General features: G+C 42.9%; 4 protein-coding genes, 1 long non-coding RNA gene and 2 pseudogenes across 7 annotated transcripts; 2 read left to right on the forward strand and 5 right to left on the reverse strand.

Annotated features, from left to right (window-relative positions):
• Window positions 1–27,441: 27,441 nt before the first annotated feature.
• SENP5 (SUMO specific peptidase 5) lies at window positions 27,442–77,046 on the forward strand. Of its 3 annotated transcripts, XM_049628353.1 has the most exons (10): window positions 27,442–27,728; window positions 47,480–49,008; window positions 57,028–57,133; window positions 57,264–57,402; window positions 57,657–57,704; window positions 60,404–60,481; window positions 69,571–69,708; window positions 72,462–72,545; window positions 74,386–74,436; window positions 75,217–77,046. In XM_049628353.1, the coding sequence occupies exons 2-10, from the start codon at window positions 47,511–47,513 to the stop codon at window positions 75,325–75,327; spliced, it is 2,253 nt and encodes a 750-aa protein (XP_049484310.1). In that variant the 5' UTR covers window positions 27,442–27,728; window positions 47,480–47,510; the 3' UTR covers window positions 75,328–77,046. The 3 variants fall into 3 exon arrangements, with proteins under 3 accessions (XP_049484310.1, XP_049484311.1, XP_049484312.1); XM_049628354.1 differs by lacking the exon at window positions 72,462–72,545; XM_049628355.1 differs by lacking the exons at window positions 72,462–72,545; window positions 74,386–74,436; window positions 75,217–77,046 and adding an exon at window positions 60,096–60,163 and having other exon boundaries at window positions 69,571–69,658.
• Window positions 50,360–55,438, reverse strand: LOC125921047 (40S ribosomal protein S24-like; annotated as a pseudogene).
• Window positions 77,047–79,794: 2,748 nt separating the features above from the next.
• On the reverse strand, window positions 79,795–89,521 carry NCBP2 (nuclear cap binding protein subunit 2). Its single transcript, XM_049628356.1, has 4 exons — window positions 89,238–89,521; window positions 83,756–83,937; window positions 80,525–80,663; window positions 79,795–80,008 (listed from the first exon to the last, which is right to left on the reverse strand). The coding sequence occupies exons 1-4, from the start codon at window positions 89,313–89,315 to the stop codon at window positions 79,937–79,939; spliced, it is 471 nt and encodes a 156-aa protein (XP_049484313.1). The 5' UTR covers window positions 89,316–89,521; the 3' UTR covers window positions 79,795–79,936.
• On the forward strand, window positions 89,500–90,277 carry NCBP2AS2 (NCBP2 antisense 2 (head to head)). The gene has a single exon (XM_049628357.1). The coding sequence runs from the start codon at window positions 89,545–89,547 to the stop codon at window positions 89,842–89,844; it is 300 nt and encodes a 99-aa protein (XP_049484314.1). The 5' UTR covers window positions 89,500–89,544; the 3' UTR covers window positions 89,845–90,277.
• Window positions 90,278–92,899: 2,622 nt separating this feature from the next.
• PIGZ (phosphatidylinositol glycan anchor biosynthesis class Z) lies at window positions 92,900–98,819 on the reverse strand. The gene is given in 3 exon segments (XM_049628358.1): window positions 92,900–95,720; window positions 98,608–98,734; window positions 98,736–98,819. Coding segments are annotated over 3 exon segments (1,779 nt in total). The 3' UTR covers window positions 92,900–94,152.
• Window positions 98,820–105,407: 6,588 nt separating this feature from the next.
• On the reverse strand, window positions 105,408–106,012 carry LOC125921584 (mitochondrial import receptor subunit TOM22 homolog; annotated as a pseudogene).
• Window positions 106,013–106,287: 275 nt separating this feature from the next.
• Window positions 106,288–117,726, reverse strand: LOC125921050 (uncharacterized). The gene is made up of 4 exons (XR_007457286.1): window positions 117,012–117,726; window positions 114,101–114,270; window positions 110,217–110,342; window positions 106,288–107,507 (listed from the first exon to the last, which is right to left on the reverse strand). It is a non-coding gene; the product is annotated as an uncharacterized LOC125921050 (long non-coding RNA).
• Window positions 117,727–127,577: the final 9,851 nt, after the last annotated feature.

Consider the following 127,577-nt stretch of genomic DNA (forward strand, 5'->3'; position numbering starts at 1 on the left):
GGAATACTTTGAGAGGTTGTAAATTTCAGTCTCTCCTAATTCAGACTGCCATGCTCTTCAGGTACTGCCATGCTATTGCTGAGAGGGAGAGTAAAAGAGGAGTCAAGTCGGGATGCAAGGATGTATATCACTCCTCCCTGCCCTCCTTTCAGGATAATATAGTGCAAACTTTTAATATTTCTAGTTCAAAAGATCTGTGGTAATATAACTCCTAAATGTGCTAAGGGCCTGTTGCAATACTTTAGTCAGCATTGGATTAGGGTGGATTACTGGATAGCGAAGGATAGAACAAAAGGCAGTTTTTAAAAACTGACCCTGTTCAGGATTGCAGAGTACCATGGACTTCCATAATGAAGATCTTCTATGATTAAGTAGACTCAACTTTTGGAGAGAGATGAACTAGAAAGGGATAAAGAAAAGCATGGCTTGCATATTGTTGCAAATTGACCTAAGCCAATTTGTTTGTGTACTACTCATAGGTTCTTTGGATAAAGCTAGCCACCCAAAAAAATTGAAGTGGTAAGGGGTAACTAACCTCACCACCAGTCTGGTGGCCAAATTGTAAGCAAGTCTCAAACCAAGCTGTGCCATGCATCTAGAAGCTAATTAAGCAAACATTTATTAGCAAAAGCATTCAGCCTGTTCTGCAGTTCATTGTAATCCTTGCTGTCTGTCCTGTTAAGTGCTCTGTCCACACCTTGCATGAAAGGTTTCACTTCAGGCAGAGAAGGAAACATTCCAGAGAGCAGGACTCTGTTACCCTTAAAGATGCCATCATGGAACCAGACATCCTCCTAAACAGTGTTCATTTAGAGGTAGAGCTTTGAGGGCCACCCTTTATTTTTTATGTTTATTCATTTTTGAGAGAGACAGACACAGAGTGCAAGTGAGGGAGGGACAGAGAGAGAGAGAGACCCAATTTGAAGCAGGCTCCAGGCTCTGAGCTGTCAGCACAGAGCCTGATGTGAACCCACGAATGGGGAGATCATGACCTGAGCTGAAGGACAGTTAACCAACTGAGCCACCCAGGTGCCCTGAGGGCCACCCTTTAAAGACTCAGGTTGCAGTCCTCATTAGATTCTTTTTCTTTTTTAATTTTTTTAAATTTTTGATAGAGACAGAGCACAAGTGGGGGAGGGGCAGACAGAGAAGGAGACACACAATCCGAAGCAGGCTCCAGGCTCCGAGATGTCAGCACAGAGCCTGACGGCGGGGCTCAAACTCAAAAGTTGTGAGATCATGACCTAAGCCAAAGTTGGACGCTCAACCGACTAAGCCACTCAGGTGCCCCAGTCCTCATTAGATTCTTAAACCCTGTTCATGCAAGGCTACACTTCCTCTTAAATTACTTTAGCCAGTCCAAATAGCTTGATCACCCTTAATTTCACTGATAAGAGCCCATTGCTAACTACCAAGCAATGAATTTCACAGAGAAACACCCATCTCTCATCTCCATTTGACTTGTTAGAGCTTTAGGTGATGATTGAGATAGGGATACAGAAGTGCTTGTAGGGGGCACCTGGGTGACTCAGTCGGTTGTTTTGGACCCTTGGTTTCGGCTCAGGTCATGATCTCACAGTTGGTGAGTTTGAGCCCTGTGTGGGGCTCTGCACTGACAGTGTGGACCCTGCTTGGGATTCTCTCTCTCTCCTTCTCTCTCTGCCCCTCCCTTGCTCACTCTCTATCTCTCTCTCTCAAAATAAACATTAAAAAAAAAAAAAGAATAGGTGGAACTAGAGGGTATTATGCTAAGTGAAATTAGAGAAAGACTAACCATATATCATACGACTTGACTCGTGGAATTTAAGATACAAATGAACATAAGGGAAGAGAATAAAAAATGATATAAAAACAGGGAGGGGGACACAACATAAGAGACTCTTAAATACAGAGAAACTGAGGGTTGCTGGAAGGGTTGTGGGTGGGGGGATGGGCTAAATGGGTAAGGGGCATTAAGGAAGACACCTTGTTGGGATGAGCACTGGGTGTTATACACAGGGGATGAATCACTGGAATCTACTCCTGAAATCATTATTGCACTATATGCTAACTAACGTGAAAGTAAATTTAAAAAAACAAAAACAACAACAACAAAAAAAAAAACGTGTTTGTAGTAGCTGTCCATAGAGTATGACCTTTCTGACTAGGAACTGACCCCACCTTGTGTGTGAATGTCCTATTAGAACAACACACACCGTCCTTGCTAAAACATTTTAAATTACAGATGTTGTGATACAGATAAAGTTCTTGACATATACAGTTTAATATTTATGAATTTAAGTGCTAATTAGCAGTCATCTATGGTTGCTCATCATTTCACTAAAGTAAAATGACTAGAAGGCACAGGAAAGAGGGGCATTTGGCTGGTCAATGATTTTAGTCGGTCACTCTTTATCCACATTTTCTAACTGGCATGGAAGCACTAACTTATATGGCTAAAAGGGGCCACTTAAATTTTCAGTTCTACTTTAGTGCTTTTTTTATTCTTTGAGGGACATTATGCTATTTAGTGCTGTTTGGGAATTTATGATGATATCAGGATGTCAGAGATATACTGCACCATGTAATGTTGCCTATGGCAGATTGTGCCTCCAGTCTTAGTCCCAGAAGTCCAGTCAGGTGTCACTTCCACTGAATGCAATTCCGGTACAGTGTGACTGAATCTACATAATCATATCTCAGGATCCTTAGATGTTGATAGATAGTTATTGGAGGCATGGAATGCAACCCAATTAAAAGTTCCACAAGGCAATGAGAGCTTTCCCAAAGACAGAATATTCTAATGACTGGATTCTTTAGAGATTTTTAGTTCTGCCATAGTTATGTCCTAGTTAAGTCTATCTTTCAAGTTCATACTTGGGATGCCCAATATAGGACCTATCCACTTTTGCCTACATACCAATCTTAAATCTCATAGGATATAGGGAAGAGGAAAGAGCTTCTACACCTTCTCCTTCCTTTTGTTAATAACCAGCTAAATTCTACTTTCTGCAGGGCATGAGGAAAGGACTTTGCAAGAAACTGTCTCCCCATGCTCACTCTTTTCCTGTTCAATGGAGTATTCTGATGCATTGTTAGTAGAATGGCCTAAATCTTCTTCCTACACCTGTAAAATGGGGTCAGTAATGCTGACTTTGTGAATTGTTGTGAGGATTATTTGAAATAATTCACTTAAGGTGCTTAGCACAGTGCCTAGCACGTAAAAATCCCTCAATACATGTCATTATTTTTTTTAACGTTAAGATAACTTTAGGTTTGCAGAACAGATAGTACAGAGATCTTATTTACCATTCATTCAGCTTCCCCTAATACCGTTTTACTAACCATGGCACATTTGTCAAAACCAAACAATTTGGTACGATAATGTTAAACTACAAGCTTTATTTGGTTTCACCAGTTTTTCCATTAATGTCTTTTTTCTGTTTCAGGATCCAATCCAGAGTACCACGTTGCATTTAATATTATGTGTTCTTTCGTTTTTTGTTTTTGTTTTGTTTTGTTTTTTTAGAGATAGAAAGCACGTGAGCAGGGGAGAGGGGCAGAGGGAGAGAGAGAGAATTTTAAGCAGACTCCACACCCAGCACAGAGCCCAACCTCACAACCATGAGATCACGACCTGAGCCCAAATCAAGAGTCAGATGCCTAACCAACTGTGCCAACCAGGCACCCCCATAGTATGTTTTTAAGTAAGAAAATTTTATTTTCTCAGCTCATCCTGATTCCCAGGTGTTCAGCATTGTAACACCATCAGGCCCCTGGGAGGCATTCAAGATATTCACCTTAGGGGTGCCTGGATGGCTGAGTTTGTTGTGTCTGACTTCAGGTCATGATCTTGGGGTTCATGAGTTTGAGCCCCACGTTGAGGTCTGTGCTGACAGCTCCGAGTCTGGAGCCTGCTTCAGTTTCTGTATCTCTCTCTCTGCCCCTCCCCTGCTCGCACACTGTCTCTCTCTCTCTCTCAAAAATAAATAAACATTAAAAAAAGAAAAAAGATATTCACCTTAATTTTCTGGGACTTCCTTTGGGCCTTCATCCACATAGTGTAACTCTTCCACCCAAACAAGCTAGGTAGATGTGAGGAATTGTTTTATTCACTGTGATTCTCAAGGGCCTTTGAGGAGATGGTGTCAGATGCTGAAAGAGCTCAGGGCTGGGCAGGGGCAAAATTCCAGGATCTGGTCTGGGGGTTGGGGTGAGGAACTATTTGTTTATGGAGCTGTGGTAGCTACAACCAAGGGAGCAGCATGGGCAGGAGTGTCTCACAGAAGTGTCATATTAGGGCCGATTAGCTAATGCAAAACTGGGTCACTAGCCCTCAGTGGTTAAGAGGGGATGTCCAAGTACAAAGAAGAAAAACATAGTTCAAAAGAACTTTTGAGGGGTGCCTGGGTGGCTCAGTCAGTTAAGCATCCAACTCTTGATCTTGGCTCAGGTCACGATCCCAGGGTTCGTGAGAGCAAGCTCCATGTCAGGCTCTGAGCTGAAAGTGAGAAGCCTGTTTGGGATTCTATCCCTCCCTCTCTGCCCTTCACCCACTTACATGTGCTAATAAATAAATAAATAAATAATAAATAAATAAGTAAAACTTAAAAAAAGAAAATATTTTGAGATAAATGAAAGCAAAATCAGAATATATCAAAACTTACAGGACATGACTAATTCCATGTTTAAAAGGAAATCTATAACTGTAATGACCATATGTGCATGTGTGTGTGTATACATGCACATACATATATATACACACACATGTATACATATATATATACACATGTATGTTTACTTATTTATTTTTAGTAATTTCTACCCACAACGTGGGGCTCGAACTCATGACTCCAAGACCAAGAGTCACATGCTTTTCTGACAGCCAGCCAGATGCCCCAATGGTTATATATATATTTTTTTCCTCTCTAACACTTTTTTTTTTAATTTACATCCAAATTAGCATATAGTGCAACAATGATTTCAGGAGTAGATTCCTTAATGCCCCTTACCCATTTAGCCCATCCCCCCTCCCACAACCCCTTCCAGGAACCCTCTGTCTGTTCTCCATATTTATGAGTCTCTTATGTTTTGTCCCCCTCCCTGGTTTTTTTTTTTAAGTTTTTTTTTATTTATTTATTTTGAGAGAGACAGGGAGCATGAGAGAGTGGAGGAGGGGAAGAGAGAGAGACTGAGAGAGAGAGAGGATCCCAAGCAGGCCCCACACTGTCAGTGCAGAGCCTGATGTGGGGCTTGATCTCACGGACCAGGAAATCATGACCTGAGCTGGAATCCAGACCTGGATGCTTAACCAGCTGAGCCACCCAGGCACCCCTCCCCCTCCCTGTTTTTATATTATTTTTATTTCCCTTCCCTTATGTTCATCTGTTTTATCTCTTAAAGTCCTCATATGAATGAAGTCATATGATCGTTGTCTTTCTCTGACTGACTAATTTCACTTAGCATAATACCCTCTAATTCCATCCATGTAGTTACAAATGGCAAGATTTCATTCTTTTTGATTGCCAAATAATACTCCATTGTATATATATACCACATCTTCTTTATCCATTCATTCATCGATGGACATTTGGGCTCTTTCCATACTTTGGCTATTCCATACTTTGGCTTTCCATACTTTGGCTCTTTCCATACTTTGATAGTGCTGCTATAAACATGGGGGTGCATGTGTCCCTTCAAAACAGCACACCTGTATCCCATAGATAAATGCCTAGTAGTGCAATTACTGGGTGGTAGGGTAGTTCTATTTTTAGTTTTTTGAGGAGCCTCCATACTGTTTTCCAGGGTGGATGCACCAGCTTGCATTCCCACCCAATGGCTATATTTAAAGAAAAACTCAAATCAATAACCAAACCTTCCATCTTAAGAAACTAGAAAAGTCATCTAAATCCTAAGCAAGCAGAAGGAAAGAAATAATAAAGATTAGAACAAAAATAAATGAACTAGATAATAGAATAGAGAAAATCAACAAAACTAAAGGTTGGTTCCTTGAAAAGATTGACAAAACTGACAAATCTCTGTGTAAAATGACCAAGAAAAAAAAAAGATTCAAATTAGTAAAATCAGAAATTAAAGAAGGGACATTACTATTATCCTTACAGAAATAAGAAGAATTATAAGGGAATACCATGAAAAATTGTATGCCAACAAGCTAGATAACCTAGACAAAAATGGTCAAATTCCTAGAAAGATGGGTTGGCCTAACAAAAAAATCATTCAAATTCATAGAATAAATATTAATAGAGCAAAGTAACAAAACCACATTGCAATAGATGCAGAGAAAGCCTTTGACAGAATTCAACATCCCTTCATGACGAAAACACTAAAACAACTAGGAAAAGAAAAAGGAACTTCCTCAACCTGATAAAACCATTTATAAAACCCACAAATAATATCATACTTAATGGTGAAAGATCAGGAACAAGACATAGATGTCCATTCTTGTCATTTCTATTCAACATTGTACTAGATGTTCTAGCCAGGGTTAGAAAACTATGTCCATTCTCAGATGACATGACCTTAGAATATCCTAAGGAATTCACACCAATACAAAAATTTTAGAATAAATGAGTTCAGCAAGGTTTCAGGATCCAAGAACAATATGCAAAAAGGAATAGTAATCAATAAAGTGCGGTAATGGCATAAAAACAGGCATAAGATTAATGGGATAAAATTTAGAGGCTACAAATCAATCTTCACATTTGTGGCCAATTGATTTTTGAGAAGGGTGCCAAGACAATTCAATAAGGGAAAGAATAGTCTCTTCAACATATGGCACTGGAACAACTGAATATCCATGTACAAAAGAATGAAGTTGGACCCCATCTTTACACTATACACAAATATTAATTCCAAGTGGATCACAGATGTATGTGTGAGAGATAAAACAAAAACCCTTTAAAAGAAATAATAGGAGGGGTGCCTGGGTGGCTCAGTCAGTTAAGCATCTGGCTTTTGATTTTGGCTCAGGTCATGATCTCATGGTTCATGAATTTGAGCCCCACGTTGGGCTCTGTGCTGACAGTGCAGAGCTTGCTTGGAATTCTCTCTCCCTCACTGCCCCTTCCTTGCTCACTCCCTCTCTCTCTCAAAATAAATAAATAAACTTTAATAAAGAAATAGAAGAAATAACAGGAATAAATCTTTATGATCTTTCAGTGGAGCAATGGTTTCTTAGATAAGACTACAAAAGCATGTGGGGCAAAATAAAATAAAAGGATAAATTTATTCAAAATTAAAAACTCTTATGCTGCAAATGATACCATCAAGCCCACATAATAGGGAAAATATTTGCAAATTGCATATTTGATAAGGTATTTGTATCCAAAATATGCAATTCAATAAAGCTATAGTAAAGAAATAAGGCTGGCTCCAGACTTCTTATAGCAACATTCATCACTAAAAGATTGTATTAAGTCCTTGAAATCCTTAGTGTAAGAAAATGTCACCCTAGGATTCTATACCCAGGGAAATTGCGGTAGGTTCCCTCCCTAAGGAAAGAAAAACAAAAAAAAACAAAAAAACCTCAAGGTAACCTGGTTATATGCTCCCGGGACAACATCCCTCACAATCATATAACATGAGACCACTTAATCAGGCTACATGTTTGTATGTTACCATATATGGGAGACAAAGAAGTGGAAAATATATAAAAAACTATACCATGTGACGTTTGGGGACTCAGTTCTTCAGGTAGGAACCCAACTGAGTGGTGTTGGCCTCCAGGAGTAAAGTTGCTTCCTGGAAAAAAAGCCTGGGTGTCAGGACTCTCTGTGTGAGAATCCTGCTACATTACTTGGGGGCTCGTTTGGGGGCTCGTCTGGGATTTGGAGCCGGTGCATTTCCATCTCCTTTGCCACTGGGGATACGAACCTCAGGGCACTCGGAGAGGCAGCTCACCTGATGGGCCAGCAGACCACTTGATTCGCAGGAGACTAGCCAGGAGTGAGGCTCGGGTGAGGACCCCATGTATTCCAATGGAACTGGTGAGGCCCAGGAACCAGCTCAGACAGCGCCGCCCGTCAGACTGGTAAGAATCCGGGTTTGTTTTGGCAAACCTGCCCCTAAGATACGGAAGGGGAGTCTGATCACTTCCCAGAGTTGCTGGAAAGAAGCTGCAACTCTAAGGAACTGGGTGTTGGGCGGTGGGTTGGAGTCGCAGTGTGACTGTGTGTGGGGACTTGTCTAACATTCATTGCCTCGGTCAATGGACTGTGGTAATTAGAGCCAACTGTCTCTGGTTATTCTACCTCAGAACGGGGACTTTAAGGAATATTCCCAAGCAGCTGCCGGAACTCCTTTTGTTTCAGGGAAATTCCCTGCCTTCTTCTGACTGACTTGGGACTGCCTAATGCCACTAGTGGAAAACAAAACAAAACAAAAGAAACCTGGAGTCTACTCCTCTCTCTGAGCTGACAAGATTTAAAACTCAGAATTCTCTTTCTCTGCCTTCTACTGACACCTCTCCTTTTCTGCCTTCCCTTCCCGCCCCCCTCCTTTTCTGCACCACCTGGGGGTGGCCTGCACCACTGGCTCCTCAATGCCTCAGGCACCATCAGCTCCTCCTCCCACCCTAGAAGTCAAGGACCACGAACTTCGGATTTTCCCACCAACGTCCCAGGTGAAAGTTAACCATGGGGAACAAATTGTTTGATGTAGACCCAAGTAAAACGTATTTAGCGTTTAAGCTACTTTAAGTTTGATGGTTTGAGACAGACAATGTTTATCAACATTAAAAAAACTTTTATTCTACCTAGATTTGCTGAAGGTCAAATAAACTCAGGTTACCTCTGTGCCAATTTGTTAACAAAAGGATGACTTAAACTAATGTTTTTTCTTTGTCTGTCTCATAGTTTTGGGGGGGGGGGTAATTGTTAAGATCGCTTTCAAAGTCTCTGTTAACCTAAAATGTTAAAGTTTTTACTTGCATAATAAGTTGGGATTAAATTCATTGGATATCTAACAAGATAAGAGGCTAGAGCACTAATTATTAGATGTAGGTCTGTGCTTTTGACTTATTGCAAAAAACTAATGATATTTGGATCTGTTGAAAAACATGGTTTGTGCTTAATGGATTCATAAGTTTGCCTTCTAAAATAATTCTGATGTAACATTGAGTTCACAAATGGTTACTACTTAGTTTTCACTGGAGACTAAGGTTTCTAAGAGTTAAAATTCTGCTAAATGTAGTTAAAACTTAATAAAATAAGAAAAACAACTCTGTATGCTGTATGCTCTGTATGTAGAAAAGTAGGAGATATGAAAGATATAAAAAAATAGAAATATATTTTTGTTAAAGGTAAAAGAAGGTAATTTTGTCCTAAATGAAACTTGTTATGTGGAGAGAAATGGCTTGGGACAAAATCTAAATGCAAAGAAAAGTTGTAGAAGGTTTGTGAAGGAAATATTTAAAAAGAAAGTTTATGTGTGGTCAGGATGGACTAAGGTTAAAATAAATGGATTTTAAAGGCGCACTGGGTTAAGATTAAAATTCCTTCTACTTTGATCCAAAGACTGGGAAAATGATGGCAATACCCTTGGAGCCGGGCTCCAAATCCTCCACATTTGTGTTGTTCCTGTTTAGCAGAGGAACGGATGCCTCTGCCATATGAGGGATGGATGGTATATAAAGGGCTTTTACTAAGATACATGGGAGCCATTTTACTAAACTTACCCCATTGTGTGTCACAAATGGATATCCACATGGCTAAAACATATTTATGTGGGCATTGTTGAAAAAGGCAGAATAGACCTAGACTTTGGCCCTTTAACTCCCTCCCTCAATGGCCAATGATCATTCTTTTTTTTTTTTTAATATGAAATTTATTGTCAAATTGGTTTCCATACAACACCCAGTGCTCATCCCAACAGGTGCCCTCCTCAATACCCATCACCCCCCCTCCCCCCACCTGCCCCCACCCCCAACCCCCCATCAACCCTCAGTTTGTTCTCAGTTTTTAAGAGTCTCTTTTGTTTTGCTCAATGGCCAATGATCAATATGTAAGTTACTGTTGGGCCAAAATAAAATTAGTGCATCCTACAACAACCAGGAAAGTCTTGCTTGGTCACAGTCCATACCCCCAAAGTCCTGCAGGTGACAAACGGAGGGGTAAGAAAAAATAGGAAAGACCAGGTCAGCTCTCGGAGGTAGGGTCAAGCCTGGGTAAGAACGACTACTCCCAGCACCTCGCAAGACTGACAGGGCTTTTGGCTGTCAGTCCCATACCCAGCCAAAATGCACGGGGCCAGGAGATGAGGTTTCTCCTGGCCAGCTCTAGGAAATTGAAATAAGAGACAACTTTCTTCCTTTTTCCTATAGTTGGGTAACTCCCCAACCAAAGCCATTACTCCTTTGGAATGCATTATGATTCATTTTCTTTTGCCCAAAGGCTTGGCCCCAATACAAATTGGAAGAGGGAACCTGGCAGCCAGAGGGAAATATCAGTGACAGTATTATCCTATAATTGGACTTGTTTTGCAAATGTGAAGGGAAATGGGGAGAATTCCCCTATGTTCATGGTTTTGGGGCCTTAATAAAAAAAAAATCAAGGGGCGCCTGGGTGGCGCAGTCGGTTAAGCGTCCGACTTCAGCCAGGTCACGATCTCGCGGTCCGTGAGTTCGAGCCCCGCGTCAGGCTCTGGGCTGATGGCTCGGAGCCTGGAGCCTGTTTCCGATTCTGTGTCTCCCTCTCTCTCTGCCCCTCCCCCGTTCATGCTCTGTCTCTCTCTGTCCCAAAAATAAATAAAAAACGTTGAAAAAAAAATCAAGATATATGTAAGCAATGTAAGATGGATGCTAATTTAATGGCAACTCTTTCTAAATTCCAGCAATCAGGAGGGAAAACAATTAAGGGCCCCTTACCTGTATCCAAAACAGACCTAGAGAAGGAGGAGAGGGATCTTCATCCTCCTCCTCCTCGGGTCCTCAATCTATATATATAAAAAATTACAATTTTGCTCCTGCTACCCACCTTATCCAGGCCCTCCCCATAATGTAACAGGCATGTTTCCCTTATAAGAAGCTAGAATGCCAGAAGAAAAAACCTTATTAAGACAGGTAAAAGGGGATCTAGGTAAATTTTCTGATCAGATAAGTATATAAAGGCTTTTCAGAATATTACGTATATTTTGAGTTGACCTGGAAAGATATAATGCTTTTGTTAAATTAGACCCTTAGTGAGACAGCTGTTTTGAAAAAAAATTAAGAAAATCTAAGATTTAGCCCTTAAATTATGCTAAATTAGCCACTATTTTACAAACACAAAATGAGAGCCCAATGGCATTCCTGGAGAGGTTGAGAGAGGCTCTCATTAAATATATGGTTATCTCCCCTGAGACTCCTAAGGCTGAGATGATTTTAAAGGACAAATTTATCACTCAATCAGCCCTAGATATTCAGAGAATATACAAAAATTGGTTGTTGGCCTTGAAGGGACCCTGGAGGAGCTCTTAGGAGCTACCAAATGGGTATATTAATGAGAAGAAAAGCTAGTAAAAACAAGATAAAAGGGGCCAGCCAGATGCCCGAGGCTGCATACTTTTGGCTTCTGTAATCTTGTTTGCCTCTTGTGTCCACCAACTGCCCGGATAGCACCACTGATAAAGGCCCCCTCCCCTTTTTCTTTTGTCTCTCAACCCCCAACCATCCCAGCCATAAAAGGAGGCCGATGCCAAGGTTTGGGACTCAGCCTTTGGAGGTGACTCCCCTGGCCTGGCACTGGTATGCAATGAACAGTCTTTTCTGATTCCCTGAGTGCATATGGCTCGTCTCTCCTGGGCGCCAAGTACTTGCTATAACATTTGGTGCATGAGCCGGGAAACTCAACAGCCACGCTGGCCCCTCGAGCCACCGTTGTGGGAGGCCAGCAGAGAGTCCAATCTTCGAGGGCCCTACGATGGAAAGGAAGGCATGCTATGTGATTTCACTGGACCCTGACCCTCGCTGGGCCTGGCAATAGTCAGTCCCTGCTGCGCTCGGATGGACTCCAAGGGGAATCAAAAAATTCTGCCAGAATGGGACGTCGGATCAGGTAAGTGTCCCCAGGGACCCAAGACAGAGTTCAGGCCCGCCCTAGAGGCAGAAGAGGAGTCTGATCACCTCCTGGGTGACACAGTCACCACATAGGACAAGGAAGTCTTGGGTGGAAGCCTGCAATCTGTCTGAATGTATGTGTGAGTGCCCATGCTCCACCGTCTCGGCTACGGAGCTTGAGTGGGTCCTACCTTGCGATTCTGATTCCTTGATGACCTCATACGGCTCAAGGCAGAATCAGGTCCTCAGAGGACTGATCCAGGTCAGGGGTTTATACTGACCTGCCAATGCTAAAGGGTGTCTAAATCCCTGAGAGGGGAGTGGCTAGGCAGAAAAAGTGACCTCTTCCCTCATGTTTGTCCTATGACACTGTACATTGGGAGGGATCTATCTAGGATACCACGATGGAGAGAGTTCCTCAAAACCAACTGTTTTGGGGGGCGCCTGGGTGGCGCAGTCGGTTAAGCGTCCGACTTCAGCCAGGTCACGATCTCGCGGTCCGTGAGTTCGAGCCCCGCGTCGGGCTCTGGGCTGATGGCCCGGAGCCTGGAGCCTGTTTCCGATTCTGTGTCTCCCTCTCTCTCTGCCCCTCCCCCGTTCATGCTCTGTCTCTCTCTGTCCCAAAAATAAATAAAAAATGTTGAAAAAAAAAAAAAACCAACTGTTTTGGAATGTACGATTAAGAATTTTAAAAAGGGATTTTCAGGTGACTATGGGGTCAAATTGACCCCGGGGAAGTTACACACCCTCTGTGAATTAGAACGACCCACGTTTGGTGCAGGCTGGCCCCCTGAGAGCACCCTAGATGTCCCCACAGCTCAAGCTATTTTTAAAGAAATTAGTGGAGACCCTGGCCACCCAGATCAATTCCCATACATTGATCAATGACCGGACATAGCCTAAGTCAAGCCTCCTTGGGTCCGGTTCTGCATTAATAGTAAGGAACAGTGTAGGGTCGCAGTGACACAGGCCAAGAAGAAGACTTCACAGCAGAAAAACTGCCCCCCATCTTCCAAGAAAATTCAGAAGAAGTCCTTCCATTTCTGCCACCATATGCCCCCAGCAACCCATCAATCGAGGGAAGGGAACCTCGCCTGCCTGATAGTCCACCTCCATCAGTCATGCCTCTGCCAGCAGCCAGCCTACCCCAACCAGGGACACCTGAACCAGTAGAAAGATGCCTCAGGTCTGAAGCTCAAGGTCCAAGGCCCCCAATGGCAATGCAGATGCCATTGTGGGAGACAAGTGGTCCCCAGAGAATAGGCCCCAACGGGACCCTACAAGAAGGGGCATCGGTTTTCTACTAACAACTGTTCTCCACACTGACTTCCTCAACTGGAAACAGCACACGCCGCCCTACTCTGAGAAACCACAAGCGATGATAGATCTCCTAGAATCTATAATTCAGACTCACTGTCCTGCCTGAGTCAACTGTAAGCAGCTTCTTCTTACCCTTTTCAACACAGAAGAGTGCTGACAAATTGTCAGCGAAGCCAGCAAATGGCTCCAGACTCAGGCACCAGATGGGAATCTAGACGTTGGAGCTTGGGTACGGGAGGCTATGCCCGAAGAGGAGCCGCGCTGGAACCCCAACACAGAGGTGGGAAGGGCCAGATTAGAAAGTTACTGACTCGCCTCCCTCCAGGGGGTAAAAGCAGGGGCCAAAAAGCCCACCAACACGGCAAAGGTATCTGAGGTCCTACAAAAACCAGAAGAGAGTACGGCTGATTTCTGTGAAAGATTATGTGAAACCTTCAGAGTTTACACTCCATTCTACCCAGAAGCCCCTGAAAATCAGCACATGGTCAATGCTGCCTTTGTGGGACAGGCCCAAAGTGACATTAGACAGAAGCTCCAAAAATTGGAAGGATTCACTGGAAAAAAAGTCACTGAATTATTGGAAATCGCCAACAAGGTTTTTGTAAACCAGGATCAAGCTGCCAGAAAGGAGGCAGACCAAAGAATGAAACAAAAGGCAGCTCTCCTGCCACTGCTTTGGGGCGACCACCCTCTCCAGAAGGGCCCCCACAGAAACCATGACAGAGTCAAGAACAAAAACGAAGGGTGCCACTGGGACGTGATCAATGTGCCTACTACAAGGAATGTGGACACTGGAAAAATGAATGTTCCAACCACCAAAAAGGGAAAGCAAAAACCACTCCACCCAGCCATTACCAACCAGGACCACCTGAGGCTGACCTGATCAAACTGGAGTGGACTCCAAACTAGGAGTGGACTCTGATTAGGAAAGACCAGGCTCTATCCAACTAGGCCCCCATGAGCCCATGGTCTAAATGAAGGTGGTGTGTGTGTGGGGGGGGTGGTGAGGGGGCCAAACATTAGACTTCCTGGTCGACACTGGGGCCGAACACTCTGGTGACACACAAGGTGGCACCTCTGTCAGGTCGAGAAGTCACCATTGCAAGAGCCACAGAGGCACAAACCTGAAAGCCATTTTTCGGTCCCTGACAGTGCCGGCTCGGGGGGTGGGGCGTCACCAAGTAGTTCACGAATTCCTGTATCTACCTGACTGCCCAGTCTCACTGTTAGGTAGAGACCTCCTAGCCAAGTTGAGGGCAGAAATAGCCTTCTCCTCAGATGGACAGACACAATTGTGCCTAAACAAAGAGGCCCAACCCATGATTTTGTCCCTGACGATTCCATGGAAGAGGAATGGAGATTATATACTTTCCCTCCCAGTGAGCCAACTGTGGCCCCAAGGCTAGAGGCTGAATTCCCTTCAGTTTGGGTAGAAGGGAAACTCCCTTGGTCTGGCAAAAAACCACCCCCTGATATTAAATTAAATGACCTAAAGCCTGGATCTCAACCTGTCGAAATATGCCAATACATGGTCCCGTGGGAGGCACACCTGGGGATCCAGACACACTTCAACAGGCTACACTCTACTAGGACTCATACCCTCGGAAGCAGGATGGCTCACATGCCTAGATTTAAAAGAAGCCTTCTTCTGTCTCCAGCTAGCATCTAATAGCCAACCCCTATTTGCTTTTGAATGGGAAAACCCTGCCACAGGGGCAAAGGAACAGTTCACTTGGACTAGGCTGCCACAAGGATTCAAAAATTCACCAGCCTTATTCAGTGGGGCGCTGGCATCTGATTTAGCCAGATTTCTGGGATGGGACCTAGGATGCGTCCTCCTCCAATATATGGACGATCTTCTGCTAGCCAGTCCCACAGGGACCCCAGTGCTAGGAGGGAACCAGGGCCCTACTCAGGCTACTAGCAGAGGCAGGATACCGGGTGTCAAAGAAAAAAGCACAGATTTGCCAACGGGAAGTTAAATATTTGGGCTTTAAAATTACCCAAGGCAAACGGATGCTGTGAGCCAAAAGGAATCAGGCAGTCTGTGCCATTCCGGTTCCCACTACCCACCAGCAGATCCGAGGGTTCCTGGGAGCAGCGGGATTCAGTCGAATATGGATCCCATGGTTCTCGGAGTTGGCCAGACCTCTATACGAGGTACTAAAGGGGCAAGAGAGAGCACCCCTTTTCTGGGGCCCTAATCAAGAAACTCCCAGATGTATCACAAGATTTCAACCTGTTCGTACATACAGAAGAATGGGGTGGCCCGGGGGTTTTCACCCAGGAATTTGGACCTTGCCAAAGACCAGTGGCATACCTTTCAAAGCAGATTGACTCCGTTGCGGCAGGATGGCCACCCTGTCTGAGGTCACTAGCAGCCACCACACTTTTAATGAAAGAAGCAGACAAACTCATGTTGGGGCAAAATCTAAATGTTAAGGTTCCCCATTCTGTCATTACCTTGATGGATGCCAGAGGGCAACACTGGCTAACACATGCTTGGATGATACAATATCAGGAACTGCTCTGTGAGAACCCACGAATAAGACTGGAAGCTGTAAAAACTCTAAAGCCTGCCACTTTCTTGCCTGCAGCAGCGGGGCTCCCAGAGCACAATTGTCTAGAAGTACTTGATGAAATCTATTCTAGCCAACCCGACCTATCAGATAGGCCCTCGCAAAATCGTGACTTCATCCTGTACACCGACAGCAGCAGCCTTCATGAACGAAGGCAAAATATATGCTGGTTATGCAGTAGTCTCTTATTTTGAGGTCACAGAGGCAAAAGCCCTTCCACAAGGATGGTCAGCCCAAAGAGCAGAACTGTGGGCCCTAATAAGAGCACTAGAACTCAGTAAAGACAAATGGGCCGACATACACACTGACTCACACTATGCCTTTGCCACTCCACATGTACATGGGGCTCTATACAAGGAGAGAGGACTTTTGACCGCAGGAGGAAGAGAAATAAAAAATCAGGAAGAAATCCTAAAACTATTAAGGGCAGTCTGGGAACCAAGGGAAGAAGCAGTCATCCACTGCAAGGGACACCAAAGAGAAAGGACTCAGTGTCAGAAGGTAACTGATGAGCCGACACCACAGCTGAACAAGCAGCAGGAAAACAAACAACACCCTCAAAAATCATGCTGGCCCCACAACTGCCAACTTGCCCAAAGTGCACAATCCAAGAAACAAAATGGGGCACAATAGGAAAAAGGAGGCCAGACAAAAGAAGGATGGTGGGTACTTCCAGACCAAAGAGCTAGTCCAACAGGTGGCTCTCCAACAGCATGAGTTCACCCACCTAGGAAAAACTGCCCTTAAAACCTTATTAAGCCATTACTATGTAATTGCTCGACTCCCGTCCCTCTGTGCCTCAGTCTCTCAATGATGCCTCCTCTGTGCTCAAAATAACACCAAACAAGGCCCCACTGGGCCCATCGAATCCAACGCTGTGGTCAGGCACCCTTCGAAGATTTAGAGGTAGACTTTACTGAAATAAGACCCAGTAAAGGATGTAAATATCTTTTGGCATTCATCTGCACGTTTTCAGGCTGGGTTGAAGCCTATCCCACACACACTGAAAAGGCAAGAGAAGTAACCAAGGCCTTGCTAAGGGATACCATTCCCAGACATGGTATGCCGTTAACCATAGGCTCAGACAATGGCCCAGCTTTCGTGGCCGAGGTGGTGCAGCAAGTAGCCAAAGTCCTAGGCATCTGATGGAACTTACATGCAGCCTTCCGGCCCCAGAGTTCAGGGAAAGTGGGATGTTTGAAACGGACCTTTAAATCAGCCATGGCAAAACTATGTCAGGAAACTAACTTGCCCTGGCCAGATATACTACTCCTAGCTCTCCTCTGAATACACTGAACACCCTGGGCAAAAATAGGATTCTCCCCATTCGAGATCCTATGTGGAAGACCCCCTCCACTAGTCAAATTCAAGGGGGACCTGACAGAGCTAGGGAATTTAGAAACACAAAAACAACTACAAGGACTAGGGAAAACTGTATTTGAGATACATAGATGGGTGACAGACAGGATACCTATTTCCCTAGGAATACCTGTACACCCCCACAAACCTAAGGATCAGGTTTGGGTAAAAAATCGGAAAAAGGAACCACTTAAACTACCTGGAAGGGACCTTATTTAGTTGTGCTAACCATGCCCACAGCTCCCAAGGTTGCAGGTCTAACTGCCTGGATCCACCATTCTTTTTTTTTTTTTTTTAATGTTTTTAAATTTATTTTTGAGACAGAGAGAGACAGAGCATGAACAGGGGAGGGGCAGAGAGAGAGGGAGACACAGAATCGGAAGCAGGCTCCAGGCTCTGAGCCATCAGCCCAGAACCCGACTCGAGGCTCGAACTCACTGACTGTGAGATCGTGACCTGAGCTGAAGTCGGACGCTTAACCGACTGAGCCACCCAGGCGCCCCATGGATCCACCATTCTTGAGTAAAGGCAGCCCACCTGTCACCTGACAACCACTTGAAATGGAAAGTAACTGCTAACCAGAATAATCCTCTACGAACCATCCTTAAGAAGATAGCAGATGATAAGCGGTCTGCAGCCAATACCTGACAACTCTCTGTAACCAGAAGCTTGAGGAAAATCACGAAGCAACTTAAATGAACCATAACAAATTATTCTTTCTCAGATTTCATTGTCATCCCCTACCTATTTCTCTTTCTATACTTCTTGCTATACTCTGCTGTCAGGCTGGACCTGCTAACGCACGAAAGGAGAGGACTGTCTCTTCCTAAATGAAGAATATTACTTAAAAGTCAATCAACCAGGGATAGTCTGAGATACGGTCCAGCAGGTAAGGGAGTGAATCAACAAACGAAGACAGGAACAAACGAAGACAGACTGGAACTCTTGAGGCAACATAAGAATAGGGAATCTTGACTCCTCCCTTCAGTGGGTCCTCTCCTAATGCTTTTCATAGATTGGTCCTTGCATTCTTTTTTTTTTTTTTTCATATATATATATATATGTTTTATTTTTATTTTTGAGACAGAGAGACAGAGCATGAACGGGGGGAGGGCCAGAGAGAGAGGGAGACACAGAATCCGAAGCAGGCTCCAGGTTCTGAGCTGTCAGCACAGAGCCTGACATGGGGCTCGAACTCACACTGCGAGATCATGACCTGAGCCGAAGTTGGACGTTTAACCGACTGAGCCACCCAGGCGCCCCGGTCCTTGCATTCTTAATATGCCAACCAGGTTTGTTTCCTCTCGTCTAGAAGCTATAAAACTCCAGATGATGCTCCAGTTGGACCATTCTAGCTGTCGCTACTCTCCTTTGGATGACGAAGAACCCTAGCTGCCTCACCCCTCCCTTCGACATCCCTGTCCAGCAGGAAGAAGCCAGAATGGTCTTCACCCCTCCTCCCATGGCGGCAAAGGGTTCCCTGGCCCCCACAAACTGATTCTCTCTACGTCTGCCACAGCAGTTTGAGAATCAAGAGGGGGGAATGAGAAGAAAAGCTGTAAAAACAAGATAAAAGGGGCCAGTCAGATGCCCAAGGCTGGATTCTCCCCTTGCATACTTTTGGCTTTTGTAATCTTGTTTGTCTCCTGTGTCTACCAACTGCCCAGATAGCATCACTGATAAGGGCCCCCTCCCCTTTTTCTTTTGTCTCTCAACCCCCTACCATCCCAGTCATGAAAGGAGGTGCCAAGGTTTGGGGCTCAGCCTTTGGAGGTGACTCTGCTGGGCCGACACCAATGCACCAATGCGCAATAAACAGTCTTTTCTGATTCCCAGGGTGTGTGTGGCTTGTTTCTTCCTGAGCGCTGAGTACTTGCTGTAACATTACAACCAAGATCAAGAGGAGAATAAAACAAACAAACAAACAAACATATAAATGAAAAAGAGGCTTAAAGAAAAAATCTGAGGCCTTAGTTGTGGCCTTACTACTATGTCAGACCAGACTTCCTGAGGTCCTGGCACCAAGTGCCATTTACATGACCATTCAGAGCACTAAAATGAGAACGTCCTGAGAGAGGACAACCGAAATTAAAACCCCATAAGCCTTGCCCTTATGTGGAGACAATCACTGGAAATCTGAATGCCCTTGGGGACCTCTATCTGTGAGGGCTCAGATAACCAATGTCCCTGGAAGGGACTAACGGGCCTGGGGCTCTTCATGGTGGCTCCCCTAAACCAACTGTCTATCAGAAACTCAGAGCCTTGGGTAACTCTAAATATAGAAAGAAAACTGGTTGATTTCCTTCTTAACATCAGAGCTACCTTTTCGTCCTCCTTTCTACCCCAGGCCAACTATCCAAATGCAGCATGATGGTTAGAGGCATCTTCAGAAAACTAAATTTTTCTCTCAGCCCCTGGGATGTATATGGGGACACCTAATTTTTTTTCATTCTTTCCTGATAATGTCAGAGAGCCTTACTCCCTTTCTAGAAAGGGACATTATAACTAAATTAGAGACTATGGTGGTGCTAACGCCAGGACAGAAAACATTTATGTGAGTTTTTGGAAATTACTGGATATTGTAGGCTATAGTTACCAGGGTTCAGGAAAATAATTTGCCTGCTATATCATTTATTAAAGGAGACTCAATCCCACCTACTCTCCCCTCCCCCCAAAATAAACTGCAGTCTGACTCATAGACACTATTTGCAGCCGTTGAATGATTACAAACAGAACAGGCCAGTTACTGTTACCAAGCTCACAGAGCTAAAAGATCATTAAAAGACAGCATCAGGCCTTTTATTTAGGGAGGGACAAAACGTATCAAATGGTCCAAAGGATGTTTACTGGAAAAGAATTTGTCAAGGACAGTTCAGCAAGTAGTATCAGCCTGTGAAGTATGTCTTAGAAACAATCCTCTCAACCACAAACTTGCTCTCCCAGGCAATCAAGAAACTGGAGGCTATCCAGGAAAGACTAACAATTAGGTTTCACTCATTCAAGGTCAAAGAGATTCCAACATCTGTTGGTATGGGTTAATACTTTTACTAATTGGGTAAAGGTCTTCCCCTACAAAACAGAAAAGGCACAAAAAATAATAAAAATTCTGCTTTACAAAATAATACCCGGGGCGCCTGGGTGGCTCAGTCGGTCGAACGTCTGACTTCAGCTCAGGTCGTGATCTCACAGCTCATGGGTTCGAGCCCTGTGTCGGGCTCTGTGCTGACATCTCAGAGCCTGGAGCCTGCTTCCGATTCTGTGTCTCCCTCTCTCTCTGCCCCTTCCCCAGTCGCATTCTGTCTCCGTCTCTCTCAAAAATAAATACACATTAAAATAATACCCAGGTTTGGCTTACCTAAAAATTTGCAAATTAATAATGGTAAATGGCTGCCTGACTCTTTCTCTAGTAGAACTCCAGGCTCTTGGAAAAGTTTTACACCTCAAAATAAAGCAAACTGTCTGCTTATACTCAGCAGAACTCTAAATAATAGCTAACAAGCATTAGATGCTTAAAATTTTCTTTTAATTAAGTTAGGGCCAAACTCTTGGAAATAGAGCCACCATTGATTACTTACTGCTCCTACTCCTCCAGCACCTGGGGTACGAGAGATTCCCTGACATATGTCACTGACAAAGTCAGGGTCTCTCCTAGATTGTTTGACAGGTTTAAAAACTGGAGACATTTTAAGATGCCATCTTGTTGGTCAGTATAATCTCTACTTTGTGTCTGCTAATGTTTATGCCACCTCATGCCTGCCAGCCTTCCTGTAGAACCACACCGTGGGCCACTCGACTGACCCTAGGGTAGACTCTAACTGCTGTATTCCCACACCATCCCTTATCAGCTTGAAGGAGCCAATACGGTCATCGTCCCTGTTCCCTAGTAGCAGTTACAGGCCCTATTCCAGGGGAGAAATACATAAGAAAAGGGTTAACATTAGGCAGGGAGAGATAGGGACCTTCAGGGAGGGAGGCAGACTGCAGGTGTAAGTGGGAGGCTAAAGAAGCAGATGGGATTCTCCCTTTATAAAATCCTTTATGGGTGCCCTCCCCCCATTATCAAGGGCATAAGGGGGGCATCTAAATGAGATAGGCAAATTAACCCTACGGCAACAGATGCGGGCCTTGGCTCTACCCTAACCACCTTATACCACTGGGTCAGGGAGCAGTTACCTGTGAGTCTGACCACAGACGCTCACCTCTTTAAATCAGGAGATGCTGTATGGGGGAAGGAATGGAATGTCCAACCCCTAAAGGGGCCTGTTCACTGTCATTTTGTCCATCCTTACTCAGTAAAGGTAGCCAAAGTGGGTCCCTGGATTCACTACCGCAGAGTAAAGCCGGCATCTCGAAACTGGGAGTGCATTCCTGATCCATCAACGCCATGCAAGCTGACCATATGGGAGAAGCAGTCTGCAACTCCAGAGGCTCCAGGAGACTGCAGCCTTGCTTTAGTCTCTCCAGAAGCTGACTAATCTACACGTGGCAGGAGCTTGACAGTTTCAAGCTGTCCGATGAAACAAAAGACTGTCCTTATTTTCTATATGTTTCCTTACTGTGATGCACTGTCGCGCCTTATTTCTCGTTATTATTATGATTCTTGCTCTACTCTTTGCCATAGGATTGCCCAAGGCCACCCTGGCTGGCTGAAAATGTAGTGAGAGGTTTCTGTTAACACTCGCCTTCTTTTTGTGGATAGGATACTTCGTTGGTACCAACATGGGGAAACAACGGCCATAAGAGACTAGAAAATTAGATCCCCACAAACCTTATGGTAAAACAAAATACCCCAGTCCTACTACTGGGGTTTGGCTTCTCAAAAGCTCAATTATTGGGAAAAACTGTTTTTCCTAGCAGGGAAAAAGTTCACTGTTGTCTTTGTTAAAAACTTAACATGCCTAGGCCAAAGATTTTATAACTCAACTGCCAAAAAAACCCGATGGTGGGGGACCCCAGATCACCTTGAGCCAGATCTCCACCCCTTGTCTAACTTCTCTCATCTCTAAGAGGCCTGGAACAATGTCAACGCAGCCATCAAATGGCAGGCCCCAGGTGGACCAAACTAGTATGTGGAAGGACAGCCTATATAGTACTTCCCTCAGTCTGGTCAGGATCATGCATGTGTGCTGGAAACTATTTGTCCATCTTCCTGCTCCCACTTGCCTGAGGGAAACATTTGGGAGGCTTTTTTAAAAAATTTTTTAAAAATTAAAAAACAATTTTTTAAATATGCAAGAACTCTAAAGTATTTTGTTCTTATAAAATCTTCCTATTTTTTTCTGTAAAAATCTAAGAGTAGAGCTTTCCAGTAAAACTTTCTGCAATGATGGAAATGATTTATATTTTTGTCTTCCATTATGGTAGCCTTTAACCACATATAGTTATTAAGCATAAGAAATGCACCTAGTGTAACTGGGAAACTGAATTTTAAATTTTATTAGTTTAAATTAAAATAGCTACATGTGGCTAGTAGCTATTGTTTTATAGTACAGTTGTAGAGTATTTAACCCTAAAGGGAAAGCAAACTAGTATTTTTTTAGGGACTTTAAGATCGGATGGATCCCACTACATGGCTCTAGTGCAAGTGTACGGGGACAGGGAGACTCAAAAAAAGCGGCATGCCTTACAAATCGGCAATTAAAAACATGATAAATGGCCTCCCGAGCATATAATCCAATATTATGGCCCTGCCACCTGCACAGAGGATGGGTCCTTGGGCTACCGCACTCCCATTTACATGCTAAACCTCATAATCAGACTACAAGCAGTTATAAAAATTATAACCAATAAAAGTGCCAGAGCTCATAACTTACTAGCCAAGCAACAAACCAAAATGCGCAATGCTGTTGATCAAAATCGCTTGGCCTTAGATTGCCTACTTGCTTCTGAGGAAGAAGTTTGTAAAAAGTTTAACCTAAGCAACTGCTGCCTACAGATAGATAATGAGAAAAAAGTCATAGAAGATATCACAAGTCAAATGAAAAGAATTTCTCATATCCCTGTCCAGACCTGGAATGGTTAAAAACCCAGGCAGTTATTTAGAGAATGGTTTTCAACTTTCAGGGGATTCAAAACTCTCTTAAAAATTATCCTGGGAGGTTGCTTAATCTTACCTTGCTTAACTCCCCTGGTTGTATGGTCTGTCTTGTCTCATTGAGGCCATAATTTAAAAAGAACGGCCACTCAGGTAAGTTTGTTATAAAAATATAAACTCTAAACCAAGATGATGCTCTTTGACCCAAAATAGAGGGGTCAGAGCATCAAAGAGGAGAATGTGGTAGAGACCCCTCCCTAAGGAAAGAAAAAACAAAAAAACAAAAAAACCTCAAGCCACCTGGTTATATGCTTCCGTGACAACAGCCCTCACGACCTTGTAACATGAGACCACTTAATCAGACTACATGTTTGTATGTTACCATATATGGGAGACAAAGAAGTGGAAAATATATAAAAAAAACTACACCACATGGCATTTGGGGCTCAGTTCTTCAGGTAGGAACCCAACTGAGTGGTGCTGGCAGGAATAAAGTTGCTTCCTGGAAAGAAAAGCCTCAGTGCCACGACTCTGTGTGAGAATCCTGCTACAAAATCATTATTTAAAAATAAAGGCATGCGGGGCACCTGGGTGGCTCAGTCGGTTAAGCGTCCGACTTCAGCTCAGGTCACGATCTCGCGGTCCGTGAGTTCGAGCCCCGCGTCAGGCTCTGGGCTGATGGCTCAGAGCCTGGAGCCTGCTTCCCATTCTGTGTCTCCCTCTCTCTCTGCCCCTCCCCCGTTCATGCTCTGTCTCTCTCTGTCCCCAAAAAATAAATAAATGTTAAAAAAAATTAAAAAAAAAATAAAGGCATGCAAAAAAATTCAAATAAAAAAATACATATATCACAATTTTTTTTAATGTTAATTTTTGAGGTAGTGTAAGTGAGGGAGGTGCAGAGACAGAGGGGGACAGAAGATCTGAAGCAGGCTCTGTGCTGACAGCTGAGAGCCTGATGTGGGGCTCCAACTCATAAACCCTGAGATTATGACCTGAGCCTAAGTCAGACACTCAACTGACTGAGCCACTCAGATACCCCAGATCACAAAAAATTTTTAAAATATGCAAGAACTCTAAAGTATTTTGTTCTTATAAAATCTTCCTATTTTTTTCTGTAAAAATCTAAGAGTAGAGCTTTCCAGTAAAACTTTCTGCAATGATGGAAATGATTTATATTTTTGTCTTCCATTATGGTAGCCTTTAACCACATATAGTTATTAAGCATATGAAATGCACCTAGTGTAACTGGGGAACTGAATTTTAAATTTTATTAGTTTAAATTAAAATAGGTACATGTGGCTAGTAGCTATTTTTTTTATAGTACAGTTGTAGAGTATTTAACCCTAAAGGGAAAGCAAACTAGTATTTTTTTAGGGACTTTAAGATCGGATGGATCCCACTACATGGCTCTAGGCCTATGACTAACTCTACCTTCTGTCTTTTCATTTATAAAAATAGAAAAATCCCCATATCAAGGGTTTGTTGTCAAAGTAAAATGTTATATCCATAAAATGTTGAGGACATGGTAAGAGCTCAATTATGGTTATTATTTTTTTAATCTCCTAAAAAGTCTACCAAATCATGGATGGAAAAATTATGCAGAAGGGTTTTGTAGTGAGGAATGAATCTATATAAATGTCTAAGTCTAAAGAAATGTGAGGATTTTGGTTAGAAACTGAAGGTATCACTTATACTTTGGGCATTGTAGACATGCTATAACTAAGTTTTACAAGTGACCTTTCCTTCCAAATAGGACATAGTAGGTTGTAACAGGACAATTTTCCTGCTACAACAACCTTAGAAAATGCAGAATAAGTTAAAAATATCATAGTTTAAAATGTATCAGAGAGCTGTGAAGTAAGAAGGACTTCTTACCTAAGTTGAGGTAAACAAAAACTCCAGAGAGGGGAGAGCCCTTGTAAGGTGAGTTGATAATCACTAGCTGTTTCATTTTCTGGAAACATTTGCTGATTTTAGGGACAGGCTGGGAATCAGTCTTTTTTTTTTTTTTTTAATTTTTTTTTTCAACGTTTTTTTAAATTTATTTTTGGGACAGAGAGAGACAGAGCATGAACGGGGGAGGGGCAGAGAGAAAGGGAGACACAGAATGGGAAACAGGCTCCAGGCTCCAAGCCATCAGCCCAGAGCCTGACGCGGGGCTCGAACTCACGGACCGCGAGATCGTGACCTGGCTGAAGTCGGACGCTCAACCGACTGCGCCACCCAGGCGCCCCGAATCAGTGTTAATCTAGGCAGAGGCAGCCTATGGGGGCAAAGAAAACCCAGAGGAACTTTTAGTGGGCTACTGGGACTGACTGAAAGCAGAAGCGCCCCCATGCATGCCTAGTTTTCCACGTAGGGCATTTTCTGAGTTGAGACCTGCTTGGGAGGCTATGGGACTGAACCAAAACTTAAAAAAAAAGTCATGGTACTTAGGAAACCATACCCCATTAGAGGGACATGGCCTCCTCAAACACATGGCTAATTTCTCTCTCTCTCTTTTTTTTTTTTTTTTTTCCAGCTCAGCAAGACATTTCTCATATTTTGAAGCACAATTGGTTGGAGGCTAAAGAACTAAGCTCAAAGCCCCAGAGGAATGAACTGGAAGTACTATAGTCTCTTAGGGCTGAGGAAACAGATTTTCTATCAAAAACTTGAGCTACATCTGAGGGATGAACAAGAGGTAGAATGAGTATAGGAAGACAAACTTACCAAGACCCATCTCAATCCCTGATTAGACTCCGAGGACTAGCTCCTCTCTACCAACCTAACAGAGGGAAGGGGGAATCCTCACCAGTAGATGATATCATGTGGTGGCTCTGCAATCCTTTTATGTACACAAGAAAATATTACCTACCGAGCATGTGAAGTGGCAGGAAAATATGACAGATAATTAAAAGAGAATAATGAATCACTGAACTAGACCAAGGATGATCAAAACATTGAAGTTAGCAAACGAGGACGGAGGGAGGAAAAAACAAACAAACCATGATAAAGAAAACAGAAGAAATGATGAACAAAATGAAAAGCTGGAGATTTTCATCAGATATAAAATCTACATAAAATTTATAAAACAATCAAAACCCTGAATATACATTATTAAAAATTAAGAACTCAGTGTATAGATTTGACAAATGACTGAAGATCTCAGAAGAGAGAATTAGGAAACTCAAAACAATAGGACAATAGAAAACATTCAAATTGAAGCATCAAGTGAGAAGAAAGATGGTACAGAGTGTTAGAACACATGATGTACAAGGTCAAATAGTCTTACACATGTAATTGGAATCTCAGAGGAAAGGAGGGAATGAAGCAAAAACTCCAGTTGAAGAGACAATGCCTGAGAATTTCCTACGGGCGCAGGGCCCCAAGCACCCCACCCTTAATACTCATTTGTATCCCTCTCCATTCTATTCCAAATCGAACGTCCAAAATTGAATTCACTTTCCGCTATACATCTGCTATATTTTCTGTCTAGACATTGTATTATCCATTTACGACTCCCCACAATTAGACTGAGGGCTTGCAAGATAAAGACGTTAAAAAAAAATGTTGAGTGACTAGTGCCTCAATATACCAGGCTGAAGCCACTTTTCTCTCTCATAAGAAATTAAGTAACAGTTTTACTGAACACCTACTAGGTAAGCACTTGTAGGTCAGACACTGTTCGGTGCTGGGGCTATAACGTTAATAAGACCCGGCTCTGCTCTCCAGGGGAAGTGTTCCCTCAGAGGCGGAGCACAGATGAAGAGGCACATTACTATACCAAGGGGTAAGATCACGGAAAAACCAGAAAAGCAAAGCTTGGGCCAAGCCTTAAAGTGCATCCAGAGCAGGAATGTGGTCTTTCGCTTTGGGCCAAAGGGAAAAAGGGATTAGCGGAGGGAGCGGCCATATAGTAGTTGTGGTCTGCCTTGGCCCTTTTGGGGTTATAAAGGTGAGAGGGGGCTGAACAGAAAAGTCTCGAAGCAGACCTGCCGAGTCTCTACAATTTCCAGGTACTGTTTCTACCAAACCCCTCCCTTGCAGAGGCACGGGTAAGAGTCCCCGTGGCGCGACAGGACGCGTCAGCTGACGTCTCGGGGGGCGGGGAAACGCGCCGCCGGAAGCGGAGGGAAGGCGGAGCCACGCCCCCACCGCCAGCCTGCCACTCTCTCTTCCGCTGCCCGCACGGGGCACGGGCGGGGCTGAGGCGGAAGGGCACGGAAGGAGGTGACGATGTAAGTGAGCGCCGGCGTCGCGGCGGAGGCTGCAAAGGAAGCTCGGTGGCCGTGGCCGCTGTGAGCAGGCCGGACACCTCCTCACTGTCTGGGGTTCCCTAGAGCTGGCGAAGGCGGGGCCTTAGTCTGAGCTGCGGCAGTATCTGAACTCGCGGTGGGGCAGGTGCCGGCAGCGAGCGACGTAGGTAAGTAGGTGCCCGGTGTCAAATCGGGATGACTTACGGACCGGGCTTGCTGGCCATTCCCGCGCCAGAGCGCGCCAGCTCAGCACCCCGGCCTGGAGGCCTCGAGCGCTGCCCTCCCCCACGCCCGAACCGGAGGCAGCAAATTTCTCCTTGGGCGCTGCTCTGCCTTTCTGGGGGCCGGAAGGGAGCTTGTCCCGAGGGACCTCTGTCCTCCCCTTTTTCTTTCCAGTTTGAACTGTACGACGTAGAAGCGGAGAAAGCTGGGGCCCCTCCGAGGCCGGGGAAAGGTCTGAGAGGAAGAGCTGCTGTTAGAGGTCCTCCCGCTACTGCCGTTTTTAAAGCCGAGAGTTTATGTTTGTTCGGACAGCTCTGCTTCCTTCCTGCCTTTGGTTCCTTCCCCCCGCACACTCTTAAGACCCTGTTGTAGCGAATGTGTGTGGCACAATTAAACATTAGGATGGGGGGGAAGTCTGTTTTCTATGAGGCTTTCTGTTTTTCTGTCTATGCTGGGCAGTATCAACCCCCTTTCCACTGGGCCACTCTGTTGGGGGAGGAGAGACGCCGAGAGGATGTGGGAAATGAGGGTTTTGTATTTAAGTCGGAAGAGCGGAGTTAAAATCCTAGCCTGCCATTTGTTAGTGGTTTTAATCTCGTGTTAGACACTTAGACATTTTTAACCACATGTAAAGCGGAGCTTTCTTATACCTACATAAATACCTGGGTGAATGTAGAGAAGTGAAAAAAGCAGAACATCAGCCATTAAACATTTTGGATTTAAGAATATCCTGGACATTTAATGGTAGGTTCTTAATTACATCTTTTACTCAGAATAACTACACTTGCTATGGAGGAGGGGGCCAGAGGAGAAACTAGTATCTTATGTGGTTAGAACCTAACTGTGGGCTCTACTTTGGGTTGGGCAGCATTAGGACGAGGTCAGACTCTCCTAGCTAACCAGATGTCTCATGTTTAATGATAAGCATTATTGGTATATGAGGAATAACCTAAATCAGTTTTGCTCCTTACTCAAGATTGTTTTGTCCAGTGGGCCCTTTCTAGGATAAAAAGCTGGAGGGGCTTTATTTACACCTTGGCCTGCTTTAGAAGAAATTCTTTGCATATCTTTCTGAGGACCTCTCACTCTGCCTCTAAAACACTTCGTGTTAATTGAAAATGTGCAGAGAATAAAAACAAGAACTTGACCTTTGAGTGGCTGGACGTTACAGTCCTGAGTTAATCTGAGGAGCTGCCCTTTCTCTGTATTGGAGAGAGTAGAACATACCCCACTCTGAAGTTTAGTTTTTCTGTATGTTTTATTTATTTTTGAGAGAAAGTATGAGTCGGGGAGGGGCAGACAGAGAGGGAGACACAGAATCCAAAGCAAGCTCCAGGCTCTGAGCTGTCACCTCAGAGCCCGACGTGGGGCTCGAACCTAAGAACCGTGAGATCGTGACCTGAGCCGAAGTTGGAGGCTTAACTGACTGAACCACCCAGGTGCCCCTGAAGTTGAGTAGACCCTAAGTTAGAGAAGTGTTTGGGGAGGAGCGAGCGGATATGCAGCCAAGTGATTTGAGTAAGTTGCACCTGTTCTTACAGTTGCTTGCTCAGACAGATTAAGGATGCTTCCTTTTCCTTAATGGAACATGACAATGGCTGCCATGCAGTATGTAGCCAAGTGCAGTCTTCAGTTCCTTTGGCACAGAATTGTCAGTTGGGAATTTTAACTCATGGACACGAAAGGGACCTTGAGGGTTATCTAATCCAGTGGTTCCAAACCTGGCTGGGCATCGGCTGGGGTAATTAAAACAAAACCCCAGGTGCCTGGGTGGATCTGAAGTGGCACATGGGTATTTGTGGTCTTTAAATAGTTTCTCAGGTGATACTCAAGTTTTGAAAACCCAGATGTAGAGCAGGTTTCATATATTAGTTTATAAACAGGCTCAGAGATGAAATGTAATGTCCAACTAGTTTGTTGCCTTCCATACCTTTTTAATTTTTTTCTTTCCCTTCCTTTTCTTAACAAATCACTTTACTTGAATCAGTAGTACTCTTTTGTACCACCTTGAGCCCAGAAGATAAGTCCTTTAAGTCCGTGGCTCAGTATAATTCTGTTTTTGTAGTTTCTTATGCATTAACACTCCTTAAAGCTCTTTGGTGAAAGTATTAACTTTTACAATAAAGTTTCTTACTGAATGTTGCTTAGGTTTGTTTTTTGGCATAATTATATAAAGGTTATGTCACTTTGTAAATCAGCTTTTTAGTAGGCTTTTATGCCAAGCTTTCACAAACCATGGAAAAATTCTATTTAAGAAAATTTTGCTGTTGTTCTCACTTATCATAAACCCAGTCAACTTTACACAGACTTTTTTTTTTTTAAACCCCTTCCTCTATCCTCATATGTACTCCTATGTATGACCACTCTGTATCGCTGCTCAGCTTCCAGTGAAACACAGTTTGAGAACTGGGCTCTAAACATCTCTAATTGCCTTATAAACACCTAATTTAACTAGAGGCTCTTGGTCTTTAAGCTTGTCCTTGAATTTTTAGTCCCTTTTCTTTTGGTTAAGTTGTAATGTGTCACTGGTTTAAAGAATTTGATGGGGTGCCCAGGTGGCTCAGTTGGTTGAGTGTCTGATTTCAGCTCAGATCATCCATGATCTTGTAGTTTGTGAGCTCGAGCTTGGCATCTGGCTCTCTGCTCTCAGCTTGGAGCCTGCTATGGATCCTCTGTCCCCCTCTCTCTCTGCCTCTCCCCAACTCTCTCTCTCTCTCAAAAGTGAATAAATATTTTAAAAATTTTGATAGATGCCTGGAAAGGGTCAACTGATTAGGTGGTAACAGTATTTCATGTGTATTTTTCTTATAGTGAAAACCTCTTGACTATTTTTTGTAATATTTTCAGAATTGCTAAGGTAACGAGGCAGAGTTGAACATTCTCCTTTAGGGAGATATACTCATTCTCAAATTATTCTTCGGTAACCTCATTGCTTTAGTATCCCTCTTCTGTGTTAGTAGGAGAGCCACAAATAGACCCTACATCACAAGTCCATAGGATGCTGAATTATTTTCTAAAAGTGACCCTGTTTATTAGCATGTTAACTTCCTACAACCAGATGACAAAGGGCATTCTAAATTTGCTAATTAAAAAAAAACATGTTAACAGGGGTGCCTGCCTGGCTTAGTCAGTAGTAGAGCATGCAACTCTTGATCTTGGGGTCATGAGTTCAAGCCCCACATTGGGTGCAGAGATTACAAAAATAAGTATTTTTTAAAACCCCCAGGTTAACAGATATGTAGTCTGTGAATTCAAGTCTAGAGAAACATGATATGTGTCTGAGATGAAAAGCCGTTACTGAGTCTCTAAATTTTTTTATTTTTGTGGCTGAAATACCTTAATTCTGAGGTTTTAAAAATTGTTGAGTTTCATATTTTGACAGCAAAATTTTCAAGTTAGAGGTACTTAAAAAGGATAAATCTGAACCCATGGTTCCAGTTTTAGTCTAAACTGATATTACAGGTTTAACATAGAAACCAAGGCGGGCTGAGGGTAATAACAACTTGAAGACCCAGTGAAAAGTGGAGTTTAATAGAAGTCATTTGCTGGTCTTTGAGGCAGTCTTCTATGTCTGTGAGGACTTGAGAGCATAATGGGATACCATTTGTTTTAATTAAAAAAATTTTTTTTTAATGTTTATTTTTGAGAGAGAGAGCAAGCAAGCAGGGGAGGGGCAGAGAGAGAGAGAGAGGGAGACACAGAATCTGAAACAGGCTCCAAGCTATGAAATGTCAGCACAGAGCCCAGTGTGGGTCTCGAACTCGTGGATGGCAAGATCATGACCTGAACTAAGTCATATGCTCAACTGACTGAGCCACCCAGGCACCCCTAATTAATTTTTTTTTATTTTGAGAGAGAGTGAGCAAGGGTGGGGGAGGGGCAGAGAGAGAAAATATCTCAAGCAGGCTCTGCACTTCTGCACTGTCAGAGAGGAGCCTGATGCAGGCTACAACCTACAAACTGTGAGATCATGACCCGAGCCATAATCAAGAGTTGGACGCTCAATTGACTGAGCCACCCAGGCGCCCTGAGATTTGTCGATTTTAGAGCACACTGGATGGACTCTCATTAGAGAACCTTCAGTAGCAGTATCTTTGGCTTTCCTTTTGAGCAAGTTAGATTCCTCAAAAAAGAATCTTCAGGGGCACCTGGTTGGCTCAGTTGGGGTTGTAAGTTTGCAACTCTTGATCTTGGGGTGGTAAGTTTGAGCCCCACAGTGGGTACAAAGATTACTTAAAAATAAAACCTTAAAAAAAAAAAATCTTCACATCTCCTGCTTGGAGCTTTTAAGCTGGCTGCCAGCAGTCTGGTAGCTAACCTGAGTGAAGGGATAGAGATTTTAGCCCTTAGTGTGTAAACTCTTTATGTTTGGTTAACTATTTTCAGTATGATACCCATATTCTTAACTGGGCCAGGAATCCATTGTTTTACCTTCTAGAGCTGCAGTGTCCAATATGGTAGCCAGTAGCTACATGTAGCCACTTAAATTTAGTGATTAAAATTAAAGAGTAAATACCTCATTTGAACCAGACACATCTCAAGTGGTCAGTAACCATATGTGTCCAAAGGCTACCATGTTGAATAAGGCAGATATAAAATATTTCTGTCATTGCAGAAGTTTCATTGGACAGCACTGTTCTCGTATAGAAAATAATTCTCCAGGGGCGCCTGGGTGGCTCAGTCCGTTAAGCATCCGACTTCGGCTCAGGTCATGATTTCGCAGTCCGTGGGTTCGAGCTCCGTGTTGGGCTCTGTGCTGACAGCTCAGAGCCTGGAGCCTGTTTCAGATTCTGTGTCTCCCTCTCTCTGACCCTCCCCCGTTCATGTTCTGTCTCTCTCTGTCTCAAAAATAAATAAACGTTAAAAAAAAATAAAAAAAAAAATAATTCTCCATACTTGTATAAAGGTGAGATAGGGGTAGTTGGCTGGTTTTGTGGAGAGTAGGAGGTTATCTAAATGATTTGGTCTAATTTTTAGCACCATGTTTACACCTCTCTCATAAAACCTGATGCTGCCAATTCCTGATCTGTTTTGAGGCACTGTTGCATAAACTGGATTGCTTCCCCTTTGCGAACTTGAGATTAACTTTTTTCAGTCTTTAAGTCAATCTGCGTTCCAAGTTCCAAAAGGTTTTGTTGTCCCCTCTTCCATTTTGTGTATATATGCTTTAAAAAAACCCAAAACCTTTTTATCTATACATTTCATTGTATATAATTCATATTTTAAAAAATAAAGTTAAAATAATGTTTTATTTTCATTTTAATGGGATTTTGGAGGGAGTAAGAGTAAAATGTGTTCAGTCTGCCATCTTTTTCCATAAGTATAGTATGGAGCATTCATATATGAACAACTGTCTCCGTTAAAAACAAAACAAAACAAAACAAAAACCCCTACCCTGTCTATCTCGTATTTACTTGGGCTTCTTGGGCAGTTTTATATATTGTCTTCTTCAATCTATCTTGGTTTTTGTTCTCTCCATTCTATGAAAATTTGACTTACAAATGTCATGAGAATCAAATGGAGACTTTTTAATCCTTATCTTGCCTTTTTTGTTTTGTTTTGTTTTTTGTTTTCTAAGTAATCTCCACACCTAATATGGGGCTCAAGCTCACAACCAAGATCAAGAGTTTCATGCTGTACTGACTGAGCCAGTCAGGTACCCCAGTCCTTATTTTGCTGGAGCTCTCAACAGCCTTTGACCATTTCTCTTCTTCTAGAAACTTTCTCTAGCTTTCCTGATACCACATTAACCTGATTTTCTACCTATTTCTCTGATCATTCCTTGTCATTTTCCTTTGCTAAGTAGTCTTCCTTTATCTCACTCTTACATCCCAGAGTTCCTCTGAATACTGCCCTACGGTGCATTTGCTTCTACCTTTTACAGAGTCTCCCTAGGTGAGTTTATCAGTTTCTGTAGCTTTAGTTATTATAAGCTGATGGCTTAAACTATAATTCCTATGGTATCCTTTTTTTTAGACTTCCTGACCTGTATATCCAGCAGTATACATCCAGATGAATTTCCTACAGTCACCTCAAGTCTACCATGTCTAAAACTAAAGACATAGCCAGTATAACCTTCCTCCAGTCTTTCTCCATTTGTTCCATGTAAATTATACAGCCATCTACCCAGTAGCTCATACCAAAACTCTTACTCCTCTCCCTCCACACAGTCTTCTAAAAAGTCTCAAGATTGATTCACTTTGCTGTTTCTCTCCATTGTCTCTTAATCTGAGTGACTTTGCACCTTGCCTATATTTACCTGCAACAGCCTCCTAACAGGTTTCCTTTGCTATGGCCTTCTCCCAGCCATTCTGTACACAGCAGGTAGAATGATCTTTGTAAGTATACAGATCAGGTCTTGTACCCCTCTTTATCTTTTAGTGGCTTGACACTACCTTTATGTTAAGTAGCAGCACCATTAGTTTACATTTTCTATTCTCCGGGTCCTCCTCCAAGTGATCCTGAAGTTTCTTTCATTTCCTTTGAATACTGCATTCACTGTCCTGGGCTTTTGTTGATCTGTTCCCTTTGCCTAGTAACTATTTATCATCCTTTGTCTCAGCTTAAAAATAATTTCTTCAGAGAGGTCTTTCCTCCTGACCCTTTGCCAGAATAATACTCTGTTGTTGTTGTTTTTAACATCTAGTGCAAGTGGGGTGAAGGGGAGAGAGGGAGAGAGAATCCCAAGTAGGTTCCATGTTGTCAGTGTGGAGCCCGATGTGGGGCTTGATCTCAGGAACTGTGAGATCATGACCTGAGCCAAAATCAAGAGTTGGATGTTTAACTGACTGAGACACCCAGGTGCCCCTTCCCATAATACTCTCAATTTGATCTTCTATTCATTACATTTGTGAATACCTGTTCAAATGACTCTCACATTAGACTATAATAATTTTTTGAACACTCATATGTCATCATATTTGTAAAAACTCATTTATTGAATTGAAATTTGAAAGATGTTTGTATATCTTTATAACTTCAGCATTATTGGTGATATAACCACCACCAAGAAATATGTTAGATTAACTTTTTAAGGTACAGTTCAGATAGTTTCTCTAATTTGGGCAGGACTTTTAAGATTTTAATTATACATTTTTTTACCCCCTTCTTCAGCCTAGATTTGTTATGGGCTCATAATTATGTAGCTCTGTGTGTGTTTTTAGAATAAAAAACATAGGGGTGCCTGGGTGGCTTACTCGGTTAAGCATCTGACTGTTGATTTTGGCTCAGGTCACAATCTCCCGGTTTGTGAGTTTGAGCCCTGCATCAGGCTCTGTGCTGACAGTGGAGAGCCACCTTGGGATTCTCTCTCCCTCTCTTTCTCTCTCTGTCCCTCCCCTGCTTGTGTTCGTTTTCTCTCTAAATAAATAAATAAATAAACAGACAAACATCTTATTAAGATTTCCCAGTGATTATTACATTTAAGTATTAGGAAGAATAAATTCCAGATCTCCTTTTATGTTGGTAGTGCACAATGAGAATGTATTTGGATTTCATATTAAGTTTATTTTAATTTCTTTTTCCATTGATAAAGGGGCACCTGGGTTGCTCATTTGGTTTAGTGTCCGACTTTGGATCAGGTCATGATCTCATGGTTTGTGAGTTTGAGCCCTGCATGGGGTTTGGTGCTATCAGCACAGAGCCTGCTTCAGATCCTCGCTCTCCTTCTCTCTCTGACCCGCCCCACCACCCAAAAAGAAATAAAACCTAAAACAACAACAACAACAACAAAAACCTTAAAAAAAAAAAAAAAAAAAAAAAAGTAAAATATAATACCCTAAACCAGAGGTTCCCAAACTTTCTTTGTGTACTGCCCCCCTTAGTGTCTTTTTCATAGTATCCTTAGGCCTAATAATTAAATAACTAGTAATTTATTAAGTAATTAGATCTAAACAACTTAAGTACTTATAGTCTAGCAACCCAATAGTTGTTTAAAAAATACACATCAGGAGCTGGGTGGCTCAATCGGTTAAGTGTATGACTTCATCTCAGGTCATGATCTCGGCAGTTTGTGGGTTTGAGCCTCACGTCGGGCTCTCTGCTATCAGCATGGAGCCTGCTTTGGATCCTCTGTCCCCACCCTGTACTCCTCCCGCACTGATTCTCTCTTCCTCTTTTTCAAAATAAATAAACTTAAAAAAAATTTTTTTAAATACACATCAGTTGAAAGACAATATAGTATTTTTATTTCATTCTTAAATAATCAATTACCCAATGTACTGGTTGGGCACTAGAGAACTTCTCAAACCTTGGAATCATTAGACACTGCTACCCACATTTCCTATTTCAAATAGATTTTTGCAAATTTTTTTTTTTTTTTAATCATCACAGTAACCAACAAAAACCCAACTTTGCAAAGATAGGATGTCATTAGAAAGAATATACCATGATCTAATTTGAAACTGAATTGTATTAAACTGGTAGTTTGTCACGTGTTTGATAGGTATGACAGATAAAGAATATTGTTTTTTCCCCTCTGATTTAGAATGCTTTGTGATATCCCTCTGAATTTACTGCAGAACCCTTGGGTTCCTTGGCATATAGTTTAGGAACTGTGGGCCTAAACTCTTAGTAGTTTGGTGTAAATTCTGATAGACATGTTTTCCCCTATAAATATTCAAAATACACGGCTTTTTCCACTTAGCAAAAAATGGGCTCATACATTTTGTTTAGCAATTTTTTTTTTTTTTTAATTCAGCAGTGTGTTATGGTAAGGAAATTGGATTGAATGTACACATTTAATTCCACAGCAGCCTGAAAACTCCATTAAAACTGTAGAGAAGTGAGGAGTGCCTGGCTGGCTCAGTCAGAGCATGCAACTCTTGATTTTGGGGTGGTGAGTTCAAGCCCCACATTCTGGAAGCTGGAAAGCAGAAAAGACTAGTGGTAACTGATTAACAGACTTGAGAAAGCTGAATCCTAAACCAACGAGTAGAGAAAGCCGACAAGTAGTCATGTTTGTGTTTCAGAACCTTTTAAAAGTTTCAGGGTTAGTGAGTAGTGTCATGGACTGTGGACATGTAGGTGAAGGTGAGACTAAAATATATATACATAAGTGATTGAAAGTCTGTTTAAGAAAAATCCTCCCAGATCTGACATTTTCTTCTCCCTATACATAAAAACAGGATAACTAAAGATTTAGTATGTGGTGTGGGGAGGGTAAAACAGTCTCTGGTCTGAGGGAACCTTGCCTATTTGAGGATGGGATGTAGGTGCTTTATAAAGGGACTAAGTAGAGGGGCACCTGGGTGGCTCAGTCGGTTGGGCATCCGACTTTGACTCGGGTCGTGGTCTCCCAGTTCGTGGGTTTGAGCCCTGTGTTGGGCTCTGTGCTGACAGCTCAGAGCCTGGAGCCTGCTTTGGATTCTGTGTCTCCCTCTCTCTCTGTCCCTCCCCTACTTGCACTCTGTCTCTATCTCTCAAAAATAAATAAATGTTAAAAAAAATAAAAGGGACTAAGTAGAGAAATGTATACTGAAGGAGAAACCTCTAGCCCTCTTTCCTGACTTAGTTCCCAGAATCTTGCTCCTTTCTGCCATTTCCTGTTTCCCAGCAACAGCCACTTTCAAGTCTTTGAGCTGTTCTTTTGGTATCAACAGCGTGTCCCTAAATTAGCTTTTTTTTTTTTAATGTTACTTTTGATTTCCTAGTGTTAAGCTTTATCTGTAGACTATGGAAGATAAAGATTTACTTCTCTTTAACATGTGCTCTTCACTTCTACATACATGTACACGTCTGCTGTCCCATTTATCCTCACTGTGTAGTGATTCTGTAATTTTGGCTAGAAGCGGTTTTTCTCAATAGGGGCAGTATTGTCATTTTGGATGAGACGGTTCTTCATTATCCTGTCCATTACATGATATTTAGCATTACACCAGGCACCAAATATCAATACCAACCTAAATTCATTGTAACAACCAAAAATTTCCCACACAGTTCTAAATACTGGACTGAGAGGTATGATAAGGAGTGTCTGGTTGAGAACCATTTGATTAGAGCAGTGTTTGCCTTTTTATGATTATGTAAATGGTAGTCACAGCTAAGTTATGTATTACTCTATGATTTATAGTGACTGTTTTTCCTTTCTTGTGCAACTTTTTCTTGTCCCTAAAGTGAGTAGTCTTTTTAGTAAACTAAATATATTTTCAAGCTCTCTTCCAGTTGTATCTCATCTGTCTTTGCATTCAGACATTTTAGAAATTCTATCAATTTCACATTTTTGGAGACATCTTTCCCAAATCCTTTTGACCTCTTTCTTCTGGATTGGTGGCTCTCTAGGCTTGAGGCATAGTTGTCACTCTGATCTTTCTTTACCATTTTCTTTAGGATTTCTCTTGCTTGTGTGTTGTTTTGGATCTTTCCTGGGTCTCAGGTCTTTCTTCATTTACTCCCTCATTTTGTCAGAGTGTGACAAAATGTGGCTCCCTGAGAAAAAGATGCATGGTAGTTCTGTATTTTAATAACTTACATCTCTGAAAACCTTTTTTCTATGCTCAGTTTTGATTGATGAATTGGCTGAGTTTCAAGTTCTGTGTTGAAAATAATTTTCCCTCAGACCTTGATCTTCTGGTTTATAATCTTTTTCTTTCTTTCTTTCTTTCTTTCTTTCTTTCTTTCTTTCCTTTTGCCACTTTTTTCTTTTCTTTTTTTAATTTAATTTTTAATTTTTTAATTTTTTTTATGTTTACTTTTTTATTTTTGAGAGAGAGCATGGGTGAGGGAGGGGCAGAGAGAGGAGACTCAGAAACTGAAGCAGGTTCCAGGCTCAGCTGTCAGCACAAAGCCCAATGCAGGGCTCAAACTCATGAACTGCAGGATCATGACCTGAGCCGAAGTCAGACACTTAACCAATGGAGCCAACCAGGCACCCCTGTTTTTCTTTTTTAAAAATATTTTTTTAATGTAATCTCTACTGCTTAATGTGGGACTCAAACTCATGACCCCAAGATCAAGAGTCATATGCTCTACCAACTGAGCTAGCCAGGTGCCCCTCATTGGTCTTTTCTATTTTTAAAACTTTATTTATTATTATTTTTTAAGTAGGCTTCAAACCCAGCCTGGAACTCAGTGGGGGCTTGAACTCACGACGGAGATCGTGACCTGAGCTGAGATCAAGAGTTGGATGCTTAACCGACTGGGCTACCCCGCTGCCCCTCTATTGGTTTTTTAGTCTCTATTTTATTTATTTCTGTTCTTTATTATTTCCTTTCTTCTACTCGTATTGGGTTTTATTCTTCTTTTTCTAGTTCTTTTAGGTGTAAGTTTAGATTACTCATTTGAGATATTTTTTTTTAAGTTTATATATTTACTTAGCATGGGGAGGTCGAGAGAGAGGGAGAGGGAGAGAGAGAGGGGAGACAGAGGACAGAGAGGAGAGAAAGAGAATATATGAATGAGAGAATATGAATGAGAATCCTGAGCAGGCTTCACACTTCCAGCAGGGCTTGAACCCACAAACCACGAGACTGTGACCTGAGCCAAAATCCAGAGTTGGACACTTTTAACCGAGTGAGCCACCCAGGTGGCACCCCGAGAGATTTTTTTTTTTCTCTTGAGGTAGGCCTCTATCACTACACATCTCCTGCTCAGAACTGCTTTCGCCATGTCTCAAAGATTTTGGACTGCTGTGTTTTCATTTTCATTTGTTTCCGTGTATTTTTTGGTGTCTTTGATTTCTTTGTTCACCCATTGGGTGAACATGTGGTTCAGCCTCCATGTGTTTGTGGTTTTTAATTCTTTTTTTTTCTTGTCATTGATTTTTAGTTTCATACCATTCTGGTTGGAAAAGACACATAATAGAATTTCAGTTTTAAATTTATTGAGACTTGTTTTATGGCCTAACATGTGATCTTTTTCTGGACCAGGACCCCATCCAGGATTACATGTTGCCTTAGTTATCCTGTCTTCTTAGGCTTAGTCCTTTAATCTGGGACAGGTCCTCAATCTTTTTGTCTTTCATGACCTTGACTGACACATTTTTTTAAATGTTCGTTAATTTTTGAGAGAGAGTGTGCACTGCGGGGAGGGGCAGAGGGACAGAGGATCTGAAGTGGGCTCTGTGCTGACAACAGAGAGCCCGGTGTAGGGCTCGGACTTAAGAACTGTGAGATCTTTTTTTTTTTTTTTTTTTTTTTCAACGTTTATTTTATTTTTGGGACAGAGAGAGACAGAGCATGAACGGGGGAGGGACAGAGAGAGAGGGAGACACAGAATCGGAAACAGGCTCCAGGCTCCGAGCCATCAGCCCAGAGCCCGACGCGGGGCTCGAACTCACGGACCGTGAGATGGTGACCTGGCTGAAGTCGGACGCTTAACCGACTGTGCCACCCAGGTGCCCCAAGAACTGTGAGATCTTGATGTAAGCTGAAGTCAAACGCTTAACCGATTGAGCCACCCAGGCACTCCTGCTTGACACATTTGAAGAGTATTGGCCAGTTATCCTATAGAGTATCCGTCCCTCAGTGTGGCCTTATCTGTTTTTACTTATGATTAAATTCAGGTTATACATTTATAACATCACAGAGGTGGTACATCATACAAGTGACATTGTGCTACATCAGGAGGCATATGAACATCATATCTTACTACTACTGGTGATGATAGCCCTGATCACCTGACTAAGGTGATGTTTGTCAGGTTTTCTGTTGAAAGGTACAACTTTTCCCTTTGTGATTTTAAGTATCTTGTGGAGATACTTTGAGATGGTATATATCTTGTTTCTCACTGTATTTTTTCATCTAATTTTCTTTCCTGAGTCTGTTGTTTATGAGTTGCAAATTATAACTTTTCTATTTCCATTATTCCTTCTGTATTTATTAATTTGAAATTCTGTGTAAGGAGAGCTGTCCCTTCTCCCCATTTATTTAGTCATATATTGTTGCAGACTAGGGCATTTGTTTTGCTCTTATAATCCATTTCTGTCATTATATATTTAGTTGCTCAGAGTCTTTGACCATGGCAAGTCTCTTTAGGTTGGTTCCTGTGTTCTTTTGACATGTCATAATTTCTTGAGCACTTTTTTTTTTTTTTTTTTTTTGCTTTCTGGCATTATAATGATATTCCAGGCTCATCTATTTGTTCTGTCCTGCTCTGGCATCAGTCATTTTTTAAAATGGGAACCAAGATCTGGGTGCTAGGGGTGTTCATTGCTACTGGGATGTTACTGCTTCTACACTAAGTAGACAGAGCTAGGAAATACACATGTGTGCACATTTCTAGATGTATATCTGTGTATATGTATATATAAAATCATGAACTCATGGATACTTCTGATTTTATTCTGTCATTATAGATTCAAACCTGTCTCAGTCTGTTCACTATCTGCTACTCCTTTCATCAATGGTGAAAAACCTAGCTCTATTTATCTACAACTTATTTTCCTATGTACTCAGTTTTAGAGTATTTACAAAGTTGCGGCATCTGGATGGTTCAGTTGATAAAGCATATAACCCTTGCCCCATGTTGGGCGTGGAGCCTACTTAACTAAAAAAATTAGAATATTTACAAAGTAGTTTCAAAATTAACTCATTCATCTGTGAAGACTAATTTGCTAACTAAAGTACAGTATTTGTATACAGTCCTTTTGTTTCTAGTCCTGTACAGTCCAAATGTTTTTGAAAATTACTTTGGCTAATTTTTTCGTACTTTTTCAGTATAGTTATTTATTTGTCATTCATTTGCTATTTGTATTTCATTTTGGAGTCCTCCTGCATTCTGGTTGATTTTAATTATTTGTGTGTGTGTGTGTGTGTGTGTGTGTGTGTGTGTGTGTGTGTGTGTATGTATTTTTTAAGTTATTTATTTTTGAGACAGCGTGAGCAGGGAAGTGGGGGACAAAGATTCTGAGGCAGGCTCCACACTGACAGCAGAGAGCTGGATGCGAGGCTTGAACTCATGAACCATGAGATCATGACCTGAGCTGAAGTCAGACACTTAACTTACTGAGCCACCCAGGCACCCCTATTTGTATATATTTTTTAGTATATGAAGCATTAACATGGTTTTAAAAGTCAGAACTTTATAAAAAGGCAAGCTTAGAGAAGTACCACTCTCATCCCTGTGCCATTTTCCTTCTCATTCTTTCATCCTATACATATCTATAATTTCCTGTATGTTATTGTTCTCATTAGTTTCTGGTTTATCCTCCCATGTTTGTATTTTTATTTTATTTTGTCTTGGGGGACGAAAGGGCAGATATGTGTATATTTTTGTAATTTTTCTTTCATGAGAAGCAGCTACATGGTAAAGAATTTAACCTTGCCCCAAAAGCAAGCCTTTATCCTTGGCTTCTGGGAGGTAATCTCTAAGCCCTTGGAATGTCATGCCTTGTTGGAATGTCTGTATTTGCCTGGGAGCTTTGGATCACCAACAGTCTAACAGCATGAATTAGGATGGGGATTGGCCATGCCAGAAGGACCGACAGTGTAGTTTAGGGTAATGACTTTGGTATCAGTGGATCTCCAGAGGGGCTGAAAGACTGAGCTCAGTCTTGTGGGCAAACAGTTATGCCTAAAAACCCCAATAAAAGCTCTGGATATCAAGGCTCAGGTAAGCTTTCCTGGATGGCAATATTGTCATGCACTGATGTCAGGACAGTAAAGTTCTCCTGTGTTCATGGTGCTAGAACACCTTATGTGCTTCTCCACTTGGCTGATTTAATCCATATTCTTCAGCTTTAATAGACCATAACTATGAATATAATAGTTTTCAGTAAGCTCTGTGAGTCCTTTTGGCAAATTGCCAAACCTGAGGCTGGTTTTGGGAACTCCCCAAACTTGCAGTTGTGGTGTCTATGTGCCACAGTCATGTCTTGGTGGCATAGTATTAATACTCATTTGAACTTGGCTTTTTTCACTTACCCTGGAAACCATTCCATGTTAGCTCATGGAGTTCATTTTTATTCTTCTATAGCTTCACTCAGTGTGTGAAAGAACCATACTTTATTCAACTACCTTCCTGTTAGGTCTCCAGTATTTTGCAATTACAATGTTGTAATGACTAACCTTGATTTTGTATTTTCATTATTATTGGAGGTGTATCTTAAGGACAAATTCCTAAAAGTGGGGCTGCTAGATTAAAAGGTAAATACCAGGGTTTGTTAGATATTATCAAATTCTCCTCCAAAAGGATTTTATCGGTCTGTATTCCTATTAGCAAAGTATGAAAGTTTCTTTTCTCCCACCAACAGAATGTGTTGTCACAGTTTTTGCCCGTGTTTTTATTGAGGTATAATTAACATATAGCATTATATCATTTTTAGTTCTACATCATGATTTGCTATTTGTATACATTGCAAAATGATGACTATAGTAAGTCCAGTTAACATCTACTACTATACTTAGTAACAAAGTTTTTTTTCCTGTGATGAGGACTTTTAAGATTTACTCTCTTAGCAACTTTCAAATACACAGTACAGCATTATTAACTATAATCACCATGCTATACATTACATCTCCATAACTTACTTTATAACTGGAAGTTTTTACATTTTGACTCCTTTCACTCATTTTGCACAACTCCCCAACCCTCTTTGCCCATTTTTTTTTTAAGTTGAACATCTTTTCTTATGTTTAAGAGCTATTTAAAAATATTTGTGAAATGTCTCCTTATGTCTTTTTCCCATATTTCCATCAGGCTTTTTTTTTTTCTTTATCCCTCAATTTAAGAAAGTTCTTTATATTAGGGATATTAGCCCTTTACTTTTTACTGAGTTTTTCAATTCTTTTAAATTTCCAAGGTCCCTTTATTATTTTTGATTGTTCCTTTAGAAAAACAAAACCAAAAACAAAACAGCACCTGCGTGGTTCAGTTCGTTGAGCATCTGACTCTTGATTTCAGCTCCGGTCATGATCTCATGGTTGTGGGATCAGGTCCCAAGTTGGGCTCTGCATGGAGTGTGGAGCCTCCTTGGGATTCTCTCTCTTCCGTTCTCTGTCCGTCCTCTGGCTCATGCTTGTTTTTTCTCTTTCTCTCAAAAATAAACAAACTTAAAAAAAAACAACATAAAACATGCTATTATATTCCCCCCAGTGGATATAACTTTTTTTTTTTTTTTTACTTTGAAGATACTGTTAGATTTTTTTCCCTTCCCTCTTGTTTTTTAGTGTGGTAAATATACATAGCATAATTTTTACCATTTTATTTCATTTTATTAAAAAAATATTTTTTAATGTTTATTTTTGTGTGTGTGTGAGAGAGAGGGAGAGAGAGCGAGCGAGCATGTGTGCAAGGTGGGCAGGGGCAGAGAGAGAGGGAGACAGAGTCTGAAGCAGACTCTAGGCCCTGAGCTGTCAGCACAGAGCCCAGCGTGGGGTTCGAACCCATGGACCACGAGATCATGACCTGAGCTGAAGTCAGACACTTAGCCCACTGAGCCACTCAGGTGCCCCAGCTTTTACCGTTTTAAACATTTTTAGGTGTACAGTTCAGTGGCATTAAACACATTTACACTGCTGTGCAACCATGGCCACAATCCATCTTCAGAACCTTTTTCATCTTCTTAAATGGAAACGTGTACCCATTAAACAAGAACTCCTCTTTCCTCCTCCTCTTAGTTTTTTATTTTTATTTTATTTTTAATTTTTTTAATGTTTTATTTATTTTTGAGAGAGCGCAAGTGGGGGAGGGGCAGAGAGAGGGAGCAGAGGATCTGAAGTGGGCTCTGCACTGAGAGCAGCAAGCCTGATATGGGGCTCGAACTCACGAACTGTGAGATCATGATCTGAGCCAAAGTTGGACGCTTGACTGACTAAGCCATCCAGGTGCCCCCTCCCTTAGTTTTTTGAAATGGACTTCTCTATGTAAGTTTTTGCTTTTTTAAATGTTTACTTTGGTCCACTTGTCAACCCTAGAAATCTGGTGAATCTTGGATTTTCCTGTCATTTTAAAGAATAACCACTAAGAGGTTGCTTGGTAATTTAGAACATGCGGTGAGACTTGGCAACTTTGAGATGTACTGTGGGCCATCCTGGGCCATTTTGGAGGGATATCTGTATGTATTTTCTTGTGGACTAATTAGATTCCCCAGAGAAGAATCTTCTAATTTCCTACTTGGATGGTAAAGCAAACTGCCAAGGTTCTGGGAAATGAGTGGGAAAGTGTTGGGATGCATATATTTAGTGTATAAATCCATCTTCATATTGTGTCTGGGATCACCCTGGCTGCAGAGCTTCATTCACTTTTACCCTTTCTGGAGAATAAACTTCCAAAGTTGGGTAGTGGAGGGGCAGTTACCTCCTGGGTGGAGTTGGGGAGGGATTTGGGGTCTCACTGCTTAAACTTTGGGGTATAGTGTAGAGTAATTGTTCGGGCCTGTTTAGTTGAGGCATCCCCAAAAATCAGTATCTGCTCCCAGGGCTGATCTCTTCCTTAAGCTATAAATCTTTTTCTGGGATCTAAATGGGGAAACGGGTTGGGGAGGGAATTCACTGTGTAAAATCCTAGATCCTGTTGAACCCCTGCCTTCAGTTGTGCATGATGTGCCTGACTAGCCTGGTTTGTCCTCCCCAGAAAGTAAAACTTTGGTTATCTGCCAGGGTAGGAGAATGCGCATCTTGGGGGTCTAACTGCTTCTTATTCAGACTTTAAATGGGTCCCTCCTTTTTGAGCTCCCTTCTTTGTTTTACAAAAATTTTTATTATTTTTTAAAAAATTTTAATATTTATTTGAGAGAGGGAGAGAGAGAGAGACACCCCATGAGTGTGGGAGGGGCACAGAGGGAGGGAGACACAGAATCCGAAGCAGGCTCCAGGCTCTGAGCTGTCAGTACAGAGCCCCATATGGGGCTTGAACTCAGAAATAGTGAGATCGTGAGTGAGCCGAAGTCGGATGCTTAACTGACTGAGCCACCCAGTGCCCCTTAAAGATTTTATTTTTAAGTAATCTGTATACCAAACATGAGCTTGAACTCAACCCTGAGATCAAGAGTTGCAGGCTCTACCAGCTGAGCTAGCCAGGTACCCCTTGAACTCCCTTCTCTTGACCTTCATAGGTATTGTTGCTTCTATTCCTGAGCCTTTCTGAGGTCCTGTAACTTGCTTCTGGTCTTCGCCTGCTGCTGGCTTAGATTTTCATTCTTTTGGCCTGCTCATCACTCAGTTATGTGCTTTCTTCTTTCAAAATTGTATTGTTCTTGTCTGCTTTTTTAAAAAAAATTTTTTTAAGTTTTTTTTAACGTTTATTCATTTTTGAGAGACTGAGAGAGACAGAGCATGAGTGGGGAAGGGGCAGAGAGAGAGGGAGACACAGAATCTGAAACAGGCTCCAGGCTCTGAGCTGTCAGCACAGAGCCCAACGCGGGGCTTGAACTCATGAACCGTGAGATCATGACCTGAGCCGAAGCTGGACACTCAACCGACTGAGCCACCCAGGCACCCTTTCTTGTCTGCTTTTTAATTTTCTTTGTCCGTGAGAGTTTTTCCCTTCTTAAAACCCATTTCTGTCATCTTAATGGGATTTGGAGAGGGAACTGAGGTAAACATGTGCTCAGTCCTTTTTTTTTTTTCCCAGAGAAAACTGATGCACAAAAAAGTAATACAACTTTTCTTAATAAGCTAATAGCAAGCTGAAATTAGATTATTAGTTTTTTGATTCATAGTCTATTATTTCTTCTGCCCCACCACCCACAACAGCTGACACCTTTCATTCTGCACTGAAGAGCCTTCAGTAGTGCTAGATCTTATTAAATCTGAGGAGGGATCCTGTTTGGTTTTTGACTATCATTTTCATCTATCATTCCTAATAAGTGTGTCCCCGAACTTCATATATGCGTGTGTGTGCGTGTGCTTTTTTACTTAGATTCACTTGAGAATCAGAACCCTGAGAGTGTGAGAGCACCTAATGGTGTGAGAGCACCTAATGGGCTCATATCCCTGCATAGTCACTCAAAGTTTTTGACTGACTGACAAAGAGGAAGCTGGTTTCCCTCTTGAGGTACTGATGTTGCTTGCATTGTCTGCCTCTAGATGTCTATACCCAGCAAAAGTATTGCCCTTCCTTTCTAAGATTTGATGTATAGAACACACTCTTTTAAAAAAAAATCTTTTAATGTTTATTTACTTTTGAGACAATGCAAGAGAACAGAGTGCAAACAGTGGAGGGGCAGACAGAGGGAGATACAGAATCCGAAGTGGGTTCCAGGCTCTGAGCTGTCAGCCCAGAGCTTGACGCGGGGCTCGAACTCCCGAACTGTGAGATCATAACCTGAGCTGAAGTCGGACCCTTAACCGACTGAGCCACTCAGGCACCCCTAGAACACACTCTTTTTATATGGAATCAGTTTTAAATGGTATGTGGTCCCCCCTCCTTCCCCATCCTTCATTTTACAAATGAGAACACAGAATTTGGGTGACTGACTTAAAGTCACTTAGCTAACAAGAAGCAGTGTCAACACTGACCGATTTTCTTCTGACTTCCTACCCTGTTTACTCCATCAGAAATTGACTGCATATTGGGAAATGATCTTGACATTTCTGTCAGAGTCAGCTATACCAAATGGGGTCATGTGAGAGTATTCATGTCTTCCAGTTTTCACTGTGGGGAAAACCTTAATCAGGTAAGGATTTCGTTATGTCTGATAGTCTAAATTGCACTTCATAGGCTTTTTTTTTGCCCCTAAGAGTTTTCTAACTTCTAATGCTGTGATTATATCTTAATGACATTTTTAGGGTAAATGTGTAACTCTTCTTTCTCTTCACAGCTGCATCAAGATCTCATTATGCATCAGAAAAATGAAAAAACAGAAGAAAATTTTATGGAGGAAAGGAATCCACTTAGCCTTTTCTGAGAAATGGAATACTGGATTTGGAGGCTTTAAGAAGTTTTGCTTTCACCAACACTTGTGCATTCTGAAAGCCAAATTGGGAAGGCCAGTTATTTGGAGCAGGCAGCTGAGGCATTTCCAGTGCAGAAAGAAGGCCCTTCAAATCCAGAAGACATGGATCCAGGATGCACCTTTTTTTGCTAAGGCAAAGTCCAGTGTGGCTCTTCAGAATGTTAGTACTTTGCCCTCTAAAGTGAAAAGAAAAGACTCTAAACACTTCATTTCCTCCTCAAGGACCCTCCTGAAACTCCAAGCAGAGAGGCTGCTATCATCAACAAAGAACTCTGACCATGAATACTGTGGAGATAAAAGTCTCTTGAAGGCGGTTGCGGACTTACCAGCAAATAGTGTTTTAGGTCAGGTCAGTGGTCACAGACCTAGGACGGAGCCACAAGCTTCTGACTTTCCCATGAAGTTCAATGGGGAGAGCCAAAGTCCAGGTGAGAGTGGCACAATTGTGGTCACCTTGAGCAACCATAAGAGAAAGCGCTTTTGTTATGGCTGCTACCAAGGGCTGGAGCACCACAGGAATGGGGGACCCCTGATTCCAAAAAAGTTTCAACTTAACCAACATAGAAGAATAAAAGTATCTCCTCTTATGATGTATGAGAAATTATCCATGATTAGATTTCGGTACAGGATTCTCAGATCCCAGCACTTCAGAACAAAAAGCAAAGTTTGCAAGCTAAAAAAAGCCCAGCGAAGCTGGGTGCAGGTCACTGGGGACCATCAAGAGACCCTTAGGGAAAACAGTGAGGGTGGCAGTTGCAGCCCATTCCCTTCCCCAGAACCTAAAGACCCTTCTTGTCGGCATCAACCATACTTCCCAGATATGGACAGCAATGCTGTGATGAAGGGAAAGAACTCTCATGTGCCTGATGGCCACACTAAAGGAAGCCCTTTCTTGGGCAAGGAGCTTAGTTTAGATGAAGCATTCCCTGACCAACAGAATGGTAGTGTCACATACACCTGGGACCAGTCACCCTGTTCTCCTAAGTGGGAGTGTACAGAGCTGATTCATGATATCCCCTTATCAGAACATGATTCTAGTAACATGTTTATCTCAGAAAATGAAAGAGAAGTTATGACTCTGGGTCAGGAAAATCGGACAAGTACTGTCAGTGATGACAGAGTAAAACTGCCCATGTCTGGGGCAGATCAGTCTGTGAGTGATGTAGATGGGCCTGTGTCCGAAAAGACTGAGAGCTCATGCCAGATGGATGAGGATGGATCTCTCAAGCAGAACATTCTTAGTTCTAAGTTGCTGGACCACCCTTACTGTAAAAGTCCACTGGAGGCTCCTCTGACATGCAGTGGACTCAAACTCGAAAATCAAGCAGGAGGTGGGAGGAACAGTCAGAAAGCATCTCCTGTGGATGACGAACAGCTGTCAATCTGCCTTTCTGGTACGCACTCTTCCTTTATTCTCCCTCAACCTGCGGCCCACACTTGCTGTCCATTATCTTTTCTTTCTTTGTTCTTTTTTTAAGTTTGTTTCTTTTTGAGAGACAGAATGAGTTGCGGGAGGGGCAGAGAGAGGGGGAGAGAGAATCCCAATCAGGCTCCGTACTGTTCCCACGGAGCCCGATGTGGAGCTTAAACTCACAAACCATGAGATCGTGACCTGAGCCAAAACCAAGAGTTAGATGCCTAACCGACTGAGCCACCCAAGTGCCCCCCATTATCTTTTCTGGGAGATTCCTGTTTTTTCCTTCCACACATGGATTTCCCTGTAAGCATTTAGACATTCTTTGAAGTCTTCTATATTGCTGTATTATGGAGATGTTCAATACTTTAAGTTTTGGTTGATGATATTTGTGTTGCTTCCAGTTGTTTTCTTCTATAAATGATAGTGCAATGAAACTACTTCTATATACTTTAACAGTTTTTTCTCTAAGTTAAATTTGTAGTAGTGGAATTGATGATGAACAAATACACTTAAAATTTTAAGAGAATTGTGAAATTACCCTCCAAAAAGTTGAACCAGTTTACACTTGTTAAAATTTACTAATCTTCTCTTCTAGATCACCTGAGAGTTGTTTTGATTTGTGTTTTTGAGTTTAAAGTTTGAACATCTTTTTCTGTGTTTCTTGGCCATCTTTGGTTTGTATATAATTTTCCTTTGCCTAGAAGTTCCTATATGCCAGGCACTGTGCTAGTTCTGAGACTGTGGCAGTGAGCAACAGTGATTCCTACCTTGTTAAATTTTAATTACAAATGTCCTAAGAGTTTAAGTTTTTCCTTCCCCAAAGGTAAAAGTACCCTGACTTTGAGTGTGGTAATTTCGCTTAAAGGAAATTATCAATTCTTCATTGTGAAACTTCTCTATCTTTAATGGCTTCAAGTTTTTACGTCATACTTTAAAAAGTCTTCTTGTCAAAATCTACCCCATGAGTAAGCTGGTGTAAACATTTTTGGAAGACAATATGGCAATATTAGTCTTTGACCCATTCCCCTTCTTGCAGTTTATCCAAAATAAGAATATATTTATTTGTATAGGGACATTACTTATAGTATTGTCCTGGTAGTAAAAAAACTGGAGACAACTGGAGCACCTGGGTGGCTCAGTCAGTTGAGCGTCCGACTTCGGCTCAGGTCATGATCTCGTGGTTCGTGAGTTCGAGCCCCGCGTTGGGCTCTGTGCTGACAACTCAGAGCCTGGAGTATGCTTTGGATTCTGTGTCCCCCCTCTCTCTCCGCCCACTCCTACTTGCTCTCTGTCTCTCTCTTTCAAAAATGAATAAACATAAAAAAAAATTTTTTTTTTATAAAAACGAAACAAAACTGGAGACAACCAAAAAAAAAGTTTCTATGGAAGTATAAATTACAGCACATCTGGGCAATAGTACATTATGAAGCTGTTAAAAAGTTCAGTCTATATTTTGAACTGAAAGCTGTCTACATAAAGTGAAAAAAGCAAGTTGCAAAACAGAATGATGCCACTTTGTTAAGAGATATACACACAAATGGAGCATATGAATAGAAGTGTGCACACACATTTGTATCGGCCACATCTGGAAATATATATCAAATTGTTATAAAGGGCTTTTCTGGGGAATTAGGAGAATTACTTCTTGGTGGTTTAAACAATTCTGAGCACTTTGTTTTCTTAACCATTAAGTATGTATAGAAAGTTTTTCTCCACAAAAAGACACAGAGTAGTACAGAGTCCTAGCAAATCTTTAAAAACAAAAGTTTCTGTTGTTTATACTGTCTTAGAATAGGGAAAGGCAAATTCTCTACTATAAAGTTAGCAAAACCATATAATACATAAACCTGAAAAAGTAAGCATTTATGCATAGATACCAATTAACTTAAGGAGATGTAGCACTTCCAAAAGCAATTGATCAGTTGGCTAATGGCATACAGTAAGACTGTAGTGTGACATGAGGAAGTAGGCATTTTTACAGAATGCACACTTGGTGATCTGCAAAGTAATTCATTATTTTAATAGACTGAGGAAAGAAGAACCAGAAGAACCATTTTTGGGGTTTTACTTAGCATCTCCATGCTGATTGAAAAGGGTTGAAGGCAGAGCAACAGCTACTGCCCATCACAGCCCTCCCTGCACCAGCAAAAAAAAAAAAAAAAAAAATTACCCGAGTAGAGATAAGCCCACAATCTATCACCAAATATGAGGAAAGCCAGCACAATGAAAAGGACAAATTCAACAAATAAAGGAACTAAACCTGAATAATCAGGATTAATAGAGCAATTAGAATAGGAATCCATACGGGACAATCAGTATAGTGAATGCTCCTTTAACTGACTTCTATAGCATTAGTTAATACTAAGTTCCACGGCATGGTGAATGCTGGCTTTTCTCTAATAGAACTACACATGTTCACTGCAGTAGATTGATACACTTATCAAGAGCCAGTTGTACTTACTACAGTTTACTTACTGTTTTATAATTGTAAATATTGCATAAAACTGGTTTTGGAAGGAAAAAAAATAGATTCCTATGTCAGTATATTCCAGGTAGATTAAAAATTTAACCAATTAGAAACAAACACACACAAACCTGTACACAGATGTTCATAGCATCATTATTCATCATAGTCAAAAAGTAGAAACAATCCAAATGTCCATCAACTGATGAACAAGTAAGTAAAATTTGGTATTTTATACAATGGGATATTCTGGCATAAAAAGGAATGAAGTACTGCTGTATGTTTCAGTGTGGATGAACCTTGAAAACATGCTAAGTAAAAAGAGCCAGGCACAAAAGGCCACATACTGTGTGATTCTATTGATTTGGAATGTCCATGGTAGGCAAATATAGAGATAGAAAGTAGGTTAATAGCTGCCAGGGGCTGTAGAGAGGAAGTAATGAGGAGTGACTCCTAACTGGTACAAAGTTTCTTGTGGAGTAATGAATGTTACTAAATTAGGTGATAGTAATGGTTGGACAACTCTGAATTTCCCCCCCCAAAAAAAAAAAAAATGAATTTTACACTTTAGAAGAGTAATTTTTTGTGGTATGTGAATCACGGGTCAGTAAAGCTATTAAAGAGAACACATTTTATAACACCATTTTGTAATTTCACATTAATAATACATTTAATAATTTTCTGTTATATTTTTGAGAGAGTGTATGTGCAGAGATGGGACAGAGGGAGAGAGAGAGAATCCCAAGCAGGCTTAATGCCCAGCGTAGATCCCAGTCTCACCATGAGATCATGACCTGAGCCAAAATCAAGAGTCAGACATTCAATCAACTGAGCTACCCAGGCGTCCCAATAATACATTTTAAAGCCTGATAGGAAACTCAGACGCAATATACCAGTTTGACTCCATAAACACTAAAGCTGCGTGTGTATATAAGAAGTCATTAATGAAAATTTAGAACTTTTAGATATGCATGTCCTTTGACCCAGAGATTTAACTTTTAGTGAGTGTGTTGTGAGGAAACAACAGAACCAGGATATATCAAGGGCTTTAGTTGTGACATTAATTGGAGAGCTAAAAAATTAACAAATGGTCCCCAGTAGGGAATTGTTTATGGCATACCCATTTACTGGGTTACTAGATTGTTTTGAATTGGCCTAGGGAAAAAAAAATTCCATAGTGTATTGAATAGGATAAAATAACTTCAAAAAGAGAAACTAGAGTGCTCCTTACATGTTGAATAAATAATGTTCATATTAAAGGGCATAAAAGTTCTAAAGGAATTACAGGATGATTGCCATTTTATTTTAAAATATTTATGGTCATGTATTAGAAAAAAAATACTGGGGCACCTGGGTGGCTCAGTTGGTTCGGTGTCCAACTTCGGCTCAGGTCATGGTCTCACGGCTTATGATTTTGAGCCCCATGTGGGGCTCTGTGTTGACAGCTCAGAGCCTGGAGCCTGTTTTGGATTCTGTGTCTCCCTCTCTCTCTGCCCCTCCCCCACTTGCGCTCTGTCTTTCCCTCTCTCTCAAAAATAAATAAATATAAAAAAAAAAAAATCCTGGGCCCGTGGGTAGCTCAGTCGATTGAGCACTGAGCGTCTGACTCTTGATTTAGGCTTCGATTTACATCAAAATGAATTCCAACTGTAAATAAAAGATTTAGTTAATAGTTCTAATATTATTTGAGTGATCTTTTCCCTGTGGTTATGAGTTGCTACCTGTTATTAGGTCTCTTTCTGGATTTGGTTTTTCAATTTCTATACTAGTAGTAGTCTGTCTTAATTCTAGTAGTTTTATAATTTTTTTAAAAAAGTTTATTTTGACAGTGTGTGTGAGCAGAGGAGGGGCAGAGAATCCCAAGTAGGCTCTGTGCTATCAGCACAGAGCCCGGCGAAGGGCTCACACTCACAAACCATGAGATCGTGCCCTGAGCCAAAATCCAGGGTGGGACGCTTAACCAGTGGAGCCACCCACGTGCCCCAGTTTTATAATTTGATGGGAGTAGGCCCTTCTCCTCTCTTGCCCTCCCTTATTCACCTCTCCTCTTTAATTCTTTTCAAAAATTTCTAGGAATTTCTCATGTTTTGGTCCCAAGATGAATTTTAGATTTGTTTTTTCAATTAAACAAACAAAAATAATGGCTTTGATTGGTATTGCATCACATTTATAGACTAAGGGGAAATTACATTTATTACAATACTGAGTTTTCCTGTCTAAAAACAAAGAATTACTCCATTTATTGACCTATGTCCTTTCACCAGAATTTTGTGCTTTTCACTTAGGCTTGCACATTTCTTAAGTTTAGTCTTAGCTATTTCATGCCTTATTTTGTCATTAAGATTTTGTTTTAAGTAATCTCTGCATCTAATGTTGGGCTCGAACCTACAACCCTAAGATCAAGAGTGGCATGCCCCACTGAGCCAGCCAGACGCCCCATGCCTTCCTTATTTTTGATGGGACCTTTCTGACATGTGTATTGTATTTTGTTGAAGAAGCAAATGGTTCCATTTCTTGTATGCACAACACAACCTCATTCCACATGCATGGTGGGATGTGACCTGTCAATTGCCTTTAGAAAAAACTATCCACATTTGGTTTAAGATGAGCAATTTAACTTCTGAAAAATTTTTCATATTATTTCCTTTTGTGGGTTTTTTTTTTTAATTCTTAGTTTATTAATCCTCTCATGAAGGATTTCTGCAGTATTTATCTGCACAATCACCACAGATAAAGTCACTGTAGAATCTTTACTCCTTTTTGCTGGCACCAACATTGGCTTTTGCAGTCCCCCTGACTTTCTGCATTCTGTTCTTGTGTTCTTTTGTTGTTTTCTTGAGGTCTTTTTCTTTTCATACAGGCCGTCTTACAAGACTGTGGGTTCGTTTTTCTTTGCATAATCCAAGGACTCATAAATCATGCCAAAGCCAGTCGCCTTGCCACCACCAAAATGGGTTCTGTATCCAAATACAAAGATGACCTCTGATGTGGTCTTGTACATTTTGGCTATTTTTCCCCAAATTTCTGACATAGGTACTTTTGCCTTTTCCAGATGAAGAACATCAGTGACCACTTGTTTCTGCTGAAATAGTGGACTGGTCATGAACTTGCTGGTCCCAACAGTTACTGTTGTTGTGTTGTTCATGATGGGTGAGCTTCTAGCAGCCAGGGAGGAAGAGTTACTACCTTTTGTTACTACCTTTTGTGCTGGCAGATGGACTATAATTTGAATTCTAGTTTTTGTTTTCTTTTTCCCCTAACATTTTATCATTTCTTTCTTGGTCACATTGAAGTTTTAGTACTATGCCAAATGCATTTTTCCTTTTTGGTTCATTAGTTTGTGAATGCAAGTGGGTAAAAAATAATGGGTTTAATTCTCATCTTAAGAAGCCATTTTCTGGGTAATTCTTGGCCAGGGGGTATTAAAAGGAAAAGATGCAGTGAAGAACAAGTTGCTTTTGTAGAGAAAAGATAATAGGTATCTCCTGCTTTGGAGGCAGCATAGGTTAATAGTTAATGGTTAACTTTCTGTGGTCATATAACCTATAATCAGAATCTTACTCTGCCATATGCTACTTAAGGGTTCTTGGGAAAGTTACTTAACCTCCCTAAGCTTCCTACCTCCATTGGTAAAGTAGGGATGCTATCTAACACAGGGTAGTTAAAAGGATGAGATGTAGTAGTGCTTGGTTTATGATAATGCTATTTGAATGCAGTTTTACTTCTGGTCCCAGTGAGATGTGTGTACCAATAAGACATTGTCCTCTAGGGTTCTCCTTGATCATCCGCACAGGACCTTTCTACTGCATTAGAAATCCATGTTTATCATCTGAAAGTGAAAACAAAAATGCAGATAAGAGGAAACAAAAATAACTTAAAATCCCCCCAATACTACCTGCCATAGATAACACTGTTAAGAGGGATACCTCTTTCCTATGATACTAGTTTCAAATTGGGGTCAATATCCCATTGATAGAGGAGACTGCTTTCTTATTTGAAGAGTCTCAGGTTGCTGAGCCTACAGTTTACTCTTTTATTATTAGGGGCATTATTTTTGTATGAAATTTGCTCTTCAAATGCAGTTTCTCAAATGTTGGGATTCCTTATCTTCTATTTGAGTTCATTCTCCCATGTAGACAGACATAAGGCTGTTCTTAGGTAACCTGTAAACACTTGTTGGCAAATACAAGTTTAGAAGCCCCAAATCTTTACCTCCTTCTCTTATTAAGCTGGAACAAAGGATTCCCTTTCTGTCTTCTTTATGCCTAAAGCCTAGACCAGAACCAGGCATAAACAATCAGCGTTTTCCTGTTTACTATATCCTGACCTTTGCTCTGAAGCCTTTCAAATTGGGAGCCTTCTGGTAGGAGACTAACAAAAGGAAGATCTGTTTTTCACACCTTTGTCTGACTCTCCCTCAAAAAAATCCACCCTGTTCTTGGGACAGTTACTCCATTGTTCTCTTTCCTGTCCATTTTGTACTGATGTGTACCAGAGGCCATTCTTGAAGGTAGAAAGGGAACTGGGTAAAATAAGTGGCTAACAGTGCTCATTCTTCCCATCTTAATTCTGGAGACTTTTAGACTGATGGTTAATTAGGTTATTGCTCTCCCCATTCAGCATCAGTGAATGTCCTAAGTCATGTCAGCATTTTTGTAAGCCTTTCTTTCCCTCAGCTTCTGTGTATTTCCTTAGAAATAAAGCCCTGATTTTATTTCCTAGGACCTTTTTAAGTATGTTTGTTCAGTGGGTCCTCGTGGAAGCCATTAAAATGCGTATACATCTTATTTGACCCAACGACTGTCCTATTCTGGCCAAGAAGTCATCCTTTAATTCTGCTTCACCTTTTAAAATATGCTGACACACACTTACCAAATAATAGTGACTGCGATATCAACAAATCCCTCAATAAATTGTGGTTTTTGAAAAGATAACTCCTTTAGGGGCACCTGGGTGGCTCAGTTGGTTGAGCATTCAGCTTCAGCTTAAGTCATGATCTCAGGGTTTGTGATTTCGAGCCCCGCATTGGGCTTGCTGCTGTTAGCTCTGAGCCCGCTTTGGATCCTCTGTAGCCCTGCCACCCCTTCCCCACTCATGCACACATGCGCTCTCTCTCAAAAATAAAAAAATATTTTAAAAAAGAAAACTCCTTTAGTTACCAGATGTGATACACATTTAACCAGGTGATTAAACCATTTTAGATTTCACTCTTTAGAAGGGAAGATTCTTCTTCAAGGTTAAACTACTGAGTGATGTCAATCTTCAGTTTTAGCTAGCCATTTTCTAACAGTGCATCAGTAGCTTTAAAAATCCAATGTGAAATGATACCTTAAGGCATTTCTCTCTGGATTGGAATGGTGAGGGCCTGATCTATTTTATTTTTTACAAAACATAACTTTTAATTAAAAGATTTCTGTATAGCGTAATGTATAGGTTAGATGTGTGGTAAGTGTTGTGTATAGGTTAAATATTGGGAGAATGACTTTTGCTGAAAATGGTTTTTCCATTGTAATTTCTCTTCCTTTATTTAAGGATTCCTAGATGAGGTTATGAAGAAGTATGGCAGTTTGGTCCCACTCAGTGAAAAAGATGTCCTTGGAAGACTAAAAGATGTCTTTAATGAAGACTTTTCTAATAGGTTTGTCAATAATGCTTAATTTAAGCCCTTGAAAATAAAATTGTTGGCACATGTGACTTTAAAAAAAGAAGATACTTAGTAAATTTAGTGGAACTCGTGTTTCTTTTCTTTCAAAATCTTTCTTTTTCAGAAAACCATTTATCAATAGAGAAATAACAAACTATCGGGCCAGGCATCAAAAATGCAACTTCCGCATCTTCTACAATAAGCACATGCTGGATATGGATGATCTGGCAACTCTGGATGGTCAGAATTGGCTGAATGACCAGGTTAGTGTATTGTAGGTTCTCAGTGTGGAAAAGTTGCAGAGGATGTTGGATAATAAAATATAATTAACCTTTGGGTTGGTCTCATAGTTATGTTTTGAATCAAGGATTCTTTACCCTTACTAAAGCTACTCATTCACCAACCCCAGCATCCAAAAGGTTTGATTACTGTTAACGGGTGTCAGTGTTATTCATTCTGATGGGATGTTCTGAATTGTATAGGGTTAGTAAGCTGGTTTTATGTTGACTTTTTATAGGTCATTAATATGTATGGTGAGCTGATAATGGATGCAGTCCCAGACAAAGTAAGTGAAAGTTACTCTTCAGGAGAGAGAATTCTTGTGTATTAAAATGAGGTTTCTTTTTAACTTGATGTAATTATTTGATATTCCTTCGATTTTTAAAGGTTTTGATTTTATCTTGATCAGGCGCTAACAGGTTGGGCATAGGTTCTAGACAATATTTGAGCATAAGAAAGTCAGATTGCCAGTGTTTTCCTACATGTTTATTTACTTTTGAGAGCGAGCGAGCATGAGCGGGATAGGGACAAAAAGAGGAAACACAGAATCTGAAGTGGGCTTCAGGCTCTGAGCTGTTAGCACAGAGCCTGTCGTTGGGCTTGAACCCACGAACTGCAAGATCATGACCTGAGCGGAAGTCAGACACTCAACCGGACTGAGCCATCCAGGCGTGCCCCACCTTTTTTTTTTTTAAGATTTAATTTAAGATTTAAGTAATCTCTGTACGAGTGGCTTGAATTCACAATCCAAGATCAAGAGTCACACACTCCACCAACTGAACCAGACAGGCACCCCAAGGAGGCTTTTTTAAGGTGTGAAAAAAGTTGGGGCGCCTGGGTGGTTCAGTCATTTGAGCATCCAACTCTGGCTCAGATCATAATCTCCCAGTTGGTGAGTTTTAGTCCTGCATCGGGCTCACTGCTGTCTTTGCAGAGCCCACTTCGGATCCTCTGGCCCCTTTCTCTCTGCCCCTCCCCCCATTCGAACTTGCTCTCAAAAATAAAAAACAACTGAGTATATTTTAAGATCTTATTGGCTTTATTCAAATCATTGATGAATCAGGCAGCATCCCATCTAACAAGTAAAAAGGAGCTTTGAAGAGCTGTACAAAATGGAAGACTTATAAGGCAGAAGGGGGCAGGACAAGAGGGTTATTAGCAAGAGTAGATTGATTGCAGCAAAGTTACCTTACTTGAGGGGAAGACCAGGCCTAACAGGCAGGTTACCTAAGTAGTGCTGAGCAGGTAGTTCTATTAAGATTACAGTCCTGGGAGAGGCTGAAGTTGCAATTAGGTTAGGTATTTTTGGTTTGGTGACATGGGCTAAGCACAAGTCAGCACTAAGTTAGACTCTATTTTGGGTCTGTTGTCTCTTTTTTAACAGTGAGGAGATGCACAAAAAGTGTATTTTTGCTTTAAGTTTTTCAATTTAACTTAAAGTCTTATTCTTTTTAAAGATGTAATAAAGTGGTATTCATTGTCACTTTTTCTTGGATTAATCTTGGGTATTCTGTTCAAATACAGACAAACCCTCCTTAAACTCTAAAATTCCCATAGAGTTTTGTTACTATTAAAATTATTTTTTTTAATTTAATGTGTTAATTTTTCTGAGTATTTAGATTGTCTGATGGGTAACTTTTGATTTCAGTATCTAAAATCTTTCCAAATACTTTTATAAATCTAATAATTTAAACAGATAAATAAATATAATGAGTCGGAGATTCCAACACTTTATGAATATAGACAAAATGTTTTACAACTTTCCACTTAAAATTGCAATTCTGTTGCATTTTAAATTGGAATCATGAGGTTAATCTGTTGGATTCTCTATTATGTGAAATTCTCTTAATCACCAGAAAGTTTAAACCTAAACACATATTATAGATGACTTTTAACATAAAGGTGTTAATTTTAAGGGTATAATTTACCTTCATTATTTCTACATTATATTTAATTCTGAACCTTCATTGGATTAAAAGGATACTTACAGTCCCCAGACCAGTAGCACCAACATTACCTAGGAATTTACCAGAGATGTAAAAGTTTGAACTCTAACCTACCCCTACTGAATCAGAAACTGGAGGTGGGGCCCAGCAATCTGCTTTCACAAGCTGTCCGGATTCTAATGCACACAGAGTTTGAGAATCACTTTTCTTAGAAATAGCTATTACAAGCTCTTTTTATTGATATCTTAAGCTGCAGAGATCTCAGAACAGTGTGCATTGGGATTTTTTGGAAGGTTTATCAAACCAAACTGTTGAGCTCCACGCTCAGTTTCTGCATTAGTAAATGGTCTGGGGTAGGGCCTGAAAATTTGCATTTTAAGAAGTTCCTGGGGATGCTGATACTGCTGATCTGGTGACCACATCCTGAGAACCTCAACACTGAGGGAACATTTTTTTCATCTCAGGCGAATCCATTACTGAGTGAACACATTAAGACCACAATATGTTTACTAGCTCACATGAGCTGATCCTAATTTAGAAGCCAGAAATTTGATGTCAGGACACGATGTTCCATATGACCAGGTTAATTATTTCTGTGCTAGAAATGATCATGTTAAGGCTTTTTAACAGTTATGAAAGCAGGAGTCTGCAAGTCCATATCCTTCAGATGGGGTTAGTTTTGTAATCCATATCCCTTGAGTTCAAGGTAATGTTACCTCATTCTTTCTTAGCCTCTTTCAGTTTTATCACCTGATTTGGAGAGATTTGTCAGGTTGCTTCTCTACTTGATTGGATTCAGGTAATCTATTTATTTACTGTCCCATTCCAGTTCTGACTATAGACCACAGTGTAAGGTTATTCTAAGAAAATTTGGAACAGAATCTTCTGTGAATCAGGTAATGTATTTTCTATAGAAGAAACTTTTCCTCCTTTTGGTCTGTCTTACATACAAGGGTTTTTAAATTTCCATGTTCTTTTGAAGTTAAATCTGGGTACAGCTTAATATAATCTGGGTGCTTATATTTGATGTCTCTTCTAGGTTCACTTCTTCAACAGCTTTTTTCATAGACAGCTGGTAACCAAAGGATATAATGGAGTAAAAAGATGGACTAAAAAGGTATTCACTTTATTTCTTTTTTATTCTAAATGTGAAATGCAAATAAGCCACTTTGAGTTGGAAGGATAACAACTTTAATGTCCATATGATACTGATTAGAAATAGACGCTTAAAAAAAACCCACTCTTTTAATATAATTATTTCTTATTGTTTTTTACATCCTGTTGTTTGAAACACAAGACACTAATAAAACTCCAAGTCTGTCCAGTTGATTGGATTATGCTCTAAATGAAAGCACTGGGCTGGAAGTTAATGGTTCCAGCATTGTCATTAGCTTGCTGTGCAACTTGGACGAGACACTTTATTTGGGCTTCAGAATGCTTCATTTGGGCTTCATAAAACAAAATGATAAAATCAGCATAACCCTTAAAGCTCCTTGCAACCTTAATTTCTCTCTGGAGTCATTTACTAGTGCCAGAAACATTATTTTAAAAGCCCATTTATATTCTGTTTTTGATATTTTGACATAATTACCGAGTTTAGATTCCACAGTTACAGGTTTAGAGATACTGGAGCATTTTGTCTTTTTATACTGGATAGGTTATAGAAAATTAAGAGTAAGTCTTGTCTTGAGTAGTTGTGGATGGAAATAATTTTTTGCAAAGTAAAACACCTGACTGAACATGACTATTTAGGTAATATGTGCAAAGCATTATCAGTAATGCCAAGATAAACATGGCTGAAGGGTACAAATCCAGGGGAATAGATAGAATGAACTCAGGACTCAGACCTGGGTTCAGATCCTGCTGTAGCCACTTAACAAGTTGTAAGACCTTGGGCAGATGCCTTAATTCCTCTAAAGCTTCAGTTTCCTCATTTGTCAAATGGTAGTATCACAAGTATTTACCTTGCTGAGAGGATTAAATGAGATAATTTGTGTAAATCACTAAGCACAACAGTAAGAATCATTATATTATGATGGTAGAAACATGGGCAGCAGCTAGTGTAGCTGGAGTACAGAGAGCAAAGAAGAGAATGGCATGAAGTGGACCTGATCTAGTGATGTAGGGCATTAAGGTTTAGATTTTGAATTTTACTCTAAATGTATAGGAATCTATTGAAGAGTTTTTGGTGACATCATCCAATTTGTAGTCTTTGCTCTAGCAGCACTGAAGAAGATGGATTAGTGTGGGAGCAAAGCTGATGTGGGTAGAACAGGAGGCCACTGCAAAGTACCATTAGTGGTACTTTGGATTAGAATGGTAGCAGGATAGATGGGATATGTACATAAATATGATCTAGGAAGTAAAATCAACAGGACTTGGGTGACAGATTGGTTATGGGGATGAAGGAGAAGGAAATGTGAAAGATGACTTCCAAGTACAGTATATGATTATCTTTTCCTCATCTACATAACTCCTCTTGGTTAAGTAGCATCCCACTGTATGGGTATATTTTTTAAATTGACCAGTCCCCTAATAGTTATCCTTAATTTTTCTTGGATAAACACCAATACAGCCTATCCAGTGGTACAAGCCACATACAGGCATACCTTCTTTTATTGTGCTTCACTTTATTGTGCTTCACAGATACTGCGCTTTTTACAAATTGATTTGTGGCAATCCTGCATCAAGTAAGTCTATTGGCGCCATGTTTCCAACAGCATTTGCTCACGTTGTGTCTTTGTGTCACATTTTGGTAATTCTTGTAGTATTTCAAACTTTATTATTATTATATTTTTTATAGTGATCAGTGATCCTTGATGTTAGTATAGCCATTGTTCTGGGGTGCCACGAACTGTACCCATAGAAGATGGCAAACTTATGTATGTTCTGACTGCTCCCCCCACCAACTGTTCCCGTCTCTCTCCCTTTGGGCCTTTCTATTCCCTAGATACACAGCAATATTGAAATTAGACCAGTAACACCGCAGTGTGTTCAAGTGAAAGGAAGAGTCCTATGCCTCTCACTTTAAATCAAAAGCTAGAAATTATCAAGTTTAGTGAGGAAGGCATACTGAAAGCTGAGATTGGCTGGAAGCTAGGCCTCCTGTGCCAGACAAGTTGTGAACACAGAAGAAAAGTTCTTGAAGGCTACTCCAATGAACACATGGATGACAAAGTGAAAACAGCCTTATTGCTGATATGGCAAAGGTTTTAGTAGTCTGTATAGAAGATCAAACCAGACAAAACAGTCCCTTACGCCAAAGCCTAATCTAGTGCAAGACCCTGACTGTCTTCAGTTCCGTGAATGCTGAGAGAGATGAGACTGAAAGAAGAAAAATTTGAAGCTAGCGGAGTTTGGCTCATGAGGTTTAAAGAAAGAAGCCGTCTCCATAGCATAAAAGTGCAAGGTGAAGCAGCAGCAGGTGCTGGTGTAGAAGCTGCAGCAAGTTATTTGGAAGATCTGGCTCAGGTAATTCATAAAGGTGACGACACTAAGCAACAGATTTTCAGTGTAGATGAAACAGACTTCTATTGGCAGAAGATGCCATCTAGGACCTTAATAGCTAGAGAAGAAAAAGTCAATACTTGGCTTCAAAGGACAGGCTGACTCTCTTGTTAGGTGGGGGCTTATGTGGCTGGTGACTTGAAGTTGAAGCCAGTGCTCATTTACCATTCTGAAAATCCTAAGGCCCTTAAGAATTATGTTAAACCTACTCTGCCTGGGCTCTGTAAATGGAACAACAAAGCCTGGACGACAGCACATCTGTTCACAACATGATTTACTGATTATTTTAAGCCCACTGTTGAGACCTACTACTCAGAAAGATTCCTTTCAAAATAAGACCTGTCATTGACAATGCACCTGGTTACCCTAAGAGCCCTGATGGAGATGTCCAACGAGATTAATATTTTTATGCCTGCATAACCTCTGTTCTGCAGCCCATAGACCAAGGAGTAATTTCAATTTTCAATTCAGATTATTTAAGACATACTTTTTATAAGGCTATAGCTGCCATAGATGGTGTGTGATTCCTCTGATGTATCTGGGCAAAGTAAATTGAAAATCTTCTGGAAAGGATTCACCAGTCTAGGTGCCCCATTAAGAACATTTATGATTCATGGGAAGAGGTCAAAATATCAAAATTAACAGGAGTTTAGATGAAGTGGATTCCAACTATCATGGATGACTTTGAGGGTTCAAGACTTTAGTGGAAGAAGTAGATGCAGATGTGGGGGAACTAGCAAGAGAACTAGAAGTGGAGCCTGAAGATGGGACTGAATTGCTACAACCTCTTGATAAAACTTGAATAGATAAGGAGTTGCTTCTTACAGATGAGCAAAGAAAGTGGTTTCTTGAGATGGAATCTGCTCTTAGTAAAGATGCTGTGAGAATTGTTATGGCAACAGAGGATTTAGAATATTATATACATTTAGTTGATAAAGCAGCAACAGGGTTTGAAAAAATGTACACCAATTGTGAAAGAAGTTCTGTGGGTAAAATGCTATCAAACAGCATCACATGCTACAGAGGAATTGTTCGCGAAAGGAAGATTCTATCAGTACTGTAAACTTCATGTTATCCAATTTAAGAAATTACCACAGCCACCCAACCTTCAGTACACTACCATCCCGATCAGTCAGGAGCCATCAACATTTAGGCAAGACCCTCCACCATCAAAAAGATTACAACTCACTAAAAGTGAGTCAGCATTGTTGGTGGTTAGCACTTTTAATAACAAAAAGTATTTTTTATTTAAGGTATGTATGTTTTTTGTAGACATAATGCTGCACACTTAATAGGCTACAGTTTGTGTAAACAACTTTTATATGCACTGGGAAACCAAAAAAACTCCTTTGACTCGTTTTATTGCAGTGGTCTGGTACTGAACCCACAATATTTCTGAGGTATGCCTGTATATGCTATATATAAGAAACATAAAAGAAAATGAACAAGAAAGGTTGAAAATAAAGTGACAGTTAAAAAACGTCTAGGCAAATGTAAACCAAAAGAAAGGAGCGGTAAATAAAAAGAAGGAATGGCAGTATCAGGAGCAGATGAGGTAGAATTTAAGGTAGAAAGTAAACTGTGTGATAAAATTTCAATATATAGGAGGTGCCTGGGTGGCTCAGTCGGTTGAGTGTCCGACTCTTGATTTTCGTTCAGGTCATGATCTCAGGGTTCCATGGACTCAAGCCCTGCATCGGGTTCCACACTGATGGTGCAAAGCCTGCTTGGGATTCTCTCTCTGCCTCTCTCTCAAAATAAATAAACTCAAAAAAAAAAAAAAAAAGAAGAAGAAGAAGAAGAAGAAAACTAATGGCCATTAAATGCCTTGATCATTAAAGAAAAAATTAAAAACAGAATTTAGTGTTCACTAAATTAGATTACATCAAGATAGATTACAGAATGACCAAGGATTTGAATGCAACAAAAATAAATAAAACAATGGAAATACTAAGAAAACTCCATGAAAGAACTGGTCCATAGGGTAACTGAGTCCATTCTGTGCACAACTTAAAAGTTTATAAAAGAAAAGTGAATTCAGTTACATAAAAATAACTCTGCATTTAAAAAAGGAGCAATGTAGGGGCGCCTGGGTGGCTCAGTCGGTTAAGCGTCCGACTTCAGCTCAGGTCACGATTTCGCGGTCCGTGAGTTCGAGCCCCGCGTCGGGCTCTGGGTTGATGGCTCAAAGCCTGGAGCCTGCTTCCGATTCTGTGTCTCCCTCTTTCTGGCCCTCCCCCGTTCATGCTCTGTCTCTGTCTCAAAAATAAATAAACGTTAAAAAAATAATAATAAAATAGGAGCAATGTAAAAAGACAAATAGTAAACTAGGGAAAATATTTGCCATTAATGTCACAGAACTGATTTTCTTAATATATAAAGGGCTTATACAAATTGATAAGAAAAAGACTACCAACTCAGCAGAAAAATGGGTGGGTGATATGAGTGAAAAGGTTTGTAGTAAAGAAAGGTGTTCTGGAAATAAATTCTTTGTCAGGTCTATGTTTTGTGATGGTTTTCTGTCTATAGCTTTTTTACTTATTTTCTTAACCATGTGTTTTGGTAAAGATTTTTAATTTTGATGATTTCTCCATATGGATATCCAGTTCTTCCAATGTCATTTGCTTGAAAAGACTTCTCTTTCCTAGTTTCATTGCTTTGGTACCATTGTAGAAAATCAGCTGACCACATATGTATGGGTCGATTTCTGCACTTTGTGTTCTTATCCATTGATCTCTGTTATTATGCCAATACCACACTGTCTTGATCACTGTATCTTTAGAGTATATCTTGATATATAGTGTAAGTTGGCCAGCTTTATCCTTTTTCCAGAATGTTTTGGGAATTCCAGGTCATTTGCATTTTCATTTTCATATAAATTTTAGAATCAGCTTGTCTTTTTTTTTTTTTTTTTTTAAACTTGCAGGATTATTTAGTTTGGGGAGAATAAACATCTTAACAATATTAAATCTTCCATTTCCATGTACATCGTACATGTTCCCTTTATTTGGGGTCTTTAATTTTTCTCAGCAATATCTTCTAATTCTTCGTGTACAGGTCTTGCACATATTTTAAAAAAATGTAACCCTGGGCGCCTGGGTGGCTGTTGTTAAGCATCTGACTTCGGCACAGTCACAGTCTCATGGTTCATGAGTTTAAGTCCCACACTGGGTGAGCTTGAGCCCTGCTTCTTTCTTTCTCTCTCCCACTCCCCCTAGATCACTTGTGCCCTCTTTATCTCAAAAACAAAACAACAGGGGCGCCTGGGTGGCGCAGTCGGTTAAGCGTCCGACTTCAGCCAGGTCACGATCTCACGGTCCGTGAGTTCGAGCCCCGCGTCAGGCTCTGGGCTGATGGCTCGGAGCCTGGAGCCTGTTTCCGATTCTGTGTCTCCCTCTCTCTCTCTGCCCCTCCCCCGTTCATGCTCTGTCTCTCTCTGTCTCAAAAATAAAAAAACAAAAACAAAAACAACACAAAACATGAAGCACCTGGTTGTCTCAGTCGGTTGAGTGTCGGACTTCAGGTCAGGTCATGATCTCACGGCTTGTGAGTTCGAGCCCCATGTCAGCCTCTGTGCTAACAGCTCAGAGCCTGGAGCCTGCTTCTGATTGTGTGTCTCCCTCGCTTTCTGCCCCTCCCCCACTCACGTCCTCCTGTCTCTCTCAAAAATAAACATTAAAAAAAAATTATAAAACAAAACATAGCCCTATTTCATATTTCCGAAACTGCTATAAACAGAATTTTTTAAATGCTGTCTTCCAATTGTTTCCTGTTAGCAATAGAAATACAACTTATTTCTGTGAATTGACCTTGTATCCTGTGACCTTGCCAGACTCATTGGTTGTAGGAACTTTTTTGTAGATTGTGAGATTTTCATAGACAATCATGTCTCTAAGTAGTGAGTGTTTTAATTTTCCCTTCCAATTTGTATGCCATTTTTTTTCTTGCCTTATTGCACTGGCTGGGACTTCTATGAGAGGGGACATCTTTGCCTCATTCTCAGTCTTAGGAGAAAAGCAGTCTTTCACTACTGTTTGTGTTGACAGTTGTAGGGTTTTTTGTAGATACTCTTTTATCAGGTTAAAGAAGTTTTGGTCCTATTCCTAGTTTATGTGACAGTTTTTAACCATAAATGGATGTTGAGTTTTATCAAATACTTTTCCTGCGTCTAAGGACATGATCCTATAGTTTCTCATCTTTAGTCCTTAAATGGGCTCCCAGATGGGAGGAACAGCACCTAATCTGGAGACATAACAGTCTCAGGGCCACAGGATGGCTCGTGAAGCTTCAGCTTGGTCATGACATAAATTCACTTCTATTTACAGAGCACTAGTTAAAGCAAATCACATGACAGGACTACTTTCTTCACCTGGGAGGGACAGTGAAGCCACATGACATCAGGCAGTTCCATATAATCCTTTTTATAGGAAGGGCAACAAATAATTGGGTCAATAATAATACAGTACCCACCACACATACCATTCTTAATTATATGTATAAAGTTATGTATGAGAGATAATAAAAAGAAGAAAAATCTGGAAAGATATACACTGAAGTGTACTTCTTATCTGTATTTTCTAATTTTTATTTAAAAATTGTTTTCATAGGGGCACCCAGGTAGCTCAGTCGGTTGAGTGTCCAACTCTTGACTTTGGCTTGTGTTGTGATCCCAGGGATGTGGAATTGAGCCCTGTGTTGGGCTCCACACTGAGCACAGAGAATGCTTAAGATTCTCTTTCTCCCCCCACCCCCTCCATGTTTATAGCAGCACTATCAACAATAGCCAAAGTATGGAAAGAGCCCAAATGTCCATCAGTGGGTGAATGGATAAAGAAAATGTGGTTTATATACATAATGGAGTATTACTCAGCAATCAAAAAGAATGAAATCTTGCCATTTGCAACTATGTGGATAGAACTGGAGGGTATTATGCTAAGTGAAATTAGAGAAAGATAAAAATCATAGGACTTCACTCGTATGAAGACTTTAAGAGACAAAACAGATGAACATGAGGGAAGGGAAACAAAAATAATATAAAAACAGGGAGGGGGACAAAACAAGAGACTCATAAATATGGAGAACACACTGAGGGTTACTGGAAGGGTTGTGGGAGGGGGATGGGCTAAATGGGTAAGGGGCATTAAGGAATCTACTCCTGAAATCATTGTTTCACTATATGCTAACCAATTTGGATGTAAATTTTTAAAAATAAATAAAATTTAAAAAAAATCTTTACTAACAATAACAAAATTCTCTTTCTCCCTCTGCCCCCTCCCCTGCTCACACACTTTCTCTCTCTAAAATAAACTAAAAAGACAAAATTGTTTTTATAATTAGGAGAAAGCTTTTTTTTAAATGTTTTTTTCAAGAGACAGAGCATGAGCAGGGTAGGGGCAGAGAGAGAAGGAAACACAGAATCTGAAGCAGGCTCCAGGCTCTGAGCTGTCAGCACAGAGCCCGATGCAGGGCTCAAACTCCTGAACCATTACATCATGCGAAGTCAGACACTTAACTGAGCCACCCAGGCACCCCAGAGTTTCTTTTTAAGAAGAATGTAAATTTGGCCTCATTTAATACTGTGTTTTAGATGTGATTCCTTGTTTTAGATACTCAGGATTTGTGCATTGGAAAGGACCAACTGTCTTCATGTTTTCTTCTGTCCACCTCACCTGCCAGGTTTATGGATGCAGAAAATGGAAAAGTAGAGGTGCTAAAGTGCTTTGCTCCGAGATCATGTCGACTAGTAGAAGACTCATTTAGAGCAGGACATTATCTGAATATCAGAAAGCAAGGAAGGCTTGAGAAATAGCTTCTAAGAATCTGATGTACTTTAAAATAGCCTTGTGACTGTTTTAACCCAAGGAATCCCTAAAAACTCTCAAAAAAAAACCTGAAAAAAAATTCATTCACAACTTTTACAGATGTTTATTGAGCACCTACTACTTTATCATTCATTCCACAACTGGGATTTTGAGTGGAACAGTAAATATTTCTAGATTGTAAAGGATGTGTAAAGAATTATCAAGGATATTTTTCTCAATTTTATCATCTGGGAAACCTGAGGTAGTGATAATGGTAATAGTTAAGATTCACTGGCTACATAGAATATGTGAAAGCAGTTTTCTGCATCTTAGATGTATTATCTCTCTCAATAATTTCCTAAGGTAGGGGCTGTTGTCTATAGTTTATAGTTGAGGAAATCAAGTCACAAAGAAGCTATGAAAATGACCAAAGTCACCTGGCCAGTAAGTGGAAGAGGTTCTCTTTGAACTTCACCAGACTTACTTCAGAGCCCATGATCTTAACTAGGACACTGAGTTTATAAAAAGAAGGCTTATGGTGCCTGTGCTGTTTTATAATATGATGATTCCTTCCTACATAAGAATTGAGTCAAGGTCAAATATGTACACAAAAGCATAAAAATAAGAGGCTAAGTCACATTAAGCATTTGCAAAGCACAGGTGTAGCAGGTTTGAATGTGAAATGGTGCTTTCTGGATCTTCAGTTTTCTTATTGTGTATTGTAGCTTAGTAGTTACAAGCATGGGCTTTAGATTCAGACCTGGGTTCAGATTTTGGCTTCACCACTTCCTGCTTTTATGACCTCAAACAGGTCAAAGGTCAGTAAATGGAAGCTGTTTCTGCTGTTGTTTTGGATAGTCTGTGGTGATGGCCGCATTTCTTTTTCTTTTTTAATCAGGTGGATTTGTTTAAAAAGAGTCTTCTGTTGATTCCTATTCACCTGGAAGTCCACTGGTCTCTCATTACCGTGACACTCTCTAATCGAATTATTTCATTTTATGATTCCCAAGGCATTCATTTTAAGTTTTGTGTAGAGGTAAGTTAATATACTGCCTGTATTTTTTCATTTATCTTGTGATCAAATAGAACAGAAGTCAGTTATCATAGGGTATCAATTTCTGTCATGAAAACCCTCTAAAATGTTGGCAGAGAAAAAGAACTACAAGAGGAATCCCCGGGTTGGGAGAGGTAGCTGTCTGTGATATGGATCCCACTCTGAGCAACAAGTCTAATTTGGATTTTGTCACATATTTTCCTGCCTCCCTATAAAGCTGCATTTTGAATGGATACAAATCATTTTCCTTGGTTTCTCTTAGGGCTAAAATTGGCTTGTATCTTCAAAATAACTTATGTAGAATGAGTTATAATCAAGAGAATCAGCCAGCAAAATAGGAGAGCTCAACTAATGACAGTTCAACAACATGGTGAGATGCAAGAAAAATCCATAGGTTTCCTGATTTTCTTTCAGTAGCAAGGACCAGTTAAATTTAACTGAAAAAAGAAAGATTCCATTTTCAAAAGCAAACAAAGATATAAACTGACCAGGAGTATATACTCCAGCAAAAATTGTGGAAGTTCTTTAAGAGTAGAGCTCTATATTTAAAGGAAATCTGAGCAGATGGAAAGATAGGTAGGCTCAGTATTGGAAAGAGATCAATTCTTCTCAAACTAATAATATATACCAATTTGCCCCCAATTTCTCAAGAGGATTTTGAATGAAAACTGATAAGCTCATCCTAGAATTCATAGTGCAGAGTTTATTGCATGAACATTGAAGGAAGGAATACTAGAGGCCAAACCATATCACAAAGTTTTAATAATTAAAACTTAGGAATAGACCAGTAGATTGGTGGTACAGCACAGAGAATCTAGGAATAACTGCTGTATATGAGGGAACCTGGTATATGATAAAGTTGGGGAAAGACAGGCTATTCAATATATGCCATTGTGAAAAGTAGCTATTTGGATCCACATACAGATCCTTCATACTATTTATAAGAACAAATTCCATGTAAAATAATGACCTAAATATAAAATGCAAAACTATAAAAGTTAGAATAAAATATAGAAAATGTTATGTTTTAGATTCAGGAAGGACTTCTTACACAGAGCCATAAAAGCAGAACACCTAAAGGAACAGATTGATAAATTGGACCATACCATAATTTAAAACTTCTGCATGTCCTAAAGTTCAAAGAGAAGGGAAAGACCTGGAGAAAATATGTGAGACATATAATAATCACTACCCAGAAAATATAAAGAACTCCTAAAAAGTAATAAAAGGATTTAAGAGAAATGGATAAAGATTATTCAAATAAGTAATTTTTAGGAAAAATGCAAATAGCCTTGAAACATATGGAGAGATGCTTAGTCTTATCAAATACAGGAAATGCAAATGAAAACTACATCAGGGCTTCATTTTTTGCCCATTAGGCAAGTTTGATGTATTCAGGTGTTCATTAGGTGTAAGGAAACCAGCTTTCATTTTTTCTGGTGGAGTATATGAATTAATATAGCTAGCCACTTAGGGGAGTTGAAATCCTGATCAGTTCTAAGTGCCTTATAAATTTATAAAAGATGTATGTGTATCCTAGGGATTCCTGGCTGGCTCAGTCCTTGGAGTACACTCTTTATCTCAGGGTTGTGTGAGTTCAAGCCCCATGTTGGGCATGAAGCCTACTTAAAGAAAATATATATCCTATTGAATACCAGTTCTATTTCTTGGTATATAAAAATGCTTGTGTATGTATGTGCACAGTGATAGGGCATGCACCAGAATGTTGACTGCAGCAGCATTACTGATAGTAAAAACAAAACAAAACAAAAACCAAAAAAAAATCCACCTAAATTTAGCTCTACCAACAGAATAGCTAAGTACACTATAGTACATTCATACTATTAAACTGGCCATAGATCATAGATCTAGATCATAGATCTAGATCATAGATCATAGAATATAGATCTCCATGTTCTAAATAACATGGAAAGATCTCCAAGACCTATTGGGTTTTAAATAGCCAGTTGCAGAGTAATAGAGTATATGTTTATGGGAAGAAAATACATATGTGCATGTATGTATGTATATATGTGTGTGTGGTAGTATGTGCATAAACACAGTTGTATACATGTACATACATACTAATATTCCACCTTCGGTGTGGTTGGTTTAATTCCTGTTACCTCTGACTTCACCTTTAGAAGTGATGCACAGAAGTAGAGGGCATAAGGGAATATTGAAACTCTGATAGGCTTCATCTTGGTAGAAGCTTCAGCAGTGAACTCAACTGTATTTAGTATCCAGAATGGGTTTCAGTAGAACTTTCTAGAAACTGCAAGATACCTTTATCTGCAGCCCTCAAAATAGAGTATATCTAAGGCTGGAATGTTTTTCATTTAGTTTCAATTATTGATTTCTGCCATGGGTTCCTTCTTTGTATTGAACATTGGCAGTAATCAGGTCTTTTTTTTTTGTCTTCCCAATATTTAAATGTCAAATTCAGCAAGTTGGCTGCTGGAAAAGGCTGACCATCTTACAAAAACTTCTAATTAAAACATACAGTGGTATCCACAGCCTAAATGCATACCTGAGTATAGAAGGCCTGAGTCCTTCTTAACACTATGAAATGAAAGTCAGAAATAAAGTTCCACCTTTTAAACTCTTGAGTGCAGACTTTGCCCAGTGGTGGGGCCACAGCCTCCTCCTCCTTTGCTTCTATCTGCTGTGAGCAGGTTCCATTTTTCACCAACTGATGGAACACAGCATCTGTGTTGTGGTTTCTTTTTAACCAGAATATAAGAAAGTATTTGCTGACTGAAGCCAGAGAAAAAAATAGACCTGAATTTCTTCAGGGTTGGCAGACTGCTGTTACAAAGGTAAGTATGTGATAAAAATGAAAACCCAGGCATGTCAAGGGGATGGAATTATCCTTAGGGGTGGGTGTCTTTAAAAGCATTTGAAGACTGGTGATGGAGATACCAGTAAGAGTCTGGAGGCTGCAGGGAGGCAGCTTAGAATAAACCTGTGTAGTATTGATCAACTAGCTACTTAGTTTCCCAGTGCTTCTGGAGAAAAATTTAGTCATTTCATCAATGGGGCAGCTGCTAATGATATGGTTGTTATATTGGAAAAAAGGGAAGGGAAAACAGAACTTTTTCTTTTGATGGCACCTGCCTCTTACTTCCAGATGACCCACATAGACCCAGAGAAATGCTGAAGTGACTATTTGGATCCACTAAGGGAGCAAGTGCACTGGGCTTCTTACCAGGCATCTGGGGAAGACAGTGGCTTGAAGGTTTCAGTATGAAAGCAGCATTATGTTTGTCCTATATGCACTCATGCTGTCTATGGGGCAGAGTGCTCAGGCAGGTCTTCTCATCACTGTCACAGATACCAGCATCTTACATTTTATGGTCACTGCTTTATTGTTTTCAGAGTGTTTTTGCATGTGTGATCTCATTTGATCCTTACAGCCTATGAGGTAGGCAGGTCATTTAGGGATGGGCATCCTCTTTATTTTGTAGATGGGAAAACTGAAGCCTAGGTGTCACCTAGGCCATCGGAACTACTGATAGAGTTGGGTCCTTGAACTTAGGTCTAGATCACTGAGCACAGTCTTAAAGAGGCAGAGTCTTGGGGTGCCTGGGTGGCTCAGTCGGTTAAGCATCCCGACTCTTGGTTGAAGCTTAGGTCATGATCTCAGTTTCGTGAGTTCAGGCCCCATGTTGGGCTCTGACCTGGCAGCTGGAAGCCTGCTTGAGATGTTCTTTCTCCCTCTCTCTGCCCTTCCCCCACTTGCACTGTGTCTCTCTCTCTCTCAAAACAAACCTATTAAAAAAAAAAAGGCAGAGTCTTGAAACAAACTTTAAGCCAAACCCAAGGGAACCAGATTTATTTGTTCATCCTTGAACTACACCAAATGCTAAGGTTTAAACCTAGGCTTAAGTTTTCTTTTAATAAGCTAGTCTTTTAGTTGAAACCGGAATTGAACTTGTAAATTTTGAAAATTACCCAACTAGAATATCTAGGTATTCCAAATTTAGTCAACATCCTTCACATTTCCCCTTTAGGCAGAATACATAATCAGTTCTTTGGGAAACATACTGCTCTTTTTTAGTTTTTAAATAATTTAAGTGTTTGTTTTTAAGAGAGTATGCAAGAAGGAGAGGAGCAGAGAAGGGGGGACAGAGGATCCGAAGCGGGCTGTGCGCTGACAGCAGAGAGCCTGATGTGAGACTTGAACTCACAAACCGTGAGATCATGATCTGAGCCAAAATTACTTAGCCGACTGACCCACCCAGGCACCCCAGCATACTGCTTACCTTTATTTCTTTCAAAGAGTGACAGATGAAACGTGAATACTACTAAGCAGGATTTTTAGTACATATTCAGAGTCCAGGTGTATGCTTTCTGATCCACAATTCCATTTTGATTCCATTGTCAGTAATCTGATAGCAAAACTATCCAAATCAAGTTTTAAAACAGGGTTTTGATTTCCTATTTCTCCTATTTAGGCGAAGGTTCTATACATTTGGTTGCTAGCTCTTTTGATGCCTCTGTAAAATCACACACTTTAAATACCAGAGATCTATACTAGTACACCAGCTGTCCTGGACAGACAAGTTTCTTTTACTTATTTTTCCATAAAAACAAATTTTCCTATCGGGAGATGAGTACTTGGTCTTATTTTAATGATCATTTTGTTTTTCTCTTTAGTGTATTCCACAACAGAAAAATGACAGTGACTGTGGAGTCTTTGTGCTCCAGGTAAAGAAATCTGTTTATCCAGAATTTGGAATGTGTGAATTAAATTTGTTGGGTTTAGAAAGGAGAGATGGGAGCCCCTGTGTTATGTACCTGGCATTAGGCACAGGTACCCGAATATCTCCTCCTCTGGTGTACATGTCTTATCAGAGGTTAGGCACACTAGAGACTGGTCTGAATCTGTCTGTATCGTAGACCCTTGGCATTTGCAGAATTAACTACTTTTTTTTTTTTTTTTTTTAACCTTTGGCAAGTGGTCTTTAACCACAGAATAAAATTAATTACATTTTAAATAAGGGCCACATTGAAAAACTGCTTTCTCATGCTGTGGGTTCCCTTAGTGGTCTAAAAGGATTAATGAAAATTTTGTCATACATTACATTTACGAAGAAATTGTGTATAACCCATGAATTTATAGAGATTTGCAAAGATCATGGAAGATGGGCTCATTCCTTTGACTCATGAATGTCTGGGGTTTGTAAACAAACCGAAGTTCTCACTTAAAAGACCACTTTAGGTGGAGTGGTAGTCTCAGCAGGTAGCACCTTGGAAAGAGTTGGAGCCTCTTCATCAATTTCTGTTTCTCACAGTGTTGTTTGGGGGAGAGAGGGGAGACCCCCAACCATATACTTACCTGGAAAGTTGACTATAATTTGGAGGCAAATGTTTCAAAACAATGTTTTTACAACGAGTTTAAACTTTAAAATGCCACCTTAGGCCCCATTCTGTTAGGTCTGCATCAAAGCTCCTAATGCCATTTAAGTGTTTCTGGGACCTTTGCAGTACTGCAAGTGCCTCGCCTTAGAGCAGCCTTTCCAGTTTTCCCAAGAGGACATGCCCCGAGTGCGGAAGAGGATTTACAAGGAGCTGTGTGAGTGCCGGCTCATGGACTGAAACTCAGCAGGACTCTGGAAGGTCTGACCAAGTTGAAGCAGATGGTTTGTTACTTGAATCTCCAAACACTTATTTGAATTTTTACAGATATTTCAGATCAGTGGTGTTGGGCCACTATTGTTACCTCAAATTTGTTTTTTGCCCTATTCATTTCTCTAGCTACCGTGTACTATTTTTTAATGTTCAGTTTGGTTTCATTTTTAATTTTATGGATTCCGTGTGTTTCCCCCATATTTAATATTTATTATCCAAACGCATGCATATAGACAGAGCATGCAGTGCAGAGTATTAAAAAAAAAGCCTAGTAGATTTGGTGCAGCTTTTGAAATTTACTTAGACGTGAACTGAATACAGGTTTAAAATTTAATCCCAGAACCTAAAAGTGCAGGATGTTTTTGATACAACATAACTTTGAGAAGGATCGTTGTTCCCTGGGGTGTAAAGGGTAGCTAGGAGTGGTGGTTTTGACAAACCCAGTCCTGTTTAACCTGCTGCACCTTTCATGGACTTCCTTCTCCAGATGAGTCTTGCAGAGTAAATTGCATTCCTTTTGAAAGGGTGAGAAGTGGCCAAAACCTGACTGGTGTGTTCTATTTAGACAAGCACACTTATAAGTGCAGTGCCTACTTTGGGAGGAGTTGATTAAAGACAACAGCTTTTTTTTGGGGGGGGGGGTGTCCAGTTATTTTAACACATGAGAAAATTTCAATCTTGGCTTTAAGAATTACAACAAATGCCTAAATCTTATAAAGGCTTTTGCTGGAACACTGAATTCTCTGGATTTATTAAAAAACATTAATATCCATCAGACTAGTAGTCAACCACATGAGAATTCAGCCTTTCCAAGAGTAATTTACAAGTTGTCACTACCCTTGTGTTGTCTAAGATGTGGCAAATACCTTTCTATTTCAATGGTGTTTAAATATTAATCTTCAGAACTAAAGACTGACCAGGTCTTTTGCAGATGGGTGGGGAGAAGAGGAAAAGTAGTAAGACTTGCTTGCACAGGAGCACAGCAGATGTTACTAGACTTTTTTTGCTCCTACGTCTTTAGTGATCTCAGCAGCATGCGGGGCTCCCTCAGTTGGCCTCTTGTTGACCAACCCTGAGACTCCAGAGCTGGAGTCCTTTTTTCACTTCTGTCAACCTCGTCTTCTGGGGAAAAGCAGAAGCAACCCTGTCCTAATACTTCGCTGCATTAGGATTAAAGTAATGGATCTTGCATCTTTATTCTAGCCTTTTGTGATATTTGAAAAGAAAGGAAATGAGGAAAGATGCATGTTAAACTACTCAATTACCTTTTCTGAACTGGGGCAGAAAAAACAACAGAGGTGTGTGTAAGCATCTCAGAAGCTTACACCAAATACCAGGTAAATGACAGAAGATACTTGGATTTATGCCTGGTTAGGTGTGGGGTGTTGGAAATAAAAAGTTAAAACGTGCAGTTAAACTTGGCCGTGAGGTAAGGTTTCCAGCAGTTGAAGGTAGAGTCAGAACATGTTTACACGCAGGGTTCCCATCCCCTGACATTCCAAGCACCAACACCAGTGTTTACATTGTAAAGAGCCCCAGCATTCTCCACACTCCTCTAGACTTCGTGTAAAACCAGGTCAGTATTTCTTACTGTGCTTCAGGTCGCTAAAAGGACTGAGATCAGAGGCACTTTATGCTGCTACAGTTAGGCTTGTGTTGTCAGCATTTGCAAAGATGACAATTTAAAGTGAGGAAGAGATCCTGAGGTTTTCTGACATTAGCTAATTATGCAAACATGAGATTTTTTTCAAATCTGCATGTAAGACATTTGCCTAATGGGAGAAGGGGGCAGTTATGCAGTGGCCAGTAACTAGGCTGTGGATTCACAGTGTTTTATACTTTAGAGCTCCATCTCACCTCCTCACTGACAACCAGGCACGTAGAAGAGGCAGAACTGTGTTCTGAATCTTTAATGCTCAAAAGTGGAGTTGCCGGTTTCCTCCAGTCTGAGAAACGGTCACCTCCTCGGCGCTGAGGCAAGCAGGGGTGCTCAGAGGTAACTACAGTAAGCTGTCCAAGTCCCGCTTCCCTTTCACTTCCAGCTTCATAGGGCACCTTGAGGTGTACTGTCAAGCTTGCTTTTGCCTAAATGTCAGATGTTTTAAGTATGGTTCAAAATGTTCTTCTATTCATGAAACTCAGTTTTAGCATACAGAGTTGCTTTTCCCCCTTGTGATTAGGTGTAAACCTCTATTAGCCCAAACCCTACATCAGAGGGGCCTCTGTCCTGATGTTTGCAATAATTGCTTCTTTGCAACAAAGACATTTTTTAAATATAGTCTGGGCTGCTGGTGGAAGAGACAGGCATTGTTTTATTGTCACTAGCTTGGCACTGAATTGTTTGGGTGTCCACAAAGTGGGCAGACCTTATGCTTTTGAGGTTGAGTGCAGGCCTTGTACAAACTAAAAGCTGCTTATGATGTGCCTTCAAGCTGCCTGGTCCATCAGCAAATTACTAGTCTGTTGTTTATTTCCAGTGATTTGTCCTTATGTTAAATCTGTAGCCATGAATGTGGATTTAATTCAACTTTTAGTTCTCTTAAGAAGAAAGGGAACCTCTTAAGGAAGGGAAAAGCAATTGCTGCCAATATCCCCACTTTCTGGCTTTGCATTATATTTTCTACTTCTGAGTGACACTGTCATCTTGGAGTCACAGTTGGAACAAAACAACAGCCCTGACTAGTGGAAGAGCTGCCCTTTTTCTTTGCAGTAGTGTTCACTGCTTCCCCGGGTGAGAAGGGCTGACTGGGAGAGCTCTGGGTGGATCAGACCCTTCACACGAGAAAAAGTATGTTAATAATAAATAGTGTGAATTGAATATACTGACTACCTGCTCTGTTTAATTATGTTAAGAAACCAAACTAATCAACAGTTGTAAAGCACCTACTTCTATTATGTGCGAGGCTCTGCCTCCTGGCCTATAGATAATTAAGACCTAGGGAATATACCGTCAGAGAAATGCAAATTGTATTTGGGTGTTACAAAAACAGGCCTAGATAAGCTGTTCACTTAAATGGTACCTTTGGACAGAAAAAGAATTTATTTAAAGATTGTGATCATGTAAAATTACTCAAACCTTCTAGCAAAAATATTTTTTTGAAAAATAAACTAAATGCCTTTATAAACGTGTGTTCTCTTGTACTGAATAACATGCACTGTTTGGGAGAGTGACGCTCTAAGCAGCTGACCCAACAGTGTCCAACAGAATTTTCTGCAGTGATGGCAATGTTCATATTTGCATGCACTACAACAGCCGCTACCCCCATGTGACTCACGAGCTCGCTATTAGACATGTAAATTCTGCACATTACTCAAATATTCCAGAGGAAGAGTTCCAGTGTCTCTCTTTATAGGTGATGGGCAGAGATGATAACTTGGTTCAACAATTCAAAAAGGAGCCACTGTCTGTGGAAATCTGAGTTACGTTTTACTACAACATAAAATACATTAATTCAAAGTACAGCGTAAAAGAAATATTTCAAATGAAGAGTGTTATGTCTTCATTAAACATCTGCAAATTATGCACTTACAGCTAGTCATAGCTCTTAATCCAAGTAATCAACTTGAACTTAATGAGAGAACCTATACTTTAATATGAAAGATGTTCCTATTAAGGTACTTCATCTCCAACTCTCACAAACCTTAGAAGTTAGGAGATACTTTGTTGATAGATGAGAAAGTTTCACTTATATGTCAGGGAAAATTATATTAGACAGTTATATTAGAGAAATCAACTTATGCCTTATGAATACAAAATAAATTTTGTAGACTCCCTTCTCTAAGCACAATTAAAAAACAAGACAGACTTCAATATGAGAACTAGCCAAAACACATTTCCTGAGGGAAGCAATTCTGATTGTTCTTGTTTTGTGTTCTCTTGATCTTCAAAGCCCTTTTTAAACCCAGTCCATTTCTAACATCATTCTGAAAACAAATCAGTCTAAGTAAAACACATCTTTTGAAAAATGTATAAAATAATAAATACTCAAGTCTTAATACATATAGCATATAAGCTGGTGGTATCCCCTGGCTTACAGTCTAAGGCTTACTTTTTGCTCCAACAATTTAGGAAGTTGCCCTGACTCCTGAATTTGCCTTTAGAGATTAGAACTCAACCCAGAAACAAATGTAGTTGTCAGACTTCTAAACAGAACAAAGCTGTACAACATAGCAAAGCCCCATTTATTACATTTTATCTCCTGCAAACCTAATTTTTAATAATTCCAGGCCCCAATGTAGACTGTGATCGTACTATCCATTTAAAAATTCTTCCATCTTCCTAAAAGAAGTGTGGTGTTTGGGGCTGACAGATCAACATCATAGATCGAATCTGTTGCCATGGAACACAAATTCTGACCTGGTAACCTGACACATGGCCAAGACTGTAAGACTACAGATTTAAAGGCATTCTTTTGGATTCTGTCCTTTAATAGTAGGAAAACCAGGAAAAGGCTTCCAGCTCAGAAGAGACCTTGATCAAAGCATGGTACAAGTGGACAGGTTTGTAGACCTTGGGTAATGAATGGCAAATTGAACAGGCCAAAGGACTGAGTTTTCACGATGGGGCTCTCACCACTCACTGGTTTTGGGCCAGTTTTCCATAGCCTCCTCTCCCAGCGTCATAGTCCTGACGATACTCATCTCGTACCTTAATTGGAAAGAACACAAGTTACATTATAGAGAAGATTGGGGTAGCAAATAAAGTAAGTTCTACACCCAACGTGGGGCTTGAACTCACAACCAAGACCAAGAATTACATCTCTACTGACTGAGCCAGCCAAGTGCCCCTACTAACAGTTTTTTACCAAACATTATGCTCATACTCTTTCACCAGCATTCAAAAGTAGCATACTCCAAAGATTATTCAAGTTAGGCTATTTTTTAAAATAAAAACTTAGAACTTATTTCAGTGCATTTTCCTTTTGTTCTAGACACTTGCAGGTACAAAATATCTAGGCCCTGGCAGAAGTCCAATGATGGTTGCTTGTGAAAATGTATACAATCTATAATTTACCAATCCTAATGGGTAGTTTTCAGATTCCCTTCAAGCGAGGGTTATAGGCACAAAGTTATTTTCTACAAGAGCAAACACAAACTGACAAAATCTTGTCACTAGGACTGAAATCCCAGGCAAACCCTGAGCCAAGAGAACCTTCCTGCATACCTGGCCCCCAGATCGCCCACGGCCATACTGCCTGCCCTCCTTAAAGCCTGCGTCCCAGTCTGTGCGAATGATCCGGTCATCCAGACGAGTTCCATTTATGTACCTCATGGCATTTTCTGCATCTGCTCTTGAATAGTATCTTAAGTGGAAGTATTAAGGAACACTATATAGCATTTCTCCAAACATTTTTAGAAATACAGGAAACATCTAAATGAAGCTGAGATAAGAAAGAATACAAAAACAAATCCAACCAAATAGATTTCAGAGACAGTAATCTGGCTTGCACAAGCTTGTTTGAGGTTGGTCCAAAAGCACTAACAGGGTCAACTAAGATTTATCCAGGGCTACTGACAGATTTCCTGGAGAATCTTGCTGATAATGATTTGGTCCCACTGTCCCCATATTTTGGTTTGTAAAGTATAAATATGTTCAGTGCAGGTTTGGATCACAAACTGCACACTTCTTATCCAAAGAAACAAAAGCATCCAAATCTGAAACTGTATATTCAACAACCTTAATAAAAAAGAGATTACAGTGCATATGGAATTGCCATTGCATTTCATTAGGCAGTCGGTTAAGCGTCCGACTTCAGCCAGGTCACGATCTCGCGGTCCGTGAGTTCGAGCCCCGCGTCAGGCTCTGGGCTGATGGCTCGGAGCCTGGAGCCTGTTTCCGATTCTGTGTCTCCCTCTCTCTCTGCCCCTCCCCCGTTCATGCTCTGTCTCTCTCTGTCCCAAAAATAAATAAAAAACGTTGAAAAAAAAAATTAAAAAAAAAAAAAAAAAAAAAAAGAAGGAAAGACTCTATCAGGTTAGTTGTTTCCAAATCTATTTAATTAGGTCTACTAAATCTATCTTTGGAGTGGTATTAAAAAAAAAAATCTCCAGGGACACTTGGATGGCTCAAACATCCAACTCTTGATTTCAGCTCAGTTCATGATTTCATGGATCGTGAGTTCAAGGCCCACGTGGGGCTCCATGCTGAGAGTTGGGGAGCCTTGGGATTCTCTCTCTCGCTCTCTGCTCTTCCCCTGCTCATGCGCATGCTCTCTCAAACTAAATTAACATTAAAAATCTACATATTAAAAAAACCTCCATAAGCAATTATGATCATTGGCTGGGTTCAGGGAAATGCTGATCTAGATTTTTTCCCATGTCTTTTTTTTTTTTTTTTTTAAGGCTTATTTTGAGAGAGCGAGCAAAAACATGCACAAGCAGGGAAGGGGCAGAGAAAGGGAGAGAGGAAGAGAGAATCCCAAGCAGACTCTGCACTGTCAACATAGAGCCCGAAGCTGGGTTCAGTCTCACAAGCCACAAGATCATGACCTGAGCAGAGTCAGATGCTTAACCGACTGAGTCACCCAGGCGCCCCTTTCCCTCTATGTCTTTAATTACACAGGTAAGGAAGCACTTGCAGAAATTCCAGTGTCCAACACCTACACTGCTGGCACAGAAGAGGCATTCAATAACTTTTTTGCTGAATGACATGAGAAAAGGGCAAACAGAGAAACCACTGTCCACAGCAGCCTTTCCTTTGGGTATTTGCTATTATGATTGTGAATCTCTGACCTACAAGACAGATGCAAAAGCCAAGGCAGACTGATTATTAACTATAAGGTAGATTTTCTTTGCTTTTTGTGTTCTCATTGTTCTCCCTGTGAAGAGGCAGATATAAAATCTGAGCACTCTTGTCCTCTGTGACTGACAGGAGAATGGAAGAAGCTTGCAGAGCCTAGAAATCAAATACCAAAATCACAAGTTTGGAATAGGTTAAGTAGGGCTTCCATTTCAAGCTGACAGAGTGAGCATATTCCTCATTTCCTTCTCAAGACCCAATTAAAATGACAGAAAAGATACACCCAAAGAACAGAAAAGGCCATCAGGAAACCAGAGATTCAACAAAAGCTGATGGAAGACTGCTGATGAATGAAAGTCACAGTTTGAAATATTCTTGAAGAAGCTTAAAGGAGACAGCAAACACATGAGGTTCTTACAAGTGTGAGACAGCAAACGGTTTAATTAAAGGTCTATATGTGGGAAGACGACCCGGTAGCAGGAAGGCATTTAATCCTAGGCAAATAAAAAGAGAGTGACAGAATTCTGAACAAATTGGAGGAACTAGGGTTAGGGCAGTGTCTTTGAAGTTATTATGACAAAATAAAATCCCTTTCATACTAGCATTTGGGAAACCCACACATCCCAAAGGCAAGGCAGAAACTTGAGAGAGAAGATCTGCTGGGGTCTACAAAGTTAGCCTTAGCCTTTCCCTGATTATGATCAGAAACCTAGGGATCACCAGACATTTAAGGAAAATTTACAGCATAAATACAACCTGCCAAAAAGAAAAAAGAAATGGTAATTTGGGACACAAAAAAAAGTTTTTAAAAACACGCTGTTAGATCAAGTCTGGGAAATTTCTCAGAATATATAAAGCAAAATGACCAAATACGAAAATATTGGGGAAAAACCCCCCAAATGATAAATCCAGGAAGTCCAACATTTATACAATTTCCAGAGAAGTAAATTGTTTGGTTTTGACCTATAAAATCAAGTTCTATATATCTACATAATGAAATATTGTACAGCCATTAAAAAAGAGGTACACCTACATATGCTAACATAAAACAATCTCTAAGGTAGAGGGCAAAAATTAGTGCATGCAGTATGCTACTACATATCCACAGGATCACTTCTGGAAAGATACCCAAGAGACTGGTAACAGGCTCTAGGTTTAGAATAGTACAGAGGTTTTCACTATACCCTTTGAACTTTTGGTCAGCTTTTGGTCAGCTTTCCACCCCCACCCCGCCCCCATTTTGAGTAGTCTTCACGCCCAGTGTGGGCGTGTAGCCCAACATGGGGCTTGAACTCACTACCCTGAACTCAAGACCTGAGCTGAGATCAAGAGTTGGACACAACCGAGCCACCCAGGTGCCCCCGCTTTGGACTTTTGTAAATATCACGAGCATATACTGTCAACAGATTGTTTCTTAAAGAATCAGTTATAAACAAAAGCATGGATTTCAGAACAGGATGTAAATGTTACCAGCTTTCACAATTCAAGAGTGTAGACACATTGGACAGGAAGTTAAGAGGGAGATGAAGGAAGAAGGAGAGGTTAAGTACAGGGATGCTAATTAGTGGATGGCCTCACTCAATTTTTCAACAGGTGACTAGCCACTCTAGGCCCACCCTCATCCAATAGCTTATGCCAGACACATAGGAAGGATACTCCACAAAGCAGAACCCACATGCTGTCTTCTTCATCTTATCCAGGCCCATAATGATTTTCTTTATGTCGCCACTTTTACTGAAAAGTTCATAGATTTGTTCTTCAGTTGTGTAAAAGGAAAGATTTCCAACATACAACGTACAGCTCTTCTTCAGTAATTTTTCCTGTTCTTCATTGTCACCCTGGAATTTCAAATAGAGAAAAAGTTAAGCAACACAATCTAAGAAGAGTCCTGCTTAAACAGTATTCAAAGTATGGCAATTAGTTCTGATTTGGGAATCAGCTTCTTTCTCATCATCCCAGTCTACCACAAATTCCTTGCCAAAAGGAGAGAGGGGAGAGGGAGGGAGGGAGGGAGGGGAGAGAGGGGGGGAGGGGAGGGAGGGGGGGAGGGGGGAGGGGGGAGAGGGGAGGAGAGGGAGGGAGGGAGAGGGGAGAGAGAGAGAAAGACAGGTGTTCACATTCTAGGAGGTACATCTGCAGGTCCAGACTGCTTCTAGGAGACAGCCACAACTTGAGTCATGTTGCACGTAGCCGTCCTTCTGTAACACACTGCTCCCAATGGCATGCCTTTTCCGTGCACACTCCATATCCTCAGCATTAGATCCTTCTCTCATTGTTCAAGTTTAATACACTAGAAAGGTCTTTTTTGTAGTGAAAAATAAATGCATTTTCAGACAGGGTATCCCTTATAATACTCTCCTAGAGAAGAGATGGTTTACATGCTCATAGATTTTTCTGAGTTTAGGAGAAAATGTAATAATCACTAAAAACAAGTGCTTATGTTCTTGACAGCCTTCCTAATTTGGAAGACAGGATGAAGCCAGAGACAGAAACATAACTGGCCTTCAGCCAACACACTTCACAATACTTGGGACTCATCATGGGCTAGATCTAGTATTTTATATGCCGGCATAGAAACTAGTTGGCCATCTTGGATCTCCTCTTCTAGCCTCCACAATGGGCAGGACAGATGCTGACCAAATAGAAGCCCTACCCACTGACCTGCTCTCAGGCTCTCAGGTTAGGGCTCTAACACCAACCATACAGTGGTATTCCAGTTTGGAAAGTGGCTGGGTAGATCCACACTCAGGCCCCCAGAGCACTTTCCCAAGAGGCCTCCCTTCTTCACTTACTACTCTCTATATAATGTTGATCCAGCTTCCTTCACTCTAATAAGACTTTGCATTGTTGGTCTCTGAATGCTTTGTAGCACAGTGGTCACTCAGACTAACAGATCTCATGTGATCACGTTCAGTGGTAGAACAGAGGAAAAGACAAACCATCTGAACTCACATCAAGGGGAAAATGATGAGATAAATTATGGTACATCAATAAATATAAAACTATGCAGCCCCAAGAAAAAAGTAGAACCACATGCAGCGATAAGGAACATCTCCAAGATAGCACACTGAAAAAAGGTACAGAACAATGTGAAGGATATGCTCCAAATTATTACAGTTTTTAATGTTTACTTATTTTTGAGAGAGAGAAGGACAGAGGATCCCAAGCTCTGCGCTGACAGCAGCAAGCTTGATGCCGGGCTCAAACCCATGAAACCACAAGATTCCAACCTGAGCTCAAGTTGGAGACTCAATGGACTGAGCCACCTAGATGCCCCCAAATTATTATTTTTTTAAGTATGAATATACATAGATCTCATACACAAGAAACAGGTATATCTTCCTCCAGTGACCACAGGCCAGAGACTTCCACCTATGAATCGCATTTAATTCTCAGAACAGAATGAGGTAGGTCCTTTTGAAAGAGAGAGTGTGTGAGCAGGGGAAGGTCAGAGAGGGGCAGAGCGAGAGAGAGTGAGCACGTGCATGCAAGAGAGAAATCCCATGCAGGCTCTGAGCTGACAGTAAGGCTCAAACTCAGGAAGTGTTAGATCATGACCTGAGCTGAAACCAAGAGTTGGACACTTAACCAACTGAGCCACCCAGGTATCCCGAAGTAGGTCCTGTTTTATTATCCTATTTTACACCTGAGAAAAGACAGTTAAGTAATTTATTCAAGGTCATACAGCTACTCAGTAGTTGCAGCTGGAATCCAAACCCAGTCTTAGTCCCAATCCCATACTTCCTTAAAAAGTACACAGGACAGGGGCGCCTGGGTGGCGCAGTCGGTTAAGCGTCCGACTTCAGCCAGGTCACGATCTCGCGGTCCGTGAGTTCGAGCCCCACGTCAGGCTCTGGCCTGATGGCTCGGAGCCTGGAGCCTGTTTCCGATTCTGTGTCTCCCTCTCTCTCTGCCCCTCCCCCGTTCATGCTCTGTCTCTCTCTGTCCCAAAAATAAATAAAAAACGTTGAAAAAAAAAAATTAAAAAAAAAAAAAGTACACAGGACAATAAATAAACATTAAAAAAAAAAAGTACACAGGACAAGTCATTCTACATTAAAAACAAGTTTTCGGGGCAGTCAGTTAAGCGTCAGATAGATTAACGTGGCTCTATCAGTTAAGCGTCTCAGGTGGCTCAGTCAGTTAAGCGTCTGACTTCATTTCAGGTCATGGTCTCACAGTTTGTGAGTTCGAGCCCCGTGTCAGGCTCTGTGCTGACAGCTCAGAACCTGGAGCCTGCTTCAGATTCTGTGTCTCCCTCTCTCTCTGCCCCTCCCCCACTCACACTGTCTCTCTCAAAAATAATAAACATTAAAAAATTAAAAATAAAAAAAGAGAGAGAGACAGAGACAGAGTGAGCAGGGAAGGGCAGAGAGACAGAGACAGAGAATCCAAAGTAGGCTCCAAGCTTTGAGCTGTCAGCACAAAGCCTGATGTGGGGCTTGAACTCGTGAACCACGAGATCATGACCTGAGCTGAAGTTGGTCACTTAACCGACTGAGCCACCCCAGCACCCCTTTTAAAAATATGCCTGGGTGGCTCAGTCCGTTAAGCATCCAACTTCAGCTCAGGTCATGATCTCACGGTTTGTGAGTTGGAGCCCCACATCGGGTTCTGTGCTGACAACTCAAGAGCCTGGAGCCTGCTTTGGATTCTGTGTCTCCCTCTCTCTCTGTCTGCCCCTCTCCCGCTCCAAGTTTCTTTCTCTCTCAAGAATAAACATCAATTTTATTTATTTATGTTTGTTTGTTTGTTTGATTTATTGCTTGCATGCAAGAGTGGGGGAAGAGCAGCAAGAGAGGGAGAGAGAATCTCAAGCAGGCTCTGCGCTAACAGTGCTCTAACTCACGCAGGACTTGAACCCACAAACTGTGAGATCATGACCTGAGCTGAAATCAAGAGTTGGATATTCAACCAACCGGGCAACCCCGGTGCCCTGAGTTTTCAGAGCTTTGGAATGAGGCATTAGATAAAGTAGATTCACCTTATTTGTATCACTGCTGTTACTGATTTATTAAAATTACCAGGAGGCCTTTTCTTTTTTTAATTCTACTTTTCTCACACATGTAAGTAATCCAAACAAATAGCCTATTCCAAACAAACAGCTACAGCTTAAGACAACTGTGGTGTAAGTACTTACTTAAGGAATATTCATGTGGGTTCCATTCAGGGAACACCAGAAATTCCTCATGATAGTATCTTACTACTATCTGAATAAAGTTACAGGTCCCTCAGACCACACAGATGAATAACAGAAAAAGTTGAAACTTTTCACAGTTTTAATCTCATAGGATACCTGAAATTCAAGATGGTTATGATGCAGGGAACTTTCTAAAGCAACGAGAACTGTAAAAGTGATAGAAGTGAAAATCTTGCTTGGCATATAGTAAGCATTTAAAAACGGCTGGCTTGGGGCGCCTGGGTGGCGCAGTCGGTTAAGCGTCCGACTTCACCCAGGTCACGATCTCGCGGTCCGTGAGTTCGAGCCCCGCGTCAGGCTCTGGGCTGATGGCTCGGAGCCTGGAGCCTGTTTCCGATTCTGTGTCTCCCTCTCTCTCTGACCCTCCCCCGTTCATGCTCTGTCTCTCTCTGTCCCAAAAATAAATAAAAAACGTTGAAAAACAAAAAAAAAAACAAAAAAACGGCTGGCTTAGTGAATGAATTTAAGATCATCCTCAATTTGGCCTCAAAATTTCCTTTTCCCTACCCTACTAACACATTTTTGCATTCTCCATGCCCACCCTCTTCTAATGTTTTATTTATTTTTGAGAAGGAGACAGAATGCAAGGGGGTGGGGGAGACTGAGAGGAGGGAGATGGAGAGAGAGGGGGAAGGTGAGAGAGAGAAAGGGAGAGATGGAGGGGGAGAGGGGGAGAGGGGGAGGAAGAGAGAGAAATCTGAAACAGTCTCCAGGTTCTGAGCGGTCAGCACAGAGCCTGATGCAGGGCGAAGTTGGAGGCTTAACCGCCTAAACCAGCCAGGTACCCCTGCCCACATTCTTCTGAAAACACGTCCCTCCTTTCCTGTCACAAGCTGTCTTCCTTTTCTGAACCTTCACAGGATTCCCTTATCCTCGCCATTTCTGCTCTAGATTATGATTACTTGCCACTATTTACAATCCCTATTAGAAGATTATAAACTCTAAGGGTACGGAAACAATATTCCCTCTCCCTCTAGGACTTAGCAGTTTCGGCAACAGCACTCGATAAAAGTTTACGAAATAACCAGTGGTTGATGAGTGTTGCTCCACTTCAACACTGCCTCTGCTGATACTCAACAGCCCACCTTGAATATTTGCAGCCTTTCCTTTTCCCACAAACTAAAACCTCCCTCTTCTGAAACCCAGCAGTTCTCTGATCTGGACACCTAGACACTTAAAAGTGCCTAGCTGGGATGGTCCACCTTCCCACTCCGAGGGCTCCTTAAGGTTGGAGACAAGGCTGAACTTTGTGTCTCCCAGCCCACTGCGCAGAACTTTGTAGGACCAATCTACTGTGCCAAGGAAGGAAAGGGCCACGACGACAAAAAGCTGATCTAACTTAAAATAAAAAAGCACTTAGGGGCACCTGGGTGGCTCAGTCAGTTGAGCTTCCCACTCTTGATTTCAGCTCAGGTCATGATCCCAGGGTCACGGGATGGAGCCCCGCACTGGGCTCCCCGCTGGGCAGGGAGACCGCTTGGGATTTTTGCCCTCTCTCTCCCCCTCTGCAACTCTTCCCCGCTTCTGCTCTCTCTCTAAAAATTAAAAAAGTAATAAAAAGTCCCAGTACCTGGGTCAGGAAAGCGCCCCTCCATACTCCCTCCAGGTGTCAAAAGGACACCTTTTGCCCCTCATATCACAAAGTCACCTTCCCAGGCCATTGCCTGTGAAAACGCAAGCCACCGTTACTACTGCCGCTGGAACCCCTCTGCAGGGAGCAGCTGCAAGGGAAAGGAAAATGAGCCTCAAATTCTCTATGAGATAAAGGCATTCAGTGGTATCTAAACGCCCTTTCAGCATCCGTTCCCCAGGAGGCACCGGGCCTCATTTCGCTTTTCGGGAAACCAAAGAATGGAAAACGACACAATGAGACAACAGTAAGCCGATTCTGGGCGTTCTGGCCCTGGGCCTTCCTTCTCGCGGCCCGGCCTCCCTCACCCGGAAGTGCTGGTCCCGGTACTGGCTCAGCTCCACGTAGGAGTCGCTGCGCAGCGCCTTCAGAAGGCCGCCGGACATAGTGCAGAGAGGTAGACGAAGACGCCGCCACTCAGGGATCAACGAGGCAGCCGCGGCGGCGGCGGAAGCGGAAACGCGCTGAAGCGGCCGCAGAAGGTGGATATCCTATGGACCAATCCCAGCGCGGTAGTGTCGTCACGGGGCGGGGCGGGCGCAGACGTGGTCCGTTTTGGGGAGTCGTCGGTCGGAAGCAAGAGCTGTGGCCTCTCGGTTCCGGGTCGCTCTGAGAATGGTTCTTCGGCGGCTCTTGGCCGCGCTGCTCTACAGCCCGCAGCTGGTGGAGCGTCTGTCGGAGTCTAAGCCCATCCGGCGTGCGGCGCAGCTCACAGCCTTCGCACTGCTGCAGGCCCAGCTCCGCGGCCAGGACGCAGCCCGGCGCCTTCGAGCCCTCGCGGCTGGGCCCGCGGGTTCCCTAGGTCGCCGCGCTGCCCGCTTCAAAGACACCTTCACTCAGGAGCTGCGCCGCGGCCTCCGGGACCGCCCGGGGTCACCCCCGGGTAGCCAGAGGGGCCCAGGCGCAAACCCCTAAATCCACGTGGGCCCGATCAAGGTCACCGGCTTTCCTTTCTGGGCTCGACACAGGCCTCGGCGGTAAGGAGTCACCGTGGGCACTGTGCACGGCTTCGAATTCTGACTCAGATTGTCGGCCTTCTGGGGTTCCATTCATCAGGGAGCCCAGGCCAAACCGACATCCCCGGTGAAGCCCTGTGATCCGACTGGACAATGTGAAGAAAGCCCCGAAGCCTGACAGAAGCAGATAGGCTGGGCCCTGATGTACCGTGTACAGGGAGCTATGAACCAAACCACAGCCGAAAGAGTGCCCTCTGCTAATGGGACTAAAACTCGTGCTAGATGCTGCTACCTCTGCACTCACAGAGCAGCGCGCTACTTCCAGGGGGGGAGCATGGATGGAAGGACAAACCTGCAGCTGCCCAAATCCTCTGATTAAATGGATGAGCTGAGTAATGATGTGAGTGTGGTACTTCTCTGGCAAGATGGGCTAGGGTTCCTGGGGACTATGGGCCCATGGTAATACTAGTTAACGCATTTTGAATGCTTATTCTGTGCTGGCACTTGATAATTGCACTCCGTGTGGATTATCTCACACTTTACAACCACTTTCATATGAGGCAGTGTAGGTTACATCCTTACAGAGTGGGATGTGAATACATGAGTTTGATTCCAGGGCCTAAGTCCTTAGTTACAAATCTCTGCAGCATTTACCCTGGCCTTCAATGCCTGCCTTCACGCCAGGACCTCCTTCCTCCAGAAGTCACCACTGGGCGTTAGGACCACTGCCTACCATGGAACAAGCTGCCTGGATTCCTAGTCCCAGTTTTAGAGGGTTTGGGATACAATCAAGACTATGGCCCAGTTAATGGACCCGTGATTAGGAAATCCATGGTATACAGAAATGTCTTGTCATCTGAGGCTTCTGACTGAATTTCTGATTGCCTCTAGTTAGGCTCCACAGCTAATCATGCAATCTAGGGAATTTGAAGCCACAGGAGATGCTTTTAGGCTGGTGACCAGCAAGAATTTATATTTTGGCCTTTCTTATAGTCACAGAGAGGGAGCTGGATATGGCCAGAGACCTCCCATGGGGATGGAGAAGCTAAAGTAGCTTTCCTAATGTTCATACTTCTGATTTGATATCCCATCAGAGGTGCTGCTATTTAATCCTCTCTGCGGCCAGAAGTTCCACTGTCCTGATGACCAAAGTCCTGATTTGGCATCCTACCCCCTGTCCTATCAAAGAACAAGTCCTCCCAGACCAGAGACAACTCTGGATTCTTCTTTGAGGCTGTCAATGAGGAGCCTGAAGACCTTGTTCCTTCTACTGCCTTTCTGCCTCATTGGTCTCAATCTCACTCATTTGTCTCGATCTCAGAGCAGCAGAACATTAGCAGTCTCCAGCTGGATCCCCTACCCTCAACACAGGTCAGCACACTCAGTGGTAGGTCTTTTTCCAGACTGGCAGACAGCAAAAGGAAGCATTGTAGGAAGCCATGAAGCTACTAGACAAACTGGCCATTTTGGTAAGAAAGGGAAAAAAAGCAAGAGAGAGGGACAGTTGTTTATTTCTCATGGAAGAAGTGTATAAGAAGTAAGTTCCCTCCATTTTTGTAGAGGGAGTCCGAGCAGAGAGAGAGAAAACAAGAGTCCTTTCTATTCTAGTGACAGGTGATTTAAAAGGCGAAAGATTTATGCGATCTGAAGAGAAACCAGAGTATAGTGACAGGTGATTTAGATGCCTCCGCACTTCATTGGAGAAGCCTCCAGGGATTGTAGTCACTGGCTTGCCATCCCACCAATTACCCTATGACTAAAGAAACAGACCAAATTCTTCCCACCATTCCCAGTGGCAATAATCTTCCAGCATGCCTTTCAAGCTCTAAGTTCTGCCAGAAAGTGAAGCAGGAAGCAACTCCTCCTGCTATCCTGCAGGGCAATTCTGATTCAACCCTTGATGCCACATAGACCTAGATATGAGTACCTTTTTTTTTAAGTGGATTTTTTTATTTAAGTTTATTTGTTTTGAGAGAGACAGAGACAGCATGAGTGGGAGAGGGGCAGAGAGGGAGAGAGAGAGAAAGAATCCCAAGCAGGCTTTGCACTGTCATCCCAGAGCACTGTGTGGGGCTCAAAATCATGAAACTGTGAGATCATGACCTGAGCCGAAACCGAGAGTCAGACGCTTAACCGACTGAGCCACCCATGTGCCTCTAGATACCAGCACTTTATGGACAACTATATTAGAAGTCAGACCGTTAACCATCTACATGGACTGCTATGCCAACAGTTCCTCCAGGGAATTCTGAGACTGTGGACCCAACTCAGGGAAGATGCAAAAATCCCAAGAAGTCCAAAGGAGTTTGGGACCCTAGAGTCTGGAGTGTCTCCAAGGTGGCACTTGGGCTGCAAAGTAAGCAGATAAGTGCCAGAGATGATGTTAGGCACTAAGGATAGGAAGACACATCAGAGGTTCATAGAAACATAAACCACAATGGTGGATACTATAGAATTTAAATGAAGGGATACTATAGAATTTAAAGGAGGGAAATGTCCAGTAGTTTGCTAGAGCCAACTTCCACTGGATCCTGAGAGCACATCTTTGGCATTTCCTCCCAACTTGGAGTTCAGTAACATCATTTTGGTAGTTTGAAATCAGCCAAGGCGGGAGTATTTATACCACAAAAATTGGCAAATACTACAAACTGGGGCTTTTTTGCCCCCAGAGAATGGGTTGGTAAACATTTACTAGCATCCACTGACTTTCCTCTTCCTCAGGGTTGGAGTCATGAGGAGGGTGTGGCACTAAAACGAGCAGGAGTCCCAGGGCAGCATGACTGAAAGGGCTGTAGGTTCAAGATGACCCAAGCTTTGGGCACCTCAGTGGCTCAATCATTAAGCATCTTACTTCAGGTCAGGTCATGACCTTGTTCATGAGCTCCGCTTTGGGTGAGCCCCACTTCTCTCTCTTTTCCTCTCTCTCTCTCTCTCTGCCCCTCCTGGGATCCTCTCCACCTCCCCACCCCCCCCCCCCCCCCCCCCCCCCCCTCAAAAAAAAAAAAAAGGGATGACCCAAGCCTTAGCCAGCAGAAGACAGGACTAGAAAAATGCCCAGGTTTGGTCTCCTGCTCTGTACTGATTTCCAGCTCACTGATTTCTGTGGCCTGGGTGCCTCTTATGAGCTGGTAGAGACTTGAGCAGGGAGAATGAGGACAGGTTTAGTGCCAGAGCTCCTCGCGTTCCCAGTGGATGGGTACAGGTGCCTTTAGATGTGGAGAGCATCGTGCGTGGGGCTATGATGGCTTCTACCAGAGCAGGTGTTGGTTTGGCATGGGGTTTGCTCTTCATCCTGTGAAGAGGTTTCAGACGGGGGCTATGAGCTTAGAGAGTGACCAGACCACTTTTAAGAAGTCTCTGGTAGCATCAGATTGCTCTCAAGTGCAACCAGCTATTAACAGCGTTGTGTGTTCTCCATTCCCACTCAGGTGGGCTGAGGAAGGACAATGGTCTTTAAAGGGTAAGCTGTCCTACCACCTCTCTCATGGACAGGAGTAGAAGAAGGTGGGGAGAAAAGTTCCAGAACTACTTGTCTCGGTAATAACAAAACGCTGAGACAGCAGGCATCAGAGTGCCCTTAAATATACCGCCAGTCTATGCTTAATGAGCTTTGGGAGAGATATGCATATTTAGCCAGGGGACATGTGCTGCAGACCAAGGCATGCCATAGTGTCAGCTGGCAGAAACCTCAGAGATCCCCTCATCCATTGTACAGATTGGGAACTGAGGCTAGGTGAGGGGAAGGGGCTTTCTTAAGATCACACAGCCAGTGAGTGGCAGGCAAACCACGGACTAGAACTCTGGTCTCCAGAGTCTGAACTACCTGGTCTTTCTACATCACCCCACTGCCTCCTTCCCAGGTATCTAGGAAGCCAGAGGGTTATCAGGACAGCAGGAAGTAAGGCATCCTGGAAGGTTTGAGAGAGGTCATTCAGGAATGTCATTAGCAAATCTCTCTTTTCATAACCAGGTGCTATTACATGTCACAACACCACAGCGGCTAGAAGAAACAGAGCAGGAACAGACATTAGGCGCCATTGGTTACACCAGTGGTTGGTTCTTTGGGGACTTTCGCATCAGGATTGTGACTGGTCAGATCTTTGGTCTTTAAGGGGAAAAAGGTGCCAGCTTACCCCGAAGGTAGAGCAGCCAAAGCCTATGCACAGGAGAGGCAGTGGTGGGAATTCTGGAAGGGAAAGGAAAGGAAGAGAATCAGGGCTCTGTCCCAGCCCAGCTACCCACATAGAAGGTGGAATGGTGCCTTCACCTATGGCTGCATCTTAGGCAGTGACTTTTCTGTCACGTTGTCAGGCTTTTCCCCCAGTTCCAAGATGTGAAGGCTGAGATGGTCCCTCCAAGCCCCACTCAACAGAGAGGACAGGGCTGGCGGGTCTTCCAGGGTCAAGTGGGGAAACAGGAGTGCCTCACTCTTGAGAGGGAAATGGCACTTCTCCATGGCAGGCCTGGTGGTGCCAGGAGTCACCACAAAAAGGCGGCAGACCCACGGCCCACCAGCCACCTGGCAGGCTGGTTGTCTGGTGAAGTTGTTCAGGGCTCGGCACAGGACCCAGTCCTCCGTCCCACCCATGTCCACCACCTCCACAGCTGAGCCCAGGCCCGGGAGGTGCAGGAGGTGCCGGGGGGGCATGTAGGTGTGGGTGAAGAGGAGTGTGTAGTGGGTAGGCATGCTTGGGAGCACAGGTGCGTGAACCACCTGCTCCAGGTGCTCCAGGCCAGGCACCAGGCCTCCCTGGTGCAGGCAGCCGAAGAAGAGGGCGCCCAGGCTGTTGAAGAGGACCAGGGTGCCCTTGCAGGGCACAGATTGGGCCTGTGGACTGCAAAGCAGGACTAGGGGGACCAGGAGGGGGATCAGGAACCTAGCCTCCTGGTGGCTAAAGGCAGACAGCAGGGCCAGAGGCATGAAGTAGAGGAGCAGGAGGCAAGGCCTGGGGCTGGACAGCAGGCTCCAGCTGCCCAGAGCCCGCGGGAAGCCCGTTCGTGCAAAGGCCTGGAGGCAGGCTTGCAGCTGTTGCCACGCAGCCTGCAGGGCCCGGGCATGCAGCATCCCAAAGAGCAGGAAACCGTTGACGGCCAGGTGAGTCAGCCGCATGTGTGTGCCATGCCTCGCCAGGTTTTGAGGATCCAGGTTGTAGTACAAGAAGTTGGCGGGTGTCAGAACAAGGGTAGTGGATCTAGATGGACTGGAGAAATACCAGCTGTCCACAGCCACAAACACCGCTGCCACGAGGGTTGCCCCTGGGAGCAGCTCCAGGGCTTCCTTCGTCAGTGACTTGAAGCCAGGGTTTGTGGCTCCACAAATGCTCCAGAGGAAGAGCGGGACCAGAGCAAAGGCCAGAAACGTGGGCCGGTTGAAGAAGCCGGCAGCCACGACGCCCCCGAGAAGCCAGCTGTGCCACCAGGGGCCTGGAGCAGGCTTCTTGGGTGTGGGGCTCCAAGCTAACCGGGGGGACACCAGCACCAGCAGCCCGGCAAAGAGCAGTCCCTCGATGGTGTTGGAGAAGGTCCTTGTGTAGAAGACCAGAGTGACGTAGGAACCAGACAGCAGGACCAGGGCGTTCCAGCGCTCCGCCCCCCACAGCGGGGCCAGGTGGTACACGGCCATGTCCAGGGCAAAGGAGAGGGCAGTGAGGAGGAGCCGGGGTCCTACCAGCAGCACGTAGCCGCTCACCGGGCCCGGCCATGGCCCCCACTGTTCCCAGAGCCTGAGCAGCCAGAAGGCAGAGCCGGAGGTCAGCAGTGGGAAGACCACCGTGCGGCAGGAGCTGGTGGGGTGAAACTCCCATGGCCGTGCAGCTTCTATACCCAGGATGTCCTCTGCGGACAGAGAAGTGGAGATGAGCCAGGTCCAAGCTCAGGGCACGTGGGAGACAAAATTCTAGGATGGCCCCGAGATTTTCCCAGCCGCTAGTGAACATGGCCTGCACGATCCCTGGGACTCTGAAGATGGTGGCTGTCACTCCTGTGGTTAGGTTATGTCACAGAGGATGGCTGACCATTAGACAGGGGGTAACCCCGTGTGGGCCCGACGTAACCACACGAGCCTCTTGAAAGCAAAGAGTTTTCTCAGCTGGTGGTGGAAGAGGACATCAGAGAATCAAACCATGGGGATTTGGTGCACCACTGCTGGCTCAAAGGTGGAGGGCCCCTGGCAGGGAATGTGGGTGGCCTCCAGTTCCATAGCGGCAAATTTGTCCAACTGACAAGAATGAGCCTCGAAGCAGATTTCCCCCCAGAGCTTCCAGACAAGATCTCAGCCTGGCCCAGACCTTGATTTCAGACTTGTGACATGCTGAGCGGAGAGCCCTTACCTGACTTCTGATTTATAGAACCATGATTTATTAAGCAGCAACAGAAATGAACATAGGCTGAGCAGCCCTTCCGAGATCCCCCTGTGAAGGGGGCAGGAGGAACCATGCCTGGGAAGCGAGGGGACACTGTGCCCTGGGCAGGGTGTGGGGAGAGCAGGGGGAGGCTCCAGTCACAGAGTGCTAAAGCCTCCAACATCAGAGTCAAAAACCCGTCTCTGTGATTGATGGTTGTCATCTAGGACAGGCATGTGAGACAGGGGAAGGAAACGAGCGGTTGTGGTTATGGTCAGAAGTGACTTCAGTGTTGCCTATGATACTTAAGATTTTTAGAAGAAAAATGTATTCAAGCAGTACTTATGTAATTAACCTGCTTGCTCCCCGGGGCTGGTCTGTGCCCCTGTGCCCCAGTGTCCCAGAGTTCTGAGGGGTGGGTGAGGGAAACCAACTCTTAATTTCTGCATCTCAGCTCCAAGCGCCACAATATCTCATGCCTGATTAACACTGCTGGCTGTTTAGGGCTCTTTGCTTCTCCTACTTATTTTACTTATTCCTATGGCCTCTTGGCTGTTTTCTCTTTCTACGTCAGAAGGTGAAAGGGAAACAGAAAATCTAGGATCAGATCAACCTGGCTGCTTTTTTTTAGTGGCCACGTTTTTAAAAAGTGTGGAAAAGACTGGACCTTTCACCTTAAGAAATGAATCCACCTGTTGAGCCCTATGACAGAGATAGATGCATGCCTCCCCAATATCCATCCATTCCCTCCCTCTTTCCTTTCTTCTCTCCTTCCTTCCCTCCCTCCCTTCTTTCTTCCTTCCCTCCCTCCTTCCTTCATCTCTTTAGTTGGGCACATATCTGACCACATATAGTTGGTCAGATATAAAGAGTATTTTTCAGGGGCACTCGGCTGGCTTAGTCAGTGGAGCATGTGACTCTTGATCTTGTGGTTGTAAGTTTGAGTCCCACAATGGGTGCAGAGATTACTTAAAAATAAAATCTTTATGGGGGGCCTGGGTGGCTCAGTCAGTTGGGCATCCAACTCTTGGTTTCGGCTCAGGTTATGGTCTCACAATCAGGCTCCATGCTGATATTCAGAGCCTGCTTGGGACTCTCTCTCTCTCTCTCTCTCTCTCTCTCTCTCTCTGCCACTCCCCTGCTCTCTCTCTCAAAATAAATAAACAAACAAACAAACTTTAAAACATAAAATAAAATCTTTAGGGGCACCTGGGTGGCTCAGTCAGTTAAGCATCCAACCTCACCTCAGATCATGATCTCATAGTCCATGAGTTGGAGCCCTGTGTTGGGCTCTGTGCTGGCAGCTCAGAGCCTGGAGCTTGCTCGGGATTCCATGTCTCCCTCTCTCTCTGCACCTGATCCACTCAAGCTCTGCCTCTCTTTCTCAAAATTAATAAATTAAAAAAATTTTTAAGGGACGCCTGGGTGGCTCAGTCAGTTGGGCGTCCGACTTCGGCTTAGGTCATGATCTCACGGTTCATGGGTTCGAGCCCCGCATCGGGCTCTGTGCTGACAGCTCCGAGCCTGGAGCCTGCTTCAGATTCTGTGTCTCCCTCTCTCTCTGACCCTCCCCCGTTCATGCTCTGTCTCTCTCTGTCTCAAAAATAAACATTAAAAAAAATTAAAAAAAAATTTTTTTAATTAAAAAAAAAATAAAATAAAATCTTAAAAAAAAAGACTATTTTTCAGCATCCTTTGCAACTGGGTGTGGTCGTGTAATACATCCTGACCAATGGCATGGAAATGAGCAAAAAGTATGTGACATTCAAAATATGTCCATTAAAGAGAGCAGGCATGCCCATCTCCTTTCCAATAGCTGGAAAGACTTGATTTTAGACTTGATGGCTGGAGCTCAAGCAGCCATCTTGAACCATGAGAAAGAAGCCATGTGCCCACAGCATCTGAAAAGCCTCAAGGTCTCTGGCAACCATCCTCATGATGTGTCCTACACCACCCAGCAGATACGTTCTAACACGTGAGCATTCCAGGCCTGGATTCCCTCAGCCCTTATATGAACCCAGAGAAGAAAAGTTTCATGATCTCAGACCACATCCTGTGTAAGTTTCCCTAAGCATCTGGGAAGCCCAACTCTAAAATCTCTCCACTGAATAGTACAAAACTGCTTTCATTCAGAATAACCTGTGCTATTGGTCCAAGCAAGAAAACATCAGAGGCTGGCATTTTCTTAGTATCATCCAGAAAATCAATGTCACCAGTCAGGGAGGAGATGCGAAATCCCCACTCCCAAGTTCTCACTCCAGAGAGGCTCATGGAATTACTACTCGTCCACACAGACATGTTTCTCCCTCCCCACTGAATATCCAATCAGCAATAGTCCAGACTCTGTGGCAACTTATCCTAACCGCACACAGGGAGCTTACCCGCCATGACCTCAGGTGACTGGAAGAACTCATCTGGGTGCACATAGCCCGTCTGCGGAAGGAGACACCACAGCAGACGGAGCAGGCTGAGGCTGCCCCACAGGGCCCTGAGTGCCATCTTCAGGTCAAACTTGCTGCCAAGACACTGGGCCAAGAGCCTAGAATGGCTTCTCAGTTGCTCCAGACGCAATTCTGGTTCCACAGATCTGCATCTGCTGACGATAGCGTTTGTTAGTTATAAGGTAAATTATGAGACGTCCAATTGCCTGGACAAACTCAAAATGGGTTTGCATACAATAAAAATGTTAATAATAGCTGCTAATTACTAAGTGCCCGTTAAGTAGTAGGAACTTAACACCCGTATCTCATTTTGTCCTTTCTACATTTCGGGACAGTGGGTCTTATTATCTCCATTTTACATATAGGGAAAGTGAGACCTCTGTTGAATGACCTGGTCACTGCTAACCATATTTGTTAAGAGTCTATCTGCAAATAGGATCTGCAGACCCTCCAAATATGGTTCTCACAGCCCCATCCTGTTCACCAGCTCCTGTCCACAGGCACGGCAGCCTGTCTCTTGCCCATGTGAAAACTGTCGGAACCTCAATGCATTCCATCCATTTCCCTGCAAACATAAAATCTATTTGACCCCATTGTCTCCAGTCACTCCCTCCAACCTTCACACACCCTGAAATTGACCTTTCGGAAGGTGATAAGAACTTACTGCTATGGCCTGAATGTTTGTGCCCTGCCCCATTCATATGTTGAAATCCTAATGCCCGATGTAATAATGTCAGAAAGGTGGGGACTTCGGGAGGGAGCCCTCCTGAATAGGATTAGTGTTCTTATAAAAGAGATCTCACAGAACTCCCTCATCCTCTCCAATGTGTGAGGGCACCTTGGGAAAGTGTGGACTATATGCCAGGGAGAGGGCCCCTCACCATGCCCGCACCTTGATTTTGGACTTCCCAGGCTCTAGAACGGCAAGAAATAAATCTATGGTTTATAAGCCACCCAGTCTGTGTATTTTGTTATAGCAGTCTGGGCACACAAAGACACTTTCTCTTGCTCAGGATTCTCACTCCCTGGACTCAAAAATCAGTAGGAATCTGAGCCCTTTACATGATGAACCTATATATCAGCACCCGCATATCATCTCTGGTGAACAGAAAAACAAGTTTGACTCTCCTCCAAGAATACATATGATGACTGTTTCCTGACTTTGATATTTTATGAAGGTATTTATTTATTTATTTATTTATTTATTATTTGGAGATAGAGTGAAATGGGGAGAGGGGTCGAGAGAAGGGGGATACAGAGTACCCAAAGCAGGTTCTGTACTGACAGCAGATAGCCCAATGCAGGGCTTGAACTCACAAACCATGAGATCATGACCTGAGCCAAAGTCAGACGCTTAACGACTGAGCCACCCAGGCGCCCATATATTTTAAAGCCTGACCTTAAACAGCTATTGTTCTCAGGTGGAATGTGTCATAGCAGGGATGAGACAGGGAAGCAACAGAACAGGAATCTAGCAGATCCTGACAAGGAGCCTCTTGACACTCACTAACACTTCAAGGAGTTTGAAAGATAACTTTTTGCAGCCTCTCCTCGAACTTTCGAACTGCATTGTACAGACTCTTTTTCCAGAACTGAGAGACTAAGAGAATCAAAGACCGAGTTAACACGATCCAACAGATGGTCCTTAGGACCCAATACCAACCTGTCATTACCGAAACATTTGAGTAAAATTCACAACTGCAAAGAAAAGACCACCCCCCCCCCCCCCCCACCATTCCCAGAACCAGCCAGGGCGTGCCCGGTTGTGGTCTGACCTAAAGGCGGGAACCAATCAAGTTCTGCTGAGTGGTTTGAAAAAAAGGCGGGAACCAATCAAGTTCTGCTGAGTGTTCAAATTTAAATGTCAACCAATAACAGCTCTGTAACCAGGAAAAATCCCTAACTTGTTTGTGCCTGTCTATAAAAGAAGCTGTAAGATCCTCGCTCGGGACCTCTTAGCGTCACCGGTAACGAGTGCGCGGAGGTCCGGGTTCAAACCTGCAATAAATTACCCTTGCCGCTTGGCTTTGACTCTGGACTCTGGTGGTTTGTTTTCGGGGGTCTCTCGAATCGGGGCATATCAGAACCAGTGACTATCCTGACTTTTAGAGATAAGGTGAGGCCAAACTTAATGCTGGAATGCAGTCAAGGATCCCATTCCTTCCCAATCAATGCCTGAAAAAGAACTTCAAGTACCTCCATTTTGACCTTAGTCTGTACTTTCTAACTGATCAAATTCTTCTTTCCAGCTTATCCCTTAACTCAGGCAAGAGACCTTGGGAGCAAAGCATCCCGTGGTGGGAACCAAAGATACCCCTTCATGAAAGCAATAAGGACTGCCCTGAGCCAGCAAGACCCCATGTGTCTGACCCCAAGACAATGATCTACCTGACCTTTACTGCCCACCCGCATGTACCCACAATGTTAGTCCACTGTCTCCCCAGTGCTGGCCTCCCTGAAATAAGTTCCTTTTCTGTTTCAACCACACTTGTCTCTCTGCCTTTGGATTTTGTCAGTGGTGAGTGACTGAATCTGGTCTGTTTTGGATCCTCAGAGCTAGGAGCTCTTGCACCTCTGTGCCCTGGTTACAAGCCCTCACTTTAACTTTCTTTCCAGGCTGGAATTCAAAGTGCACTGTAATTTAACAGCTCACAGGATGATGTTACGGGTTTGGTTTTCAGCAGTTTCAGCCCTGCAGGTAATAGGGGAGAAGGGTCTCTTTCAGGGCATGCAAAAGTCATTTTATGAGGACCTTGAGCTGGGAATTTGAAGCCCAGCAAAGGCATCATATACACGTCACCCAAAACCTTCCCTGGGGTATCTCTAATGCCACATCACTCCATGGACTACCAGTGCCCTCCTTACCACTTGAAATAGAGTCATTTAAATCTAATCAGGCTAGGGGCACCTGGGTGGCTCAGTTGGTTAAGCGTCCAACTTCAGCTCAGGTCACGATCTCACAGTTCGTGCATTTGAGCCCCGTGTCGGGCTCTGTGCTGACAGCCCAGGGCCTGGAACCTGCTTCAGATTCTGTGTCTCCCTCTCTCTCTGCCCCTCCCCTGCTCACTCTCTCTCTCTCTCTCTCTCAAAGATAAATAAACATTTAAAAAAATCAAATACAATCAGGCTAGAGAACCAATTCTAGAAAACCCAGAACCTCTATTCAAAAAATTCATCTTTAAGATTCTGTTCCTCTAGAACCCTTACAGTAACAAAATCTTAGGGTTCAACCAGAGAAAGAGAACTGGTAGGAGATATACATTAAGATTTACTGCAAGGAATTGGTTTATGCACTTGGTGGGGCTGGCTAGGCAAATCTGAAGTCGATAGGGTAGACTGTTAGGAAGACCAGGAAACTCTAGGGAGGAGATAAAGCTGTAGTTCGTAGAGGAGGGAAGCTTCTTGTTCAGGAACACCTTGGTTCGTTCCAAAGGCCTTTCAACTGATTCTCTCAGGTCTAGACAGATTATCTAGAATAACGTCCCTTATTTAAAGTCAAATGTTTGTGGACCTTTATTGCATCTACAAAATACCTTCACGACAACATTTAGATTCATGTTTGACTAACTGGGGGCTATCGCTTAGTCAAGCTGACACGCACAAAAACGGACTATCACACGCTAAATAATTCAGTGTTTATAACTGTGTTTGCATTTTAGACCAATGGGAGAATTCTTTATGCAACTTAACAGTGACTCACTTCCTGTACTCAACATTCTGTTAATGGTGTTCCCTGTAGCTGTAGTTCCCCTGTGGTATTCCACTGGAGATATAGAGATATAGACTAAAATTTACTTATTCTTCTTACTGTTGTTTTTTTTTTATTAAATTTTTTTTTCAACATTTTATTTTTTATTTTTTATTTTTGGGACAGAGAGAGACAGAGCATGAACGGGGGAGGGGCAGAGAGAGAGGGAGACACAGAATCGGAAACAGGCTCCAGGCTCCGAGCCATCAGCCCAGAGCCCGACGTGGGGCTCGAACTCACGGACCGCGAGATCGTGACCTGGCTGAAGTCGGACGCTTAACCGACTGTGCCACCCAGGCGCCCCGTCTTCTTACTGTTGTTTATCTGCTAGAGCATCTCTGAGTGTCGACACATTTTTCTATTCCTACGAATGCTGCTGCTACAAACATTCTTATACAGGAGTTCTCTGACGTACATATATAGAAATGGAACCCCTGAGTCTTGGGTGTGCAGGCTTTCAACTTCATTAAAGAATGCCCAACTCTTTTTCCAAAGGTCCTGCCAGCCAGCAAATATTATAGTGCCCACTGCTTCACATGCTCCTTTATGCTTGGGATTCTCTAACATTTTGATTTTGTGAATCTTTTGGGTATTTACATGCATTTCCCTGAATACCAGTGCGGTCGAACACCTTTCAAATGTTTGTGGAACATTTTTGTTCTTCTGTGGAAATCCTTCCGACCATTTTTTCTTAGTATGTGTAGGAATTCTTTTTTTTTTTTTAATTTTTTTTTAACGCTTATTTATTTTTGAGACAGAGAGAGACAGAGCATGAGCAGGGGAGGGGCAGAGAGAGAGGGAGACACAGAATCTGAAACAGGCTCCAGGCTCTGAGCTGTCAGCACAGAGCCTGACGCGGGGCTTGAACTCACGGACCATAAGATCATGACCTGAGCCGAAGTCGGACACCTAACCGACCAAGCCACCCAGGCGCCCCATTCTTTTTTTTTTTTAATGTTTTTTTATCCTTTTTTTATGTTGATTTATTTTTAGAGACAGGGAGAGACAGCAGGGGAGAGGCACAGAGAGAGGGAGACAGAGATCTGAAGCAGGCTCCGTGCTGACAGCAGAGATCCAGACATGGGGCTCAAACTCACAAACCGCAGGACCATGACCTGAGCTGAAGTCGGATGCTTAACCCACTGAGCCACCCAGGTGCCCCTCCAACATTTACTTTTTAATGGTCCATTTTGGTAGACATTCCGTGGATGCTTGAGAGCACCATATATCCTACAGTTATTGGATACATAGTTCTACACATGTTCATTAGATCAAGTTTGTTAACTGTGTTCCTCAAACCTTTTATATCTTTAATGATTTTCCATTACTTATTCTACAAATCACAGAAATGTGTGTCAAAAAATAGCTCATGAGTAGCGAACTTGTCTAGTCTTTCTTGTAATTTTGTCATTTTAGCTCAGTTTTGAAGCTGTGTCATTGTTTTTATAAATTATAAGTTTAGAATTGTTGGGGTGCCTGGCTGGCTCAGTTGGTAAAGCATGCAATTCTTGATCTTGGGGCTATAAGTTCAAGCCTCACATTGGGTATAAAGATTACTTAAAAATAAATATTTTTTAAAACGTTTATTTTTAAAAATAATAAATAAAATAAAATAATAAAAAATTTTAAAAATAAAATAATAAAGAGAGAGCATGCAAATGAGCGAGCAGGGGAGGAGCAGAGAGGAGAAAGAGAATCCCAAGCAGAGAGAAAGAGAGAGAAAGAGAGTACCAAACATGTTCCACACTATCAGTGCAGAACCCACGAACCATGAGATTGTGACCTGAGCCGATATCAAGAGTTGAATGTTTAATCGACTGAGCCACCCAGGCAACCCCAAATCTTTTTTTTTTAATTAAATGTTTATTTATGTATTTTGAGAGAGAAAGAAAGCATTCGGACATGATCGGGGAGGGGCAGAGAGAGAGGGAGAGAGAATCCCAAGCAGGTTCTGTGGCACAGTGCAGAGCCCGATGCAGGGCTCAATCTCATGACTGTGAGATCATGACCTAAGCCAAAATCAAGAGGCGGACACTTAACCCACTGAGTCACCAGGCACCCCAAAAATAAAATCTTTAAAAAAAAGTTTAGAATTCTTAGAACAGTGAACATTTTGCCATAATACAGTTATCTTTTTTTATCTCTAGTGTTTTTTTCCTAAAATATTTTGATATTAATATAGTTAATATAGCTATATGAGCTTTCTTTTATTTAGTATTCCTAGTACTGTATATCATTTTAATATTTATTTCTTATTTTTATTTTTTTCTGTTTGAATCACTTTCAGTATTAAATACAAAAGGTGAGCACCTACTTTTTTTGTTTTTTAGACACACACACATAGGTCTCTAACAGCCAAAAGGGGCAGAGGAAATGAGCTCCTGTACTGTCCTCCACAGTCCCCATCCTGTGGTTAAAGCTGCTGCTGGCCCTCCCTCCCTTTGGGCATGGAAATTCACAATACACCCCAGCTGTGATGCCTTATGTATTTCATACTGTGTATGTGTCCCTTCCCAACATCTCCATGCTTAAAACCAAAAAATGGTCAGGGGTACATCCTTCCCAGTGGCCTCAGTTCCTATGCCACAATGGGATAGTGAGGAGATCTTCAGGTCACAAGTTATTTAGTGAAAGGGGTGGGATGGCCAGAGTGAGGACAGCAGAAATGGTGCAGCAGGGAGGGCACGGTTGCAAGTTAGGAGGAATCTAGGTGAGACACTCGGGAGAATTCTCCCCGCCAGGTTTAGATGGACCAATGTGCCAAGTAAAAAAATAATAATAATCCTGGGGTGCCTGGGTGGCTCAGTCGGTTAAGCGTCTGACTTCGGCTCAGGTCATGATCTCATGGTTTGTAAGTTCGAGTCCTATGTTGGGCTCTGTGCTGACAGCTCAGAGCTTGGAGCCTGCTTCGGATTCTGCGTCTCCCTCTCTCTCTGCCCCTCCCCTGCTCACACTCTGTCTCTCTCTCAAAAATAAACATTAAAAATTTTTTTTAACTAATAATCCAAATAATCAGCAGTTCAAACACTACTGCATTTTCAAACTTGTCCAGCAAGAGAAGCCAGATAGCAGGAACAATATAGAGCTTTCCAGGAAATGAAGGTAGAGCCCTGGCAAGCCCCCTGAGAACCTGCGTTAGGCCCTACAAGTATCTGCCGTCGCTGTGGGTGTTGCTGCTGCTCCATTCGCAACTTCTCAATCTCGAAGACAACAGGAAGCACCAGGATCATGAAGGCTGGCCTGGAAAACCTGCACATTTTTTGAGCCCCAAAGAGGGAGTGATGAAAAGTGGCGCCAGCCATGGACCGGACCCTCTCTGGGACCACCTCTGTCAGACCCCACAGTGTCTCTGACAGGGTCTCATCCAGCTCCTCTTTGCCTTCCTCCTCCAGCTCCTCGTGTCTTCTCGGCATTGCCTTTCAGAAGCAGTTCATCCAGGGACAGGGGCACCCCAGGACTGCCAGTGGTGGCAAAATTATAATATTTAACATGCTATGTTCTGTGGTTTCACTGCGATGATTCTGGGTGTACATTTCTCTTTAGCATATTTGGAAACTTTATTGGCTTCCTGACTGTATGGATTGGGTCCTTTCCCATCTATAGAAACTAATCTTCCCTGGGGCGCTTGGGTGGCTCAGTTGGTTAAGCGTCCGACTTCGGCTAAGGTCATAATCTCATGGTTTGTGAGTTCGAGCCCCGCATCAAGTGACCTCGAGCCCCGCTTCAGGCTCTGTGCTGACAGTGAGAGCCTGTGTAGGATTCTCTCTCTCCCTCTCTCTCTCTGCCTCTCACTCCCTCATGCCCTCTCTCTCTCAAAAATACATACATACATACATACATACATACAAACAAACTTGGGGGAAAAATACTCTTCCATTATTTTTTTTTCAAACATTTCCTCTTCTCTCTTTTTTATTTATTCTCCCTCTGGAATTATGATTAAATGTATGATAGACCTTGTTGGTCTATCTTCTATGTAATTTTAACTTCTATTTTATATTTTCCCTATCTTTGTCTCTCTGGGCTATATTTCAAATAATTTCTTCTGTTCTATCCTCCACATCCCTAATCATCCTTTCAACTATATTTAACCAGCTTTAAACCTATCTACTGAGTTTTACATTTCAATTTTTTATTTTTCTTTCCTCTGAGTTTTTTTTTTCCACATTTGCTTGCTCTTTTGTCATATTTTCAAGCCTCTCTTATTTATTCTATTACATTAAACATGCTTATTTGAGTATGCTAGATCTGATAATTCCAGCATCTAAAGGTTGTTTTTTTGTTTGTTTGTTTGTTTGTTTGGTGGGAGGAGGGCACGCCTGGGTGGCTCAGTCAGTTAAGTGACTGACTTCAGCTCAAGTTGTGATCTCAGGGTTCCTGAGTTCCAGCCCGTGTCAGGCTCTGAAGCAGCGTGGACCCTGCTTCAGATCCTCTGTGTCCCTTTTTCTCCATCCCTCCCCTGCTTGCATGCTCTCTCTCTCTCTCTCTCTCTCTCTCTCTCTCTGTCAAAAATAAATCAACATTTAAAAAATATATAAAGTTTTTTTGGGTCTGAATCTGCTGTCTCATTTCCGCTGGTTCTTACTCATAGTGCCTTGTTTACCTCTATATTTGGCAAATTATTTTATTTGGGGCTGCTTATTTTCCTTGGACATAACCTGTGGGAATTATTTGAGGCCAGGGATGAAGGCAAATTTCTGAATTCCACTGAAAAGGATTTACACTTGCTTCTGTCAGGTACCTGGGGGCATCAAAAGTCTGGGACCAATTCTGATCATATTATTGACTCTAGGATGTTTTGTTTTGTTTTGTTTTGTTTCCCTTTTAGGGGAAGTGGTACCTAATCATGTGAATCCAGGCTGAAAATCTATATGAAGGCAGGCTTGTGGTTACATATTCTCAGGGGAGATTTGCCCACCCACACTCCGATTCAATTAGCATCAGGATCCCAGTCCTCTGCAGAAGGAATAGTTTATTTCTGGGTCACCTTTATATGGAGAATGTAGTCCTCCGGAGTCCCAGCTTTGAGCGAGTCTCCTGTTAAGCTTCTCTCTTGAGTGGGCATCAGGTTTTATCTTCTATCCTGCCAGTCCTGAGAAAGTACAAAAACCCATGTTCATAAGCACTCAGTTTTGTATATGTCCTTAGTCCACATCTGGCTTCAAGGCCCTGAATACCTCTCTAGGCCCCTGCTCTCGTGTATCATTACATTTATTATAATTGAATTTGTAGGGGCACCTGGGTGGTTCAGTAGGTTAAGTGACCAACTCTTGATTTTGGTTCAGGTCATGATCCCAGGGTCTTGGGATCAAGCCCCACATTGGGCTCTGTACTAAGCATGGGACGTGCTTAAAATTCTCTCTCTCACTCCCTTTGCCCCTCTCCCCCGCTCATGCTCTGTCTCTAAAATTTGAAGAAAAAAATCGACTTTGTGTAGATAATACAGAGGACTGCAAGAAAAACTGCCTTTCTTGGAGTCTAATCCCAATTGAATTCAGGTACGGGATCTCCTCTGAGAATGTGTAACCACAAGCCTATCCTCTTATAGGTTGTCAGCCTGAATTCTCATGATTCAGCACCACCTCCTCCAAAAGAAAAAAAACCAAACCTGGGGCCAATGATGATTAAAAATGTACAATTCCAGATTGTAATGCACATACAATAATAATACAAGATAGATTACATATAAATTATTATTTTATATTTATGTATAGACAGAGAGGTGGGCACAAGAAATAACCATGTTGAGAGGTAAGATGAGGGTTGTGAAAAGCTAAGTTAGTTTAAGCTGTGTCAAGATATTTCCAAGGAAGTCATGTACTTAGGGGTCAGCCTTGGTCAGTGGATCGTGTGGTCATTATCTGAGAGGAAACAGGAAGTGTGACAGGACTGTGTTGCAAACATATCCGGGCTCTTTTAGGATATGGCCCAAAACTACTAAGGGGAATCCGGGTGTCTCCACAATTGTTGCGGGTGGACGGGATGGGCTGATGCTATGCCCAGGCCTCTGAAGCTGGTTCTAGAACTGTTGGCAGGCTGTTCCTCCGTGTTCAGGAGGGAGGGCGATCATGGGACCATTGGGATAATGACTTGACTATGAGGCCTATGGAACAAGCCAGCCTGTGGCCCTGAAGAGTATAAATGTGCTTTAACCATCCCACCTGATCCCTCTCTTATCCTGCCCCTCTAGTTACTACACGCTCTGCCCAAGCCTATGCCATTGGCTGGGCTGCTCCATCTCAGGGGTGCGGCTTGGAACAGTGGAATTAATTGCGTTTATCGCTATGAGGGCTGTCTGACAATTCAGTGAGGATTTTGGTGTATCTAATATGCTTTGGAACAGGAAAGGAATCACACAATGTTTGTTTGAGGATATGCTTTTGTCACTTAGCAAAATATCATGAGCGTCTTGCTGTACGTTATAAGCATCCTCACCCACCAGCCACAAGCTCTCCATCCGTTCTGTATCTACTTGCTCCCTCTGTTCCCTTCAGCTGGCACCTTCTCTTCCTCATAAGCGTGTCTGATTATCTGCCATTCCTAGAAAAACAACCTCCCAAAACTTTCCCTGAGCTGATGTGCCCTCCATCCACCATCTCTCTCTCCATGTCCCTGTACGGGACTCCCTAAACCATCCACATTCACTGAACGTGCTTCTCACGTCTTGTTGGCCGCTGTACCCTGGATGGTCTAGCTTTGCCCACCACCACGGTGCTGACACAGCCCTCTCCTGGGCCTCATTGCTTTTCTAATTGTCAAACCCAATGGTCACTTCAGGCCCCTACCTTGCATGTCATGTGACAACAGGGATCCCTCACAATTCCCATCTCCTTCTAGAGTGCCTTCCTACACCATAAAAGGCTGGGAAGCAAAAGGCTTCATTTTGTAGATTCCCTTCAAGTTGGGTTATGCGAATGAGGTTTTAAGAATTTAGAGAGCAGGGGCACCTGGGTGGCTCAGTCAGTTAAGCATCTGACTTTGCCTCAAGTCATGATCCCACAGCTTGTGAGTTCGAGCCCCACGACAAGCCCCATGTCGGGCTCTGTGCTGACAGCTCAGAGCCTGAAGCCTGCTTCAGATTCTGTGTCTCCCTCTCTCTGCCCCTCCCTGGCTCACTCTCTCTTTCTCTCTCAAGAATAAATAAGCAATGAAAAGTTAAAAAAAAAAAAAAAGAATTCAGAGAGCAGATGTGAGACAGACCATATATCTGCAATTTTCATTGTCTTCTCTGGGCAAACAAGATTATGGAGACATGGAGTTTTCCTGCAGCAGCTTCCCAGTGTCCAGCCCCAGCTTCGTGGGTACGGAGACACAGCTGCGGTTATGGTGGCATCCTGACTTTCAGCAACAGTGCTGTGTTACTAAATTTGACTGAGTCCCAAGGTAGCCTTAACACTTGCTGGACTGTCACACAAATGGCAGCACCTCTAGTGAGTTACTTCTGGGTGTTTACAGAGTCTTTCCTGGAGGCCCAAACTATAGCCCATTCTTCCAGGGCACCTAATGACTTATAGTACCTGTATAAATTCCTTTTCTGCTGGCTTCTATTTCCCATACTGAATGCTGGTCGTTTGGTATCAGAGGTGGCTCTAGGCAAGGATGGGAATATTCATATGCTGAAAGAAAATAACTGTGCACCAACAGCGGGGGAAGCCTGGGCCCCGCTTAGGCCTCCTTGGCAGCAGGTGTTCTGGCCCATGGCTCAGAGAAGTGCACCCTCCCCTTATGCATGTCCCCACAGCCTTCCAGAGCCTCTCAGTCCACCAGCTCTGCCACACCAGCAAAACCCTCCCACGCTCACCTGCTTTTCCATCTTGACCACACAGCTCATTCTGCTTTCATCCACTGCCTCCATGTCGAAGGGCCCCTTGTCACCTTTCTTCTGGACATTCTGGTCCCTAGGCCCCAGACCACAATCAGGTCCACCCTGCAGGAAAAGGGAACAGTCAAAGGGCCCAGACACACGCCACCGTCCCTCCCACAAGAGCATACATACATACATAAATGGAAACAGAAGAAAATAACTACCAGTCTATCTTCTATGTCCAAAATTTTTTTTCAAGAACATGGGCAAAACAAAGATATTTTCTGGCAGATCAAAACTGAAAGATCTTTACAAGCAGACCCTCAGGAAATTCCAAAGTTTACATATATATACCAGGCAGAAGGAAAAATGATTCTAGATAGAATATCTGAGATGGGTGGGCGGGGCACCTGGGTGGCTTGCTTGGTTAGGGTCTGACGTTAGCTCAGGTCATGATCTGTCAGTTCATGTGTTCGAGCCCCATGTTGGGATCGACGCTGCGCAGAGCCTGCTTGGGATTCTCTCTCTCTCTCTCTCTCTCTCTCTCTCTCTCTCTTCCTCTCTCTCTCTCTCTCTGTTCCTCCCTCACTCGTGCTTGCTCTTTCTTTCAAAATAAAATAAATAAACTTAAAAAAAAAAAAGAAGATCCAAGATGCAAGTAGGAATAAGGAGCAAAGAAGTCATTAGATGGGAGGTATCTGGGAAGTGGACGCCAAGCGAAGGCCATCCTCCTGCCGTAAGTAAGGCCGTCCTCTGGCAAGTAATGTCAAGGCAATGGCTAAGTTCTCTGAGGTAGTGTTCCATGTTAATTTGCCAGCTTCGTGGGTGCTGGCAGGCTATGGCCAAACACTGGCATCACAAACACAGCACCGTGTTCTTGAATTCAACAGTTCCAGTGGTCCCACTCCCTCTCTGTGGGTCTCAAGACCCCCAGAGCATGGTGCCGCTGGGCTCCCTTGCCAGTTCCCAGGAATTCTCATGATTTCTGTCTCTTTCTTCCTGTGCACATCATCCTCATGCTGGTAGACAGATGGTTAGAGCAAGCCATTCCATGCAGACATGACAACATTGAGAAGATTCTGTATTCTTTGTGTACCACTGTTTTTGTTGCTTCTTTTTCAACAATTTGAGTTATAATTAACATACAACTCATTCAAAATGTTCAATTCAATAGCTTTTAGTATATTCACACATATGTGTGACCATCACCCTTATCGATTTTATTTATTTTTTTCTAAATGTTTATTTATTTATTTTGAGAGAGAGTGTGTGTGTGTGTGTGTGAGCAGGAGGGGGAGGGGGGGAGAGAGAGAGAGAGAGAGAGAGAGAGAGAGAGAGAATATGAATCCCAAGTAGGCTCCTCGCTATCAGCACAGAGCCTGACATGGGGCTCGATCCCACAAACTGCGAGATCATGACCTGAGAGGAGATCAAGAGTCAGGCACTCAACTGACTGAGCCACACAGGTGCCCCTGTCAATTTTAGAACATTTGGTCACCTCAAAAAAAAAGTGCATACACTTTACTCATCATCTCCCATCTCGCTGCCACCTCCTCAGCCCTAAGCAACTAAACCACCTTTTCTCTATAGATTTCCCTATTCTGGACTTCCATTATGAATAGAAGCATACAGTATGTGGCCTTTTGTGGCTGCCTTCTATCACTTAAAATAATGTTTTCAAAGTTCATTCATGTTAAAGCCTGGATCAGTACTTATTCTTTATTATAGCCAAATATTATTCCATTGTATGGATGTATCACATTTTGGGTATCCATTCCACTATTGATGAACATTTGTGTTGTGTCTACATTTTGGCTATTATGAATAACACTGCTATAAATATTTGTGTATGAATTTCAGTGGGACATCATTTTTTTTTCATTTTCCTGGGTATATACCCAGGAGTAGAACGGCTGGGTAATATGGGAACTCTATGTTTAATTGGGGAGCTGCAAGATTATTTTACAAGTGGCTATTCCTTTTTACGTTCCCGCCAGGGTTCTGAATTCCCACCAGGGTTCTGAATTCCCACCAGGGTTCTGAATTCTCCACATCCTGACCAACACTTGGTGTTATCTGGCTTTTTGATTCTAGTTGCCCTGGTGAGTATGAAGTGGTATCTCATCGTGGTTTTGGTCTTTGTGGGCATCTTTTCTTTTTAAATCAAAGAAATATTTTCCAGAAGTCCCTCAACAGACTTTCCACCAAGTCTCATTGGCCAGAAAGGGATCAAACACACCTTCATAAACCAATCACTGGCAAGCACAGTGGGATTATGAGTGAGGACTGACTTCCTGGTTTGGAGCTGGGGCTCTGGGCTGCCTCCTGCAAGGCACACAGAATCCAGATGGTGCTTACCCCCAACAACATCAGGTTCTGTTGGCAAACAGTAAGTAAGACAGAGGATCAACTGTATGTGGCTGCTACGTGTGGATTCCAAGGCACCAGGCTCTGGTGGCTTTCTTCTGTCTTCTGGACCATTTGTTTTTAGTCTCCTCTTCCTCTGTCCACCGCTGAAATGTCAGTGCTCCTGGTCTTCAACTTCACTGTTCTCAGCATCTACACTCTTTCTGGGTTATCTCATTTATCCTCATGGTTTCAATTCCCATTTGATGACTTCTGAAATTGCTTCTTCTCTGAACTTCAGATTTATTGATAATAATAACAACAGTAATAGTGTTGCCAGGATGTCTGGGTGGCTCAGTCCATTAAGTGTTCAGCTCTCGACTTCGGCTCAGGTCATGATCCTGTGGTTCATGGGTTCGAGCCCTGCATCAGACTCTGGGCTGGCAGTGTGGAGCCTACTTGGGATTCTCCCTGTCTCCCTCCCTCTCTGCCCCTCCCTCACTATGTGCTCCGTCTCTCTCTCTCTCTCAAAATAAATAAACTTAAATAAAAAAAATAGTGTTGTCATTTTTAGATACTTATTATGTTCCAGGCACTGTACATTATCTCATTTTATTCTCATTTAATAACAACTCTAAAACCCTATTATTATACCTATCTTATAGATGAATTAACAGGTTTAAAGAGATCTGGTTTTTTGCCCAAGGTAACACCACTAGTAGGTTGATGAAGGTAGGAGTTGGACCCAGCCTGTTAGACTCCAGAGCCCTGAGTCACTGCCTTTTGACATTCTGCACCCACCTCAAACCCAGGGCAGCCAAACGTCTCATCGCTTTCCCATTAACCAGTCCTGCCCCCATATCCCCTGCAGCAGTGAGGGAATGACCATTTGTCCAACTATTCAGTCCAGAAATCCAGGGGTCATCTTCCTTCTTCACCCCTTCACTAAGCGATACTAACTTTGCTTTCTAAGAATTTTTTTCTTTCTTCAAAGATTTTATTTTCTAAGTCACCTTTATACCCAACATGGGGCTCAAACTCACTGAACTCACAACCCACAATCAGAAGTGTCATGCTCTACCAACCGAGCCAGCCAGGTGCCCCCTAATCATTTCCTCATCCTCTCCCCAGGTCTGGTCTGCTGTGACCGGGGTACATACTGCCTGAGACTCCTCAGCCCCCCGGGGTGGCTGAACAGGAACTTCCGGTGGCTGGAACCCCTGTGTTGGTTGCCTCTAGCTGCAAACAGCCCCTTCCCATTTTACCGTGGTGTGTCATACAAAAGGAATCATTTTCTGTGCATGTATAACAAGGAAAATATCAAGAAGCAAGATCTAGAGTAGACTGCACCCACCTCTCTGCTTTCCCTCCTCTAACTGCACCCTCCCTCCTAAGTGCAGCCAGTGAGCTACATGCATTTATCTCCTGGGTAATGACTCTCTGGGTGGGTCAGCCCCTCACCTCCCTCAGGACCAAGTCCACATTCCTGACTATAGCTTACAAGGCTCTCCAGTCCCCACTGTCCCCACTCTCACCTCTGCACAGAACTCGGTACTCCAGAAACATTACGTTTTTCTGTAGTCCTCTCTTTTGTCCTGCATTGTTTCTCACTCCAGCGTCTTGGCTTATAATATGAAGGTTAAGACCCTCTTTGGTCAGTTTCAAATCCTTGCTGTCACTTGCTCACGGCAAAAGAGCAATCAATCTGTAAAATGAAGTTAACAATAGTACTTCCTTCAGAGCTGTTGGGAAGACAACATGAATAAACAAACATGGCAGCGGTTTCTTTCATTTTTCATTTTGCTTCAAGTGCCGGGAAGCCCTCTCCAATCTTATTTCCCCAGAACCCTGTGCTTCATAGCACTGACCCCTGGCACTGTCTGATTGCTTCTCTGCCTTGCCTGGCTGAGATCCCCCAGGTCTGGGATCCATTCTATCCATCTCAGCCCCTCGAATCCACCTGATGGGCCTACTGTGGTGACAGGGTCAAGGACAGAGTTGGAGATCCCTAGAGGAGGTGACAACATAACAGGGCATTGAACTTAACAAGTGCGGGAAGTTGTCAAGAAAGACCCAAGTGCCACTCCCCAGGCAGAGGCTAGGCTGGAAGACTGGTCCCTGTGGCCAGGTGTTCTAGGGACAGAGCCAACACCACAGGTGTGGCCACTAGTCACCTGAACACAATCAGGATAGGAGGCGGCTCGTGTGTGCACATGTGCACACTGGGCTGTCCCTGTGGAGGTTCAAATCCTACCTGTCTTGCTGGGTGGGGAGAGGGGTGTGGGTGGGTGTGGGTGGGTGACTGTCTCCAGAAGGGCAGTGGAGAGGCAGGTTCTAGAATAAAGGGACAGTGCCTGGGGCCACGGAGTTTTGACTGTGGGGTGGGGGAGTGGCCACTAATAACCACAGACAGGGGCATCCTAAGTGTGTGCGGGGGATGTGTGAAGGCAGGCAGCAGGGAGAGACCATCTCAGTGGCAGGGGTGCAGGGAAGCAGAAACCACTGCGCTGGGCGCGGGGGAAGCCAGGGAAGAGATCACAGCAGTGGGGCGAAAGGGAGCCGGCTCCCGCTCTGCCAGCCAGACAGCCAGCGGAGGGGGTGTGGAGACACTAGCCTGTCTCGTCTTTCTCGCTGAGTCAGAGGGCAGGCTGGCGCTTGGTGCCCCACCTCTCTCAGGCACCACACCGTGTACACTGTGTGCACAGCAGTGTTGGCTCTGGGGGCACCGATGTGAACAAGCATGGTTCAGAAGAACAGCCACTGTGTGGTGGCTTGTTGCAAGGGACGTCCCTACCTTCAAACTTAAACTTCTTCCTGATAAAGCTCCTGGATCGCAGCTTTAAGGGAGAGGGGGGTGATCCTAAGGTTTGGCCCTTTCTGGAGACCTGGCATTTGGAAGAGGTTTTAAAGACTACAGGGCCAGGAGTGTTCGAGAAGGAGCCCCCTGGGCAACAGCCAAAGGCATCTTCAAATATGATGCACAAAGACCATGTCCCTTAAGGCCAAGATCTTGTTCCAAACTCTGAGGTCCATCCAGGGGCAGAGGGTGACAGTGGCTCTCCTGAATCCATTTGCCTGTGAGGTGTTTATTTCATCCTCATATCAACACTGATGGTCACAGTAAGTCCTTCAGGGCACCCCACCCTGGAAGCATTGGAAAGTCTGACTCTGGCTTCTTCCTTCCCTTGGTTGGCCACATGTGCCTGTGTTTATCCTTTGATTAACAGAGAATGACGGGGCACCTGGGTGGCTCAGTCAGTTAAGCGTCTGACTTCGGCTCAGGTCATGATCTCGCGGTTTGTGAGTCCGAGCCCCGCGTCGGGCTCTGTGCTGACAGCTCAGAGCCTGGAGCCTGTTTCAGATCCTGTGTCTCCCTCTCTCTGCCCCTCCCCTGCTGGTGCTCTGTCTCTGCCTCTCAAAAATAAATAAACAGTAACAACAACAACAACAGAGAATGCAACACACAGCATTGAACACACATAAGGGTGAGTAGAAGAGAGTAAGGTATGTCCACTAACTGGCATATGTCATCAACCATCCATGACCTCATGCTTCCCATCTGCAAAATGGGAACTCTCCTCTGTAGTGGGGACTTTCTAGGTGTTAATAATTCTGACAGTGGTTCCCAATTTTATGAGGCAAAAGAGCCTGAGGTGAAGAATGACATTTAGAAGTAACAGTGAGGGATGTCCTCAAGGAAAGGGGCAAGTGTCTTTGCCATATTGTATGTTTACCCCTTACACCCCAAAGGTCCAGACAGCCACCAACCAGAGCAGCAGGTGCTCGCCCTTGCCCACAGCCTTGCCTGTAGCATCGTGGACGACAGGCTATTGCCCTTGTCCGTGCTCCCTTGTGAGACACTTGGGCAAGGAGCCCATCCTCTCACTCTGTGAAAGGGCAGGCATGACCCGACCTTGTGGAGATTCTTCTCCACTGAATTAACACACATCTATCTGTGCTTCACAGAGTTAGTGCTCAGCACTCAGCGTCTTTTGGGTTCGTCTTCCCAGGGACCCTGGGAGGTAGCATTACAGTCCCATTTTATAGATGAGGAAAGTGAGGCTCAGTAAAGTCTCAGAACCACCCAGGAACATCAGCCGGTTCCAGGAAAGGATTCAAGCCTACGCCTCTGTCTAGGTCCAAAGCTAGTGCTCTAAAGTATCCTCACAGTCTCTCCTCCCCTCCCCTTCCCGAGAAGGCGTCACTGAAAGCCTCCTGTCTCCCCTAGGTTGGGGCACGTCAGTGCTCAGAGCCGGCAGACCCGGGTTTGGGGAAAACCGCCCGCAATAAGGTGGGAATCCCTGCCTGACTCACCAGTCTCTAGCATCTGCTAGTCTCTCGGCAGCTAGCAAAAGTAAGAATGGAAGCAACTGTCCTTCCTCCCTGCCTTGCCTTCCTCCCTCCCTGACCCCCATTAACACTTCTGGAGCTGCTCGGCCGACTCACCGGCGCGCTGTGTCTGGGCTGCACCTGCGGCGCTGGCGGCGTCCGCCCACCCGGAGGCCTGCACTGGGGGTGGGCCTGGAGCCTCCCCGACCACAGGGCGCGGGACGGGTGCGGTGCGTCCTCAACGCAGCCACCGCTCTGCCAGGTCCGGGAAACTAAGCAAACCACGCAGTGCGCCAGGCGGGGCGGAGAGGGTTGGAGACGAGGGCGCCGGCAGGCGGGGCTGCCCAAGTGCGTCCCTTGAGGTCCCGTGGTGAGCTGTGGCCAAGGGGGGGTGGGGGGAGGGTGATTACGGAGAGTCCGGTGTCCCTTGGGCCTTGGCACACCGGTCAATGATGGAGCTCAACCCTCCCCGCATTCCAGCTCATTCCCCTAGCAGCCCCTTACTTGGCCCGCCACGCCTGGTGAGCCGCTTTTTCAGCACACGAGGGACAGTTTAAACAAAACATCTCTAGGACAGACTTCTTTTGTCCTTCAAAATGACAATTTCTGAGTTCTATGTGGGTGGAGATCTGCTAAGGCTAAGATGACCTGCTTGCAGGGGAAGAAGGTCCGGGAGGAAAGAGGCGCCGCGGCGTCTTTCTGCAGGCCTTGCCGCAGAAGCGGCGCCAGAGAGGCCGGGTCGGTTTCACCCGGGACGCTGCTGGGTCCCGGCAGCCGCCAGCGGGGGCGCGTTCCACCCAGAAGCATTCCCGCGGCGGCCGCCGCTTCCCGCTTCTGCATTCCGCAAGTCGGGGCCAGAGAGCTGCCCCCACGCTGCCCCACGGCCAGGGCTGGAGGCGGGGGGGTGGGGGGTGGTGGTCATCGTGTGCCCGGGAGCCCGGGCTCCTTTCTCCGGCGCCAGGCCCTCGGAGGCGGCCGAGCAGCGCGTGCGGGTGTGGGTGAGCAAGGGCAAGCCGGCCGCTCATCCTCAGGGAGGCTGGGCGGACTGCGTGGGCGGGCACCACCTCTCCTGGCCTCTGCGGGGGAGAGCGCCCCCACCCCGCACGCTCCGGGGGGCGTGCGACCTCGGCGTGCCCCGGGGAGGGGGGGTTTCTTGTCGCCTCGGCCCCGGCATGCGCCGGGGGCTTTGAACGGGCCTTGGTGGCCGGCTGACGACGACACTGCTCCCTAGCGGGGAGAATGTTTCACTAAATCTCCCGCTTGAGGCTGCCCGAGCGGAGAAGGGAGCCTCCCTCCTTCCTTTCTAAATCAAATGCTTTAGGGAAGGTCCTTAGCAGAATCCCTTCACTTGTGTTCTCCTTCATTAGCAGCCTTCACAGCAGCCCTCGCATTAAAAAAACAAAACAAAACAAAACAAAACAAAACAAAACAAAAACTCTATTGGGATATGTTTTACATACAGTAAATACGAGAAATTTTACATACTGTATATACTTCTGTAATTTTTTAAGTTTATTTATTTTGAGAAAGAGAGCCAACGCCCCGCAGGAGCAGGGGGAGGGGCCAGAGAAAGGGAGAGAGAGAATTCCAAGCAGAAAGTTCCCTTCTGCCCCTTTGCAGTCAATCCTTTACCTTCTCTTCCCTGGCCTGAGACAACCACTCATCTGATTTCTGTCACTATACTTTGTCCTCCCTGGAATTTCATATAAATAGACCCATACAGGATGTGGCCTTTTGTGCCTGGCTTTTTTCACCTAGCACAATGCTTTTGAGAGCCATCCACGTGGCTGTGTTAACAGTAGTTCCTTCCTTTTGTTGGTGAGTAGTAGAAGACTATGCATGTACTGTAAGCTATTTATCCATTTGGACATTGGTGGGTGGATGGGGGAGGCCCAGCTGGGCTGGTGGGGAGGTATCCTCTCAGGATCCCAAAGGACTTTTGAGTTGTTGTTGGACACGTGGGCTACATCTGGACATCTGGTTTTGAGGTACAGTGAATAAAAGTGCCTTGAATATTCCTGTAAAAGTCTTTTGGTGGACCTATGTTTCCATTTCTCTTGAACGAAATACCTAGAAGTGAATGGGATGGCTTGGTTGTATGACATTTTTAACTTTCGAGGAAGCTGTCATGAGCACACTATGAAGGTACACATACAAGTTATATCTAACAGCTTGATTCAATCCTAAACAAGGTTAACGTAATTATAAAGCAGGTTCAGAATTCCAAACTCAAGGACATTTCACCATGTGGTTAACTTGGCTTCCTATATAACACACAGACCAGAACATAAGCCACACAACAAACAAGATAACAGAAGGATGTAGGAAGTTAATGAACTAAACTCAAAGTCTGTGGGCCCACAGTTGAGATAAGATATCAGTCTGGTCTGAGTCAGCCCTTGGCATTTACTGCCTATTATATTCGATCAGTGAAGGATCTCAGTCCTGTTTGGAGATCAATTGGGCTTCGGCTTCGGGAGCAGCTGCCGTTTTGAAGTGGTCAGACATAGAAGGGTCTTGTCTGAAGAGTCTGACAGTTTGCTGCAAAATCCTCCCCTTTTAAAAGGGATTTAATCAGTGTTGGGCCCCTGCAGACCTCCTGTGCTTCTGCTGGTTATCAGTCCTGGGGTGTCAGCTGATGCTGGTCTCCGTGATCTCTCATAGCTACACTACCCTTAACTGCTTATGTCATTGCTTGACACAGACTCCTGCTTGACATGAGTAACTCCATCTTGCTCTCCGTACTGTCAAACTGTTTTTCAGAGTGGTTATACTATTTTAACATTCCCACCAGCAATGCGTGAAAGTCCATTACAGTTATCTCTGCATTTTCTTAAAGGTAAAAAGCAGAGTTTCTAATTATGACTGTGTCCAATTTATCAAAACTTTTCCTTGGTGGTTCACTCTTTTTACTCTAAGAAATCTTTGCCTACCTTAATGTGAGGTCACAAAGATTTTCTCCTAGAACTGAATAATTTTAGCTTTTTGCTTAGGTATATGATACATTCAAATTAATTTTTACATATGATGGGAAGTAGGGATCAGGTTTCATTCCCCCCCCACCCCCATATGGATATCCAGTTTTCCAGCTAACATTGAGGACCACTGTCCAGGATGATGGCAAGTCTTGGAGACTTAGGCTACTGGTAAATGAGAGTTCCAGTCCCTAGATAGGGAATAAATAGGTGGAGATGGAGAAGATTTAGGGGGAAGTGTTGTTTTTTTTTTTTAAACATTTTTTAATGTTTATTTATTTTTGAGACGGAGACAGAGCGCGAGTGGGGGAGGGGCAGAGAGAGAGGGAGACACAGAATCTGAAACAGGCTGCAGGCTCTGAGCTGTCAGCACAGAGCCCAATGCAGGGCTTGAACCCACGAACAGTGAGATCATGACCTGAGCCGAAGTCGGATGCTTAACCTACTGAGCCACCCAGGTGCCCCTAGGGGGAAGTGTTTTTTTAATGTTTATTTATATTTTGAGAGAGAGAGAGAGAGAATGTGTGCACAAGAGCAGGGGAGGGGCAGAGAGAGGGGGGACAGAGGATCCGAAGCAGGCTCTGGGATAACAGTAGTGAGCTGATGTGGGTCTCGAACTCCAGAACTGTGAGTTCATGACCTGAGCCAAAATCAGATGCTCAACCAATTGAGCCACTCAGGTACCCTGAGGGGGAAGATTTTAAGCTTGGTTTTGGTTAGCTGGTAATAGGGAGATTTCCAGAAGGTCCAATGTGTATTTTTGAAGCTCAGAAAAAAAAGTTCTAGATTGGAAAAACAGTCTGGTTGGCCATCAGCATGTGGAACAGTGGTTCTTAACCTGGGGTCTGTAGACCCAGTTAATTATATGGATAGTTTTGTGTGTAGGCATATATGTATATTATTTTTCCTGGGGTGCAGAAAGGTTTCTAATTTCAAAAGGGCCCATGACCCTACAAAGGCTAAGAACCAGTGTAAAACAGTGGTGAGTCCATGGGAACACTGCCAGGGCAAGAAGAGACAAAGGCTCATTTCCCCCACTGTGGCCCAGCTGGAAGGTTCTGTCTGCCTGGCCTTCAGGCACCCTGCCCCTGGGATCTTTGCCTCTCTACTTGCCAAGGTAACACTTCATCATCCTTCAGTTTCTTTGTGTCTGATTGAAGTTTTTCCTGCTTTAATTTACATTTTTTAATTGAAGTAATATACATGTACAGTTTAAAAAGTTCAGATAGAAACCCAAAGCTTACATGAGAAGGGCAGTCTGGTATGAGAGTCTGATGATACAATCGAGTAACCCTGAGGCCTTCTCATCTCTGGGTCGGGGCTCAGCCTCACATCTTCCAGTCCTCCAGGCCCCTGCCTTTTCCTTTGTCCCAACCTCTCTTTCATCTTCCTCCTCCACTATATCACCACTTGGAATCAGTACTAGATCCTGTGGGAAACCAGAAGACAGGTGCAGAGCCTGTGCTGAAACCCTCTTCATTTCTTCTGTTCTTAGCCCACAGGGGGTGGGGACCAAGTTCTCAGGTTGTGCAGCCTCAGGAAGAGCCGAGGTCTTGGCTCAGGTCCTCCTGTGGTTTCCCTAACTCACAAGTGACAGGTTAGCTGTGCAACAGTGTTTCCTATGTTGTCAAGAGGCCGGAAGAGCTGGGATGGGGGGTCGGTGCTCAGGAATGAGCTGGCTTTGCCACCAGCGAGGTGTGACCTTGAGCAGGCCAATTCCTTCTCTGGCCATCGCAGTGCCCTCCTGACTCTTGCACCCAGCCTGGAGGCCTTCAGTGATGGGGAGTATCCTGCCTGCTCTGCCATGTCCTCAGCCGCCCAACAAAGCAGCTTATTCTCTTGGTCCCCGTGTCTCACAGGATGGGAGGAAGCAGCCATGGCATCTTAGGATAGGGAATGTTGGACTTTGCCATTTGGATATACCGCTTGATGCAGAGGACGTTTTTACCTCAAGGAAAATTTGAATCAACACATTTAATCCAAATGACGTAAATATTTTTTTTTTTTAATTTTTTTTTTTCAACGTTTATTTATTTTTTTGGGACAGAGAGAGACAAAGCATGAACGGGGGAGGGGCAGAGAGAGAGGGAGACACAGAATCGGAAACAGGCTCCAGGCTCTGAGCCATCAGCCCAGAGCCTGACGCGGGGCTCGAACTCACGGACCGCGAGATCGTGACCTGGCTGAAGTCGGACGCCCAACCGACTGCGCCACCCAGGCGCCCCCAAATGACGTAAATATTGATTAATGTTTGGACAGAGAATTTTCCAGAGTAAACTTTGCTAAGCTGACAATTAATTACTTGATGTTCTTTTTTGCATCCAGTTTTCTTTTTGAATGAACTACTTTTAATACAGTTTAAAAAAACTATTAATGAATGGCCTGTCTTGGTTCCACTAACATCTTCTGTTCCTGTATGACACAAAATGCTCAGACATTCTGCAGTGTGTACCTGGAACAGGCTTGGCTGGGATCTCTGAGGATTGGGATCTCCAGTTTGGGAGCCTAATCTTCTCTCTAAAATGGGAAGGGAAACCGCTGAACACAGAGTGCCACTCTGAGTCAAGACTCAGCTCAAACCGGGGCTGGCCTCCCTCAGCTATGTGATCTTGCATTAAACCCCCTGGGCCTCATTTTTCTCATCTCTAAAATGGGAATAATACCTATCACCTACCTCAGAAGAGCTGTTTGGGACACATCAGAATAAGTAATTATTACCACAAACCGTAATAGCATTAAATAATCACTTGTGTAAAGCTCCTAATCCCAGCGTGTAGTGAGAGCTCCTGGAATGTTTTTCTGTTGTTAACCATCATTAAGGAAACAAGTTCTGTTTACTTGCTCTTACCACTGGGTGGCACCACAGATTCGATTCTATGACTATTTTGTTCTCAAGGCAGCTTTTGTGTTTGAACCACAGCAGGTTTTTTTTTTTGTAGGTCACAACCAACCCATATTCAGCAGTTACATATAGTTCTACCTGAAGTTTGCAGTGCGCCCTGCCCTGGGCTGTTTCATTTTGGCTTTATCTCAGCTAAACCCTGACCCATTCCAGGGAGTCTCCCACTGAAGCTTTTAGGAAGCCTGGGCTGTGTCCTTGTCACCGGTGGTTTGAGCCTATGCAATACCCCCACTAGGAAGCCAGGACTTGCCCCTAGAGACTCAGGGCCAAGGACCCATCCAAGCTGGGAATAGAGAGAGCCAGAAAGACAGCGTCAGGGTTAAGAACAGAGCCCAGAGAAACGGCAGACTGATGATCTCAGGATTTGATCTCCAGAGTCAGAAGTCCCCCATTCTCCATGAGCACACGTTTCCTTGCTGGGCCTAGGAAGCTATTCCCCAAGACATTCAAAGGATGCACCATATGCCCAGGTGACCCTGACCTCTGTTTCTTGCTTCTTGTTCCCTCTCTCTCTCATGAGGGATGCTGGCCTTGAATCCCCAGCATTGTAAAAGAAGTTGAGAAACAAAGATCTCAGATCATTAACAGAATTGACTGGTGACCCTACGAGGTTGGAGTGGCTCGCCAGAAGGCTGAGCGGGGCACCAGGCCCCATACACCTGGTTAAGGAGCAAGTTCTCAGGCAAAGAGCCCGTCTGGTCTGACCTAAAGCTAAACAAGCCTCCATATTCATGGGCGGGGGGGGGGGGGGGGGGGGGGGCCGGGGGGGTGGGAGGGTTCCTTTGGGCCATCTGTCTGTGGCTCTCCAGCCAAAGGGACCCCAGGTTTTTCATCTATAGATGAAATTGTTGCAGGATTTTTTTTACCTCGATACCCAGGATTCATTGTCTCATTGCTCGGAAGAATGAAGAGATAGACACAAAATAAAATGAGCAGCAGGCAACGGTTTATTAGAGTATAAGATCAGAAAGGAAGAATAGTATGAAAACTCTCTTTAGAGAGAAGGGACCTTCGAAAGTGAATGGCCGCAACTACAGGCAAGGGACTTTGTTCTATAGGGTTCTGGTCGGCACCCCCTCCTCCCTTCTGTTCTCCCTTGTTTCTTCTCAGGTTCCACCCTTAATTGGCTAGGTAACTCTAAATGCCTAGTCATTCCTTCTTGATTGGCTTGTTTCTATTGTATGAGGGGTGGTCTATGGCCATACTGTTCCTTGTGGGTCATATGTTTTATGGTCGACTTATTTTTAGTCAGGTCTTTTGTTTGTCCAATTCCTGAGGGAAACCTGTAGGGGAGTAGGCGGTATCTGCTACATTCTTAAGAGGAATTTTATGCCTGAGGGAGTTTGCTCAAGCCCAGACTTTCCCAGAAGAAATGTTTTAAAATATGTATATTTCCCCACCCAGGAGCCTTCAAGCCTTAGCCTCTCCCTTTCTGCTTACTGAATCCTATCTTTCTCTATCATAAAATTGGATCTGTTGAGGGAAAAAAAATCAGTGGTTCTCAGGGGTTCACGGGAAGGGAGGGATGAATAGTTGTAGTACAGGGAAATGTTCTGTATGATATTATAAGATAGATATATGTCATTACACATCTGTCGAAACCCATAGAATATACAACACACAGATGAACCCTAATGCAAACTATGCACCTTGGTTGATAATATACCAATGTTGGTTCATCAATGATAATACATGTACCATTCTGATGTAGGAAATTGATGGTGAGGGAGGGGCAGAGCAGGGGTTATCTGGGAACTTTATACTTTGCATCCAATTTTGCTGTGAACCTAAAACTGCTCTGAAAAAAATCTATTAATTAAAAAGGAACTATTACAAACAGCAAAATGATTCAGTAAGATGTCTGATTTAAAATTAATATTCAGGGGCTGGGTGGCTCAGCCGGTTGAATATCCAACTCTTGATTTTGGCTCAGGTCATGATCTCACCATTGTAAGCCTCCGTGGGGCTTCGTGCTGAGCATGGAGCCTGCTTAAGATTCTTTCCTTCTGCGCCCCCACCCCCCCCCCCCCCCCGTTAAAAAAAAAAATCGTAAAACAAACAAAACCCAAATCTAGGAATAATGAACATATCAATAGAGTCATACTAAGAGAAACATAAATTAAAACTCACTGAGGTGAGGTGGCCGGGTGGCCTGGTCCATTAAGTGTCTGATTCTTGGCTTTGGCTCAGGTCATGATCTCATGGTTTCTGAGTTCAAACCCTGAGTTGGGCTCCTTAGAATTCTCTCTCTCTCCCTCTCTCTCTGCCCCTCTCCTGCTCACGATCTCGATCTCTCTCCCTCTCAAAATAAATAAATAAACCTAAAATGAAAAACTCACTGGGGTACCATTTTTACCTATTTGGTTAATAAAAATTATAAAGTCTGATAAGAGGTTGTCGAGGAGGACATGAGAACTTTCATATGTTGCTGGTGGCTTTGTGAACCAGGACAATCTCTGAGGCACACAATTCTGCAATATCCATAAAAATTACTATTATTATTTTTAAAGACAAGTTTTGGTTATATACCTTATTTCCATGCATTTACTCAGCATTTCCCCCTTTAGATCTTAGACTGCTCTTCTGAGATCATTTTTCCCCCTTATAGTGCAGGTTTCTTGATGGTAAATTCTCAATTTTTACTGCCCTAAAACTTGGAAGATAGTTTCGCAGAGTTTGTAATTCTAGGTTGGCAGCTATTTTCTATCCATATTTGCAAGATTGTATTCAATGTCTTCTGACTGGTTGCTGTTGGGAAGTTGTTTTTTGCAAATGACCTGTTCTTTCTCTCTGGCTGTCTTTACTATTTTATCCTTGGCGTTGTTTTCAGTTTTACTGAGCTGTGTGTAGGTATGGACTTATTTTTATTTATCCTGCTACTTATACCCTGTTTTCCTTCCTAGACTTCTGATAGAATCTTTTCCACTAGTTCTACATGTTTCATGCCCATTATCTTTTTAGATACTTTTTTCCCCTTCATTCTTGTTATCCTTCATTTTTGAGTTTCTGATTCTGTACATAGAATTGATTAGAGCTTTGCACTCTCACTTCCTGTCTCTCTTACACAGTGCTTCCTTTATGTTTCCCCTCTATTTGTCTCCGTTGCTCTTTGCTAGTTTATTTACTCCCAGTTCTGCCATTCTTTCTTTGTGCCTAATTGATATTTTATTACAAGAATTATATTTTCATTTCAAAACATTTTTTTAAATCTGTTCATGTCGGATAATCTCTTATTGCTTTGTTATTTCATTCATCTCTGTGATTGCTTTAAACTTTTCACATATAGCTGTATTTTTAAACTTTTATTTAGAAATAACTTCGCATTGGCAAAAGAATTGTAAAGACAGCACAGTGTCCCTTCACGCTAACATCTTCTGGCACCATGGCATTATTTACCAAGACTGAGAAATTAACATTGGTGTAACGCTATTAACTAAACTGCAGACTTCGTTCAGATTTCATCCACTTTCTGTTCCAGGATCCCATCAGGATACTGTGATGTACTGAGTCACCATGACTCTTTGGATTCCTACAGCCTGTGATTACATCACAGTTTTTCCTTGTTTTTCATGGCCTTGGCTTTTGAAGAATACTGGTCAGGTATTTCACAGACTCTCAATTGGGGTTTGTCTGGTATCTTCTCTGATTAGACTGCAGTTCTGGATTTGAGTGGAGAATATCACAGAGGTGAAGTGCCCTGCTCATCACATCATATAAGTATCAGCTAGTTACGATATCACTGATACCGGCATGATTTACTACTGGTAACATTCATCTTGTTCTTTTGGTTAGGGTGGTATCTGCCTGACTTTTCCACTGTAACATTATTATTTTTCCCTCTCCGTATGCTCTTCGTGAGAAGTCAGTCAGAGAGTCCAGCCCAACCTCAAGGGGAGAGGAGTTAAACTCCTTACCCCAGAGGGAAGAGTATCAAAGAATTTGTGGATGTATGTTAAAACTGATGCGGTAACTAACAATATTTTGGAGGAAGTACTTTGAGTCTATGCAAATATCCTGCTTCTTTAGAGTTTGTCTCACTAATGTTAGCATTTACTTGTGGATCTTACCTGCAGGAATTATTACTGTAGTATATTAATGGTGATGTTCTATTTCAGTCATTCCTTCTACATCTATTACTTGAAATTCTTCTGTAAGGAAGAATTTGTCCCTTTCCTCCTATTTATTTATTCAGTCATTCACAGACGTGTATTTTACATGGTTATATATATAAAAAAAGACTTTAAAATCAGAAGAAAAATGGACTATTAATTGAAGACAGGAAAGGAAAAAACAACAATAAAATGTATGCTAAGGGGCGCCTGGGTGGCTCAGTCAGTTAAGCGTCCGACTTCAGCTCAGGTCATGATCTCACAGTTTGTGAGTTCAAGCCCCGCATCAGGCTCTTTGCTGACAGCTTAGACCCTGGAGCCTGCTTCAAGTTCTGTGTCTCCCTCTCTCTCTGCTCTTCCCCCACTCATGCTCTGTCTCTCTCTCCTTCAAAAATAAATAAAAACATTAAAAAAATTTTTCTAAATAAAAGAATAAAAATAAATAAAATGTATGCTAAATAGAATATACAAAATAAGATAAAAATAAGACCTAATATAACAGTATTAATAATTTACAACTAAATGTCACTAATTATAATATACATAAAGGCCGTAGATATCTCGACAGAAACTCTTAGCACTGATACCTTGGCTGTAAGGGACACACTTGAAACAAAAAGATAGAGAAAAATTGAAAAGAGACAGAAAAAAAGGATGTATCAGGTAAATATAAACCAAAGAAAGTTGGAGTAGCAAT

This window comes from Panthera uncia, chromosome C2, assembly GCF_023721935.1.
Source record: "Panthera uncia isolate 11264 chromosome C2, Puncia_PCG_1.0, whole genome shotgun sequence".
NCBI lineage: Eukaryota > Metazoa > Chordata > Mammalia > Carnivora > Felidae > Panthera > Panthera uncia.

Coding starts and splice junctions, on each gene's coding strand:
- NCBP2AS2 (XM_049628357.1), top strand. CDS start 89,545: ATGGTTCTTCGGCGGCTCTTGGCCGCGCTGCTCTACAGCCCGCAGCTG.
- NCBP2 (XM_049628356.1), bottom strand. CDS start 89,315: ATGTCCGGCGGCCTTCTGAAGGCGCTGCGCAGCGACTCCTACGTGGAG. Junction 83,938..89,237: donor ACCGGGACCAGCACTTCCGG/GTGAGGGAGGCC, acceptor TTGAAATTCCAG/GGTGACAATGAAGAACAGGA. Junction 80,664..83,755: donor TGTGGGTTCTGCTTTGTGGA/GTATCCTTCCTA, acceptor CTTCCACTTAAG/ATACTATTCAAGAGCAGATG.
- SENP5 (XM_049628353.1), top strand. CDS start 47,511: ATGAAAAAACAGAAGAAAATTTTATGGAGGAAAGGAATCCACTTAGCC. Junction 60,482..69,570: donor TAAAAAGATGGACTAAAAAG/GTATTCACTTTA, acceptor TTTTTTAATCAG/GTGGATTTGTTTAAAAAGAG. Junction 69,709..72,461: donor ATTTTAAGTTTTGTGTAGAG/GTAAGTTAATAT, acceptor CTTTTTAACCAG/AATATAAGAAAGTATTTGCT.